At 42.0% G+C, this 144179-nt stretch overlaps 2 protein-coding genes across 2 annotated transcripts in view; one reads left to right on the forward strand and one right to left on the reverse strand.

Moving 5' to 3' along the window:
* Window positions 1–3366: 3366 nt before the first annotated feature.
* Window positions 3367–114357, reverse strand: tafa3a (TAFA chemokine like family member 3a). The gene is made up of 5 exons (XM_030418629.1): window positions 113741–114357; window positions 51253–51365; window positions 16233–16382; window positions 13833–13957; window positions 3367–4168 (listed from the first exon to the last, which is right to left on the reverse strand). Exons 2-5 carry the CDS (start codon window positions 51362–51364, stop codon window positions 4157–4159), a joined length of 399 nt encoding a protein of 132 aa, XP_030274489.1. The 5' UTR covers window position 51365; window positions 113741–114357; the 3' UTR covers window positions 3367–4156.
* A 10054-nt stretch (window positions 114358–124411) lies between these two features.
* Window positions 124412–144179, forward strand: part of ppm1j (protein phosphatase, Mg2+/Mn2+ dependent, 1J) — a 21813-nt gene continuing 2045 nt past the window's right edge. The window contains exons 1-9 of the mRNA XM_030420884.1: window positions 124412–125170; window positions 134457–134571; window positions 136195–136524; window positions 138086–138198; window positions 138432–138516; window positions 138963–139081; window positions 140003–140066; window positions 140456–140563; window positions 142547–142698. Of these exons, the coding sequence (XP_030276744.1) occupies window positions 124908–125170; window positions 134457–134571; window positions 136195–136524; window positions 138086–138198; window positions 138432–138516; window positions 138963–139081; window positions 140003–140066; window positions 140456–140563; window positions 142547–142698 (1349 nt within the window). The 5' untranslated portion in view covers window positions 124412–124907. The remainder of the gene's footprint in view (window positions 125171–134456; window positions 134572–136194; window positions 136525–138085; window positions 138199–138431; window positions 138517–138962; window positions 139082–140002; window positions 140067–140455; window positions 140564–142546; window positions 142699–144179) is intronic.

Raw genomic sequence — 144179 nt, forward strand, 5'->3', positions numbered from 1 at the left:
AAATAGGAAAGCAGCGTTAAAGTATTTCCCTAAAATGTAGAACTACTCCTTTAAACATCCACCCCAGCAGTGGTTACAGGTGGTTTCTGCCTGCCGAACAAGTGACTTATCTACAGTACGTGATCCGTGGCCGCTGCCAAACCTTATCCCATGTGCATCCCTCCCGACTCATTGTACTGCAGTGAATGAGACGCCGAAGTCAATAGCAGCAGCACACAGAATTGTCAAACCGCCAGGCCTCAGATCCACACTGTGGTTTCCAAACACGCAGAATACATTTCCATTCAACTTTTGTGAAGGTCTTTTATGGCAGAGCAACAAAACCCAGAGGAGCTGTGGTATGAAAAGATCTTTCATTATTAATAGAATATTAGCCCACATAAAGGTGAATGACTGAAGGATTGTGTTTCAACACTGCAGGGGCTGTAAAGTGCACAGAGGTTAATTCTCTGATCCAAGGGTAGATTTGTATCATTGTTTGTAGATAGAAAAGGGCTTTTCCTGGGGATTGGATTCATGTCTTCTCTCTCTGTTCCTCGGAGCACTGTGGTGGATTGCCTGGTCTGATTAATCTTAATGAATTATGCAAATAGCCTTTATCTCAAATGATTTAGCAATGTTTCTGTATTGTTTTATTAATGCACTTTTGAATTACTCTGTATAATCACGTCGCCTTTCCTCCGCCGTTCGCTGTTTGTAATTCATCGCCAGCTCTTTATTAAATCCATGGTGGTCTCCGGCGAATTGCACGCAGGAATGAGAAATTAGTCATTACTGTAATTTAATGATTTCTAACCAAACAAGAGGCAACCTGGATTGCTAACCATAGAAGCCCTCCGCACCCCTCCCCTTCAGCGCCGGTCCCTCGGGTCTGATCTTTGGGAGCGAGCCATCTACAGTTTTGCTTAATTAATTATGTTTAGTATAAGGAGCATTCTGCGTTGAATGCACCATTTCAATTACAAACAGAAATTGACTTACAAAATATGAAATTCTTTACAAAGCGGCGGCTTGTTTGTAGTCTAGATGTCTTCACAATCGACTCAAGCGCGCGTGGACTTACGTGCGTTTAGCATCAACCGTTTACAGCAAAATTTCTGGAGGTCATTTGCATTTTTTCCGATCTGATGTTTGTCTTGAAGTCATAAACCTGACAGCTGTGGAGAAAAAAAAATTACATTTCAGAAATATCTCTTATTATCACATCAGAGGAGCGGGACCCCTGTATTATATATACCAAGGTTTCCTGTCCCAAAGGTTTAAATGTCACATGCAGGTGAAATATAAATACATCTCTGCCTCCTCAGAGCAGCCTTCCTCTAACCTGTTTGGCTTCATAGAGAGGGGGATGGAGCTGCATGTTGATATCGGTAATGATAGTAGCCACAGTATATTTGAGTCGGAATGGATGGACATTTCATTCACCCTTGGACAACACTGATGCATACGGCCACCCGTGCTGAATAATCCCTCTCGCTCTCTCTCTCTCTCTCTCTCTTCCTCTGTCTCTCTCTCGAGCTTTTGGTTTCCGTCTTTGTTCATTGTTTCACCGCCCACCTGCTCCAGCCTGAATCCCCCTGAAGGTTTATTTTCTGTAACCTTCTAACGACATGCACTAACGATCCTTTTGGGATTTTGGAACAGGCGATGCCTTCCTGGAAATCATTCGGACCAATGGGTAGCGTTAACTCCGCACAATAAACAGGCAGGCTTGGACGATGACAACATCTAGTTTTGGAAATGAATCAAACGGGATTAGGCCTGTGTAAGGGTGAGAGCTAATTATCAGTCTCTCCGTGGACCAGATTTCAGATGGCTTTTTGTGAAGTCTGTTCATTTTAAGAAACAGTGCGGTGAGATTTTCTCCTTTGTGTTTTCTGGCCTACTTTTGCATTTGCTGAAATTTGAATTTTTTTTTAGCTCCATCACGAACACAACATTTATTTCAGCTGTGTGCTCGCTACCTTCTCCTTCTTTTGTCAAACTATTTGCATGACCTGCTAATTCTAAGTATCGTTGCCGGGAATACAGAGTGCGAATTACGCAACAACAATCAGCGGAGTCAAATATTTCACCAGGGCTTAAAAAGAACCCAGTATGTAACTTTTTTTTTTTTTTTATCTTCAAATAGCAGCTTCAGAATCATGTTTAAGTCTTGTAACAGGGTGAATGGAGTCTCTGTCTCAGCCCCTCTGCCCTCCTATCACTTGTTTCAGCACTGTGTAATTGCAGTGAAAGGGTCACAGCATTACATATATGTTTACTTCAATATACAAGTTTTCAACACGTAACATTGTTATGATGTAATGATGTTTGATTGTAGTTAGCACCTGCTAAATGTTGTTTCAGACCTGGATTTTTATTCAAGGCAGTGGCGTTCCACACAGAAACCTAGGGGGACGGCAAACTGACAGTATCTACATAATGTTGCTTGCAGTCTGTAAATGATGATGAATCAGATCCATTACACCAGATCGTGGGGCATGTACCACGCAACAACCTCTGTGGTCAGAGGTCACCAACACATTTTTGTTGAGAGAAAAACTGCGGGCAGGACAGGGCCACCCACACAAGATCAACAACAGACCATCGTTTCTGATCAACCGCAGACACACACATTTTATACTGGTATTGGTAATAATTGGCAACTGTTAATGCCAAGTCATAGGCTATGTTTTTACCAAGCATATGTCGAGCTAAGTATAAAGCTACTGAGGCCTAGTCCACATGTAGGCGTACGCAGGTATTTTTGGAGTTTTGAAAAAAGAAAAAAAAAATCTGTGTTTTAGCAGTGTTTAAGAAACGGCATACCTCGTGTCATCAATGCCCGTTTGTGTCTTTCTGAAGATAATGTCAAACAATATGACATGCACTATCCAATTACGCTACAAACGCTACACATCTTCACCCAGGCCAGTTTTCTGAAATTTTCCAGAAGATTCGTTTTCATTTGCCTGAAATATCCTTTACATTTGTAGGAAAGGCCAAAACACCCGTGTAAGTGTGGACTCACATTATCTTGCGGAACGTAGACATTAGGATGTATCTCAAACTATTGGTGTGAGTGATGTGAGACAGGCAGACAAGATGTTCAACCAACATCAAGGTTAAGAAATGGTATGTTCCAGTTGAGGGATGTCTATAACTGTAATACAAGATTATGTCATGAAGTACTGACTATGGGAAATATAGATTTTAATACGTGATTCCAGTTAAGAAGGATATATAAATATTTTAACCCCCTCAACCTGTTGTTTTTTACCTCTTTTCCCGTGTCCAAGTCTAGTCTAAAGCCAGTCAGATGACCCAATCCGCTCCATAATCTGAAAGGTAAAAGGTAAAAACCCAGATTTTCCTGAACAGTGATATCCATTGAGTTAGATTTATTGAGATAATATCGACATTTGTAATCAATAGTAGTCACCAGGCTTTGAAAACAACAGATACCATTAAAACATTTTGGCAGAACTCAGCTGTGTCGACGCTCGGTGACTTTGTAGTCCAACATCGTTACATATCTTCAGGGTTTTATTGTTGTGGCATCGTCTCTTGTCTTTAAAAAAGAAGACTTGACATCCTAACAAACTTAAGAAAGCCAAACACTTTCAAGAAAATCAACAAAAAAGAAGAGATATCTGCTGCATAAGGCTAAAAGGAATGAAAATGCTCATGATCTCTCTAGATCATCAACACAGAACACGCATCAAGAGTCCTGTGGCAAGAAAATAACACAAAAGTTTCACATCACATGGTTTTTGTTTTAGGGGTGTTTTTCTTTTCTTTTTTTTTTTTCTTTTTTTAAATCTGGTGTAATCCGCAGTCTTTTAGTCAATAAATATCTTCATGGTTGAGTCTTCTTGTCCATAGGAATAAAACTATAATACAAAGAGAAATTTGGTGGGCAGTAGAGTTCAGAGACAGCTACTGTTGACGCTGCAGCTAAGGTCAGGATATTTTTTTTTTCAATATGCAGTCTTATATTATGCTCCCTGGTCCTTTTTCTTCCATTCGTTCAGTGGAATGTCCGTGAGTATTGTTCTCGTTGGTCCCTGTTTTTTCCACCAATCCTCATAATGCGTGATATCCAAATGTCCAACGGTGCTTGTTGAAGAAACAACGTCTGGTTCCAAAACAAGGCTATCCTGGAAACAGACGACTATCGTGTGACCTAGAAAGAAAAGGAAAGGGAAAAAAAAAAAACACAGAGTCAGCAATCAGAAGAAAAATTGTGACAGTGACATGAATGGATGCTGGGTATAAAAAGGGATTTGAGTCATTAATGATGACAAATAGTGGTAGTAGCCCTCTCAAAGGCAGTGCTGTCAGTCAGTCTGACATGCAGTGTGACAAGAAACTAGTGCGAGAGGAGCGGAATATGTGAGCCTGCTGTTTTTACTACAATTGAGCAATCTCAAGCGTAGACATGCAAAAAAAGGGAAAAAATACCCAAATGTGTCTGAGATCAGAAAAGTCTGCCTACAAGTACAGTATTATAGTTTCTCCAGCATGAACGAAATGAAGGTTGAATGACGGCTCAAACGATGCGCGTCTGCCATTGCACTCCCGAAAGAGGCATCGTTTGCCCTTGTCCCCCACGCAATGGTGGAACAGCTGGAATAACTCTACTGCAATAGAAGACGAACCGTGCTGATGGAGGAGCCAATCACACGGAGACGCATCGCTGAGAAAGAGCTGCCGTCAAAGCCAGTGTTTGTTTTATGTAAGGAACGCAAGTTTTTCTAGCAGTTTTTTAGAAGTCGACGCTTGTTCAACTTTACGGCGCGAGGTGTGGGAGTCGTAATTACATATTGTGTCTGGGTGCACACACAGCCAAGTGGCCGCACCTGAACCTGATGAGTCTGTGTGTGATCGGCCCCGAAGACGAAGAGGGGGAACAAGAGTGAACTGACAGGTATTCAATCTATGGAGAGAGAGCGCCGGGCTTGTGTCAGAGTCTGCCCTCCCCCGTTGATGTGTGCTTCCCCCTCACCACCAGGACTTGAGATGGCTGAAAACTGGCATTTTCTTTCGGATATGGGTAACTAACAAAACATGCCTACTAATTAATCCACCCAGGTTTGTTACTCTGCCTTACGTAGCGCTGAGATCAGGATGTCAAGGTCAGATTTGGGCTCTTATGGGTGTTTTCTGCTTTGGACAGTAGCCAGGCTGCTCGCGGTAATAACTGCTGCTAACTTGCAAACTTTTCAAACTGGTTAATTCCATTAAGCAACGGTCTCAAAGACGAAGTGATTTAGTTTACTAACATAAAAAAAAATGTTCACATCTGACAAGGTGGACACAAGCAATGATTCTAGGGATACTAATGTCGGCTCAATCAGTCAATCTTGTCCAGCATGAAATATTCAGATAACAAGAGGAAAGAGCACTTAACAGACTTTGGCGATGCCCTGAATCACCTTCCGTTGACATAAGTTTGCCATGTTTGTTTTTCAATCTAGTCCAACCCAGCACTCATATAAGCTGTGGTTCTTCTCACTTTGCTTGCTGTAGATGAGTGTTTATTAGGGAAAAAAAAAACAATAGAGTTTAATTATAAAATGTTGGATTGTTGCTGACGTTAGTGTTTACTTGAAAATATCCCCCGTTCCTATAGACTCATTTATGCCTCGGTCTATTGGCGAATTGATTGATAGACTATGTCATACCAGCTCTACTTCTAATTGTGTCTATCTAATTAAAGCAATAAGCTAAAGCAGTGGTCTATCTGTCAACAGTATGACAGGTGCGAGGTGTGCATATTCCCAGCTGGCATGTTTATAATTCAAACAGCTGTGGTGCTCCGCAGAAAAAGTGGGAAGACAGTGAGTCAGATGTAATGCAACGTACATCATGCTCAATGATTTCCATGCAAACTGGGGAATATTATTATTCATGATGGCATACTGCTGGCATAAGTATTCCCAGACATTTTCATGAATATTAATCTAAACGATTGAAAGACGCAGTTTGTACGACTCTCACTTTAAGCAGAACTCTAAAAATACTCTGGGAGGTGAACGTTGCTCCTTGTTGGTTTGCCCTTTAAAAGTAGAACACAAGTAACTTTTTGACTTGTGCTCTGATGTCAGAGGCACTGTATAACACACACACACACACACACACACACACACACACGCACAGAGAAATAAACACAGCTGGTCCTGTTTGAATATTTGCACATTACTGTCATTCAATTAGCAGTTGGCAGGGTCTCGCCCGTTTAACCAACAAGGGGTTTACTGACACAATCAGACTTCCAAGCAATACAATTCTAATATTTTGTGAAAGTGTGATTTTTATGCAGCTCAGCGCTGCAGCCGAAGACACAGTGCTCGCTGTGTGGGGAGCCACAATTTAATTTTCACCTCCATGTGACAATTCCCGGGAATCATGGGTGTGAGATAGCATGTGGAAATTATTTGTCGACTGTGTGTGCCTGTTAGACGTACATCCACTCACTGAGTCGAGGCAAATATTTTTTGGCGATGGCCTATGGCGTTTTTGTCTTTTTGGGGGGAGGCATTTCATTTGGATACAGATAGTGAGCGACAGAGAGGAAACGGGGAGAGAGTGTAGCATGACACGCAACAAAGGTCACCTGCAGGAACTGGACTGGTCGCGGCTGCGGCTGTCGGGCCGTGCTGCGTTTTGTACAGTTTCAGAGGAAGACAACACGATTACAATTTGTAATAAGTGTTCAAGGGATCAGAGAAGGGAGAAAGGAGCCCTATTAGCTTTTTTGTTTCTTCCTTTGCTTCAGTGTTTTATTTAGATTCTTGTGCAAGTAAAAAGAAGTTAAAAAGACCAAAGTCTGCACCTACTGATGCTCCTTTCTCGAACAAAAAAAACACTGATCCCGAACGCCGCATCAGTTTTCCCACAGTGTTACCTTCAAATCCGTGACCTCATGACATCACTTTTTGTCACCATGTCACACATTCACATAATTCATGCCTTAGCGGCTAGTTTTGAAGAATTGATTCAGCGCAGCTGTTCTGTTGTTGTCAGTGGGGCTGGTCTCGGCGTTTGCGAACTGACCAATCAGAGCAGACCGAACATTCAGGAGGGGGGGGGGCCCTTAAAGAGACAGGAGCTATAACAGCTCAGACAGAGGGAGAATACAGTGTGATGTATACAGCATGTAAACCTACACTAGTAGTAACCCCTATTAACAGGATGAACCTGAAAATGAGCATCATATTAATCCTTTAACACAACAAATCGTAGTTGCCTTTTCTACCCTCAAGTGTGCACAAAGTACAGAATACGAACCTCTTTTTAAAACACAAAACGAGAAATCACCGGTTATCTTATCGCTGTTGGCCATGAGAGGCAGGTCATGATTATCAGCACTGGCTTAGAAAAATCTAATTTTTCCTTCTCACTATATAAGAAACACATTCTTAATTGCAGCTTTCGAACAGGATTTCACCTCCTGAGCAAGAAGGGATAAAAGGGTTTAGACACACAAAATTAATAGAGTAAAACAAAACAAAACTGAAAAACATGTATGGCAGCAGAAACAAAAATGTGAAGCAAAGCGAAACCTTATCAAAGCAATTAACACGCCGTGGTGTTGTGGGTGTCACTGTGGGGTTATCAGTGTGGAAACACACAAAGGGGAGTCAGGAGAACAGAAGGCAGCTCCTTAGGGTTTGATGCTTAAGCTGCCTCGGGATGAAAGACCACACTTGACTGGTCAGCCGTAGGTTCAAACACCAATCGACAAACAAACTAAGACCCCGCCTTTGATGAAGAGCTGCTGCAGCACGTGTGCGCAGGTGTGCGCGTGTGTTCCATGCTTATTGCCATGTGGATAAAGGAATTTTAAAAAAAGTAAGCATCTCTGGATCCTTTTTGTAGACTTGTAGTGAAGATTATAATTTTAGGTTTTAACACTGATCCGATTTTGCACATCACACAGTCAGCGTTAGCCTCCAACAATGTCTTAATGGACTATAAAAACAAATGATCAATAGAATGATTTAACTCCACTTTCTAAGGCGAACATCTGACTGTCTTTTAGCCTCTAAACTCCAAACACAGAGCTGTTATTTGTATTTGAAAAAATGAAACAGGTTTTGCACTAATTGGTCTTAAAACACTCAACCATAAGAAGTTGAGAGAAGAACAACTAGCCCATTGAAGTTGGTTTGAAGAATGGAAAGGTAGTACAGCAACTGAAGGATCTGCAATAAAAAGCCTTATATAAGTAAAATTTATTTCTAACTTAACAAGAAAGTGCAACATTTAAAGGTGCAATTTGCAAAAAAAACATGGCCAGAATTCAAAGGTCGCGCCACAGATATAGGGAGCAGCACATCATCAGAGTAACCAACAACTGCTGCTCTACTGTAGCTAGCTACCATTGGCAAATTAGTTCATGGTGCAGCTAGCTGTGGAGCCAGTGGCCCAAGAGTTTGTCTGGAACCAGAACCTCAGATCACAGGGGAATTCACCACGGTCGACGGGTGCTGGCGCGACTGGATTTGGCAGCTTTGAGAGTGAAACTGGCTAGTCACCAAACTGGGACTGAACACAGTCAAGATATTGTTGTCACGGAGACAAGATTCACGTGCAGTTTATTTTTTCTCTCAACCCTTCAGCCCAGTGCTCCCGTGCACCGCCAGCGTTTTTCTGCCCCCCCCAAAAAAACGCCATGTGCACACGGGCCCTTAGAGTCTTGCAGCCAAGGGGTTAAACCCTTGCCCACAATTCATGTCAACAGCTTGACTGTGTGCAGCAACGAGCAGCTAAAGGTTAGGTTGATTTTGTCATTGTCACTGCGCTCATGACTCCCATTGGTTTTATAGACTTTCGATGTGTGTAACTGCCTCATAGTAAGGCTGAGAATGAGATTATAATGAACCAAACAGGGAAGCGAGGAGCTGTGACTGCTCATGCTCACTCATACTTGAATTTGAACTGTGTGACTGTCATTGTATTGTAAAAATTAATTAAGGCAGCGACTGCACTGTTTTAATATATTTACCTCAGTATTCTGGTAAAACATCAGCAACATTGTCCTTCACCAGTGGTTGAAGTGAGTGGTGTACATCTCTTTTGTGTCATACTTCGGTTTTGAGTGATAACTCATAACCGCGTTCAAACAAAACGGGGATAAAAGATCACTATAGGTCGTCATTAATGCTCTGAAGTTAGTGATCTCAAAAATCCCAGCGCTCAATCAGGCCCGAGAGCTGTCCTTCACTTACAGAGTGAGTCAGGAGTTCAGAGCAAAGTCCAGGAGCCGACTGCGTAATAAGCGACCTCTTTCAGTAAATCAGAAGCTACTTACAGGCACATTGTGACCCAGAGAAGGACCCAGGATGAGGGAAATTGTACCAAAAGGTAGAAGCAAAGTCTCACAATTGTGCAATTCACTCCAAGTAGCAAGTCATTAATGCCACATATAAAAAGCCATGATACAGTTCACACAGTTGTGGTTCAGAAGGTGTCATTTATGCTTTAATGGTGACTAGAAAAGAAATCAACCGCTGACAGCTCTCCATCACCGGCCCTCAACACTCTCTGAACAACCATCATAGCACCTGTCGAGTGGAGCGGCTCAGCAGTTCTTTTGCCTTCTGTCCCCTGATTGATAGGTAGTGAAAAGCAGGAGCTGCCAGGGTTATAATTCCTGACATTACCAGCAGGACTATAAAACTAGCTGCTCCCGGACATGCAGAGAAAGAGGGAGCGACCGGAGATGTCCGAGAGGAGGCCTGCGGAGCGTCAAGACGTCTGATTTATTGATGTGACTTTGTCACGAGGTGAGACGACACCATCGTTTTTTATCAACAACGCCACCGCCGAACATCAGAGAAGAATTAATTTATGAAGCATGTGCTACAAGTGAGGAGTAGGTCACACCTATATCACTGTATGTATCCATCTTGCCAATATAAACTAATAGCAATAGCTTTTTTACAACTAGTAAAAAAAATATATACAATGTAAGTATAGCCTTTTCAGCAGACTTTAAACTCAGACTGAGGGCCGATTCAAAGCAATATCAACTGTGATTGAAAAAACAAAAACATTAGATTTTATGATAAAACAGATACATTCCAGAAAAGTGAGATTAAAAAATAAACATAAAAAGACAATTCAACTAATATTAAAAAGGGGTAAAATCAACCTCCTCTGCCAAGGAGGTTAAGTTTGTGGCAACGAAAAAACGGTATCTTTGACGAGGAGTCGCAAGATTTCCTGTCGTGTCGGTGGCGACCAAAACAGCCTCCTTACTTTAAGTCAAAACATGTTTCCTAACCCTGACTGAGTGATTTTTTTCTAAACCCAACCAGGGCATCAGCACAGGGTGGTGACGAGAAAAAACAAGGGGGTTTTAACTTTTTTGGGGGGTTTTGTAGAAAAACTGAACCAACATTTATTCTGTCGATGCAGCTTTGAATAATCGAATACAGTGAAGGAATCAGTTATGTGAAGCGTTGGGATGCCGGGGCATGTATTAGTCAGAATGAAGGAACTGATGTGTGATTTGCTCATAAACACTTTGTTTGAACTTGATCTGACAACCTGTGACTTGACTGACATCCGTATCTCATATCAAAAAAGGAATGTGAGATGTATCTTTAGTCAACCAGTATTTTACTATGCAACAGTAGTTTGGATTTTTTGATGTTATTGTGAAATAACTGGTGTCCCTTCAACACAATACTTGTGAAGCGGAGCCTGATCCTCGGCAGAGCCCTCCAGTTATTCAACAGAATGATGTTAACTGACCAGGAAGCTCGGGTACAGAACCCTCTAGCAAACGCAGGCCGTCCCTTGCTTGCACTCTGTGGGAGGCAGCGGGGCCACGAGCACGGAGCGACCCACGCTGACTCCCAAATCAAAAAAAAGAGTCGAGGTTCTGAAGGGTTCCACTCGCCACCTGGACCCCTGCTTGTCTGTGCCTCTGTTTCTGCTTTCCCGTGGCTGCGAGAGAGGGCATGAATTATTAACCCGGCTAAAATAAAAAGCTCTGCTTCGTCCAGGCCTCCTGTAGCAATGAATAATGGAAGAGGCAGCTCAACTACAGGCGTTTGGTGAGTCAAACACTGGACCGTGATGGATGGCTAAGGGCCCAGTGCTCCCCTCCACCCGCCCCCCTCCTCACCTACCCATCCACTTCAGGTCTACCACACCCTGAAACCCAAAACACAAGTCCAGATAACCTCTATTAATCTCTGGAAGTGCTGCAGCTTGAGCCCTCCTGGCCTGCCTCAGCACATCCCACTCCGCGATTCGGCGTCCTCGAGGGATTTTTGTTTGTTGTTTGTCTCTCTCCTGCCTTCGCCTGCCTTCGTTTTTGCTTCTCGCTGGCACTTTTGAAGTCATATGCAAGCTGCTCCGACTTTTTCAAAAAGGCGGGCCTTGACTCGACCGCGCTCTCATTTACCTCCCAACGCCTAAAAACAACGAGGGCGAGATGGACGCACGTGAGCTGGACCTCTGCCCCAGAGGCTGCGTTTTCCAGTTCGCACCAATAAACTCCCTGACGTCCAATCACACTGTTTATTACAAAAGTGATGTGAGTGCAAAGTTGCTGCATGTGTCCAGAGCCCATTTCTCACTTAAACCACCAACTGAGACTTGCAGGACTCATGATAACACTGTTTCTATGTCTATTTGATCTATTCATGAACATGTTTCTGTTCTCAACTGATTTCTGATCTTACATAATGACATATCATTATCATAAATCAAGTAAATCAATCTGGCACCTGTTCTTTAAACCCTGTACTTCAGATTTTAAGTATGTTGTTGCATATGTTAATGTGACACATCATATATACTCATTTTTAACACCTAATAATCTGTTTTGTCATCAGGCTATGTCTTAAAAAAAAGCTCAGATCTCAGCTCTGTGATGAAAACCCTGGATATCTTTAATTATTATTAATGAGCGGGCGCTGTTGTCATAGAGCAGGCATCAAACTTCAGGATATTCAGTGTTAATCGCTTTTTCTGATCAAATGTGGGAAATTACGATTTAATTGTCCTCGTTCGCCAGGCTGAAGTCGCGAGAAATCATCATAAATGTCACAAAGGACAATATTGACGAGATTTTTTACTTTTTAATTGATAACACTGTTAACGAAAGCCAAGTGAATCCACACTGAACATTGATGTACTCATAATTAAAGCTCTGGCCAATCATTAAATGTCTAATCTCTATTGCTTGAAATCTCCATTTAACCTCTATGGAAGCACTAAGCATTATATTTAGCCATTGCTTTTACTGTTGTTGTTCGGCTCAAGAGGACAAAAGAAATTATGCATATTTGGCTTTTCGTTCTGTTCTGTTTCATGTTTCAATACTGATCATTTGCAATCGAACCAAGAGGTGTAACTGACGGCAGGTTAGTGGTCACTCTGCATCATCAGAAATAGTAAAACAAGCAGAATAGGAACGAAAAAGAGATTATTTTCCTATAATATTACAGGAGCAGCTGCTGTGTTGTTGCTACATTTAAATCATTTCAAAAAGTTCATTTGAGAAACTGCCGAAATAGGTGAAAACTCAACACATCTGAGGTAACGGTGCACTCACAAGGATTGATTTCTCAACCGCACACCATCAGCTGATCTTCTATCACACCACTCTCTGGTAACTGGCTTGTAACTTTACTTTCACACTACAGCCAACCATCTGCCTGGAGGTGGAAATTCTAATCCGCATGTGGAAAAAAAAAAGCCAATCATGTACGTAGTTCATTTTCAGTGAAAATGTAAATTTTCTTATGAGGAAAATTTTCATTTATTTATGAAAATGGAGAGACGCCTGCGAGCTGGTTCTGGCAGACAACTCGAGCTGCTCCGCTCTCCACAATCATCTACCCAACGCAGCCTCTCAATTCGGCAGTCTATTTAAACTGCAAAAATCTACCTCTGCCTGTCATTGCCAATGCTGCCATGCATCAGCACCGCTGCATATTCTTTCAGTTCTGCCACCACCCCATCATCCACCTATAGGCTCCGACTGGGGGTGGTGGTGGTGGTTGAGAAGTTTTGCTTATCGTCTGCCTACCTAATATCTCTAATTAAATTTAAAAAACAATACCAAAAAAATATATATTTTGTTGCTGTGATCAACATTTCAACAGTTCACATGGAACATTGCAATTAAAAATGGGGAACACACATGCGAAAAGGGGACATTTCATGGGCCATGTTTAGTTTGATATCAGCCTTGATAAACCAATTTAAAAAAAAAAAAAAGATATAAAAATACTGACACTTTTTTTTGTTCTATTTTTTCCTTTCGGAGCAGTTTCACCAGAGCATCCTGCTCTCTCCCACAGTGTTGCCCTTTCCCTCCACAACTGTGCCCAATTAGCTGATAGGCTCCTGGATTGAATATCTGATCTTCTTGGATCTGCCAAATTAGCAACTTAAGTAAAAATGCGATAAACTGACTGTAGTTGGACTCCCACAACACAACGTGAGATGTTACTAAATGGATGAAGCTGAACTTAGCTCGCCTCTTTCTACTGTTGTAAGCCGATTCAAGAAACACTTCAGTGACTCTCCCCTGTGAGTCACATCTTCCACTGCTGCTGCCTCCTACTCTGCTATGCTCACGTCTCACATCTAAAGTTGATAAAAGAAATCCTCTCCAGTGCTCTTTTCAGCTCTCGTTTCTTTCTTTTTTCAAACACTTACCCGGCACTCCTCAATTATTCCAGGCTTGCATTTTGTCACAACTATTGTCCAGAGGGCGTGAATTTTATAGTTGTTTTCGTTGGCTGTAAGCTGTGACTACTAATGTAAGGACGTGTGTCTTTTATCTGCCCGCAAATTGTTATGTGAATTAAACTCACCTTGGTTGTCTTAACTTTGTTTCCTGTACTGCAGCTCCATCCTTTGAGATCTGGCAGCACTTTACACTCCTCCCCATCCATGCAGGGATGCATCTGGCACCACCACTTCTGTGCGACTATGGATGCTGGGAGGAAAAAGACAGAAAACCGTAAACAAAAACAGGGGGTTGTACAGGAGGCACATGCATAGATTTTGGGAGGACACAGGGGACACATACCTCTAATATAAATTTGGGAATTTTTGTAGATATTTCATATTTTTCTTGACAATTGAAAATGTCTCAATGTCAGTTCTCAAACATAGAAAATTTAAACTGCTGCTTAAATGGAACAATGACTTGTGACTATGTGCAGGTGCAGAAGAAGTTTTCACAGTATATCACAAAATGTGAGCTGTTGGCTGAAGTGTACAATGTTAAAAGAGTAAGCAGGTTGCTTAAGTAATGGGCAGTGTTTGGCATATATTCAGAAGAACATATGCTTGAGTGGCTGAAATTGCTATCCCAACTAATATCCCTGCTATTGCTGTCCATGCCAATATTGATGCTATTGCTGTCCATACTAATGTCCAGCTATCGCTATCACTGCCTGAATCCATGCCATTGCTATCCCTGCTTACATTTATGCTACTGCTATCCCTGCTAATGTTGATGCTATTGCTGTCCTGGCTTAAATCCATGCTATTGCTATCCCTGCTAATATCCCTGCTACTGCTATCCCTGCTTAAATCCTGCTATAGCTATCCCTGCCTAAATCCATGCTATCGCTATCCCTGCTTAAATCCATGCTATCTCTATTCCTGCTACTAATATCAATGCTATTTCTACCGCAGCTTTTGAAGCTATTGATATTGCTATCCCTGCTAATATCCATGATATTGCGATCATTGCCTTAATCCATGCTATTGCTATCCCTGCAAATATACATGCTATTGCTATCCTTGCTTATATCCATTCTATTACCATCCCTGCTAACATCCATGCTATTACTGTCCCTGCAAATATACATGCTATTGCTATCCCTGCTTATATCCATGGTATCGGTATCCCTGCTAATGTATGCTATTGGTATTCACGCCAATAATATTGATCTTACTAGAGCGGCAGTCAGGTTGCGATAGAACTGGATTACATCTGACTTTTAATTCTAATTCTAATTCTAATTCTTTTCACTTAGAATTAACATGACCTTGATGACTGAGAACCTTCAGCGCACTCTGACTATTAATCACATCTCTTCTGTTTGTTTGAAAAAGAACATAAACCATTAAGTAAAGTAAGTACCACTGGCTGGAATGAGGAGACAGACATGAACATAGCAGACCACTTTAATTTGTACCAGCTGCTTCACAGTCTTTCTGCAATCTATTTCTATATATTTTGAACTGTCACTGGGTGCCTTAATTTTGTTTTTTCCATCACATAAATGATAAAAAAAATATATATACATTTCCACCATTAATTCCTGCAGTAAAGGCACACATTGGTGTATAAAAATAGAAAAGAATGCAGGAAATAAAGTGTTTGACACTCAGAATTTCCTAGGGGAGAACCCCTACATCCCCCACTATATATGTTTTCCCCCGAATGCTGGACTGAAACCTTCACCCCTGACTGGAGGCATTTAACAACATGCTGTTTGAAGGTGGAGCAGTGTTATGCCCTGGTTGGAGCAACAACAAGTGCCTTTGGTTTTCTATATTCATCTCAGTGATTGAAGAGAGTGTCTTTTGATCTCTGGCTGACAGAGGTGTTCTGCCCCGGTGTGTTTTCACGTCCGAATTACAGGGCGTGGGTCAATGTCAAGCCGTTGAGCGTTGAGAGCAGGTGCGTGCAGTGTGACGAGGGTGGATGTTTGTATGTAGGAGGGGTAATAAAGCGTGCAGCAGGGGTTGGCACGTCAAGGTCTTAAGCTGCTCTGAGGGGGGCCTACGGGAGAGAAACAGCTTCCTCTGACATTTCCAAAGTGAAAAGAGAACTGTCAAAAATCCAGGAAGCTCCTGTCAGAGCCATTACGTTGAAGAGAGGAAATGGGGATCGATTCACCTGTAACTGAGGCCACTTTTGACATGATATTAAATGACCTATCCCTCTCTCTAGTTGCTCAGCGCGAGGTCTAATATAACAGACAGATGGGAGATAGTTGAACTGGTGGGCGATTCGATTTTGAAGGTTCCAAAGCCTTCGGGACAAGACAGCAGGATCATGAAAAATCTCAAGTGTTTTCCCCCCTCCTTTCATACAATAAACCTCTCAAGCCCAAATAATCAGTGAAATAAGCACCAGAGGCACAGTGACAGGTGTGGCAGTTTTGCACCACACCGCCATTTTCTTCCCTAATCATAAGTAAGTCTCAAATCATTACCGAAAAAAAAAAACAATAATGAGAAACCTGGCATACCGTCTACACAAGATGGAGCCGCTCTTGTTGTTCCCGCCACCTGTCCAGGGAAGCAGGAGCATTTGACAGTCTGGGATCTCTCTTCGATCTTGTTCTTGTTGCAGCATCGGTGCGCAGCAATTACCTCACAGGTTCCCGCTTTCACATGAACTGAAAGCACAAACAAACACAGTGGTTGGGATGCGTCTGGCGACTGTCTGAAACGTTAACTCCACTTCTCATAACGTTCCTCACCAAAGCATTATAGCAACAAATAGTAGAGCTTTAGAAGTGTATACTAGTAAACACTGTGCATATTTCTTTGTTAGTTTCTTTGATAAAGCTTGTGTTATTCATTTTTTCCCCCCTTCTTCATACAATTCCCATTGAAGGACAAAAAAAAATGGTCTGTTTTCTTCTGTCAATCAGAGCCAAGGTGTTTCTTCTGAAGACAAAAAGAGTCACAGGTATATATTTTTAAAACTGCAGAGTCATTTTGTACAGCTGGGCACTGTAGCTTTTAGCAAACCTCTTTCAAACAGGTGTAAAAACTGCTGATTACTACACATTATTGGATATTAACAGGACCAGCAATATATATATAAATATAAATATATATATATATATATATATATATATATATATATATATATATATATATATATATATACACATATATATATATATATATATATATATATATATATATATATATATATATATATATACATATATGGCAGTACTTTTCAATCCTGTTCCTGGGGACACTTCCTCTGCCCCAACACACCTGATTGAAATGATCAGCTCATGATCGAGCTCTGCTGCAGCCTGATAATGACCCATTAATTCGAATAAGGTGTGTTGGGGCAGGGGAATGTCTAAAACATGCAGGCAGGGGGGGCACCAGCTACCTGTGTTTGGATTGTTGTTTGGCTTGCACAATATATTGTCTGAGCATAGGCATGACCACGTGTGCATGCGGGTTAGTCACATCACAGCATTTGCAATTTTAAGCAAGGCAAATTAACTTATCACATGCTGCTACAACTTTTCTGCTGTTGGATACAAAAAGAAAAATCTTTTTTTTTTCATTTTCCTTGACTAATCTAAAAAGTCGGAAGTCTTTCTGATGGGATAATTTACTGTGATGGAAAAAAACAAGTTCCACAGTGGACCTTGAGTTGTCTTTCTTTTGATTGAATTGAACTGTTGACCAAGAAGATTGAACTGTGAGTCTTTCACAATCTACTTGCTATTCAGCTTTATTGTCATTAATGGTTTGATGGAGCTATTTTATTTCTATTCTATGATTTTACTGTACTTTTTATATTGCAAAATAAACTATTACAGAAAAAAAGGAACTGTATTTTTTACCAATATTGTACAGCCTTAAAGGAGAACTTCGGTCGATTTCAACATGCAGCTTTATCGCTCAAGCTACCCTTGACTAGCCAGTACCAAAAACGCGAACACTTTTGGTCCACCTCTTACAGGGCTCCTTGAACGGAGAGTTAGCATTGACAGCTAACAGCATGGGGTCAGAACTTTACACTGTGTTTTAAGCGTCTTAACATGCTCCAAATCTCACCCCAAAAGGTATGCAGCATGAGCAGACACCTTACAACACAGCACTGTAGCGTTTATGACTCACAATGAATAAAAAAGTGGTTAAAACAGTGTGTTTGTGCAAGCAGCTACATACCGTTTGTTGACATCCATGTCATAGACCAAACTAGTCGATCCGTTGAGCGTGCACTTACTCCCTCACTGGCAGCGACGGAAACTTGAATTTTGCAGACAGAAACGTATTCCAGCAGTTTCGTTTTTCTGTTCATAACGTACATGTTCATGTTACAGCCTGCCATGAGCCATTAGCCTTACAATAGCCTGTTATGAGTCTATTCGCTCTGCACCGAGAGCTAGCTTGTTTGCCCATGCTAATGGTTCTTGCAGAGAGCAGAGCAGAGAGTCAACAAACGGTATGTAGCTGCTTGCACAAACACACTGTTTTAACCACTTTTTGATTCATTGTGAGTCATAAACACTACAGTGCTGTGTTCTTAGGTGTCTGATCATGCTGCATACCTTTTGGGGTGAGATTTGGAGCATGTTAAGACACTTAAAACACAGTGTAAATTTCTGACCCCATGCTGTTAGCTGTCAATGCTAACTCTCCATTCAAGGAGCCCTGTTAGGGGTGGACCAAAAGTGTTCGCGTTTTCGGTACTGACTAGGCAAGGGTAGCTTGAGCGATAAAGCTGCATGTTGTAATCGACCGAAGTTCTCCTTTAATTGTTGAAATAAATACAGTGCCCATGTTCAACATACTGCGCTGTACTACTGACAATGATGTGTCTGGACAACAATAAAGCTCATCTGCACATCAGAATAAGATATATGAGGCTTTGGGAATGTGATCATCGAAAACACCTTCCACTAGACACTATGCTACTGCTTTTCAAAATCTTCGATACAAATATGTAAAGCAAAAATGTCACGCTGACGATATTAAACTTTACGGAAACTAAAATGGATCCCCATGTGTCCGACCTGTGCTGGCATGGCAGTGAAGAGAGAAGATCTTTAATACGTACGATATGGCCCTGCACAGAAGTAAGACAATCTTGGGAAGGAAAGTCAAAATATGTTACGTTTAATATTAAATGTGGATGTATCACTATACCAAGAAGTGTAAGGAGTTTAAGCGGACTGAGTGAAATCTGCAGTAACACACTTGATAACGTTAGCAATTTCCTTCTGTGAAAAACTAAGGAAATCAAATTGTTTCTTGTTTGAATCACTGGCTAAAGGTCCTCGTACTGATAATGATGGAGGTTGCAGCCTCAGCGTTGCAGGGGCTTTAACGAGATAATAGTTCACAAGGGCAATAGATACTCACTAATGAAGGGCAGACATCTAGTTTTGAGAAGCGTCTCGAATGCTCTAGATATAAAGCTTTTATAATGAATAGAAACCTGAACCTTGAAGTTGCAGAAGTCTGGTTGAGAAGTATCGGTGATGCAATGATCTCCAGAGAAAGTGTATTATATCTATATCTCTTTTTTTTTGCCTGTAACCTCTGGGGTATTATCCTAAGTGTTGTGGATTTGTTTTGTTTTTATTTGGTCTTCTTTATTTTCTTTTTCTATCCAAACTGTAAATAAAAAAAAAGACATGATGCTTTGGATACACGAACAACACTAAGGGGGATCAATTCATGAATAATTTTGGCTTTTTCAGAGGTTTTTTTTTATTTATTCTTCATAAATTCCACTGCGGTACTTGATATAAAGTCTTGAGCAAGCATTTTTAATCACGACCTCACGAACAGGATATTATGCATATTATTTGGGTTTTTTTCGCAGGTGGTTAGACAAGAAGATTACTCTCTGGACTGTGAGTCTATAGCCAGAGGCCTGGAGCTTGGCCCGAAATCTGGACACAGGGGTGGAAACAGCATGTCTGTCTGAAGACGTTTGAGTAATTTCTCAGCCCGGTCTCGTTTCAAACATCCAAACATAACGGCTACTTGAAATCCAGGTCATCTCCCAGGCGGAGGGGCCCCGGCTTTGAACCACAGTGCAGCCCCACCTGTCCGCGTATCCTTGAGCAACATACTTAATCCAGTGACCCTGCACCCCTACCAGAGGTCGGAGGGAGAACGCCTCCATTGGGATCTATCGATGGAGTTACGCAACGTCAAAAACACACATACTTCTCAAAGATGACTTGATTAACATCTCTAAACCTGGGAGAACATAACAATATCAATTACGTGGACACGGTTTTCTCTGCCATTAAGCTTGATCAAACATCGATACTGCTCTCTATTTTATATTCATTACTTTTTCTGCATAGACTCATCGCCATTCTGACCGTGTTTGTGTATTTACATGTAACAACCAGGATTGGATGGATGGATGGATGGTGGGTGGGGGAGGAAAAAAAAAAAGCATTTGAAAAGTTTTGACATTCCTTTCAGATAAGCCTTAATTACGGCTGTAAAGATTTTCAATTTGGGACTTGACTTGAGAATAGATTGCAGCGAGCCTCCATCTTCCCATTAGCCGGCAATCCAAAAAAATCTCATCTACAACATTAAAAACATTTTGCTTCCAATCAATAAGGTGCTATTCACCATTCCCACAAAAGGCAAGACAACAATTGCAGATCGAGTGCTTTTCACCGAGCAGAAACTTACTGATGCAAAAACGGGTCAGGCTCCGCTCCCTTGATGTGATTATCTTTAAGCCACCAGCACGCCCCTCCCGGTCAAAGTTAATTTCAAAAGTTGGAGCAGCTCGGATAGAATATTCAAACTTTGTTCAAGAGGTAGACGTGCGTGGACAAAAGGCAATCGCAAGAGGTGCGACGGGCAAAGACAATCATGGTAAATCACCTGATTATAATGGAAAACAAATAACACGTGTTTGCCGTCAGGGTGAGGAAAGTACGCGCTTGTTTTAACGCGCCGGCATCACATATCACAAAGGCAGAGGCATAGAAATATAATGCTACTCGTGCAGTGTAGTTGAATTAGCTGTGACACTAACAGCCTTTCAAATGTTCACTACCTCATCTGCTAGTCTTTGGATGTAGTTTTTTTTTCTCTTTGTACGCCCACTCTGCTGTAGTGTACTGTGAACAGGAGGAAAGAAGAAGAAAAAAAGAGCTACGGCTAGTTCTGGCCTGGGACTCTCGACTCATTAAGGTGCAGAAAGTGGCTGGCCGGGGCTGCCCATGTGGAGAGAACTGCTGATTAAAACTGCAGCTGCTGGCAAAGGTCGCTGACTCTGAGGCTGGACACAAAACCACCATGCAGTGTGGACAGGATGAGGGGTCAGAGAGCAGGGCGCCGTGGTCAGGCCAAGCTGGTAACGATCTGTACGAGAAGAAACAACTATGAACTGTCTGACTACTGTTGTAACTATACACTGAGTGTTGTATGTGAGGCGATGGAGCAGAGAGAAAGATAAGAAATATTAATCTACGTCACAGCATGGAGGCACAAGAAGTAAACGACCACAGCCTCGAAGTAATTGGGTAGAACAGCTAAAAAAAAAAAAAAACGAACTTAAACATCACAAGAAAGTTAACAGTTAACAGGAGACAATTAAATTCACTTGGCATTACTCACTGTAACACCACATTCAATCATATTTACACATTCAAAAAAACATCACACATTTCCCTTGCAGATATATTTGAAAAATGGCTGATGTAAAATGAGACACATAAGGAATTTGTTTTCTTTTATGTATGTTCTCCAGCGCCTCGCCTCAGCGCCTCTCTTCGCTCTGCTAACAGAGGCTCGTGTTGGTTTAGAAATGAACACAACACAGAAGTTCCTCAGAAACACTCTACTTTCTAACGTACTGCACTAACGTCACATACACACCAAAGTGCATTCATGTACTGTATGTAATGTAGGGATATTTGTAACTTAAATGACATTAATAACATAGTAGCCCAAATCATGATGTTTTTTTCCCAAACCAAACCAAACAACAGCCGCACATTGAAGTTGATCCAGGATGCCTGTCGCTGGTAAGCTGACAGTCATGTTGTTTTGAAAACAATGATATATGATATTGGATGGCTTTTAAAGTATTCTTTGTGGTCCTTTATTTGGATGAGAACATGCAAATAATCAAAGATAGGGAATAAATTGTCAAGAACAATTTTCATAAATCATACCAAATTTTGTATGTTTGTTACCGGGAACCCTTTAGCCATATTTCACACAACCATCGGTGTGGTTTATTTCTCAGGTCTTTGCAGCGAAACATACATAAATGCACTCATTTGGGAGCTGCAGCTCTGGGAAGGTAAGAGGTCAATGTTTTTTGCTCAAGGACACCTCGAGAATGGGCCACTGAACCCTGTGATTCTCCGCTTGTAAAATGGTCTGTCTAACCACCAGGGTCACCCTGTCACCCTGCTCACAGGACAAACCTGCTCTTTATATGGCACAAACAGGAGCAGCTGACATCATGCATGCACTATAGGAGAGAGGCTGCCTGGTTCCTCTATATGCTCTCTCCCATTCTGTCTGTGGGTGTATGTAGTGAGACAGCCATGTAAATGGGTCACAACACCTGTGATCAATACATTTCTATTAAAGCACTTAGGACTGTCATCAGTTAGAATCACCAGGCCCCCAAGTCGGCAAGCGGGAGAGACGAGACACAAAGAAGGGTGACAGGACAGAGACCGCTAATGAGAAGTGGCAGAAGGCCCAACCCTTCAGCCAATCAATACCACTCTGAGGCAAAGCACTCCGCTCTACAATCGTATTCATCAATCCCTGATTGATAAATGCCAATAAGCAGCCAGAACCTGCACAGAGCTGGAGGGCAAAAGAGAGGGAACCTCACCTTGTTCTACCCTTCTCCTACGCTGTACGCCCAGGCATTAGATACAGAGACACTTAGATCAGCTTCAATTTATTATTTAAAATGTATTATTCATAGTACAGCAAATACCATTCCCATACCATATATATATTGCACTGTATATTTGTAAATAATTGGAGTGGTCATTGAACACTTGAGATCGTCTACTTTATTATTTTATTCTATTGTCTACTTTACTATTTTATTTATATCTTTATCTCTTGTTTCCATTCATGCTATATTTCTATTTCTACTTTGCACGGAGCATCTGGAACAAAAACGAATTTCCCCCCCGGGATTAATAAAGTATTCTGATTCTGAAATGTCAAGAATCTGTCTTTAGAGATGGTCAAGTTGTGTCCTCGCATTAAAGGTGCACTATGTAGTTTTGTGGAGGACATTTTTTAATCAGAAGAGAAACATCTTCATTGACTGATTTGTTGCACCCAAACAAACTAAATAAACAAATAAACTTGCTTGGTTCATTCATGACTAAATAAACTGAATAAACAGCTCAACCATAAAGGACAACACAACTTCACGCTGTTTTACTTTTATCATATTTGGCGGGCCCTGACACTTGTCTATCTTCTAATAGTGTCCCCGGGGATCTGATTATCCTCTGAGAACAACTTGTTTATTCAGTTATGGAAATAATAAATATCACTGAGTTTGTGTCATTACCTCATTAATATAATTAATACACAAATTCAGAGTTTCTTCTCCAAAACTACATAATGCCCCTTTAAATGACTGGGTCCACTAATTAAAGCATACATTATATTTTGCTTACATCTTTGCACAAATATGACATTATGCAACGCTAACATTGCTAATGCTAACTAAAGTTGATGCTGCCAAACTGGGGCGCCGAAAAGGGGGGGATAAGGGGAAGGATTCTAGGGGCCCATCATTGACAGGGGCCCAGAAAGGCCCCTAATAAAATTATAATACTGACAAAAGTAATATGACACTAATTTGTTAGTTTATAATCATAAATATACATCACTTAATGCACTGATAATAACACTAAGTTTATTTTGGAAACATTTCTCAAGGCCCCCCACCCCCCCTTACGTAAAATGGTTCGGTCCTCCCATCGAATCAACTGAACTGCTGCGCGGTGCGGTGTTCAGTCAGTAAGGAGACCGAGATTCTGTTCTGGAACACATTAGTCTGTTGTTTATCTTAACCTTGTGGTTTTTAAGCTAGCTCACTTTTCTTCCCCATATTAGCTCATATTTTGGAAGAAAACTCTGGATTTTTAGATTTCACTGTTCACGTTTAGCAAGCTGCCCATATTTCATCAGTTGCCCACCCCTCCTGTCAAAAATGATGCATGTTTGAACAGACACGTCAAGTGCAGCAGCAGCAGCCGCAGCTGTCTGTGAGCCCCGTGAGCCCCCTACCCCTGAACCAGCCCCAGTAGGCCTACCCACAACTGAGGAAGGAGGTGAGCAGCTCTGTGTTGAATTAATCTGTTACTATGGAAAAAAGGATAAATTGAAATTAATGAATAAAGATCATTCTGAAATAAAAACACATAGTATGTATTTATTTCAGAATGATTTAAATGGTTTAAAAAGCATATAGCCTATAACTTTATTTTGTTTTGTTGAAATTTAGCTATCACTGAAACTGAACTATAAACTCACTGAAATACTATGTTTGGTCAGTAGTTTGGGACTCTCACCCCTTGCTTTGCAGTAGGAAAAGAGGAGAAATTTTCTGGTGCTTGCAGACTAAGTGACTGCTCTCAATCCAATCAGAGAAACTTTAACAATATGAAATCGCAACAACCATAGAGCCTCATTTATGTATTTTTTTCCACCCCAACTCTAATTCCACCACGTACAGTTTTGGAGATAAATTATTATTATTATCATTATTATTTTTTATAGATTTTTTTAACAAAATATAAACGTATATTACAAACTTAATAAAAACAACAACAAAAACATAATGTAAGACAGCATACAGTTTTTACATTGAGTGCAGTGGCTGGTCTAAGTGTGTGTTGGGGGTGAGGTGCATGTTTGAAAGAGAAATTGTGTGGTATTGCGACATTCTTCGTGGCGACTCGGCAAAGCTTCTCCCGTCCGCGCAGACGTCCTCTCGACAATGACCGGGCCGCTAGCCTAGCTCCTGCTAGCCTAGCTTAGCTCCTGCTAGCTATCTTAGCCGAACTTGCTTCGTGTCCATTAAAAAACAAACACTTCGACTGCGATGGAGAGTCCAACGCACACACTCACAGCACGTCGTCAGACAACAGTTCAGTCTGTTAGTGATAAAACACGACACACACAGTCCACCGTCAGCTGCTCGACGCCATTAACTCTCCGCTCCTTCTTCCTCGTCACTCACGCGCCGGTCTACCCGGAAGTGTAAAAAATCTTACAGGTCATGAACTCTCACGGGCAATAAGAATGACTTTTCAACTGCTTTTAAAACATTCAGAACCCATGAAATGATAGAAATACTTTTAATATCTTGGTTATCTCAAAATATTTCATGCACATTTTAACTTCTTAACAACTGGAGTTTTATCTTTAACTTGTTCCCAGGAGAGAGAGAGAGAGAAAAAAGAATAAATAATCTTTTTTACATAACATTGGCCATTGCTAATGACATACACAGTAATTGATCTAGCATACTTTCATTAAATAAATCCATTCAAGCTCAAATATAAGGGTTTATAATTAGGCTATACTGAGCCTCATCTATTTATACCAGAGATTTTCTTAAAATGAAGTTAACACCTTTTAGAACAAGGTCACCTGGGGTAAAACTCCCCCTGCTACCCTGATTTGCATTTGTATAGCTCACAGCATTTTCATTTACATGTTAAAGCCTCCCCTAGAATCAGGGGGAGGGGGGTCATGGGGGGACAACTGCCAAGCAAGGCCCATGTCAATTTCCGACAATTTACGTCAGTTTTCAGTGTTGCCTGCAAATTGCCGCAAACCTGAAATTCCACGTCAATCTACAGTGCCGCATACTGACGAAAATCCCACTTTTCATGCAGTGATAGTAATTTTGGAGATAAATTAGACCTAAATGCAGGGCTACAAGAGGGAAACAGTGAGCAGTGGGGTACTGGTTGTGAAAATCACATTTTCTTTAGTTATTTTTGATCAAATCACTGACAGTAAAACAGAATGGTGGGAGGAAACCTGAATCTGGTGATGGTGCTGCTATTTCAAATGGTATTACAGGAAATTCTATATAATTCATGTATGTCATGCATTTGTATTTTTCAGGTAATTTAATTTAAGAGAATTTTATATTTTAACCATTAAAGTTGCAGACTTGCAGACAATTAATCTAAATTCCATTGTATTCTGAGTGTTCAGTGCTTCCCCTACCAAGTAACTGTCATGTTGTTCTTTTCACACATATAGGAAATTATAGTCAAAAATATCATTAAAATGCACAGTTTTATGTAAACAGCATAACAAATTTTCGCCGGCCTCATGGCCGGATATACAGGGGCCCAGTAATATTTCTTTTCATGGGGCCCAAAATCCCTGGCAGCGCCCCTGCCGCCAAAGCTAGCTATAGTTAATGTAGCAAACATAAGCAAGAATTCATTTTGCCAAAGCGGGCTAGCTAACATTAACATTGCTCATGCTAGCTAACGTTAAAGTTACTTACGCTATCTAGCTAACATTAGATTACATTTTCACATATTTTACCACAACCTGGCAACTACCAAGACTCCTGCCACTGATGGAACACAGATAACACGGGAATATCAAACGGTATAATTTGACTGTCTGACAAACCAACTGTTAAAATTCCTACACTGACAAAACAATAATTTTTGACCTGCGAAATGTTTCAAATTGTTAATTCACAATCTAAGTAACGTTTTAAAGGAAGGGAGACACTTTTAATCTGCACATTTCTACAAGCTCTAAAACAAAAAATGTTATCAGCATTACCTTTAATCACTGTAATAACACCCAATCAAATGTAAGTGAAAGCACTTTAAATATAAGAATTGGTTTTGCTTGAAATAAGCAAATGTGGCTGACAGCGCTCTAAGTGATTTTCACTTGTTGTAAAATAAGATTCAAAAGGCTCATTTCAGTGTAAATTACAAGCCGGTTAAAACCCAAAATTAAAGGGGTAAAATCACTTATGATAAAAATCTCATTCATGTTTTGAATAAACGGTAATGAGACTTGTGTAACAGCTGCATTAAAACCCCCAAAATCATCTACACAAACTCTCAGTGGTGGCTCCAAAGACCTGGTTGAAGATTATGTCTATTTCCGCTTCTGACAAGCAGTCAGTTATCACGTTTATTACACTGCTGTGTGTCAAACACTCTGAACAACAGAGCACTGTCAATTAGTTCATGGTGAAATATAGTCATTGATTGCTTTAATGAGGGCACAGGGCGTTCATCAATAAGGCTCTCCAATGTGTGAATCCCCTGACACACAAAAAGGAGGAGTTGACAGATGCACTCTCCTTCCAGTTTGCTTACTTTACCTGTCACACTGGCTGCTGCACTCGCTTTGACTTTATATAACATGGTTTCTATGTGAGAGTTAGAGAGCGCGGTGAAACGAGGCAGGCAGGAGAGAGAAAATCATCTCCCTTGGCTTTATTTATAAAAACGTTCATGGGTAAATTTGTATTCTTAAATTCGGTAGTCCTTTTGTTTCCAAAATCGTGCTTTCATGTTCCAGAACTGTTACATAAAGAAATGTGGGACAGAATATGTTTAATTCAACAGCTGCCAGTCATTCACCCACAATAAAATAAAAATACAGCGATTTGAGAGGATCACATTTACAGCGCTGATTAAAAAACAACAATCCACAGCCCAATGTCAACAAAAGTGTTCAGACCTCCAGCTCAAATGGCATATCGGGTTTTTGGCATATCCATATTGTATCCAGATTGATTTTTAGGAAGTCTGGACGGCAAGAAAAACCCATGAAATGTGATTTTTGTATTGGGATCCACACCACATTTGGTGGAGGCTTGAAATGATATTCAAATCAGATTTCTACAGATGCATCTCCGTCTGGAATCTCTGTCTGCTCACATCTGATTTCAAAGCGTCTTTTGTGTCACTCACACCGAGACAAAGAACAACAACGTCAAATCCAGAGAGGCGGAAGTGAATTAGAGCGGCCGAGCAAAATCCAGGCTCCAGAATCACATTTCAAACTACCTCCACATGTGTTTTGGGCCTGATTTGCAAAAATCGCTTTGAATCTGATATTCTGCTGTCAAGACTGCCTGAAATTTAGGCTAATAATGTGAACATAGCCTGATTTGCCTGCAGTCTGAACATCAGAATCAGAATCAGAAATACTTTATTGATCCCCAAGGGGAAATCGCTTAAATTACAGATAGCACTTAGAGTACATACAGTACAGTACATAGCCTTACAGTAAGTGCCTGGGAGTCAACATCACAGAGAATCTGTCATGCTTGTCACACCTGTAAATAAAAAGAAAGAACAGAAAAGGCTCTGCTTCTTCAGGAAACGCAAGGTTAAATTCATGCACTGAAGGCTCTGAAGCAGGTGATTAAAACCTCCTGAAAAATCCATAGTGCCCATTTTATGCACATAGCATGATACCAGTGAGGTGGGATGTCTGCACAGAGCCCAAAGGATGCTCAAAGACAACACCCACCCACCCCAGCTTCAGTCTGTTCGCACTGCTGCCATCTGACAAATGATACAGAAGTATCCGCTTCCACACCTCCAGACAAAGCCGCTTCTTTTCTCAGGCTGTGAGACTCCTGAAGTCATCCGCAACAGTCCACTATAAAAAAATAGTTTTTCTGTGGACAACCATTTGCATTTCATTGTACAACCCTGTGTTGCAGAATGGCAAATGACCTTGAGCCTTGATGAATTGTGTCAAATAAAGTGAGATTTTTGAAAATAATTACACTCCTGACAATTCAGCCAAGGTCATTCCGACATTAATCCATTTTCTTATTCAGTGAACAGTGTTTAGAAGCTGAAAGAAAAAAAAAAAAAAAAACACAGACAAACCCATCACTTTTATAGGTCACATATACATTAAAAGTGGGATGCAATTTTTCTTATAACTCAAAATAAATCAGGTCCCTGCTCAGAAAGCCCCGGGAGAAATTCCTCTGGAGACTGAACCTCGTGGGGCAGCGCTGTACATTCATTTTTGAACTGAAACTTGTTGCCAGTGACTGAGTAAAGTCCTTATCAAAGAACTAATCATAAAGGTTAGAGCAAAGCCAAGGGTCGCGTTCAGCTTCTGCACCAATCAAACAATTGATCTAACACGCAGGTAGCGAGGCATCAAAATCAACACACTGTTCCAACTGTCAGCACCACCAGCTGTATCTGCCTCACCTGGCCAGTCAAGCACAAGATACAGTGATAGAAGCACAACAGGGGATACATGAAAAACAGAAGCACGGCGTTCAGCCCGGCGCTGACGGGGAGGCTTCACGAGCCAGAGTCAGAAACATTTCATGTGCCAGCTTTAATGAACAGGATGTTTCACTTGTCATCTTGACACTACTGAGGAGGTACTATGTACAAAAAAAAAAAAACCCTCAACCAAACGTCTATCACAGGCCTATTATTGAGTCCTAAAAAGAGTCTGTGATTGATGTGAGATTATAGGTATCCTTGAATTCCCAGAATAAAGTAATTTTTTCTGTTGTGTACCAATTTTCTGAATTTCTCAAGAATTTCTGAAAAAAGGAACAATAGACCTGAGAGAAGGGTTGGTTTGGGTCGTTTTGGTTTGCTGACTTGGACTAGTCATCAAGTCTAAAAGTAAAAAGAAAAGTCCAGAATTTGACTCATAAGGTTTAAACATTTTCTGAAAAAAATATTATGTATGAGAGCCAATCGAAACCATGAATCACATCCTTTGGTAGCAAAGTTGTATTTACTCGCTGCTGAAATGTGGCCTGTGCACTGGTCATTGAAAAAAGAAAAATGACGACAACTCACTGAATAAACCTTTAACAAATAACAGTTATTAAAAACCAATACTCGGCACGAATCTTAATGCACTGTCACTGGGTGAACAAATAGCCTAACAAATACACAAGTACATCTGAGACTCAACAGTTGATGAAAGTAAAGATGACATTTCAGTACAAATTATCTGTATTTTAAATGCAAATTATATGTTTTTTTTCAAATGGGATTTTAAATCTCTACCTGAGACATCTAACTCACAGAATTATTTCTTATTTTTGATTAACCTCTGTGATGGATCTAGTCATTTTGGGTTGGGACAGATGATAAAACACCGTGGCATTCTTTAGCGACTACAAACAGAAAGCCTTAGGCAGAGCCACCTTAAATAATTATCCACATTTATATTTAACAGGTACAACCTGAGAAACCCAATCAACACTTTTCAAAAGCAGAAGCGTCCCCAGCTGCGGTACATGTGCTGTTCCCACTTCACAGATGGTATCACAGCTGGAGCCATACATGAGAAAATACATATGTATGATAGTTGATAAGTCACAAAAAAACAGTTCACTGATTATACCTTACATTATACAATCCGTAGTGTTTAAGCGTTGAACAGTTTTTTGCACAGATTGAACAAAGACGATGTAGCTAACCGGTTAATTACTGAGCTATAGAAGTGGAGCTTCCATGTGAACCTTGTTACCTTTGGACATAGCCAGGCTAACTGTCTGCTAACTGCTCCCTGTCTTTTCTAAGCTAAGCTAACTTTATATTTGAAGGTGTTATTGATGACATTCGACGTCTAAACCTGGCATTCCATCTCATCAGCTGCCCCCTCCAGAGTCAGAATTCTTACACAGAGATAAACAAAACAAATCATTTTGGAGCCGACAAAAACATTTGACAATTTTTTTGATGGTAGTAATCACCATTAGTAATCTGAGCCACAGCCAAAAAAAACCCACATAAAAATCAGTGTTGAGGCACAAATTAAGAGATAACTTCAACTTCTTTAAAGCTTTAGTGCATTATTATGTACCCAGAAAAAGTAAAGGTCATCTATAATCTGTATGATGTGCAGAGTAAAGTGAAATCTACTGAGTTTTTCCTCAAGGTGCTCGGTAAACATAAAGGTTTAAACTGATTCAGGGACTGCTGCGTGACAAATAAGAGAAGACACAAAGTCGTAAATATCAATGACCTGTAAACTAACCTCAGACAGGGGAATATTCAGAAAAGGCCATTTCATGGTTAGCTGCACCACTCTGATGCTGATTTACTGACATCACAGCGACTAAAACACTGATGAGGGCAAAATATGAAGCGCAACATGATTTATTTTGTTAATGACTGCGCTCCGAAACGCAGAGGGGTCCGTATGCAGAGAATCACAAGCAGGATTTATACTGTTGTCAGCTGCGCACACTCTGCTTGCACATCTTCACGCCTAATCAACAAGCTTTCAAGAGATTGCATGAAAGAAAAAAAAAAACACAATTGCCGAAGTACATTACGGTAAAAACGTGTTAATAATTAAACGTGGTACACAGCGATTCACAGCGAGTAACTTATAAAACACACAGCAGTCGGGGAACTAGTCGGCTGAAGTGCAGAGAACACGGGAGGCCAGTCGAATGCACACTCGAATTAACATCAGATCAAATGCTACTTCTGACCGCCTCGATGACATGAACACATGTATCAGCCTGACAGGAAACAAACTTCTTTATCTACTGAGGCATGAGGCAACAAGTGCGGCGGCTTCAGCAGGCTTTCACCACGGAGAAATTGAGCAAAACATACAGCGTGTGTTTTTCTGTTTCAATCCCGACTCATGCATCGTGCTGCCAGTCGGCCTTTTCCAGGCGGCAATTGCAGAAGCAGATCAAAACACTGAAAACAGAGTCACGTCCTGGCCACAGGCCCAGACCGCAGAATCAGCAGCAGCCATAAAAACAGAGTTTGTAGGCCATACAATGGAGACACCTTATGAATTAGTAATGATTCAAATCACACTGCTTGCTCCAGATACCGATAACCCATTTATGGTCGACTCGAAAAAAAGCTTCCACGCGCTGAACACAGCGAGCCGCGGCATATTTTCCAGGTAAAGAGGATCCTGTAGCCGCTGCCGGCTTCGCACAGCCAAAGCACTCATTAAAAAAGGAAAATGTGAGTGGGGATTAAAAGTAGTTCCAGGTGAAACGATTCAAATGGCCACATTTCTTGAAAGTTTGCTAATGTGGCAGCGATCCAAGGATTCACCGAGGTGTTGGTTTATGAAACATTCATTCCTCCTGCCTGGTGAGAAGCAGGAAAGGGGAATCTCGCAAGACCAATGTTTAATGGGATTACCATATTCAGAAAAAGACTGACTCATTTCCACCCAGCTGTAAACCTGCTGAGCTGACAATAAGGCCGAGCAAGACCAAAGACACGACCCACGCCTGGGAGAGACGTCAGGAGTTTAGTTTAAAGGAATATTGCAGTGTTTCTCAACCTACGTGTTCTTCTTTATGTCCGTTATGATCATTGGTCAAGATAAGATTTTAACTCTCCTAGACTGTAGAGATATGGCAAAAGGAGCAAAAACACTATCGTCCCTACAGATCAGAAAACCATAACATGGCTCCTCTTTGAAGGCAATTATAAACATCCTTTTTTCTCCAAGTCTAAAGTGTTTTTGGAGATCTGTAAGAAAAGTTTTATAGCATATTACATTACTTCTTCCTGTTAGGGCACAAAGACCAACATACAAGCCAATCATAACCCAAACAGCAAACAAGAAGCGTTTGAGATCATTACTAACATAAAATGTGAGTTCTGCTTGCTCATCAGTTCTTTCCTCTCCTCTCTTTTATCTTTTACTTACAGAGGACGATTCTTTAGACAGAAAGGACATAGAAACAGATGAGTGGGCTCTCACATTTCCCAAGTGTATGCTTTAGTGGTTTAGATGAAGTCCATGTCAGTACCATTCATCTGGCTGCCAAGACGTTAGAGCCCACCACTGACTGATCAATTGGAGTCCCTCAAGGAATCATACAGCCTTATAAGTGAAAAGGCTACTGAAGTTATTAAACCCAGGGACAGCGGCGGCAGAGAGGCAGAGAAAAGACTTATACACAGGCTCAAAGCCTTTTCTGCCGCGAAACTGTTGTCCTGACACGGTTACTCATTCTCGAGACAGCGCTGAAAATGTAATAAGGGATGTTCAGACACGCCATCAGAGAACTATTACGGCCTGTTTCTCATTTCATCTCATATCATTTTCTGCCACATTTAGCTGACAACACCGTATGTGCATTTTTCATCATCTCATCTTAACATTGCATGAAGACAAAGAGCAATGCAAGAAACCTTGTGATCGTCTTCCATGAAAACAATGTGCCGCGTGTATCCAATGACTGTATATAACTACACGTATTGTTACTATGCATTTAGATTCGGAGACATTCTTTAAATATTGCTGATTAAAGTTAGCAAAACTTAAAGTTATTTGATTTTATGAACCACTACCAGAAGAAGTATCTTGCTTCGACTCATATGTTGTTTACAGAGAATGTTAAGTTTTGGTATAAAGTTTTATTTATTTTGTACTTCTTGTTTGGTTTTACCAGCAGAAGCTGCAAAACGTCTGTACTCTGTCTTATCTTGACTTATTACTGATTCATGAATAATGTGAAGAGGGAAAAATAATCCAAATAAATCTGATATCATCATTCGTATGCAACCTGGCAAAGAAGGTCTTTTAGTCATTCTGTGCCACTGGGAATATATTTTCAGCAATCAGGTCTGAAGACGGGGAAAAAAATGATTAAAATTCTTACCAATTTGACTGTGCAAGGAAAAAGTGAAATTTTCTTAGTCTGAGGGAGTTTTTTTGGCAAATGCAATCATCTGCATTCGGACTATTTCCTCTCACAACACTAGTTAATTGCATAAAAATGAATCTTACATGAGGACTACAGTAGCCTACATTTGCCATTAGCACAAACTGCATCTCGCACTATTTTTCTGCCTTTTCAGAATAAACACTTTGGTTGAAGGTCGTGGAAGGCTGAGAGAAAACATTTATGACAGAAGTTGACGGCGCTCATTGCCAACTCTTCCCTCTACAAATTTTGTTTATACTAAAATGCCTTTGCCAAATATGTTTTGGAGGATATCTAAATGCTTTTCCGATGCAGGAAGTCAGCCAGGCTAAAAGGGAGCAGGTCTGGTCGAAACACCGGGCACATAAAGCACATAAAGGATTTTGACACCGGAGACTGGAGTCTGAGTCTTGCATCATCTTAAAAGGGCTGAAACGCCTGTGGAGTTTTTGACCATTAGCAGTGTGAAGGAGCAGTGTTTTGATGAGCGGGTGCCGGTTTTGTTTTAATTTCATTTGTTTGGAGTGGCCCGAGGATATCCAGGCAACACATGATGAGGGAAAAAAGCAAAATACAGGCAAAGAATGTTTTTTTTTAACAATTCCAGGGGTGTCTCCAAATCCACAACACAAAAGTTTCACCACTGACAGCTACTGTTAGATTTAGACTTTCATGCCCTGACGACTGTCAATAACATTTTCAAATTCTTCTTTAAAAGATAGGAGGCTTTTAAATCAATAGCTTGATTTCACTTTGGTTTCTTTTTGCAGGTTAGGGTTAAAGTTCAAATAATTCTCATCAAAAAGTTCAACAAAAAATACCTTCAACAATTAACAACAAAGCACAGCAAAGGATAGATATTTGCTTTGTTACAAAGCTGGGGTCTCAAGCCTGTAAAAAGTTACCCTTTTCTCAACTAAATAAATCAAGGGTCTTTGGCAATGCTATCAATTTAGTTTAGTTCAGTTTTTCATCTACAAATGAACCCTCTCCCTAATCAATGAACAAACTCCAAAACAATCTCCATTAATCTCTGAAAAGATCATAGTTTTGTTTCAAATGAGTGCATTACTTCAGTATATGGGCAGCTGTGGCTCAGGAGTAGAGCTAGCATCTTGACATCGGAATGTCGCTGGTTCGATTCCCCTGGTCTGCATGTCGAAGTGTCCTTGGGCAAGATACTGAACGCCAAACAGCTTCTGATGTGCTGGTCGGCACATCACCTTGCATGGCAGCTACTGCCATCAGTGTATGAATGTTTGTGCTGTAAGCTGCTTTGGACAAAAGCACCTGCTAAATGCCCTAAATGTAAGTATGTTATGTATGTTCCACTCGTACTGTATCTCAAACAGTACGAATGTATCTCAAAGCTATAATATGTAACCCTTGGGAGAAAGATAGTTGATTGATGAGTCTTATTCACAGGATGTCAACTACTGACACTCCACTGACCTGTTCCAACCTAAAGAGCGTGCAGAGTCGACCTATATGCCCGTTTTTCTGATGAATACTCATAACACTTAATAAAACAGTATTCATCGGACACTTTCATTTCAGTTGGCTGGCCTGGAGGGTGTACATGGTGAGCAAAACTGAAAGATAACTGTGTTTACCTCAAAAACTCCACAAGATAGCTTTAGAGTTAAAGATCATGGTTTTGTTTAAATATTAAAAAAAAAAAAAAACTCAGCGTGTTCCATCCCACGTCGCCAGCTTCAATATTTAACCAAGATCACAATCTTTCTTCAACCTTCACCAAGTGCTTTACACAGTCAATAATACAAAAAAACATCAATCTGAATACAAATTAGCCGTATATGAACAGAAGTTTCTCCAGAGATGTGGTTGCTATGGTAAATGCTACAGCTCACTGTGTAACCATGGGGGAGCCTCGGGAACACAGAGCATCTCTAACATTCTCTGATTTAAGCTCTGTGTTCCTTCATTTAATTTATTTTGAGTGAATCGCAATTGACTTCGCTTTGTTTCATACTTTTGATGCATTGTTTACTGTAGCCTTGGCATAACATTAAAGTATGCCTGGAAGTGTATTTTCTTTAAGAGTGTGCGCTCTATGTCTGGTTTCGCCATGACTACTTTGGTCTCCACAGAGGCAGACAAAAGAGAGACTGGAGAGCCTCTCCTCCTGTCTCTGGTCTCTCATCTGACATGCACACATGCTGGTTAACTGTCAAGCAGATGTCATGTCTTCTCTAAACGGCTGCCATCTCTGCTCTCCAACCGGATTCCCACTTTTTTTCATCTCGAGCAGATTCCACTGATGCCTTTCAGAGCGGAGTGACAGGCACAGTGTCATGGAACATGGAGGATTGTTCGACTAAAATGGGACGAGGGGTCCCCGGTTAAACTGTACATCTCTGCAACAATGACGGAACCACAACGATCTGAGCCGCAGACGGATCCGTCTTCATTAGATGGACGAGACGACGGACCGCGTTGAAAGTGGAGCAACAAGCGCAGTCTGAAAAAGGTTTGCTTTGAATTACTCAAAGCTGAGCTTGAGAGATTATTCTCCTCTAAATCAGACTGTCATGTAATTACATTAACAATGCTGCTAAATGAGAGGTATATTTAGCCAGTTTCTCTAAATCAAACCTCGCCCTGGAAAACAATATTATCTTGTTAGTGCTGAGGCAGCCACCGGCACTGATCCCCTGTTGAATTGCAGGCCGCCTGAGGACACTATTAAAGGAGCATCTGACCTGTCCACCCCCTGACAGCTCAATATAAATGTTCCTCTTTTTAATAGACCATCTTGCTGAAAAATATGTCGACAAACCTTTTTTAAAAAAAAAGCCATTTCAGGAGAACTCCAATGGTTCCACCCATTACATTTTATGCTCCAGTCCATTCACATAAAGTTGATGCTCAGCCTCGGTTGCTGTTTTTATGGTCCGATGTGGACACTCGGCGCTGCACTTCATTCCTGGGGAGATGTGAGCCAGAAGGCGAAAAGTCATGGAGCGCAGCCGGAAGATGGAGGGAAGCAATTGATAGAGTGCATTTTAGAAGCTTATATTTCACTTTATTCAGTCAGTATTCAGCCTTTAGTGAATAACTATGAGGCCATAGCGCTGCATTACTTTAAAATAAAAAAGGAAACTACCCAAGGCTGAACGGCTGACGACTTCCCTCCCAACATCGCCTGACTACAGATGAGCGCTCATAAATGTCTGTTAGAATTTATATTATCAAACGGCACGGAGGAGAGGTTTCAGGGGACAGTTGTTAAGGCAAATGTGTTGTATTTACGATTGGGGGGCTACAAATCTGTAATAGTAAGTACAGAGAATTAGCGTTTAGAGGGGACATTAAACTTTCCCGACATGTTCACAGACATCTCTGACTAATACTATGTGCCAATTTAGAGACAGAGGACAAGCTGTTGGAAAGCCTTCAACGGTCTTAATGACAAGAGAGCTACAACAAGCATCCCTCGGAGGGAAAAAGAAAAGCCACGGGACGAATTTCAATTCATCATGATGAACACGCTACATGTCTGAAAGCAAGCTGTTATATTGTTCTCTTGCCCAGAATTGTTTTTCAGGTTTGCCCCCGTCAGGCAGCTGTTTTTCCCCAACCTTTCCCATAGCGCGTTGGGGGGACGCAAACAGGTAATCGTAATCTTGTCATGAATTCAGTGAGTATGGCATTTTTTCACAAATAATTGTGGTATCAGCAGGTCCTGTTTGCAATGTATGAATGAATGTACAGACTGCTATCAATGGAGCCCTTTGAGACTCAAAACTTAAAAAATGGGATAAATCTTTGGCAAGTTCTGGATTTTTTTGTTTGAATTGTGAGGGGACATTCAATCACGATGGACCTCAGCGATAATGACATCCTCGGAGAGTGCAAGTCAAACTGAATATATCTTAGTATTACTACTTTTGTGTCCCTTTCAGATTGCACAGTATCTTTGCCTCTTACTTACATCCGACTTCGCTGTCAATATGTTTTGGTTTGAAATGCGCTCTATGGATTAATTGACACGACTACCATAGGGCATTTCTGAGTGACCCTGATTTGGATACTGCTATTCACACTTAAGCCTTTTCATGTTCAAAAGGTTGATTCATAATTAATTAACCAGTGCATTTCACCTTTTATTACTCTGTGACTCGCAGCATACCAAAAAGAGGTTTTTCTTGCTTTTTTTTCTGCCTTTTATTTATGATTCTCTGGCCTGAACTCACCATAAACTCAGCAGGTAGCCGTTGCTCTTTTGAAGTCTGTATCCCAGCACACCGCATGAACTGTCGAGACATCAGGTTGTTATTATCAAAAATGCTTGATAAGATAGGGGCAGCTCAGATCAGGTCTGTGAGTCAATAACGGTGGTTTGGACGGAATTTGTGCACAACTCAAACTTCCAGACGGTCTTCATCCAGCCATCGGCACAGACCCATTTACTCTGTGTCTCTTTACATGAGACTGGTGTATGCTGGATTTTGCTGCACTAGTTTAGGACGCCCTATTGTAGCAAAGTTGACAGTGCATATGAAAATATATGTTCAGGTTGCACTGCTGGATGTAAGTGCGCCCCTTGTTTGATCTTTGCCTATCTTTGTTTCTGTCCTCATTCTGAAGGGTTCTGCGCTAACACGTCTCAGACTTCTCTAAGTATGGCTGCACCTGTCTGCCTCTGTTTCCATCATGTCTCCGACGTCCCTGCCTGCTTCTCCGATGCTATTAAAACTGCTGTGATACACTCTATAGAGTGCGCTTGAGAAAACACCATTTTGTGGAGCACTTAGCGTAACAGAATTCAGCTTAAGCCTTGACATGTACAATTCTTACAGCCTACTTACAGGATCATCCAATATGTGTGAACTCAATATACTCTCTGAATGTAGACATCAGAGAAGTGTAATCTGCGACTCCATGCTGGTTTACATGGTACTACTGCTTAAATGAAAAAAATTTGGGAGGGTGAAGAGAATTATTGAAGAAACCTGTCATATCAATATGTAAGTTATTTCCTGTGCACATTTTTGTCTTTGGGCATACGTTTAAATCACCTGCTATGTTCTATCTTGCTTTACGGTGAACCTTCCCTCTCAATCATCACTTACAGAAGTATGCAGCAGTGTCTGTATCGGCAAAGACTGTCCTCCTATAAATCTTTTATTTTTCTTTGTATTTTTCTCTGTTTGGACGTTTCTGGGAGTCAACCAGCAAATAACATTGTCAGTTTGTGCGGACGGGACTATGAAAACGAAGCAACCAGGTTACGCTTCTGGTGTCCGTGTCTGTCCTCATCTCTCAGTCCGACATAGATGTATCAAGAGCTGCCACGTGTGTCTGTTTGACTGAGGGTGGGGCTGAGCTACACACATTCCGTACAAGCAGGGCAAAATGGCAAATGACTAACAGGTTGGAGGGTGGTGTGGAGAACATAACAGCTGTAAAAAATAACATTTTATTTATCTGATTCACTACTTTGTTCTCGCTAATATCACTCCCTCTCTTCATTCACTCTCTTGCTCGCACAACGACTGCTGCTCTCTCTGGAGGAGGAGCCAACTTTGAGTGGAGCATTCACAAACAGCAACAGACATATCCTCTATAGTTAACTAACAAAATAAAACGTATCAACACATTATACTATAGCACATTTAAGAGGGTTATGTTTGCTCAACAGAAAATGCGACCTCGGTACAGTAATATAGGACTCTTACATGTTGAAAATAGCAGAATGAAGAAGTTATCCTTTCTTGCTAATTACTTGACAACCTTTGATAGAAAATGTAGCTACTGTATCATATTGAGATGTTGGCTTGCAGGGGGACAGTGAGGGAAGGGTGCACAGCTATTAATCTGATACAATCATTTAATTTTCAATTCTCTTTAATCACCGTTTTTTTTACTTTTACCATTTTGAACCAACCCAAATAACAAGCATAATCTTCGGTAATGTGCGTTACTGCAAACCACAGATATGATCAAACTTTGCATTTCTTCCTCTTGCACCTCCTTCGGTTCAATTTTCTACTTTGTGTTGTGACAACATTGTGCTAATGCTCTGATTTAGGCATGGTAAGTGTTAGGATGACATATTTTTTTGGCTTAAAACACATACACGACTGGAGATGTCCTGAGGTCTCATTAAAAACAACCTGTTTTCATTGCCAGAAACAGAGCTGGAAATGTCCCAACCTACCGTCGTTGCCAGAAACACGTCTGGAGACTGTTCTTAGGTCATTACAAATATCCAAAGGTGTCATTCTTACACATGTCGAAATGCAAAAAGGTCCAGTGGTTTCCTGATGTGAAAGCCAGGTCACAAACATATGAATGTGATATGACACTTCTTATGAAAATGTCAGTATAGTAAGTGGTGGCCATCACTTAATCCTGGCAGATGGACTGTTACACAAATTATCTGAGTGAGATGTATAGTGCATTTGACATGTGAGTGATATTGATGAAGTCTGACAAGAGCCAACAAGAACACAGAAATAGTCTTCCAAGTCCTCTAAGAGGTCATACGCTGCAAACATCAGTATGTCAATGTTCAAGAAAAGCAAAAATTACTCTTTTGATCAATCAAATTGCATTCAGATTAAGCACTAGGTCTTTAAAAAATAAATTTTTGTGCTACACATACAGCACTTAAGGTCGAGTAAAGAGGGTGCAAAGCTGAACATTCATGAGGATGAGAACATTTTGTGTGCATATGAATTGGAGAATGACCTTTTCTCTGGTCTCTATTGATCTCTATATTTATGTCGATTTCACTGTGAGCTCACTGATTTAAATAATCTGTCTATACACCATTTAAGTCCGTCAAATGATTAGCGATCTTGATTCCACTGACAGCAATATGAGCTGATTATTCATAGCATAAAAAAAAAAATTTAAAAACTCATCTGAGTTATTTGTTTACAGCTTTCCCTCATCCCTTTAATAACAGCAGGATGTGTTTGAAACAGTATGTTTTTGGAAGCTGAGCGACGGCACTATTCCTTTTTATGACACATAAATTGTACCAAGCCACTAATTCCAAAGTTAATGGGAATTAGTGGCATGCATCAAACAGCCTCTCATATAACACAGTCTGTAAAGCAGTGAATCACCATCACTAACAAATCCATCACCTCAAAAAAATTCTTCCACAAATTAAAATTTCAACACGGAGCACAGAAAGACTGACGAGGCATGCATCCGTGGCCAATTTGAAAGGGGACTGTACCTCCTCGTGTTAAGCTTTAACCAAGCATGGGCCATTAACAGCAGTACAATTGACTAACTTTAAACGAGGTTGCTCTAATTGCTGGGTAAGGGCAGGCTTTTAGTTTGTAAGACCCAATTACAGCCCTGCTGTTAGCACTTCTCCACTAATTGCATTCATCAGCTTAAATCGTTATCACCAGGCTTTTCCCTTCGATTCCTATCAAAATCCCAAAAAATCAAAATTTCTGTGAGTTTCAGAATAGCTTGAGGTAACTCATAATGTGGAGAGGGATAATGGGTTTACATTTGAGCTGTAATTAGAGAGGGAACGGCGATAGAAGACTGTCGGCGGATCTGATTCTGACACAGTATGGCTCCTATCAGCCACAATGAGACACAGAGACAGACTTTGCTCTGAGCTGTTGTCCCGGTCAGCTTTTTGCTTGAATACACAGATCAGATCTGACCCGACCTTACCACAGGCAGACTACAGATACAGAGATCGAGAACTTTGCGTTAGCAAATTATCTGAGCACAGTAACAGATCCTAAATTAAGAAAAGCCTTGACTATGTACAGACTCAGTGAACACAGCCTGGCTGTAGAGAAGGGTCGGCACAGACAGAGCTGGCTGCCAGAGGAGGAGAGACTCTGCTCCCACTGTGACCGACAAGAGGTCGAGTCAGAACTGCACTTCCTCACCTCGTGCCCCAAATACCAGGCTCTGAGAAATCAACACTTTCCCAAAATAATACAAATACACCCTGAATTTGAACACACAACAAACATGGAGAAACTCCCATATTTACTTGGGGAAATACCCAAATGTGAGAACATTGCAGCCAAATTCATCATCTCATGTCACGACCTGAGGACAGCCAGTGGAACCTGAGAAACTACTCAGAATTTACTTCTTTGTATTTGTTTTTAATTGTTTCACTCTTACTTATTCATTTATGTATTTACTTATTTTTCGTATCAACATAAATGCACACACACGCACACACACACACACACACACTTACACTCACCAACACACACACACACACACACACACACGAACACCACCACACACGCACACGCACACACACACACACACACACACACACTTACACTCACCCACACACACACTTACACTCACCCACACACACACACACGCACACACAGACACACACACAGACTTCCACAGTCTTTGTGCCTGCCATAGACTGAGAGACAGGAAGTGACAATCATTTTTTTTTTTTTTTTTTTTTTTTTGTTTATTTGCTTGTTTGTTTGTTGTTTTCTTATTTTTGTTATTACAGTCCTGATGTGACTATGACTGAGTCAAATCAGAAGTTATACATATTATACATACAGTATAACTCATTTATTGTAAATATTGTTCTCCTTTATTGTTATTATTATTTTGAATTCTAAATGCTTGCTTTGGCAATATGTACTGTGTTACCTCATGCCAATAAAGCTCTTTGAATTGAATTGATCGAGCAAGATTTGGGCTACGAGTTGCATTTTGGCAATCATTTCTATAACACCGTATTCACAGACAGTATCAAACGAAAGATTACACATAATGGCGGGTACACACTACAGGATTTTTCAAACCTTCACAGATTAGGAGACCACACACTTGATGATAACAAAAGACAGATCGCACAAGATCTCTCTCTGCTGATCTTATAGTGTGTGGTGTTCTCCGTAGTGCACACCACACACTAACCGATTCTTCAGCAGAGTATCAGGTTCTTCACGCTAAATATTACAAATCTCACGTGGTCAAACGTGACTTCAGTGTAAACAAACATGGCGGACGAACTGAAAAAACAAAAACAAAAACAAATCGGCTATGGAAAAAGTCATGGAGACGGCGAGAGTGTGGGCTGTATGCGTTACAGCGCGAGTTGGAGGTGAGTAAAAATTGTCAGAAGTATTACAGATAGCTTCGAGAGCAGCGCTGTGCGCTCTGGCCCCCGGTACTGCGGGTAACCATGGCAACAGGTAAACAAAGGCTGACGGAGAAACACAGCTGACTCAGCTCGCGTCTTGATTGGCTGTTGGTCCGGTACACGTGACATCACACGCTGTGCGTGATCGGCTCCGCTCGGAACACCCCACACACTACAGGATTTCTAGTCGCAAATATTAAACATGTTCATTATTTACGATCTCTCCTTCCGACGCCTTCCGAGAGGATCCGACCGGACAAAATCACTCTTAACACACCCCACACCACAGGAAAATCTGACACGATGTCCTTTGCACACATCAGATAATCGGGCCTTTGCTGGCTTTGATCGTAAGGGGGAAATCGGGACAAAAATCGGCCCGATTATCCTGTAGTGTGTACCCCCCTTAAGCCATACAGTTATCCGAATGATCTTAAACTGTGATTTCCATTTTTGGGCCTATTTTTCTTTGGGAGGAAAATAAACACGTATTCAAAATGTTCAACAAGTCAGAGAAGTCGAAATATGTAACTCAAAATAATGGATAAATGGCAAACTTCTCCCACTTGAATGCAAACTTGAGCCTAAGGAATTGTTGTTGTTTTTTTTAAATAAATAAAACCAGCTGAATACACATTGTTCATGTGGTGAATAACGATGACATTTCTCAATGAATCAATACTAAATAGGTACAATGATGAATGAACACCGATTACCTCAAAATTACTAAGTAGAATAATCATTTTAAGCATTTAAAGCTTTTTGTACAACTTGTACAATTTAAATTTAATGGGCTACTTTACGTGGTAATTCCGAGGTCATCAGGTTTGTGAAAATTTAAACTAACATCAACTTTTAAATGTACAGTATAGGGACTGACAAGGATGTGGACTTTTCTACTAACCGGAACTGGTTCGCATGCAGTTTGTGCACCTAATTTTGAACCTTTTGACGCCTTTTGATCACAAAATAAAAGTTGGTTCCCAGTGTAAGTATAAATCGACAAGTTGTAATAGCTTACACGGTGCTAGTGGAAACACTGAAGGAAAGAAGTGTGACATTCCAGAATGACATTCCACTGACTCTTGCAGCTACTGTATGTGCACAATATAGAACAGTGTAATTTGACTTTATGTACATGGGGAAAAAAGTATAATGATGAAGTTGGCCTGTAAACGCCGATGTTTACAACACAAAGTTGGGAACTGATTGTACCAATTTCCTCTGTTCTCTGTTTCACATAACTTCAGCTCTCCCCGGGGTTCGTCCTAAACCAATCTTATCCTCTCACTGCTTGTGTTCCTGTGTTCCCCAAATCTCACCAATTCACTTGGTGATTGTAGCATTATCACTGTCACACCCTCCCCTCCCTTCTGTGTTTCCTCTCTTCCTCTTCCCTCTTAGGTGCTTCCGATCAGGTGATTAGACCTTGCACCGTACTTGAGGCAGGCTGGAGGAGAAGGAGCTCATTCTTCCGCAGTCCTGACTGTTTTAGGCAGTTTCTGTCTTCATCCTCAGTTGGTGTTTTGTTTTTACTTTTGAGAATGGGGGGTCTGGGAGTAATGTTTTCACAGCTTTGTTTGTTAGTTTAGTCTATGTATTTTTTTCTTAGGGAAGTTCTGGCCCAGTCTTTGTTCATTTTGGCTTCTGCAAACTACTTCTTGTGTACTGCATCCTCTTTATATGTTACCAGTCAGAGCCAACGATATTATTTAACAATTAATATACCTGATGTAGTGAGTTAAGATGCAATGATTTAATATTTCAAAGCTCTGATAAGATTTGTTAGAACCTAAACATGATTTTCCTGAACCTCCACACCATTGACGACATGTTTGGCTCTTTTTCCATGCTTCGTTATAAATCATGAGCACGACAACATGGTGCTGCCATTCCTTCTCCTTCTTCTTCTCCTTCTCTCTGTTTACTAGCGGATCACAAAAACAACTTTAATGGTACATACAGTCGCAGTGTGAAGATGCCGCCTTTGTTATGCCGATAAACCAATTTGGCTTTGTATTATCGGCTGTATTTATCAACTATAAAGTCCTCACAGCCGATAGTGTGTCTGCTTGATATACAGTACTTCTAAAAAAATGATGATCAAAGAATAAAAAAAAAAGGACTTCCTCAAAAACTCGCAGCAGAGATATATAAAGATATAAAAACACTTTTCTAATCTTTTTATCGCCGCGACATTACACTCGTAAAAAAAAAGAACAAGCTCTGCGGTGAACTCTGATTTCCGCTCAGCATGAGAATAAAACTATTGACATTCTCTCAGCACATAGACTCTCCCCCTGCTCCCCTCCGCTGGCTCCACAGCCACACACACAGAGGATACAACCAAGGCCACACGCAGCCACTCATGGCTCATCTATACAGCTGCCATTCAGATGCGTATAGCAGAGGACGTTTGATGGTTTTCTAATCTCGGTAGCTGCCACCGGGAGATGGGGCGAGCTGACCCCTGTCATCCCCACAGTGCATCTCAAACAGCCCCGCATCTCCATCTCAATCTCCCTCTAGTCGCTATCTCCGTCCACCATTGTGTCGTCCACCTGCTCTCCAAATGTCAGGATGAATGCTGCGCAGCCGCATCCCCGCACGTCCCCAGGGTGGGGGTGACCTGCTCTGCCGCCGCTTGATATAATGTCACGCTGCCCCTGGGCAAGGGTTCCACGCTGACCTGCTGTGTGGAGCGTGCAGCGGGTTGATGTATGCGACGACACAACAACAGAAATTGAGATACAGTACATATACTGCATTACGGGAGTCCTTACAGGCCAGTAAACTAGAGGAACCCATGTACTGAAGCTTCTGATGAGAAATGACGATGGAGACTGTGCAGGGTCCAACATCAAAATGGTTCCTTTCTGAACTCTTCTTGCCTTTTTTTGCAAGCACTTTTCTATCATTTAATACAGATCAAAATTCATTTTCAATGAAAAATCTAATATAAAAAATGTAAGATAATATTTATTTAATTGAAAGTATAGTTTGAAAGTATCCAGCTAGTTACAATAAAATTAAGTCCATGTCAGGAACACCTGGACTGTGTGAAACAGTGTAACAAACCAAATGATTCATCGCTATCACTTTGTGTTTGGGATGAATAAATATGGTGTTAACGCAGATCGGACAGAGAACTGACCGAACTAGACTCGTAACCTGCAGTATTTAGTTTAGATAGATGTGATGTATTCGCTTTTATTTTATTTTTTGACTTATCGTGTTAACTTTTACAACCTTTTGTCAGGTCTGTTTTAAGGCCAGTGAACAAAGAGAAAAGAAACGAAGAGACAACCAGGCAGTGTAAAATAATAACTTTACTTTTTAAATTATCTAGCAATTTTCTGATTAATATTTATTTACAGGGACATTCTGAACAAAAAAAAAAAAAAAAAAAAAGAGAAAAAGAAATTAATTGCTCAAAGCACAATAACTAAATCAACCCCAGAGCCTTTCAAAGGTGGCCTGTCACAAATTATATTATTTTGAATTTCTAAAATAATCAAAAAAAAACAAAACTTAGTACTCTTCTGCTGCCTGGTTCTCATCAAAACCCATCGAGCATGAAGAGCTCTCTGCACGGCCTTTTCTCCTCCAGGCGAGCACAGAGAAACAATCCTAATTTGTCCCGTAAGCATATTTTGAGTTACAAATTTTATACACGTGACACAACCTACATCTTCCTTTTCCAGATGAATAAATAAATAAATAAGCTGACTGGGACAGTGGGGGGGGGGGAAAAAAAGTTGACATCAGGCAAAAGAATTATGTTGAAAGTCTATGTTGGATTCTGTCATTAATTTGGGCTCGGGAGAATCAGTTTGTTCCTAATGTGAAACACTGAAAACAAGGAGGGGGGGAAAAAAAGTTAAAGCCAATTTGCATGGAATACCAAAAAAAAAAAAAATCCCCCGAAGCATTAAAATCAGCCTGAGAATGAGCCATTAGAGTGCGTCACAGTTTTTAGAAAGTCTCCACCATAAGCAAATATGGAAATATTCCACTGAATTCAAATGAGAGTGCACAGTTTCATCTTATTAATAAGGCAGCTCGGCCCCTTGTGTGTGTGTGAATATAGAACGGGACCTTGATTTAAACCCGGCGTAAACCTGAGCTCCCAAAGTCATTCTCATTCCAATTTGCGGAACTATCCACGAGCCATGTGGCTTAATGCCTCGTATTTAAAAATGTAACAGAGTTGATGACCTGTAAACGGCGCTGCTTAGAGCGTTTTCTTTTTTTTTCTTACTTTTTTTTGTGATCTCAAGAAGAAGGAGCTGCTGCCACGTTGCATCACCCAGCCTCGGTGGGAAATGTGTTTTTCACGCCTGCTTTCCTCTGCGCCACATTCGCAGCGTTTGCCCCTCGCGGACACTGACCAACAAACCACAGAGAGCTAGATTACTGTTTTTTAAAAGAGGCAGAATGAGTTACTGCTTTAAAAAAAAAAAAAAAAAGTATCCAAGTACCTAAAGAGCTGAGTAATGAGGCTGCCCATTTGACCCGGTCGCATCATCAGTCTAAATACTATCGACAGCCCCAAAACAAATTGTACAGCCGCGAGGTACTTGTTACCACACTCGCTCTCTCTCTCTCTCTCTCTCCAGACCACTGTGCTCTCTCGCCCTTCCTCTTCCTCCTCTCCACTCTTTCATGACTAGCTAATGAATGCAGATGGCGCTCTGGGGGATGCAGTGGTCTTATTACAGGGGCGATGCGTGCGCGCTGTGAGCTCAGCATGCTCCAGTCAGGCGGCGGTGAAAGGTTCAATTGCTTTGGCGAAAGCCCCCACCTCAATAAACAGAGGGGCTAAGGAGGTTTGTTTATTGGGCCTACCTTGACTTGACCTCCGTAGCTCAGGGACAGGCTGCGTGATTACCAAAGTGTCAGCGCAGCTCCGGGGAGAACGAGGACCGGGCTACTCGCGGTGGCCCCTTTCTTTCCCCCTCTACTCTTTCTCTTTTGTAATAAATCACAGGAATAAGTGCACAGACCACAAGAGCGGCGGACAAATGCAAAACCAAAGAGACAGAGATGTAAGCTCCAAGATTAAGTGGTTTATCCAACATGTTTGCAGTCAAAGCAGGGGGATTTACGACTCCACTGTCAGTCCACAACCATCAAATACGTTCAGAAAATATTGAATGTATTGATTCGACTATCACACAGGAAGGTGACGTGTGGTTTCTCATTAGTGATGCTGAGTGAGGAAAAAATGGACTCATATCAAAGACTTATGTACTTTACTTTAATTTTGAGGTTTTTGTACTTTATTTTCCTGACATCTTTTTACTTGCTACATTTTAACACAAATATCTGTACTTTCTGCTTGTGATGTTCGTTGCAAAGCATTTGAGGGGAATCATTGATTATTTCTATGTTGTGTCACTGATGATTTCAGCTGATCAGTGCGATAAAATGACATGAAAGACGCAACAAGACGGAAACAGACAAGGTTGTAGACTGGAATGGGAGCAAAGCCGTGTGAGTGTCTCGTATCTCGTATCTGCAGTGACCCTGCATCCCTCTGCCTGGATTTTCTAATTTTCTCAGTTTGCTGCTGTGCTCTGGATTTGACGCCGTGTCTTTCTGGGGCATTTCCGAACAGCGAATCCTACGTATTTGACCTTTACGATTAATAGATGGTAGAAACGCCTTCTGGGGGATACTTTGAGTACATTTCAGAGCATGTACTTTATTACCTTAAGAAGATGAATCAGTATTTCTACTTTTATCAGTTTCTTTTTTTAAAAAAAAGAAAAACAACTATCTGTACTTCCACTTGATAAAAGAAAGTGTGTACCTCGGTTATTTTCTGCCACCTTACACCTCCACTCCACTACCTTTTGAAAACACATACTATACTTTTTAGTCCACTACATTTATTGTAAATCTTTAGCAACTTGTTGCTCTGCAGATCGCAGGCTGTACTTTTAAAATCTATTTATTCATCAACAACTGCAGAGGTGTCACTTTGTGTTGAAAAGTGGTGGGGACACAAGGGCTCACATGAAGAAAAATAATCTCTGAAGGATTTTTTAAAATGTGTGATTGCTGGCAAAAAAAAGAAATTGCAGAATGGCACATCAAAATTGCTATTTTAAGCCATTTTCCTAAAGCACTTTTTGAACTCGTCATGCTTTAAAAAAAGTGATAGGGATGGTAATTTCACATGCCCCCCTGCTTCCCCAGTGTGAATGATAGCTGAACAAAAAAGAACAAAGCAAAGATTCCAATAATCAGAAGAAAAAAAAAGTTGAAATCAGAAAAAAATATTTGAACATCTTTTCTGGGGACTTCAAACAACAGTGGCCAAAAGTATGTGGACAGCTTATCATTACACATTATACACAGGTGTGATAGTTGAAGGCCTGAAGCTCAAACCATTCATATGCTGCGGTTAAAGCCTCCTCCGCTCCTCTTGAGAAGGATTTGGAGCCCGGCTGCAGGGATTTTCTCCCATTCAGCAACGACAGCATTAGTGTGGCTGGTCACTGATGTTGGGCGATAAGGCCCGGCTCACAGTCAGCACTCGAGTTCATCTCTAAAGGTGTTGACAGGGGTTGAGGTCCGCGCTCTGTGCCGACCAGATTCTTCAGCACTAAACTCAGAAAACCATTTCTTCATAGACCTCGCTGAGTGCAGGGGACGCTGTCGTGATGAAGCAGGAGAGAGCAATGTGAACACGGTTGTCCACTTACTTTGTAATATGTTTTACTTCATGTTTCTTGTTTGTATTAATGAGGAATAGGGTGACTGTCGCTGACAAATGCCTTTCCATTAATAAACTGTGCATAATAAACACACTGCATCCCAAATCTACTGTATATTGTGCAGCTGTGCAGCGTAACAGGGTTCTGACTGTTGTGTGTTCACATTGGAAAAGGGACAAGTTACATACTGTAAATCAGTATACACAAACACAGTGAGCAGTGCCTGCTCAAGCATGTGAGAGCTGACCAATCAGAGCAGACTGATTATTTCGGGAAGGGATCCTAAAGAGACAGGCGCTAAAATGGAGCATTCAAAATGAGGGTGCTGCAGCAATGGATGGTGCATGTTTTTTAAACATGAAAGAATTAAATGAAATGAAAATGTGCCTGATATGAGACCTTTAAATTCAGTGCTGCCCCCCTCTGGACAATTTAAAAAAGACACCAACATTACTAACATACTATAAACTCTTAAACATTCGACTGCCTTCCATGTCCTGCAGTCTTTCCACAGCTGATTCTGAGATGAAGCTATTAAATGGTCAAATCATTCAGCAGCTTGTGAAGTCACATCATTTCCCTCTACTGCCTCTAACTTGGTCTGAAACACGTTCGACCGAGGCACATGCTTGTTTCATATAACGAGCATCCTCTCCCCGTGCAGTCCATCCTGTCATGGCCCTGGATTTTGATGCCCTATCAAAGTCTTCTGCTGGTCATTGTTGTTGTTTTCAGCCAACGTGGAGCCGTTTCCCTCTAGCCATTGTGTGCTGTTTGTCCCCCAGTGGAATACGGCTCATTATATCAATGTGTAGTCACAGTTTCTACCGATACGCCCAGGGATCAGGCTATCTCTTCAGAAACGGAAATCTCTTTGAAAGGTCTTGTCCCCTGCCACACACACACACATACGCACACACACACACACACACACACACACACGAACACACACACGAACACACACACACTAACTGTACTGGTATTACTTTTTCCATCTTATGCTTCACTTGCATGACTGCTAAACTGCTGAATTCCCGTGTGCACAAAACCTACCAGTACATCTTTGCCTTGCTGGCGAGCAGAGTAACAAAGAGAGCTCATCTAATTATTTTGTTTTCTTTTTTTCAAAAGTCAGTGAGGTGAACTGTGGTCAGCGCATGCGGCCGACCCGGGGCTGTAAAGGACCGGTTGTGACACACTGTGCTTGCTGTACCAATTTATCCAGAATGCAATCAGTGAGAGAACTCAACTGTAATGCACCTGAATCAACCTACACGCCACGTGTAAGAATGTACTGATGCGTTGTGTGACTTGTGTATCATTTGCAATGATGCACCCTGTTATCTTTTATTGTGATGGGTTTTGTTGCTCATGCTATAATAAATGGCTGTAAAAACGTATAATTAGTTGTTTTAGGAGATTAAAATGCTTTTATCTACCCCAGCTTGTTTTTTAATGATTTAATGATTTAATTCTTGTGTTTACAACCCAGTCACCAGAGTAAATGTTGGCAATGCGCTTTTCTATAAACCACGGGAATTCCCTTATGTTGCAACTTTATCTGTCTTTAGGTTCAATTTTCTATTTTATGTTGTGACAAAGCTGCGCTTAGCTTTAGGGCACAAACCCCACTTGGTTAGGGACAGGAAAAGATCAAGGTCTGGCTTAAAATACCTGTTTTGGTTCGCACATGCTGCTGTCTTTCCTTCTGGAAATCAAAATTCAACCATTATTTTCCACAAAAACACATTAAAGACACTTTTCTGTAGGCAGACATTTCCTGGGCAATGGCCATTACAGGGAAAATGCGAATGAATAAAATTACACCCGTACTTTTCTTTAATCCTCAGCTTCTTCAGTGGAGCTGCTGATCAGCCTGCAGCAGCAGGCTTTGCTTGCTCTGGGCAAGATGCCCTGGAAAGACAACAATGAGGAAACATGCAGCTTTATACCTATGTGGCTTCTGTGTGACGATGCGCTGGTCAGTTGTCCCCAGAGAGACACCATACAGACGGTCAGCAGCAGCGCCCTTCTGCACATGCTCTGTAGGTCCCTCTCCCGCATTCTGGGGAAAAAAAAGAGAAGATAAAACATCCTCAGTGGTCAGCCATATTTACATCACAGGAACACTCAGATGTGCAAGCTGCCTCACTTAGGCTCGCGCCAACAAGCTCCCAAAGCTTTGGCTTGGCAGTCAGAGGTGGTCAATTAGAGTAACTCCTGAAATCACAAAGCTTGAATCTACAGAGCTTTAACTGGACGCCTCTGCTGTGTTGAGGATAAGCCTTCTGAGGGCCACAACAGGGCTCCAAATGTGGCTACATACTGCCAGGAAATTGAAAGCAACATTATGTAACATTTTTACAAATCATTTTGATGGTTCAGTGTCTTCTAACAGGGCGAGTGGTGTCTGTCACAGCCACTCTGCCACCCTTTTGCTTGTTTCTGCTCTGTGTTGCCTGGGGTCTGTATTTAGGACAGGGGTGATGTACTCAAAAACTGTGAGGGGGCGCCAAATCACACAAAATGCCAATTTCTACATAATGCTGCTTTAAACAAGTACGATACATATCAGCGACAGCCTTCCGTTGAGGTCTGGTCACATGCAATTCCGACAAATTGCTGGATTCACTTGCAGTGGTGAAGTAAATCTGCAGTAGTTGTTTTGTATTAAGTGGAAATTCCTCTTTTCTTTTGAAGAATAGCAAGTGCTGACCTTCGGGAACAGAGATCAGAGACTCCAATGGAGGAAGCTATCTTAAATTAGCTTCCTCCAATCCCAATGCAACAGAGCTGAAAATTTCTCAACACCTCATCACGGACAGTTTTCCCAGAGACTCTTTGTTCAGTAGGAAGATTTTACCATAAGAATTAAAGGCAATCATTCAATGTATCCACTTCAATTGGGGTGGGCACTGATTGTTAAAAGACATTTTACATTCTAAATACTACATACAGAATGTAATTTCGGCCATAAGGGGTCTCTCAAACAAAACTAAAGAAGTATAAGAAGAGTAGTCAGGATTTGTGAGATCATGGGAGCAGTTGTTACCGAAACAAACATCATAGTTGAAGAAATTCAATATCACACCAGCAGAAATGTTCACAGATTAGATAATGTTGTAACGTTACCATTGCTGGAGACATTGTGGGAAATGTAAGTACACAAATAAACAAATTATATACACTGGAGAAATGACACTTAAAAAATGCATAAATAAAATAACGAATACAAGGTGTGTCCTGCTTTTAATAAGTAAAATAAGTCTGTCAATGGAACAAGTGAAAAAGGTCCAAAAACAAGTCCCAATACCTCACTGAAAGGCTAAGTTCTAGGTAATTGTTTCTTAAATTCATAACTGAGGTATTTTTGACTAGAAATTAGAAAATTATACTTGGAAGACACTCAGAAATGTCTTTACTGTGTCTGTTTCTGTTATGGCGTGATAAGGTGCGCAATAATGTCACTAAACAAATGTTGTGAGGCATCCAAGCATCAAAAGCAAAATAATCCCCTCCGCTACAAACGTCTAGGGACAGAAAAATGTTTTGATTTCTCAGACTTTATTTACAAAAGTGGAATAAAAAAGTCCCCACAGCTCTGATGGAGCTCAGGATTCAGTTGGAGGTCAACCGCTGTACGTTACAAATGATTTGACTGTAGCCAAAACATGTAAATCAGTGTGTGCAGCTCAAGAGTCGGTAGTGTGGAGAGTACACGAGGTCAATTAGATCCGTTAGAACTTGACCGATCCTGTCGCTGTGTCAGGGATAATTAATAGTTATGAATAATTAATGAAGTATCAGTGCTATGTGCTCGGTGCCTCTCTCACTCTGAAGATGCACATATCGTTCCTGCTGCTGTGTAATGGCCAAGCGTGTTTGATAAACTCAGAATAAAGACGCCTAGAACAAACAAAACATCCGCTCAGGACCATGCTAATGATGGTGCAGTTCCATAATAATAACAAGTACTGTAGCATGGCTGTGTGGATAAAAGCCCAATGTTCAGACTCTTTCCTCTGAGCAGGGAAAGCCTATCTAATCTGGCGTACATAACTATATTTTTCACAAAGGAGTGGCTCTGTTGCATCCTCGTGTGTGATTTGTTTGAGCAGCGTGAGACGGAGCCTGAAAGCTGGCGCCTTGCGCCAAAAGTGTGAGAGTTGGCAACTCTGTATAAACACACAGCAATTTATAATACCAATTTAGATGTGGAGACAGCTAGAACAAATGCAGTCTGTTTACGCTCTCAGTCTCCTGCTCTCCTGCTCGCTGTCATCCTTCTACCTGGGAGGTGAGTAATGCTGTTTGTGTCGTCTGTGTTAATGTGCTCAGCTCAGTAATCTTTATGTACTTTCAGAGAGGCTGTTGTCCAGTAAAACTCTCCATCTCCATCTTTGAGGCCTGTGTTCGGCGGAACAAACAGTGCAATCAGTGGCTCGTCTTACTGCCAGCAGCACTGGCCCAGTCTCTCTTGAGAAAGCAGCCGCAAATCACAGCTTCGCTTTGAACTCTGTTCCAGTGCAGCCACTCAAATTAGTAAAATGCTTGGTTTCATGCAAAGAGATCAACTCTTGCTTATCTGGCAGAGGCTCGCGTATGAGGGGGATGTTTTTTTTCGTCGCGTCTGCCTTTGTACTGGCAGCCAGCGCTGGGTGAGATCTTCACGGGAGGCTCTAATTCTGTACAGTATCAGACAGCTGATGCAATCGGGATGTTACGCACAGACTGTCGACAAACATAGACACAGTGTCTGAAGCATCTTCAATAGATCTCTAAAGGGACTGTTCTATGCCCGTTACACTTGTTTCCATCTGGTCAGGTGTAGAAGCCAAATGATCCAGCTTTGGAGCCGGGGTGGACCTGATGTGAGGCAAACAAGGGGCAACCCAGAGAGCTGACAGTGATAGGCTGAAGCACCTGGCAATCAAAAGAAACTTGACTTGGGTGGGCCACTCAAGTGTATTCAAAAGAGAACATTTAAGCATGCCATCCAAGACTTATTAACTAGTGGACAATCTGTCCTCGTTCTACGCCTCCCGTCTACAGACAACTGCACATGCTCAGAGAAACAGAGAGAGAGAGAGAGAGGTTCTCTGGTATTACATCCCTCCTGCTAACACATTCATTGTGATGCGACCCTCTCCTATTTAATGAGGCCTTCTTATGCTGTTGCCAGACAGCAGTTAACAGAAAGGTGAGGCAAGCCACACTGTGTGTATAAAGGTGGTCAATCAAAACAAGACTAAGTAGGCACCCCTTTGAAGCAATTCTGGAAAAAGATTCCTTGATTTTTGAGTCTCATTCTCAGGTCTTCAAATACCGAAGCGTTTCCCTCCTGACCTCCCGCACGTGTTTCTGATTACGAACGTGATGGCAAACTCGTCTCCTGGCAATGTGAAAAGGAGTCAAGTCAGTACCTATTTTAAGTTTGTTAAGGTGTGTTTAAAAAAACTACGTTTCAAGACAAAAGGAGTCTTGACATTAAAGACACTTATGCAAACATCATATATTTTTTCCCCCATTGAGGTCACTACAAAAAATAGTGTTCACTGATGTTAAATGTACCCTTTTAGTGCACACACACACACACACACACACAGGGCTAACCATGCCAGTGGTTGAAGTGATATAAAGGAGATAGTAACTGTCTATGAAGTGTAGCGATGTGCGATGTGTGTGTTTGGTGAGAAACAACTATATTATTATATATTATATTATATTTGCAAAAAAAAAAAAAAAACATCACAATGAACCTTGAACTTAACTCTGACTGAACTCCATTCTTAAACAACTTCACTTTGGCTTCAACACTATTTTGCTCACTTGTGCCTTCAGGCGCTGAATATGTCTGACTTCTGCAGAACATTACGGACGCACACTGCAGCAACCAGGATAACTGAAGTGGTCCACTTGATCTTTTTTTTCCCTCTTCACTGGGGACTAACCAGTTCTATTAACTCCCACAGAGTCAGAAAACTAATTTTCACCTGTGCTCCCAGTAGTTTTTGTTCGACACCGACGCATGCTGCCCACAACACCAAAAACCACACGATGACCGGGCGTTTCAAACACACACACACGTACAGTCCTCGTAATGAGCTCAGCTGGTCCACCTCGCTTTCATCCTATTAACTTGAATTTCTAAAAAAATAAATGAGTATTGGGCCCACATTCAATCGCCCACATTTCATCTTCTGCTCACAATCTTATTTTTACTTATTTACAGTTATTGATAACAAGAAAAGGGAGAAAACTAATAAATCTGCTCCGACAGCTGAACTCCAGAAATAATTGGAAATTTGAACACGTGCTGTCATGCTTGTTAAAAATGAAATGTCTCGCAGTTAGTCTGTCACTGTTTGAGGATTTGGGGGCCGGGCAGCAGGTTTTATTCCAAACAAGATTTAAATCTACTCTAGCATCTAATATTACAATTTCCACCTCGTGTCTGGTAGTGTTCAGGTGGCCAGTTGGAGTTGGTTAACAGGAAAATTACTCCACCTGATGGATGTGGCAGTGAGACCAGGTGGCTCATCATAAAATGGCCTGATCAGGGTAAACCTATTTCGTGATAGGTGAAAGCAGATTTCTACATGCCGCAGGCACACATACACATTAGTGCCATGATCAGTTTCGGATGCAGTTTGGATGCGGTGTTAGTTTCATTAGGTTTTTTTACACATATCTTCGCCAAGCTGTGCACCTTCTGTATTTTTCATAAATAAACATTGTCGTTATTTTATGACACAGTTACACTCCGTCCAAATGTGCAGGTCTGAGGTCATGTTTGACGATTGCCTTTTACACGAGCAGGCATCCGACCACACAGAATTTGTGAGTCATCTTTTGAAATTGGAAGGAAGAGTAAGGAACCACTGACTTTATTGTGGCAACGTCCGTATGTCCACCACTTTGGTCCAGATGGAACTATCTAAACATACCGAATGGATTACAATGAATTTTTGCACAGACATTCATGGTACCCAGAGGATACATCCTACTGACTTTGGTGATACCCCGATTTTATATCTAGCATCGCTATGAGGCTGCCATTTGTTTTTCTTCGCAAAATGTCTGAAAATGTATTGGATGAGTCATAACAGGAAGAAATGCAAATCATTCCGGCGACCTTTAAACTCGATGTAAGACCGTTTTCTGCTTTTATTTATCATCACAAAGTCAATGTTGATTGCACAATGCAATGGATACAGAAAAATGAAACAATGGGCATTGAGACGAGTTCCTTATACACCTCACTTTCACTATACAATTTGATCTGCCCTCAGGGTCTAAACCTCCCGGGAAAAGGAAAGTTCACAGGCAAAGAGTCAAACAAAACGAGAACAATAAGAAGACTTACTGACAAAATAAAACCAATCCCAGTCATCAGTTGCAATCAGTTAATCAGCTTCCAATAAACAGCTGCTCAACAAATAGTAATAGTAGTTTATTAAAGACCCAGAACTACGGGCCTGGATGTGCGTATCGCCGTTCAGCTTGAAATAATAGAGACGTGAGTTTGGTCCACATTGCCCTGATCTCAAAGGACCGCTGTGACAGAGCCTGGAGCGCTGCTGTATTCTCCTAGTCTTGTTAAACTTTATCCACATTGTTAGATACTCTATCTTAAGTGCTACTGGCCAATTTTTTGTTGCATAGTAACCACAGGACCATCACACACTTTACACCCTCTCATGTCTTTCTGTTTCTGTTGCTTCTCGTCGTGACGCCCTGATCACGGCCTGACGGATAGACACAGCCGACACGTACATGTGCGCACACTCTCGCACAATCTCCCACACAACAAACTTCCCCCAGAGCGCCCATTGCCTCGTAGCGGCAGCGACTAAATGGGAGTAAGGAGACGGACGAGTGTGTTTACAGCCGATACGTGACACAGAGCGGACGAGCTCGAGGAGTTGGAGGGGCAAAAGAAACCCGGCGTTGCTGCTTATGCTCAGGCGTTTTTGTTTACCTCTTCTCTAAATATGACACATGGTTGGTTGAGTACCAGCAGTCATGCCTCGGGCCCCAGTCTTCCCTCAGTTACATGAAAAGCTATAACTCTGACAGAGAAAACATGGGGTCTGCTGGAACATAACGCTTCAGTACAGCTAAGTAAAATCCTGCTGTTACACTCATATCTTTGGCATATATGACACTTACAATGAAATCTATCTGTGCTGCTTTAAAAGCTCTTAAAATCATCTCATTTCACATTGTCTGTCTCATATTGTGCATATTCTGCATCAGCATGTTCTAGCTCTCTCATGTGTTGAAATGCGCATCATGTAACTTCTCCAAAATTCGGCCTGATATCGTTTGGTATCTTCAAAAAATTTGGGATGTCCACTTGAATTTAAAAATAAAGTTCTGAGGGTTTGAATAATGTTTGGCTCCACAGCGCTGGTTTGCAATGATTAAAACCACAGGCAACGCTGCTCCTTGTTAGAGTTTAATTGAGAAGGCTGAAGATCCAGGAGATCTACAGCCATGAAATATTAAATCTCAGATGATGCGCAGCAAACCCAGTTCACAGAATAGACAGGTTGTACTGTGTTCATTACTGGATTTATCCGCCTGTTATTGTCTATTGTTTATCTGATCTGATAAATGGTTTAGTCTAATAGTGAAAACAAATCCAAAGTGACTTCTTCAAATGATAATAAAACAGGAAAAGCAATAAATGTCCACAGATCTACACGTCAGATTATTTTGAATATTTTGTTTCAGCTTTAACAATTAAAAATGTCAAAACATTTTACACACACTTTAACAGTTAAATCCGTGAAATTCTGTTTTGGTGACAGACGGTGATTGCAGACATTTTCCGCACACTGATTAAATCAAACCAAACACCAAAGCTACATAACTACACTATATTGGAAAGAAAATATTGTTTTTGCAGGAAAAATCTGCGCTCCCACACCCGATGCAATTTCTACAAAGATCAAGTATTCATTGATCCCGCGGTTAACTCGCGCACATTTATGAAAATCAATTCAATGTGTCGGAATCAAAGAAAAGCACTTAACATCAGGAGATGTGTTAACATTAGGGCCGGGCCTGAGGGCTGCACTACAGCGTAATGTACAGTAAAGTTAGAGAATATGTTTCAAATTACTTTATACTGAGTGATTCAATACGTGAAAACTTACTGTACGCTCTGCATTTCAGTGTACAAGCTAAAACCTAAAGTTGGATGTCCGGACTGTATTTTGCACGTCATTCAAAGCGCATGAAAACAAGATTTACGGAGTGATAAAACACATTAGACACACACATTTTGAGCTTTAGGACAATTTAGTGAAAATACTGTGCTCTTAATGTCTGAATTAAATGGTGATTAAATGAAACAGACAAGCTTATATTACATAGATCAGAGTCGGAGATGAACTGCTGTCCTCGGGCTGCTGCACCTGAGATAACTCATTAAAAATGGTCGCTTGCAGCAGTTTTGGGGATGACAATAACTCCACCCTCTGTCGCCCTCTTCCTACACGTTGAAAGATGTCTGATATGTATTTTATGTGTCTTGTTCTAAATGCATGTTTTTTCCTGATAACAATGATAAGGTGAAACTCAGACATGCGCTGGAAGCCGAGGCAATGCCGATTCTGGAAAAAAAGCTGTTGGATCGACTGTTTTACAAAAAGGATTGTAATGACAGGATGAGCGGGAAAGCGTGCTACTTAAATCCCCAGATGAATGGATTGAGGGAATGGCCATTTCCATAAAGTGATAGAATTTGCCCCAAGCGTGTTTTTGTGCCCGCAAATCCCTCGGAATCCTACAGATAACTTGAAAGAGGGGAAAAAAGATTTGCACATTACACAACTGAGTGCCGTGGAAAAAAAAAAAAAAACTTGCACAACAAGTGACAGATGAGCCTCAGACAGCCTGTCAGCGACAGCTTTAACTCAGCAGGACTGATTACCTGACAAAATTATAACTTCTTAGGGAATAGTGCATGGCATGTAATCAAATGCGCAATTAACTCGGCAGCATATGGCTCAGTTGGCAGGCAAGTACAAGATGTTGTAAGTATGTAAATACACCAGCGTCATACAAGGAAGCCAAAAAAAACAATTCGCAAATTGGAATCCGAGGAAACACTCAGGCTTAGTGATGTCTTTCTTTGCTCCAACGCCTGTAATTAAAAAACGTGTTCGACTGGCAGGTTCGGGCTTGTTACATACAGGAAGGTGAGGAGAAGATACATATTCATTCTTCCCCTGTCGATCTGATTAATCACTGCACCTCATTATGTCAAAGTCTTGAAGGACCACACAGGCAGTTTGTCACGCTTTAGCCCATTAACCACGGATAAAACTCACTCCACATTACTGCCAGCCGTTTCGCAAATCACACCATGCGTTTTCAAAAGACGCCTCGTGCTGCAATCCAACCTCTGACGCGGAATTCCAAGTCGGAAACTCTGCCACTGCCATTTCTCTTCTGTTCAGTTTATTAACGCTTGATTGAAGCGTCTGGCAGTTCGAGATCCTCAGATTGGAAGTCGGGAATGCAGACTCTGAAAATATCAAACTCCAGACATGCAAAGGATTGAAGTATAAATCCCATCTTATTTGTCAGATTTCTCATCTCAGTTTGATTTGCTGACTAAAAAATATTGAATGCCTTCCATCCATTGTCCCACTGCAACGGAGAGCTTCTTCAGTTGAGTGAGATGTTGATGTAAGAGTTGCCTTAAATTGTGAGAGTGCGGTCAGAGCGAGCTCTACAAGCAGCTAAGAGTGCATGCTGCCCTGGATGTTTGCCTCTCAGGTAACAGACACCAATCAGCCGCAACCTTTTTTTTGTGTAATTCCCGTTTTTCGAGACAAACCTTGTAACTTACACTAAACTGTACGTAGCATCAGAGGTATAATAAAAGGATAGAAATGGCCAGTGGCGGTTCTAGACCAGTTTTAATAGGGGGGGCCAGGTTGTGGCGGCCTTTTTGGTTAGGGCGCACATACAACCCGGAAAAAAAGATAAATCCCTCATTCAGACAAAACAGTGTTTACAATTTCAGCAATTTTGATTGGGTAGTAAACTGTTGAGACACTTTATTTCTGCCTTTCCCTTCAAAACAAAATCAGTGCAAGAAATCTGTCATTGTATTATTGATACAGACTCCCTGTCGGGGGGGCCACAGGGGGTTCCAGACTCAGAGTTATGGGGGCACTGGCCCCTGTTGCCCCCCCCTAGAACCGCCCCTGGAAATGGCCCAACAAATGAAATCAAACCAGTGGTGCAAAGTTAATACAATCATAACTAGAAGGAACATCCACGCAACAGGCTGTAATATTAACTAATATCGAGAGGCAACATTCACACTGCAGATTCATCAGTCAGTGATATGAGTCTTAAAAAAGATCCCACATTCTGTTTGTCCTGCCACTCATCCTGTTGAGCACTGTGCTCATTGGAAGCTGTTCCCGTCATCGTGCTTGTCCATTCTTTTAAAATCAGGAGACTTGGGTGTTTTCCAGTGTCTGAGTAAATGTCCTAGCAGCCACTGCGATGCCCACCATGATCACCCGAAAATGCTCCATCTGATATGTTGTGTATCTGGGGTCTCTCCCCCTAATGCACAGAGACAAACACAGAAAGTCTGGGGGTGTCCTGTGGTGCCTGGACATCCGTCGATCAGCACGTCCCACGGATGCCTGACTGGATTGAGATCTGGGGAATTTGGGGGCCAGGTTAGCGCCCTGAACACCTGGTCTGCTCACAACGGTTGGATTAGTGACGCGTTTCAGGGTGGACCCGAGGTTTCTCGGCAGAGCGCTGAATCAAACGAGATCAGTGGTGATATTCACCTCACCTGTGAAAGGGTTAAATGGTGTTCTTATCCTCCGTTTTTGTTGAAAATGTTATTGTGCCCTCACACTCCTGAAAGCAAACCAACACCCTTGACACCTCAGTGGAAGAAGAAGATGCTGGAGCAAAGGGAGTGAGTCCAAAACACATCCATTCAGTCAATAGCTTGCCGCAAAAAGAAAGCGTGTTTTTTCAACCAATCAATTGACGCTCGCCCCACTGCACTACCAGGGATAGCAGCAACAGTGTTGGAGGACATTTAGTCTGCACTATTTAACAGCAGCTCACAGACATCTGGTGAACAAAGCACCTTTCATTCAGACAAATCCTCTGACCGGGAATTTGCGAATGTGTGTTATGAAGATAGTAACTCAGACAGAGAGAGTATTTTCCCGTTCTGCTGAGTAAAAAACTCGAGTTTCAAAGTGATTTCCGGTTCAGTAACTTGCCACAATCAAACCCTATGTAACTCGCTGACTCCCACTGTGTCTAATACTGACAGAGAAAATTGGAGTTATGAAAAACAGCAGCAAATTCACTGGGCAAGGGTGGAGGGCCGCGGCCGCGTTCCAGCGTTTACTCCCCGTCGGGCTTGGTGTGGTGTTATTTTGGAAGCAGCAGACCAGAGGAGGCCGAGTACTTAGTTCCAGAAGCCAACATTAGGCTCAGACCTGTTGGAAAAACATCCCTCTCGGGTGCAGAGGCAGAGGTCATCTCTGTGTGGCTGGAGTCCTCTGCCACACTTGGCTGGTCCTTCCATCTCGTTCTGTTCCTCTCTATCTCTCTATCTCCCGCGCCATTCTGGTTCACCAAGGTCCACTTGCTTCTGACTCATCCTGTGTCCTCACAGCATGTTCTGTGCCACCGGACACACGGTACAACGCAGCAGGGATCAGATAGCTGTCCTCCTGCATCATCACACTGCAGGCACGGGGGGACAGAGGAAGAGTCGGCCACTGTAGGTCTCAAAGAGCGCCGCCGGCACCAGAGCGCACATTGTTCTTCCATTCAGTCACATTTTATGCAAATAAAACGATAAACTGCATCCAGCACACTGTACATCTCCATCCAGATAAATGAATGTGTCCTCTTTAAACTCATTGGTGCCCGTAAATTGTTATTTTAGCATGACCATTTAGCATTTATGAACACCTCGAAAACAATTATTTAATAATTGACAACATTGTAATGTAGATACGAGGCTATTTCAGGCATATTAGGACATTTCTAACTGTTAAATGTCTTTGCAAACAACTGGAAGCCCCCCTGTGTACCACCTGTAATGGATAATGAATGATCATATAAATAAAAGAGTTGTTATCGTATAAAATATTCCTTATAATTTTCGCGCATGGGAAATATATTCACTTCACTTTCCATGACAAGTGAGCAAAGACCATGACGATGGTTACGAGATACAACTGAATCAGAATCAGAATCAGAATACTTTATTAATCCCCGGGGGGAAATTGTTTTTGTTCCAGATGCTCTGTGCAAATCAGAAATAAAGATATGGCATGAATGGAAACAACAGATAAAGATAAAGATATAAATGAAATAATAAAGTAGACAAGTGTTCAATGACCACTCCAAGTATTGAAAAGGATGAATGAGTCTTTCTACATTTAGAAACAGCATGTACCCATCTGTGAATGATTCAGGCACGAGTATGACGAGATAATAAAGGTTTCATAATATAAAATAAAAAATTCCAATGACGTTATTTTGGCCAGAAAACAAGAAAAAAATTGTGGCATGCCCTCAAACGTGGTAATCAAATGCTTGTGACCGTGGCAGGAAAATAAACAGTATAACAATAAACAACATGTTTTCATAGCCCACAACATTTAAGAAAATATGATATATCTGTGATCAGCCAATATCGGCTAATCGATATATCGTCTGGCTCTATTTCATGAGAAACCGATATGTGTATATGATATCCAGGGTAGGGGAGTAACTTAATACATGTAACGGGATTACCTAATTTGGATACACAAAAAAGGTAAAGTTCCATCTAAAAAAGATTGGTATTCACTAAATAAGATAATTACTAACAGGACTCCAGGAGTCAAACAGCATCACTCTGGTCTTAAGTGAACTCAATACACAAGTGTGTATATGATGCAGGGAATGAAATCCCCCCAATATCTGATCCTAGTGAAAAAGAATGAACACACCTTTCACCTCTGCAGTCATAGATTTATTAAAAAAGGCTGAAGTTTCCGTGACAAAGAAACATCAGCCTTTTTTAAAAAATCTATGAATGCAGAGGTGAAAACCCTCTCGATAATATTTGAAAATATCAAAAGCTTGTTCTTCCTACATGAGGGTACTGTTTTTGATTTCTGGAGATTTCGGTCTCTAATTTGAAGCTTTGCATGGGTGAGGATCGTGCTCACAAACTCTGACAGCGCTGCCAAAGAATAATAGCATGCAAAACCTCAAAACCCAGTCAGAATTCAGAAACCCAAATCATGTTGGTAGAAGCCGTCTTGGTGGTATTAACATTTCACTCACACAGAATTCACGATCTTGTGGACACTTCTGAGTCATTTGCATTTTAAACACTGAGACAGGTTTGCGGAATTTTCTGGCGTTATTCTTCTAAAGTGTTTTCCCCCCTCAGCGGTGCTGTTGTCATGTCTGATATTGATTTCAGTCACAAAACGCTGCTCCGGACTGTGTGTGCTGCGCGTGCTACCGACTTGAATGAATATTCAAAAGCGTGAAAAGTATTTTGACATAAACTGAATGCGTGAGCCAGGCATAAGCTGTAATAAGATCAAAGTAATGCTAAGTGGATCTTCAAGCTTTATTTCCACATTTCATCCAACAATGTGTCTGCTGAAGCAGAAAATTATTCCTCTGCTTTAAAGCAATATAAGTCACTCTAGAATAAACACTGCTCGGGTCCTCACGCTCATACAATTAAGCTCCAACGAATGACTGAGCAGATAAGAACTATCAAGAAGGGGAGCCAGAATAAAATGACTAACGACGGCACTAAACCAGCACTCAGACGATCTCTGCGTGTGGAGTTAACGTCACTCCTCGGTGATTTTCAGGACCAAGTGAAGTTCTAACACTTACAATCATTTGCCGCCTTCCGCATAAAATGAATTGTACACAAGCATCACAATGCAGTCCTGATTGCACCCCGCGGGCATCTTTAACCTCTCCGTCGTGATTGCTCTTCCCATATAACCCAGGATGCACATCCTTGAGTATTGTGTTTGAAAAAGAGCATTATTTTGGATTTTATAGTTAGCGTTGCAATCTCAGTAATTACCGGCAACTGCGAGATGGAGGCAGTTTTATTCAAAATTGGCTCACTGGTAAGAATTTCAGAAGCCATCACTGGGGGAAACAGCTCCGTGCACTATAGGCGATAATCCTTTTCCAAATGTCAGGAAAGCTAAAATATCCTCATCAACATCTCGGCTCGCAATTACAAGACTGAAACGGATACTGCTGTGTGCTGTAGACTAACACAGCGCCGTGAACCCACTCTTCTTTTCACATGTATTTCACATTCACCGGACAGACGGAGGGACACAGGACATGGGGGTAAAGAGAGAGAGAGGGGCATGACCGGCAACCGAGGCCCGCAGCTAGAATTGAAGAGTGGACCCCGACATCATTTTCTATTCTATGCACATTTTACATATCTTACCCTTCATCCACACAGAAAAATGCCGGATTGAGAGTAGGTTACTCGGTTATTGTTAAATTTAGCTGAATGCAAGCTGCAAAATATCGATCGGCCCAACGATGTCATGACCAGGCTGACACGGGGAATTAGAGTAAGGATCGGATGTGATAATATCTCACTTTATCCCATGTAATATGTTATCGTGAAGGGCAAGTCAATTTTAATTATAGAGTCGCAGGAACCCAGAGTCTAGATGGGGCTTAAGTGCTTGGGTTGATAGAGAGACAGAGAGAGAAAGAGAGAGAGGGGGACATACCTGACAACACCAGAAATATGTCTAATAACAACAGTAATAGCAGCTATGACACTACAACACACAACACAGCCAGTCTTGCCTAGTTTGACAACATCATCAGCATCAGTGACGTCGGCACACAGAAGCACAGAGCGCTCATCTACGCATAACTGAGAACATGTGAAGTGAGAGAGGAACAATGTTTTATTCTGTTTGAGCGAACCGGCAATGAATCGGCCATCAAGCGCATCTGCAGGCACTTCATAAACTCCAGGAGAACAATAATGTTCACTTACATTCACAAAACCGTGACTAAGACATCAACATTCGTCGCTGATGCACCCCAACGATCACGTATTTAGCCGAAGACAACAAGCGGAGCCTGCCGCGTCTCAGTCAACAACTTATGACCGCCCACTCTGATACAGTAACCCCCTCAAAAAACAGGAACATTTTGTAGGCTGATCCTCGGATTAGAGGGGGCATAATCAGCCTGAAAGTGAATGTAGTTCATTATAAGAAGTACCACTTTTTCGTCCGTTGATATTTAGTAAATGTGAAGTATGATTTCGTACGTTGTTCAATAAACCCTGTCTCTCCTCCTTGATGGAACCATACAGCGAGACACACAAAAATCTCTAATTTAACCAGCTTCTTGGCATATTCCAACCTCCTATGGTCAATGAAACCAAACCTCTGCCGTGAAGGAGTCAAACTTTTCCTCTCCCATATTCTGCATCGACATTAGAGAGACTGGTGCGTGTCTCTCAGCAGAGTGACAGCTTCATGATGTCACCCCTTTATTCGGGGAGCAGCACACCGCACTTCAGCACTCACTGTACTGAGTCTGAAATAGGTCAATTTCTGCTCTAGAGATGAGCTGTAAAAATACTTTTTTAAACCGAGAGGCCTGGCAGAGTGAATGGGAGCAGGGTGGTCCTCCTCTGCAATAATGCAGACCGGGAGGGGGAGGGGGAGGGGGAAGGGGGGAGGGGGGGCATGGTTGCTGCATCCGTTGCAATTCAATCAGTTTTGGGTCATCGATAAGAGTGCTGATTGTTCTCTGTCGGGAGCGCAAAGTCTGTTTTGTTGTTCACAGAAGGGCGATTCGCTTGTATTGCTGTGTTCATGGTCAGACTGTGGCACAGGAGAGCTTTCTAGGAAAACGAGCCACCCGTACCAGTCATAGTACCACTTAAATAATGAGTCCCCGTGCTGCTGCTGCTGCTGCCGGACTCACTGCTCTGCATCATAATAAGTGTAGGGTCAAAACAATAACTTAGAACTAGTGTACTGCACCTCATTAGCCCCCCTTTAGGGTAGCAGAGAGTGTGCCAGAGCCTCTAAAGGGCAAGACTTTGGGACACGGGCCAATATTCACAACTTTGCGCTCCACCATCTTAAAGTCCACCAATACCTTTGAAAGACTGTAAGTTCGTGCCAAATGCATTATTTACACTGGAGCAAGGCAGGGTTCCCGTTCCATTTGCTTCAGCAAGAAGTGGCTTTGCATGCACTCATAAATAATAAATGTGCAGCACAACGCGTGGGAACGGGGGAAGAGCAAGCATAAAGAGGAGCCCAGTCGCACAGCATGAAGGAGAACAAGGCTGCTTAATCTGGGCATGTAAAACACTGTCCGTGCAAGTGAGTCACCCATGAAGAACTAAAACGCTAGACGACAAAACGCAGACAGGAAAAACAACAAGGGGCGGGCGGGCCACAAAAGAAAAACAAAATTTGCATCTCTGGCGGCCTTCGGGCACCTCGCCACGGCGCTAAACTGATCTAATCACCGCCTGGCAGGAGGAAGAAAGCAAAGAGAGAAGGCAGAGAAGGGGCGGCCCCGGCTGAGATGGATATTTCATGTACCATAACGTACAATGAGAGGCTTTCACTGACGCTTATGACAACTAAGCTGAAATACACTGAGACATGGTCTGTTGCATGTTTCCATGCAACTGCCACTTATCTAATTCTTCTTCTAAGCTGCTGGTGAGAGCTCCACGCACACTGCCGTGACTGGTGCCACAAAAATGAACAAACCTTTTGGAATGGGATTAGACGTCAACCCCCGACCCCCTCGCCAATCTACTGGGGATTTACAGAATGTTTGGATTCATTTTTCATAAGAGAGTAGTTAATAAAAAGTTGTTACAGCCGATAGCCCTGGGAGAGCAGTGGCTGTAATTGGATGTCTAACTGAGTCCTCTGACATGTTTGGACAAGCTAATTCTCAGAGCAATTTAGAACTTTAGTTTTACTGCATACAAAGCTGCGATGCAGTGCTCTCCTGACACACTCATACACAAACATTACTTAGGATCCGCTTTGCACACTTACGCTTTTTTCGGGTTGACATTTTTTATGTTTCGGTAACGTTAATTGTGCAGATGTGCTGTACAGAAGGCATGATAAACAGCAATGACTCATGGAACTGAATAAAATGAAGAGACAACTGTAATACACATTTTGATATATAATCCTCTTATAGTATATGTCAGTGCATTTTTCCAGATTTTTTGTTGCTTTGTGTAATATTAAAATAAGTAGCTGAACCCACAGTACACCAGTACACCAGCATACAGCAGCTAGGTTGACCTCAAGTCATCAGAATTAGGGAGTGGTTGGCTTTCCAAACACACAAAATTATCATTATTTCATATGTTGATGACATGTCATCGTGTCATTGAGATAATCCTTCATATACATTATGCACGAAGTGGACAGCTGTTAAATGACTCATTTTTACTGCTATCCAAGGCCTTTGACTTCGCTCAGTTTTTGTCGAAGGCTCATCATTGCTGCATGATGTATGTTTAATTCATTATGTTGATAGTTGGTATATTATGTTTGAGATGTGTGCATACTTGATGTGTGTTCTGTGTTACTGTTAAATCCATTCAGTCGTGAACAGCAGACCACGGTGATCCCCGCCCGGCCTCGTCATTCATTACACCAAAATATCTTTACTGTGTTCCGTGCTGTCAGATGCGCAGATCTTTATCACTCACTATCATGGTTATCTGCCGGAAAAGTGTCGTAAATATTAAAAAGTTGTCCTTTCTCAAACTAAACTCAGACAAAGTATAAAGAGCGACAAAGTCCGCCGATGGAGACGGAGAAGAACTTTCACCCAGGAGACGTTGCTTAAGACTAATGACATCACATTAAAAGTGACGCATTTTAACTCATACTGTGATCTTTTCTCATACTCAAAGAAGTAGATCTGATGATTAAACGTAACCAAACTGCAAATGTTTCAACAGTGTTAATGAGGTGATGATGAATGTCTGCCTGTCATTTCTATTGTCATCTGTTGTTTAGGGAGCCACTGACATCAACCTATTAATTCGATATGAGGTAATAGTTATGAGGCTGTGTTGTTCCATCACAAAGGTCTCATGATGGTTTTAGTAGGACTACCAAAACAAACAAAAATAATGTTCTGAGACAGCCAACATTAACAGCCAACTTCTTTACTGTATGGGCAGCATTGTGTTTTCCTGTGAGCGCTCTGCTCTTCAACACCGACAAGATTTCGTCTTGTGACGGCAACAGAGAGCCGTAGATGATGTGGTTAGACGTAGAATGACATGTTCTACAAAAAACATTAACATAGATTTACGGAAAAAAATTTGAAAAAAAGATTCACATTAACAAGATATGACAGGATTTATCTCAATATTAACATTCTGGATTAAAAACAAAACAAAATCAATGCTTAAGCGTTTTCTTTACGAGACAATGAGCAGTATTAGCAGACTGTGTGAGGTTTTCCTCCATGGGAGAAAGATCTGCAGTGTGGACTGCAGTGTCTTGGCAGTGCCCCATGTATTCTGGGAGAAGGAACGGGGAGGCAGAAGAGAGGAGCTAAAAGAATCCCTTTTCAAACCGGAGCCAGTTTAATTTTTTGACAGGCCTGTTTAATTCCCTTTTAGAGTCCCTTCAAAAGATTTTGTTCTGTGCTGCTCCTTTGTGCCTTTCCAGCGGGGAGTCTCGTGTTTGTGTTTTCTGGGCACACTTCAGCCTATTTATGCAAGCTAATTTAAAGTATAAATGAGGCCGCATTTTTTGGTGAGTGTGCAGACAATTGCAAGTGGGAATAGAGTTTACTGTTTATTTGTTTCACCTATAGTCAGTTGAGCGAGGAAGCCGTCTCTCCTGTGACTTGTGTTGCTGCATATAATTACAGATTTCAATGAAATCCATAAGTTTCATGATAGAAAGTGGAATTCGCTGTAACTGTTTTGCAGTAAACAATGTGTTGTGCTTTCAGAGTTACAAAAACAGCCTCTCAACCAACAGTTTCAGGTCACATGGGGCACAAAAAATCTAATAACACAATCATCTTTCTAACAACATGTGCAGCACAATCCGGAAAACAAAATATACTGATACACTAATGAGTAAGTCTTTCAAAGAGTCAGTTTATCATTTAAAACTGAGTGGCTTCGGTGCAACCTACAAATCATATGCACCATAATCGTGCCTGACACATATGAAGGTCTTGTAATTATCGCCTAGATTAAATTCACTAACAACAATTTTACGGCCCAGAAATTGTGACTTTCTTCTACTGCAGAGAAGTCGTACGGATGATGTAATTACCGCCGCTATTGCTATTTGATTTGATGCTGCTTTTGTTCTGAACTGGTCTTGACTAGTTTAATGTGACTTCCTAGTTAAATAAAGGTTATATACGGTGTATATCTGGTTACAAGTACAAAACCACAAGATTTTAACACCAGAGACAGGGGGTTAGGGTTAGGAACAGACTTTCATTCATCACAGTCAAATCAAGGCCAATGTTTTTCTCGACACTGTCGCCGAGTGCTTCTGCCGAGAAATGTTGTGTCACTGTAGATAAATTACATAAAGAGTGTTGTCTCGACCTGATCTGGAAAGTGTCGCAAGATATAACTCTTGTTGTGAACTGGCGTGTTGTTTTTCCATTTCCTAAACACAACCTCAACTGGTTTCCACTGAGAACACGGGGTGGTTAAGCTGTATTAAAATGAACTCTGGCCAAAAAGCAACCAAGGCTTTATTTGCGATTGAATATGAGTCAAACCTAAGCGTAAAAGCATGCAGGGGCACTCGTACGCTAGCATCAAAATCGCTATTTTTAAAACATTAAGAGGGTTCGACACAAATGAAACTTTGCTCATAGTAGCGCAGGCCGGAGATACAGCTACTAACGTGAGCTGTCCAAAAACCTTCATTTAAGTAAACTCTGTGTGCACAAACAATGTTCTCAATGCTCGTGTTCATGTGTAGAGACCCTGGTGATACTACGAGCAAAGTGTCATGTTGTGTCGAGCCTTCTTAGTGTTTTAAAAATAGCGATTTTGATGCTAGCGTAAAAGTGCCCCTGCACCCCATTATAAATTAGCTTGCCCAAAAATGAAACTATGGTAAATCTTAAACGTGTCTCTTTCGTCGTAATTATGCTTTTACACAAAGGTTTGACTCATTTTCAATGGCAAATAAAGCCTTGGTTGCTTTTTAGCGAGAGTTTCACTTTAACATATCATTGTGATGCCTGAGTTCTCTCAAACGCACCGTCTGTGAGGTGTGCCTGGGCAGTTTCTGAAACCCTAATCTACACAACGAGGCTCACCTGTGGAAAAGACGGAGGCTGAAAGAGTCAAGGGGGACAGATAAGCAAACACGCAGAGACGCCGGTTTGTTTTGAGAGAGTGTTACTGGACACTATCAGTGACACCCACCTTCTGCATGTGCACAACCAACTCTGAGACAACGACGGGGCTCACGGGAGTAAAGACCGGCGCTGTAGACGCTTTTGATGATGGAGCTGCTACCGTGCTAGCTGCCCCCCCGCAGGTGAGCTAACCACACGATTGTTTCTCCAGTCTTGGCAACCAGTCCCTGCAAATTGTACGTCTTTCGTCGTTTCCCCCCTTTTCTCCACACTCCAGGTTAGGACAATCACTATCACAGCAATGGTGGCGTGCTACCAAAGAACAGCTACCCTTTCTGGCTGTCATCAGATTTCATGCGAACAGTAGAAACTGAGTGCTGAGTCTGAGCAGCAAACTTTCCTTCACAGCCAACCTGCAGCTCTCATGAAACCCCTCAGTGATAATGACTTCCTCCCTGAGCATGTCGGTGTATTATCACGCCAGTGGTGCGGGCAAGCAGGAAGAGCCTACGGGGTCATCCATATGGTGCAGGATTTCCAGAGAGAGGTACACATTCAAAGTGGGGCATGGAGAGATACACGGCACTGTCCTAAACGCGTAACTTTTTAAGTATGATTCTATGTTGTGATCTCTTGACAGTTTTATATTGGGATTTCCCCATGTTTTTGCAGCCTTAATCTAGTTAAAAATGAATTAAAGCTGTGTGTAATCATAATTTACAGTCACTTCTATGGTAGATACATTTTAAACAAATGTTGGCATCCAGAAACCGCAGATATTTTGAACATGTACATCTGAAGGAGAGGACGATGTGGAGTGACAACCAGGTGAGATAGCTGCGAGAAACCACTGTTTGAGACCACTTCAACCGACAAAAACCAGGTGAACTGATATTCTGTGTTGGTGGCGACGAAAATGGATATCTTTGCGATAAAATTGGGGTATTTTTAGCCGAAACATGATGTTTTTCTTACCTTAACTAAATGTTTTTTTGTGCCTAAACATAACTAGACCTTCGTCACAGTTGATCAAAAAAGGGACACAGAGGCAACCATAAAGCAATGAGGACCAAAGCGGGAATAATGGGAACATACGAAGACCTGGGAACATCAAGCCCACAGGAAGAGCACAAGGCTTTGTAAACCAATGTACTACACCCTCATGTGAGGCACTGCAGCCCACAAAGACTTTAAAAGACATCCAATGAAATGTACAATTCAATTATTCCCATTAAAATTAGCCGGGCGCTAAAACCGTAAGTTAGCCACCTCGGCGAATGGAGTCTCCGCTGCGAAGGCTCTATGGGCGGCACAACACGGACGACCCGAGAAGACTGAGCAGCTACACAGAAACAGGGCGGGAAAACAGACAAAGACAGGAAGTGGAAAGTATAACATGACATATGAGGAGAAACAAACAATATAAAACAGAAAATCAATTGAACTAATAAAAGAATCGACATGTATGTGGTTTTAAGACAACACAATGCCAACATTTATTTATCACCCACTACAAGGCTTTGCATCCAAATAAACTACCCCCACAACAACCTGCTGTCTGTTGCTGTTCAGTCTTGTATGTTACCTGTTTTTTCCTGCTTTCCTTCTCCCCCCCTTTCCTCCCTCCTTTGTTTTTGCCTCGCCCTTTTCATTTCAGCTGCAGCATCACTTGACATCACACTCCCTGTCAATTTCCTCTCTGAAACATCTGAATACTGCGCATAACTTCAGCTCTCCGGTGTGGGAGAAACTGCTCTCAGCTTATCTTACAAATCCACTCGGGGGAATTGATTAATTCATCACTGCGAGCTGTTTTTAATTACAGTGTCAAATGATCTGTTAATGGACAAAGTGAAATCTATTACATCATTCTATATATAAGTGAGCTTTTCTGCACCGAAGCCAACAATCCCAAGTCTCCTGTGGCCCGGGCCATACAGGATTACTGATATATGAAACTGCATTCGGAGGCATAAGCAACACTTAATTAGCTCCTGCCTGCTCACTTATCACCGTCTCAGTCTAATGCTACAGCTCGGACAGGGTTTCACACCACTTTACAAAGGACATTTGCTTTAATGCCTCCGGTGCCAATCAGACGGAGACATAAAATTATAACATCAGACATTAAAGTGATGGATATGGCTAATCTTAAGCACAATGTTGCTCAATGTTAGCGCCTTAATAAGCAGACATTAGGGCGCGGAGGTTGCTCAAAATGTGGAAAGTATGCAACCTTGACATTGTGGTGAAATAATTGGTGGCGCGAGGCGGGCTCAAGGCCTCAAGGTTGAAAACTGCTTTCATTGCGTTTGGCCTGAAACGAAAGCGCAGCACATATTATAATGGCATTCTACCTAACGTCAGGTGAATGTTGATATGTGCTGTGTTATCACTTTCACTGAGGCTCTTTGAAGGCTTTTCCTCGGCTTTGTACTTTATTCCGTTAATGAAAATTTAATCTGCAGATCAAGGACGGAGAGCCTCAATTATCTGTCTCTCCGCAACATATGTCTAGACATCCTTCCTTTTATTTCTCCTTCGGTTTTTGTTTATTTTCACGTTCTTGTTTTGTTTTTTCCTCTCCCTTTTTGAATGAGGAGTCAGGTGGGGCGGGGCAGAAGTGACATTTTCAATAAGAAAGATTTATGGATGCTATCTGACCCAGAAATGTTCGGAATCCTACAGCTGCTCTTTCCTCGTATACTCTCCCTCACAGGACCGAGAAGTTCTGTTTCATAAAAGATGTCTTTGTGATCTACGATATGTCAGGCAGCCTTACGAATATTCAGAAAAAAAACCTGCCCGAGTTGTTGACATGAATTATGCTCTTAAACTATCGCCGGCACATGCATGGGTAATCCAGACATTGGTTCGTGGTCCCCAAACGCCTCTGAAATACTGTTTTCTGACAGTCTTGAGTCTTGTAGGTTCCATTAGCATCGAGGGCGAGCCGAGGAAACGCTTCTTCTAAACCATCCAGACACTAACTTCCACTGTAAACGCTGCATTGATGCACGGTAACGACTGCAGCAATCCCCCCGAGCCGAGCTGCAACATTTATGAAAACATATCAACACAGAGTCAACACAGGAGCTGGTGAAATGGAAACATGTCATCTGAGGAGCAGTATGGAAGTGTTTTGTCGAACAGTATGCTCCTCGAGCATTGAAAGCCAGTCTGAGTGACAGCTCAGAGGCAGCACTTCTCGCTCACACGCCGCCTTTGACCTGAGAGCCCGATTGGCTCAGTCGGGGGGCTCGGATGATGATCCACTAACCGCCTCTCATTAAAATATTACCTCACACCGCACCGCCACTGTGAGCAACACTGTCCACGCTGCTGAAGCCAATTTCCACTCTTTCCCTTGTTTCCTATCCCCTCCATCCCTTTTAACCACACTTAACACTCTTTTCCACTTACTGTTGCCCATATTCAGCAGGCCCCCTGGGGACGAGCGGTGCACATATGTCGAGGGAGGAGGGGATGGAGGCAGAGCTGGTTATTAAACAAAAAAACCCCAAAAAATCAGGATCCCACTTTGGGTCGGATCTGTGCACGACTCTCACTAATTCCTCTCACCGCTGCTCTCAAAAATGCCTGCAGTATTAGCGCCAGTCCGGCCGGTGTTGGCTGCTGCTGTGGAGAAACACAGATCCGACTCTACATGTGCTCTTTTCATTGTAAACTGCGGGATTAAACGCAGCTCTGGGACGCACATCGGGTCACGGTTTAGGAAAAAGCCAGAAGAGAAGGAAGGATGAATCAATCCCATTTGCACACTGTTGACAGAGAAGATTTTACAGCAGGGAGCGGGGGAAGAGAGAGCAGAGGGGAAGGCTTGGTGATATTAAATAAATGTTCACATCCTCTAATTGATTTATTTGTTGTTGTGTCTGGCTTTTTATTGACCGGACCGCTTCGGAGCAGACACAGTTGTCCTCTGTTTTGAATTCATTCTGCAGTGAAAAAGAATCGCTATTGTAAAGTTACCATAAATACATACATATACTAGCTTGCGTTGGGCATCTGGACCGGGCGTGTCTCTGGTGGCCTGAAGCCAATAGCATGCAGTGGTCACGTAGGAACAGCTGCGATCATTAAGCTACCAGTAACAGGGAGCCCTCGGGTCAATGCACACTTGTTCATGTGCTGGGAAAAAGTCCCAAGCACATTTTTTTTTTTCTTCAAAGATTGGTAACAAAATATGACAAAGTCACTGTCTGTTCAAATCCCTCCGCTTAACTGTGATTGTTCAGTCATAGCTCAGCAAGTGTAAGAGTGACAGGTTGTCCGAGCTTCAGTTTCTCCACTAGTTGATGCTGCGTCCATGGGGCTGTTAAAAAGAGCAATTTAATTTGTAAGGAATGTGTTTATCTGGTTCAACATGAACTTTGATCAATGACAATAGTTTACAGTAACCTAACCTGTTGTTATGTCCAAGGCCAAGCGGCACATCATTCATTTTGTCGGGTAATAGGTTATATTCAAAAAGTCCCGTGAATAGCATCACATGAGGTGTGTCTTTATCCACTGTGCTTATGCATGTGCTCTCTCCTGTGTCAGGAATCAGTCATCATGAGTAGCAAATGCACTAGCATGTCCCCTATATGGACAGATAGGTGCACCAACAACACTTGCACAAACCATTTAAATTTACATGTAGGGCATTTAGCAGACGCTTTTGTCCAAGGTGACTTACAGTACTTCATAAACACATACTTCATACACTGATGGCGTTGGCTGCCACGCAAGGTGTCGACCAGCACATCAGGAGCAGTTTGGGGTTCATTATCTTGCCCAGTGACACTTCGACATGCAGACCAGGGGAAACGAACCAGCAACCTTCCGATAACAAGACAATGGCTCTACCCCTGAGCCTCAGCCATCCCACAAACCACACAAAGAATTGAGCTAATGTTAGCTTCATCAGCTACCAATAACCCATAAAACGATATTGTCATTTAAAGCTGACAAAAACAATGGCTGTCGGTTAGAAACGAAAAATAACAACATACTTCTACTGATTCACACTACTTCTAAACACGTCCACAGCGTCAGATGTGTTGTGATATAACTGTCACCAGCTAACGTGATCAATAATGTGATAAATGACACTTCACAATTCACAAATTAGTTCCTCTGAGAAGCTCTGCGGAAAGACAAAACGTGAAGCGGGGACAACAGAAGCTTAGTGTAAATAAGTGTAAGATGACAGAATGCACCGACGGCTTCGCGGCGGAGTGATGACAGCTGATCTGAGCTGATGGGAAGTCAATGGTGGCTTATTCCTACATGTGTTTTTAAATCGCCCTAATGATTGACGTCTCCCTCAGAGCATGATTTGAGTTGGAGACGAGGATGGCAAGCGCCCCAGTCCTCGTCATTGTGTTTTAATGAGACGCTTCAAGGAGTGAGAATAGATCTCTCTATTTATACTGAAGGACCCGCGCACTGTCCTGCATGACAACTCTCAAATTTCTCCCATTTTTAATCGAAGACACAGCATCTCACACCAACACAGAGAGCAGCCAAAACGATTATCTTACCCACAAAATCCCCCAAAAAAACAGTTGATGTTTTATGTTGGTGCTGTCATTAATTTAGGAGAAAAAAAAAAAAACCTGAGCGCCGGCTTTGTTTCTGGCTCCTCTTTGATCAACCTTCCATTGTGAGGACTAAAATAGTCGCTCCAGTTCCACCAGCTTTTTTATCCAGGATTTATTTGGCCTGTGACTGTGCATCTTAATACTTTATTACAGCCTGTATGCTAAGTGGATTGTATAAGCTTGTTTAGCATAATCTCAGAGGTGTAAGCATATGCACCGGGGCACACCAAAAAAAAAAGCCACACACACACACGGCTAACAGATGCTAAACCTTCAGTTGATCCTGGAGCTCACTTACCAATTAGTTGCTGTGTTTCTTTACTTTTTTTTGTTTCACTTGAAGCACCTTAAAATCTGTCTTTTCAGAGGAGTGTGTGTGTGTGTGTGTGTGTGTTACTGCTGACGGTCTCGCCCTCTTGTGTATGCAGAGAGATCTGGAATGCGGTTTGACATGATTCTGATCGCTAACTCCTCTTTTTCCCCCTTCTCCTCATTTCCTTGCCTCTCCTCTCCTCTCATCTCTCCCCTCTTCTCTTGTTATATCCTTCCCCTTCCTCCGTCTCCGTCCTGCTCCTCTACCTCCTTCCTCCCTGGCAGCTGTCTGTTCAGCTACCTGCGAGTACAGTATCACCTTCCAGACAGCGCCGTGTACCGCGCAGCTCACAGAAATAAGCCTCTTTCCTGCGCCGCTGTTTTGCAGCAGAGGTGCAGATAAGAGAGAGGAGAGAGGTCTGCTGCGAGGATGACCTTTTTTTTCTTTTCTTTTTTTCATTTCGAGACAAGCAAAGGCACGCAAAAGCATTAGCATGGCTCAAGTGAATAATCTACAGGCACGAATGTGAAATATGCACACGAGATTTCTTTTTCCTCTGACATAAAAAGCAGCCGCGCAGATTTGCTCTCTTTGAGGAATGAAAATACTCCAGGAGCACCCCGTAATTTATTCTAAATGCTTATTCTAAATGTGCATGTTTTTGTTGCGGGTACTCTTGAAACTGATCAGAGCCTACTCGTCCTCCAGGCGCGCAGTGTTTCTCCCTCGTTGTCCCCGTGCATTTGATTCTCATGTAAAACAACATGCAATCACTTCCTCTCAGGTGACACGGCCGGATGATCAAAAAATGCACTTCACCAGGAATGTCATCTGAATAATACAGTCACACGTCGCATCGGCCTGCAACATGAAGCGAGCCGAATTGAGGCAAGTCACAATTACAGTAATCTGAAATGTAGCGGAGAGACAAAACGAGAAAAAAATAGGAAATCTACACAAAGGAGTCTCTGATTTTGTCTCAGTTTACATTTATTTTCTATTCAAATGCATCATTTTGACAAGGTATTGACAACTGTTGGCTGTTGTCTGCACAGCATGATGAACATGAAGGCAATCGGTTGGGTTAGTGTAGCTTAACATAAAGATTGAAAGCGGGGGGGAATCCACTGGTTTGGCTCCCTCCAAAGGTTCAACAGCATCTCTGTCTTGTTGATTTAAACCGTAGAAATGCTGCCATCCAAAGACAACCTCTGACACACAGAAGTGCAGAATTCAGAAGTGTGGCGGCACACACAGTCAACAATTAGCTGTCGTCACTTAAGACTTTGTGTAATGTTTGAAACGTGCCCCTAACACTTTTGTAGTCATCTGGTTTTCTTTCAGGTGATTTATGCTTCATACAAGTCTTTGCCAGGGTGCGACAGGAGCCTGCCGCTCTCATGCAGCTGATATAACAGTGTGCTAATCTGTTGAATCAGTTTGCAGCAGCGGGCGTCCATGTTTTCCCGAGCAGATGCACTGGGACGAATTTAGATTGGAAGACGGGAATACCGACTCAGAACGATCAATCACCAGCTTGCGATGGATTGCAGGATTATGTAAGGGACTATCACTTGGCTCGGGTGCATCTGCTCTGAAAACCCTATGACAAAAAAAAAAAAATCCAGGAAATCACCTGAAATCACTGTGCACTAATACCCAATATGTGTGCTATTGTTCAAAATATAATGTAGCAGCACTATTGTGTAGTACTTGCTATATTTATTTTAGCTGATTTTTTTCTGAGTCCTAATTAATGAGTGAAAGTAGCTTAGGGCATTCTCATCACAGCCAATCAGGACGCTCCTTTTGTGAAGGCTTTAGACAGGTGGGGAGTGGCACCCAGGTCAGTCTGACACCGCCGACCTCGTCAAAACAGCCAGTCAGCCTCAAGTTCTGGTCTTTTAAGTACCTTGTCAGATAACTTTGCTGTTCCTCTTCTTTCTAGTTGAGGGAAACTGTGATCATCTACAACGTCTCTGAGTGACCATCAGAAGTCGCCATTCAACTAAGCTACCTGCATCTGTTATGTAAGAGTGTTGCTTGCCTTTTAACAGCCTGGGGCCTGCAAGTTTTCTCTGTACGTCTTCAGTTTTTCCCCCATTTCATTTCATTGGGGACTTTAGAGGGGGATACAGGAAGTATATTTTAGTTTTATTCGTCCCTAAATAGGCATTATTTTATATTATCGAAGCATTAGTGACATTGGCGTTGCCAGTAAATAGACATTTTCTTTTTTTCTTTTTTTATCTGGTTTTGGGTGCTCATGTTTTTATGCATTTTTTTCAGCCACAATACCTTTTGTGAATAAAGTGTGTGTCGTTTCAGACATACAGCTCAGCGCAAAACACGCCACTTCCTAGAAGACCCCTTGCTGATGGGTAACCATGGAAACCCATGCCATTGATGAAAACATTTTTAAAAATATCTTATGCCTAGCAAAGTCAAACCTTAGACACACTAATTTTACAAGAGCTGCCCTTGTGACCGTATGCCACTGCCTGCCATATTGTCATTGTTATCATCACTACTGCATTGCATTGTGAGATATTGATGCCGGTGTAGTGTCCAGCGCTTGCTTGCATGCTGTGATATTTCCCCCGATGTGATTATTTTTGTTACTTTAAACTTTGAGAGAGCATTACGTCCCAGAGTTGAACTATTCCTTTAATTAGTCCATCTCTCCCTGGATAAAGCTCCCGCTCACTGCTGTTAAGTGGGCGAACAGCTAAAATCCACCAGGACTCAGTTGTTGCAGCCAAATAATGTGAATTTGGCTGACATGATATGTTTCCATAAAATCTCTCGAAGAAGAGCTAAGATTTTAAGACTCACAGTGATTAACAGACTCGTAAAGATAAACACCTCCGATCCACAATCCAAGTCCGTCACAGATTCCTGGCACGCTCGCCGGTTCCTCTCTCACAAGTGTAGCTAAGTAACGATCTGCTATTGACATCATCCTGCAACCCGAGAGGCCTGTCATATTGAGTCGTGCTCAGCTCTGTTATGCTGCATTACAAAGGGAAGTAAAATGTGTCAGCGACACGGGAGAGCAGCAAACGCTGACGGCAACTCTGACCATGCTGGTGCTAAAATAGACCAACAGAGAGATACGTTTTGTGAGGTAATTACTCATGTAGGGATAATTTTTTTGTTTGCTTATTTTGTGAATATTGTGTTCACACAGCTTTCTTTGCCAAGGGGGGGAGGGGGTATAATATTTATCACAAATCTATCTGTTTTGATACTAATATTAGTATGTTTTGCTAAAGTTTGTTCATCAAGCCTATTCCCAGATAAACTTTTATGACATGATATTCTCTAAAACATCCCAGGTGACATTGCTGGGCTCAGCATGGATCAGGGGGCTGTGATGGTGATGTCATAGTACTCAAGGTATGATATTCATACACTCACACACACACACACACACACACACACACACACACACACACACACACACACCTAAAGATGCAAACTACAAGTCAAACAAAACTGCTGCTAATTGATTTTCATCCTGCCAGTGTATCTTAATCGGGGAAACAAAAACGATTGTATCTTATTAATTTATTTTCCAATTACTCATATTGGTTTTAGTCAGACGGAAATCAGTGTGTACGTAAATAATTTATTTTAGCTGTATTTGATAAGATCTAACTCGATTACATTGAATTGCACGAACTTCACCTAATATCATAATTGATTTGCGTTGGGGCTACCTATATTTGCCGAATGGAAATCCTGCCAATGATTTAAATGAGTTCATCCAAGTATCCAGTTATTTCTTTTGGAGTGTGGAAGCCCATGTCCGTCAGAACAGTCGGAAAAATACACCCACAACTCCAAAAGCCTACAGCATGCATTAAAGATTGGTCAGTGATTTGCAATGTGTGCATTGTCTGCTGATAGGAAACTTCTCAACCGATCCCCTGACAAGAATGTTGAAATTAGAAATTAGAAATTCCTTCCATTACAACATTCTTTAACATTCAGTGACAAACATTTTTAAGGTTCCAGGCACGTTTTTCAAACCCCTAAAAGTTATCTGCTGTGATTCCTTTTTTTTTTTGTTTGACATATTTTTTGTTCCCACATAAAAAGTAATAAAAGAATTCTGAAAAGAGGCTGGAATCTACCTTTTCTTCCTTTAATGAGAAATCCGGGATGGATGAATTGGAGGCCTCGATGTTTAAAAGGTGGGGAAAAAAAAGCAATGCACATCATGATGGCTAGTAGGAGAGGAAAATGAAAGACACTCAGACAAACATGTTTGACAGATGAGGAGTCTGTTGTGCACCACAATTGGGGACAATCAGACGTATCTGATCAGTGTTGTTAGTGTCTTTTATTTGTTGTCTTGTTTTTTAGCCTGTTAGCATAGCATTTTCTACAATGTCACAGTAGGTTTACAAATTGATAGCTAACTAAGTTCATCTCGGATTTAGTTTAGATTTAGATTTAGTTTGCCTTCCGTACGTCTGAATCTCAGATTTTAGGGAAGTCGGATCTTCCATTTGACCAAATACCTCAATATTGATTTTGTAATATTGTTCAGATGGCAACTGAAACATTCACAAAATATCAACACAACAAGATTTTTGATACATCATCATCAGTAATGCGGAAATATTGACTAAGTGGTCAGGGAACACGGATTACAGCAAGTAGACCGGTCTAGTAAATGACATCACTTTACTGCAATGCAGCCTTTAAAACAGGGGAAGACAGCACTAACACCACAATATAACAATATCCAAAATCTAAGACAATATATAATCACATATTACGATGTTTAAACAAAAAACAAACCAAATGTATTGCCAAGCCCCGCTCTCTCAAACACACTTTGCACAGACACAAATCAATACAGTCAAGGTCGGACATTTTAGAAGATATAAGCATATGAAAAAAACATTTTTTGAGTGATGGGGTTCTTCAAAATTCTTCACTTTTTGGCAGCTGCAGTGTTGACCTCTGTTCAACTTCGCAACACGAAGGTTGCTTCCAGCTTTGACACTGAGCATAAATCACGAGGAGCCGATCTGTCTGACACGGACTTGATTTTTTAGTAATACTCGGCTGCGCACAAGATACTTGAAGTCGCTCACAACGTTCTAAGAATAAACTTTTACGAGTGTTCTTTAATAAGTACAAGTGTATGTGCTTGCGATTGACTGTCGAACACACTCAAACACACATAAGCACACACACATACACAGCCCATGACTCACACAGGATGGAAATCTGCTGCTTCCAACACGCCGGCATCTGGTGTGTGATGATGACATCTTTCTCGCACATCTACATCTGCCACCTTCACTTTTACCACACAAATCGTAAGGTAAACAAGCGCACAAAACCCACACATACGGAAGAAGACGGCGTGAACGTTAATCGACCGAGTCGGCCATCTTTTGACTGGGGGTGACTGCATCAACATTCAAAATGGTGAATATTGATTTGTCCATGAGCGTCTGCATCTTTCTTTTCCAGCCCCTGTCACACGTGATGATGGCCAACCCTCCTCCCCACGTCAATGTGGCTGTAGCTTATGCTGCATTTAAGTGAGGCGGGATCAATCTTTTTTAACGACGCGGCAGCTCCCAAGCAGCAGGTTGAACATGTTGATGTATTTGGTGGTGAAGGTGTCTCGCCATTTCATCTCAGGGCTTTTTGGGGTGTTTGAGAAATTACAGAGCGGACAGAGAGAAAAAGAAAGGCTCAGTCATCTGTTAGCCTTTTATCTATACAGCACCATGTATGTTAAAGTCATTAGCTAATACTGTAAAATCAATTTCTGTTGACATCTCCCCACATAGATAGATAGATAGATAGATAGATAGATTTTTCCTGTAATTTCCACTCCTGACGACCTTTTCACGGTAATTCATGCACTTGGTAAGGATGAGAGAAAGATCATGTTCTCGACCGCTGACTACACAGAACACACCAAGTTTAAGGTGCACGATGTACTTTTGTGGAGGACATTTTAAACATAAGAGAAACATCTTCCCTGACTAAATTAACACGCTCTCTTTGTTTTCGCGACTGAATACAACTGAATAGACAAACAGACCTTAAAGGACAAGACAGTTTCATACTGTTTTATTGTGTTTATATGTGGCGGACCCTGCCACCTTTCTAGCTTCAAACTGTGTTCGGGAAACCTTATTTTCCTCCTAGAACAGCTTGTTTATTCTGATATGGAATTAATAGATATTTGATGTTTTGTATTATTACAGAGTCGTGAGCTGAGAACACAACACTGACTTTTCGTGAAAATTCATGTTACCGGGGCAGCAGCAGCTCAGTCCGTAGGGACCTGGCTTGGGGACAGGAAGGTGGCTGGCTCAAGAGCCACTCGGCCCAGTCAGTGCGGAGCCCGGACTGGTACCTGGAGAGGCGCCAGTTCACCTCCTGGGGACTGCCGAGGTGTCCTTGAACGTGGCACCAAACCCCCCCCCCCCCCCCCCCCCCCCCTAACTGCTCAGGGCGCCTGATGACAGCACAACTTCCTCACTCAAACATCTCTCCACTACATGAATGCGTGTTTGTGTGTGTGTGTGTGTGTGTGTGTGTGTGTCTTACGAGCCTGTGTGTAAAAATAACAAAAAAGTTCCATGACGTTTAATAAAGCATGTCTCCATCTTCCTCTAGATGGTTATGAAAACCAAAAGAATAGGCTAGAAGACAGTAAAACACGCCACAAAGCTAAGGGGACCAGTAGAGTACTGGTGAAGGAACTAACTCAACAAAAGGTAACTTGATTACCTAAAAATCATCAATGCAAATTATTTGCTTTCCTCAATCCACATGACTACACACAGCATACTGCAGATCCCACGGATGATCATTACTGTCAACAAATGCACTCACACTGTGGATGTGTGTTTTTGAAGAAGACATGATCGAGCAGATTGCAGAAGGGAGGAAAACAGATAATAGCAAGTTGAGGTAGAGAGACAGGCCGGCGAAAACAAAGGAAAGTCTCCAAAGATTGTGAGCGTTGCAAGATAAAAACAAAAGAGAAAGGAGATGAAGACTCTGCACTGGATGTCTAATGTTAAATCGAGCTTGCTTACCACGACAGGATGATGTCAGTGCTACAGAATCTCAGCAGAAAAGGCATCGCTACCTTTTAAAAGACCGGTAAATCATCGTGATTGCCGGTTGAGATTAAGGCTCATAAAGAATGCACATTAATTATGACAATGTGTGATGGCTGGTTAGGATCGTCAATCAACACGGCAACTAGTGATGATGTCCCTGAATTAGCAAAGTTCTGCTCGGAGGAAAGGACCACAGACAATAAGATGCTGCAGTAAAGGTGTGAAAGCCTTTATGACACACACACATACACACGCACACACACACCTGCTCCCCAGCGATACATGAAATACTCCAGAAAGCGAAAATATCAGGGGGTGTAACAAGCAATTGGAGCCAAAGTGCACCAATCCGATACAGCAGGTATATTTAGTTTGATTGCAGCGAGTGGAGTCAGCAGGCATTGAATAAAACACTATGAGAAAAAGCGAAACAGGTGGCGACTTTTGGAAAATTCCTTCCAAACGTATTGAGCGGAGCATGTGTTTTGGAGGAGACGTGTCTGATCGACAGCATCATCCCTCATAGTTCCGCATTAAAAAAAATATTTCCTTTCGGTGTCACTAACACCTCGTCATCACCCAAACACGCTCGTGAGTGACAAGACAAGTAGGAGGTGTTTTAAGTGTTTGCTGGAGACAGTGTGAAGCCTGCTTGACTGGTTAATGAATCTGGCAGAAGCCCCTGCCTCCTCTGCCAAACAGCACCGAGTATCGACAATACAACCCTGGCATCTGTTTCTCAACCAGGAGGGCCCGTCGCTGCTTCACCCTGCTCCGTTTTTTTCCTATTTATTCATCATCACTTTTTCACGATCTTGTTTTTCTCCTGGAAGAGCAGCGTGTTTCTAATTACCTCTGGGCTATTCATTACAGATGACACCCTCCACATTGCACTGCGGAGATATTTCGGAGTGCAGAAGAAAATGGGGTTTGCCTTCACACTGTGTTCTTCTGTATTGATGAAAAGGGAGATAGAGGGGAGGAAAGCTTTTATCTTTTGACAAAATGCTACGCCGGGGCATGAATATCTGCTTTTATTGTCAGACTATCTTCTGTGTGAAGAATTTGTTAAAAGGGAGTTGGTCTTGCTTGAGAGAGCACGGAGAGGAAGTTTGATCTGCAGCGGTGAATCACCTGAAGGAGGCAAAGCACAATGCAAGTGACGTGAGATAAATTAATTACGCCGCAAAGAGGATCAAGCTCGCAGGACTCGTAACAGCTACACTGCTGCAGCATTGCTGCTCTGCATTTCTATCTCTGCTGGTCCCACAGTGGAGGAGGCGCCATTTTCCAAAGCGCTCAACAATCTCAAGGAGTCAGACTTTGTGGTTAATGGCTCTGGTAATCAGACAGTGGGCTGATAGCCTCCTTTTTTGGCCAGGAATTAAATATACATATTCAATCAGCCCCCAACGGCGAGCAATATTTACCTCCCGCTAGTTAAGGCACAGCCTGTACAGCTGTCGACAAGGCTAATATGGCAATCACACACTCAATGGCGTGACGTGATTGCTTTGTCCTGACTGTTCTGAGAACATTTTTTGTGTTCTCTGCAAAGCCGAGCTGGAGCCAAACTGTATTGTCAAACAGCTGTTAGTTAGTTTCAATATGTCTGTGGGACAGTTCAGTGTATTAAAACCCACAAAAAAGACAGAAAACACATCCAGCAGGCGAAAACTTTGCACATTTTAAAAGGTCAAAGGATGCAAGGATGCAATTTGACAAACAAAAACCGTGGCTGCTCTCCAGCACATACAACCAGAATATTTAATATGCCAGGCAAAGATTGAGTCAGTCCAAATACAAAGTATTTCAAAAATACCAAGATTTCCTCTTGCACCTGGCTGCATTCTGCTGTATGGAAGCCAGCAGGCTGTTCTGTCTATTCTGACGCACAATCCTGTGACAGATATGTGCACTTTGTAACTGTGCGCTCTACGAATAAAGACACTGTAAGAACAAGAAGACTGACGTTGAAGGTGGAACGTTATGACAAAGTTTTACGTCACAATCACAGATCTAACAAGGGAAACCTGGATACAGCATCAGAGGCAGAGCCCCGTTCATCTGCTCATTAAAGCTTGACCTCCCCGGTATATAATTACCTGGATCCCCCACGTTGTTTGGGCACTACAGACTTCTGACCCCGCTAACGCGCAGTTTAGCCCCCAGCTAGCTGGAATCATACAGCTCGTTCTCGACTTTCCAATGTTGTCACACCGAAAAGATCACATTTTGAAGGTAAATCAAGAAATCGTTTGTTTCTCACAACAGAAAAATACTTTGCACACCTATTTCATGAGTGTTTCAGGGACGGACAAGTAGACCAAGCTCCTGCACACTTTCTAACGTTTTGGTATAGGACAGGTTTAGTTGCAGTAGACTATAGTAGTATCATAGATAAGCAAATGTACACATAACTTTCAATGTCCATACCATGATATACCTTGAAACCGGTATAAATCGTTGCAGCCCTAGTCGAGATGTTTCAACACTGACCTGCTGATGGAACTTAAATCAGAAGGATTCAACCTCAGGTGGCCACGAAATATCTGCGCAGACTTCACATCAATCCATCCTTGAGCTGTTGAAATTTTTCAGTCTGGAGCAAAATTGACGGATTGACGAACCAACATCGCCATATCTAAAGCCGCTATGCCACTATTGACTCGCTTACCAAGAGAAAATATACATTAACATCGTTCCCTGCTTCACTTTTAATGGAATTACTGACAAATCTGCAACATCTGGCTCACACAGCAGGTTAAAAAATGATCATTGTTAAACACTATTTGCCCAGACACAGCGCAAACCAATCAAGCTCAGGTTCAACAACTGTCCCACACCACTAATGATCTTTTTTTTAACATGCGGCCTCGCGAAACTGCCATTTCCACCACCATCCATTTAAAGACATTTGGAGGTACGATTCTAAAGCACAGAACGGATACTGCTACTTATTAATTATTTTGCCGACTGGGGACGGACCAGATGGCGCCTTGGTGATGAGAACGAATGGGAAACCCCTAGAAAGTTATCACATTCTTGTTTTTTTTCGGTCTACACCAGCTGGAATATCTCCCTACCAACACCTAGCAGTGATTTATTTAAAACACAAAGGACGACGTACAGTTTGTGTATCGTCTCTGGGCTTTGTGTTTAGTGGTTTATTCCTCTTGCTTCCTGGTTAAATGTGAGCAACGTGACATCATTCGCAGCAGCGAAAGAAGTCTGATGGCAGATTTAACAGAAATGGTGACTATCAGATTAAGGCGTTAGTCAGAGCTGCCATTTCCTCAATTATTAGCACTTAACGCAGTGCAAGGCGCAGTGATGTGACTAAAGAGTGTGACTGTCACTTTTCTTCTCCTGTAAGAAAAATACACTTGTTATAACCGTTATTATGCGATTACAGTTGCTTCTGCTCTCTCCACCTACACGCGCAACCCATCAGCTGGAAAGTTCAGTTTGGCAGTGAAGGTGTGATCTCTGTTTCACAGCTGTTTTGTTCTCTCCAGCACAGGTTTGGAAAAAAATGGTGCAGCCACAAAAGTAACAACCGGTCAGTTTTACACCAACAAAGAACACCTCGAGGATCACACTGTGGGCACAAATATCATTCAACTTCAGTCAAAAGCTGCGTTTCCATCGACTTAAACACTTTTAATTGGCCGATCAAAAGATGAACCGTTGTCATGTGAACATTTTCTGGTAGATCCTCGTCATGTTTCAGTGGAGCATCTTTTTCAGTAAAAATCTTCCAGTGGGTTTTTAAAGGTGGAATCCTATCTCAAGGGAACTAAAACAAATGCTCCCGATAATTTAATAACTTCAGCCCGTAACAGTACAATCTGATTAGATTATTTATTGCTTCGAAACAAAAACCGCAGCAGTACGTTCATAATAAAGCCAAGTGCTCGATGCGGGCTCATCTTTTCCTCATCTTTATGCACGATGGATGTTGAACTTGTTATCGCCGTTCTTTCTTATTGCTCGCTGTGAAAAATAGATGCTTCGGGAAGGGGAGTAGTTACATGAGAAGATTGATGGCAGTCTCATGTGTGTACATTGTCTGCCAAGCAAGGGTTCATAAATAGAAAACAGCTCCTCTAATGTAGAAATAATTCACGTGTTGCATATGTTTAGTCCATACACAAACCCAAATGGGGAAGCGGGTGCCTACAGCCAGGCGCAGGCGTGTTTTTGACGGGTGTGATTTTTCGAGCCACTGCTCACACAGCTGCCGTGGACAGAGCCAGGTTAGCTGTTTCCTCCTGCTTCCAGTCTTTATGCAAAGCTGAGCTAATTATCTCTCCTGGCAGAGGTGGAAGCAGAACTCAGATCTCGTACTTATGTAAATCTGCTGGGTAACTTGTGAGTTTCAGCTCGGATCAATAAAGTTTTATGTTATTCCCATATCACATCTTTTTTTTCGAAATCACGGGCGACTAAAGCCGTCAAATAAAGGCAGCTGAGTGAAAAAGTTTTAATATTTGCCTCTGAATTGAGGCGAAGTAGAAGTATAAAAAAAGCAATAAATATAGTTATTTCAACACAATTTCCAGAATAAATGTTGACAGCGTAGGATATATTGAAACTTTATATTTCCTTATGTTGCAACATTGTTTCTTAAGGTGTTTTTCAATGTTGCTAATGCCACAAAAACAGCTTGGTTTGTTCGGAAAACATCATGTTTTTGTCCTGGTTTGACTTTTTGGTTTAGTTATTTCCAGTTTTATTTTGTAGTTTATGTCCTTGTGTCATGTCATGTTCCTCCCTTTGTCTGTTTTCTGGCCCTTTTTTTCTGTGTGCACCTTAATCCCTCTCTGTGTATCTAACCCCGTGTCTCCCTTCACTCCTCGTGGTCCGTCTGTCCGGCCTCGTCCTCATGTCACTCCTGTTATCATCCTGCCTTCATCCTGGGTCATCCTGTATCTTTTCCCAGGTCCTCGTGTGCTCCCGTCTTTCTTCTCCCTTTTTGTTTAACTGTGTTGTTGTATAGGATTCCTTCACTGCCAGCATTTTGTTGCCTGCCTTTTCGATTACCACAGTTTGGATTCTGGATTATTAGACCGGTTTTCAGCTTTCATTAATGCTTTCTGTCGTGAATCTGCCTGCCTCTGTGTCTGCGTCTTATATTAGGGCCTGTTCTCTGTTAACCTGACAGCTTTGGCTTAAAATACCTGCTCTGGTCGCCAAAAACACAGCTGGAAATTTTCCCAAGGTCTGTTTAAAAAATGTCTACTGGTGTCACGCCAGTGAATGTTGAAACCTCAAGGTCCTGCATCAGAATTACCCGGTGGTTTCACACTTACAAATACTGAAACACAGGCTCACAACTGCACTGAGTAGCTTGGCAGCCTTCCTGCTGATCTCCACTGCAATCCAGTCTGCCTCCAGATATGAAAGTCAGGTCACAATCATGTAATGTGAATGTGACATAACAAGTATATTAAAATTGTTAAATGGTACGCAGCCTAAAACACATACAAAAAAAACCCGATTTATTTCATTTTGGCAACTGGGGCACTTTAATTTCAACAACTGTCTCCTGGCCTCAGCCCCATGGTTCATGCACAAACGTGGGAACATCAATCGTATTTAACTATCGAATAGTGATAAAAAAAGGATGATAATAGAAAAGTGGTGCTGTAAATACTTTCATAAGTATTGTCAGTGAAATCAATCAAATTCTGAAGAAACATCCCATAACAACAGCCTTAAGAACAGCAGCAATATATAGTGTTTTCTTAAAAACACCTCAGTTTACTGGAACTGAATTCACTTCTCAAAGTTTAATCTTAGCTTGTCAGACAGGTAATCATTTTTTCACAGACAAAAATCTGGATCGAGCCGAGCTTGAGGCTGCCAGATCCCCTTGTCGACATGTATCCGCCACCGCCGAGATGAGCACCGGTGAACTGCAAACACACTCCAGCTCGGACCAGAGGGCCACGTGTGATGCCTCTCAGTGAAGACGTGTGGGAGAAGCTGAAGGAGTGATACTCAAGTGGGCGCAGAGGGAAAGGGGAGGAAGGCTGACGGAGCAAAGAGGGAGCGAAGGAGCGAGATAGGCGAGGCAGAAAATGGAGAATTAAACAGAGGCAGGGAGGTAGAGTGGAGGAAAGGCAGACATTTAGGGATGAGAGGGGTGCAGGATTCAGGGGAGAAGAAAGTCTGGCGGTCTTGATGTATTTTGGAAACAAAGGAGGAGACGAGAGGAGAGAAAAGAGAAGTGGAGGGAGAGAAAAAGAGTGGAGCAGCGAAGGAGAAGAAAGTACGTATGGCACAAAGATCTATGGCGACAGATAGAACAAACAGTTGGAGCTCAATTATCCACATTTCCTGCTGCTCCAGTCCCCGCCTGCGATTGGACAGCGCGGATATATCACCTCTTGCCGCAAACTAATTAGTGTTTGTTTGGGGCAATCATTTCCAACAAAGTTTTGGTTCGAGCATCATTATTACACACAAAATTCCAAGCTGTTAGTGCATTGTAAACATTTGATTAAAATTAATGGAGCAGTGGGGGAGTGCTGTCAAAACAGGCGCCAGGGCAAGAAAATCAGATGTTTGGGAAGGATTGTTCACAAACTCCTCACACAATTCCTCGGAGAGATGATGTCATTATGAGCTAATAATAACAATAATTTAGCACACTCCTTCAGCGGCTCGCAGCCCTGGCTCTCTGCTTGATTTTTTTTATCTTCAGTGTTTGTAAAGCCCGAGCAAACATGGCGCTCGTACACACACACACACACACACACAAGAAAAAAAAAACACACCAGAAGTTGTATTGAAAAAAATGGCAGTGGGGGAGATCTAATGCATCTAAGGCTGACTGGGGCCAGATCAATAAAGCGTTTGGATATTTTAAGAAAATGACTGAGGAGGCACGCAGACAAGCCCAGAGCTGTGCCGAGGCTTCAGCGCAGTGTGTATTTAGAGAGCTATTCCTGAGGGGGAAGGCAAAGAGCAGCAAAGCTCAAACAGAGCCACAGAGTCATTATTTTTAGTCCTGTTTGCTGTGGGCTCGTTTTCGAAACGCCCTCTCTCCTCCCCGGGAATAAAGAGCAGCAGCGCGAGAAGACAAATGGAACGGGGGGGGCCCGAGGAGAGCGCGCACATCAATATCAAAATCAGAATCAACCATAATTATAATCACTCTTTTTTTTTCCTTTTCTTTTTTTTTTTTTTTTACATCTATGCAAAGTCATTACGGCGCTAGGTAAACACTGGAAGAAGCTCCGAAGGGCGAGGAGCCTGAAATGACGTGTTAGCGCGGCGTGCATCCGACTAAAACATTTCCCACATCAGACTACATTATACTTTGGCTCTTTGTGCTGGTGGACTTTTACAGGTCATTAGAGAGGAGGAAGGGTCTGACACCATGGCACTGTGGGATTTCAGGGCTGAAACTGCTCCTTTATCATCGCTGCTCTTCCCTGCAGGTGCGTGTGTGCGTTTGAAACATCTAACAAGCACACACATAGATGAATCTGGGCGTTTGCATGAAAGTTGCAATGCCTGTGGATGTCCGTGTGTTTCCGTGTGTGTGTGTGTGTGTGTGTGTGTGTGTGCGCCTCGATGTCCTTGTACATGCGCGCGTGTGCCGCTGAAGCACCAGTGACAGGAAATCATTCCGGCGCTGCTAATACAGAACAAAGCAGAGCCAGAGATGACATCTATGATCTATCACACTCAGCCACCTGCTTCCCGAAAAGAAGGCCATTTAAATGCCACATCTGCACCGGTGCACCCCCCCATCCGCGGACCGTAAAAACACAAAAGAACCAGGGGACACAGCACTCCCAGAATACATCAAATACTCACCATAAATATATAAATATACATTAATGCACACTCCTACATACGGTGTGCTCGCACACAACGGGGGAGCTCACACTTGACGACCAATTGAGAAAGGAAAATACATACAACCTAATTTCTTTAGTTCACAGTTACCCAAATGGAGCCAAATAATGCATGTGCAGCTGTCGTGTGTTATAGAAATGGCCGAGGATGACTTCAGGGGTCGCCGCGGCCGCATGCGCCAAGAGCCAAAAGCTCATTGGTCAAGCAGCAAATGAGGTCCAACAGAATCTGACCGACTGTCTGTGTTTGGTCGGCTCACTGTGTGTACGGGGCTGCTGGTGTGGACAAGAAATAAATGCGCTGTGTCGCCGTGTACCAACAGGAAATGATGAAAAGGCGTGCGCCGTGGAATGGCTGAGCTGCAACTAACGTCCAGCTATTTAAAATCGTAGTTGTTTGTCTTGCCTCTGTATATATGTACTGGCTGTAACAACGTGTTCACATACATATGAGGGCTGGCACATGTATCCTCCGTCCGTTTGGAGGCAGTTGTGTTCGTCCTTCGAAATTAACGCTAGGTCAACGCAAGATGCAATATGTACATGAACTGATGAGCAGCGTAGCACCTGTATGGGGATGCGACAGGGTCAGGAGTCGGTAAGCAAGTCAGCGGCAGCAGGGACAACCATGGGACAAAACGGTAACATGTGCCATCTTGTGGTATCCCTGGTAACTTGCGTAGTTGGCAAGTTTTTTGTAACAATGCTTTGCTCGTGCTCATTTGGTTGCCACAAACACAGCTGGAAACTGTCCAGAGGTCCACCACCATCCCTCTCACTTTCTCATATAAAGGTCAGAGCATAAACACGTAACGGTAATGTGATATGACGCGTAAATATGAATGTGTCAGTGGGTTTACAGAAGCGTTAGCTGCCAACGCACCGCCACTCTCAAATATGAAGCTGGAGCCAATAGGCTTAGCATCCAGCACCTCTGCGACTCAAACATTAACATATTAGAATGCATCTTGTTTGTTTAATTTGGTCAAAAAATAATGCTAGAATTAAAGCTATTTCTCCATGTTTCTAATCTTGCTAAGCTCAGCTAATCAGCTTCTGGCTCCAGCTCTATATATAACCGTACAGGTATTAAGAGTGTTATCAATCTTCTCATTTGGCTCTCTGCAATCAAAAAAATCTGTGTAATTCCAAAATTCTGTTGGTTTAAAGTAAACGTGCAGAATGGGGCAGCGTGGTGAAAACACTTTCTGAGTACTAGCTCATCAGCTTCAGTTTTTTAGCTTTCTAGGTTGTCATCAGAGCTGCTGCATCATCATTTATTCTGTCTCACAGAATATAGCATATATATATATATATATATATATATATATATATATATATATATATATATATATATATATATATATGTGTGTGTGTGTGTATTCTTTGTGACGCTTTCCAGAGGGTATTTTACTTTCCCGCTCTCAGTTGTTCTGCCTCGTCTATTCTGCCTTCAGTTAGTGATATCTTCTGCTCCCATCATATCAACAACAAAGGGGGTTTCCTGGGCCGTTAAAAGTGTAAGTGGACAGTGATAGTAATAGTGAGATGTAAGAAATGTTTCCAGGCAACATAAAGGGAGGTTACAGACGGAACCATGTCGTGCTGTGCCACGGCGAGGAGTTCAAATGATAGAAAAAGCCACCGAAGAGGAGAACATTGTTACACCCACAAGTCTACAAAGGCTTTTCGCTGCATAATGATACTGGATTACTATTCACTGAGAGAATATATATGCACCTTTTTTCTGCAAGCTGGTCCACTGAGTCTCTGTCAATGTGGTACTCAAAGATACAAAGAGGGATATTTTCTCAAGTTCTCATTCAGATGTAGAGCAAAAAAATCTATGAACTATGAATCTATGATTGCACAAAGAAGGAATTTCACTGTTTTTGTCAATGCACCTACACACAGCGCCAAAACAAACCCAAACCCAGAGAGACGCACATACGGCACATAGAGCTTGTATGTACAAGGCATTAAGGCATGGAGATATGAACAAATGGCATTACAAACAGCAGCGTCGCTTTACATATGTAAGGCTTGAAACATAACAGAAGCGGATATTACATTAGAGATGTTTCTCCATATGATGAATTTACATAGTGAGCGGCAGTGATAAAATATGGAGACCTGCTCTCCTGCTGGTTTGCTTCCAAACCGAGGACTTAACAAACAAACAACAGAAACAGAATAAGAAGGTTAACTTAATAATCCAATATATTTTTGTTAGGGCTGTCAAAGTTAACGCGTTAATAACGCGTTAACGCAACATCCTCTTAACGCCGTTATTTTTTTTAACGCGCGATTAACGCTCGGTATAAAAAAACAAAAAACAAAACGCGCATTGAAAGATTTACGGCCGTCAGTGGCACCTGTAGTCTTGATCCAGAGGGTGGCAGAAAGGGAATCAGAAGAAGAAGCAGCAGGGTTGGCGGTTCGGGAAAAACACGGTGGACTGAAAAGTGAGGAAATTGAGAAAGGACTTACCGTAAAATACCAAATAATAGCCGGGGGGTTTAGTTGTTTCAATCACTTAACAGACCAAAAGGCAATTTGGGACAGGCGTTTAATTCCTTCCTCACAATAATCCTGGATGAAAATGTCACAAACTTCTCCAGCTTCTCTGTGAATTCTCTGGCATCCTCCTGTAAGTGAAGTTGTTGCGGCGGAGGAAACGATTCAGCCAACCAGCACTCGCTGCAAACTCCTCATCTCTGCTGTCACTCACGGTGGCGGACATTTGTTTCTCCATCACCCTGATCATTTTGTGGGACACTCTCTCATGGCGTGCCCGTTTGCTGATAACTCATCCCCGCATGTTTATCTCAGGCTCCTCGCTAGCCTTCTTCCTCCCTCCAGCAAGCAGCCTGGCCCTGCTGCTGTCCTCCTCGGACAGACGCTCAAGCTCCGTTTCTCTCACTCTCTTCTGGTCGACAGAGAAACATCTAGCGGCTGCTTCTACCGAGTTTTCCTCTGCATATTTTACGACAGAAAGTTTGAATTTCAAGTGGTACTTTTTATTGTTTTGCTGCACCGGAGCCATGGTGATCATCAGTGTGATACTGACTGACAGAAAGCAGCACACTGCGTGAAAAAGGCGAAGAAGAAAAACGTGCAGTGTCAGTGGACAGGTCTTCTTCCTTAATTTTTTAAAAAATAAAAAATTAGACCCGACATTTATTTGGAACCGGCGGTTATTTACCAAAATATACATCTGCACCGGCGTTTAAAGGGACCCTGTGGATAATTGAAACCCGTATATTATTTGGTCATTTACGGTATGAACGGCAAACTACTTTCAAAACAGCCAGATGGTTCGGTCGATGGGACAAAAGTTATCTGCATGTACTATCGACATGAAATGAGTTACCATCGAAGTACATTGAGTCTCAAATATCAGTTGCAAGCTAAACACACGGCAGATGCAGAGAGCCCCCCGCTAAAAGCAGACAACAAAAAAGGCCTTTTATTTTCCTGCATGATTTGAAGTGTTGAAAAAAAAATTTCATAATGCAAGCATATTTGCCCTTTCTTATGTTGTTAAAAGTATTAAGAACATTGAAAAATACATCAAGGTACATTTAGAACAGAAAAAAATGTGCAAAAAAAATTGCGATTAATTTGCGATTAATCGCGAGTTAACTATGGACAAAATGCGATTAATCGCGATTAAAAAAATTAATCGTTTGACAGCCCTAATTTTTGTCCATTCTCTGAGAGCGATGGCTGCAGCTCTGCTGGCTGAAGATGACCCGCCGACTGTGGGACTCCCTGCCTGTTGAAATCAGGCAGGCTAAACTGCTAGCTTCTTAAAGTCTAGTCTTAAAATCTTCTTTTATAGGAGGGATTTGTGAATCCCTCCTCCAAGCTGCTGGGTTTTAACATTTTGCTTTTGCTGTTGCTCTTCATTTGTGTTGTTTTTAGCTGCTGCGTGTTTTCTTTTACTCCTCTGTGAAGCACTTTGTAACCTTGTTAAGAAAAGTGCTATATAAATAAAGTTTTGTATTTTTTATTATTATTATCATTATTATTATTATTTTTATTATTATTATTATTACACATTTTAGCTATAGTAGCTTCCAGAATCCACAGGCTGGTGTTTTGGAAAGGTGTTTTCTTTCACAATGTTTTACTCTATTTTATATTTCTATTTATATGTTGATTTTATTTCATCATTTTGTGCAGCATACATGGAGTTTAAAGCAACATTATGTGTTTTTAGTCTGCATTTTGTGAGATTTGGCGCCCCCATCCCAGTTTCTAAGTGCAACACCACTGTTATCAATACAAATCCAGTTCGTAAGGTAGGTGCTAACTACAAACAAAACTCACAAGGTCATAACAATGTAGTGTCTTGAAGTAAATATGTGTGTTACGCTGTGATCCAACCCTCTCACTGAAGTTACACAGTGCAGAGACGAGTGACCGGAGGACAGAGAGGCTGAGACAGAGACACCATCAAAATGATTCTGAAGCTGCTATTTTAAGGTTTTGAGGTAGTAAAGTTACATAATGTTGTTTGAGAGGTATGCAGAGTTATTACGGACAGTCTGTGTTTTGTTTTGCTTTGATAATGAGTCTTTCATCAAATTAACTAATGGCTAGAAAACGTTTGGGGACTCTGTTCTGTTTGTAATTTTACATCTTTTAAACATCTGTATTCATTCAAGAGGACTACGGGGAGCAGGTAAGAGACGCAGGTTTACAATTTTGGCTATTAGTAAAACAAATACAAATTAAACTCCGCCAAATGTTGTATTTTTCTTTTTTTTCTGGTCTTTAATATTTTCTAATTGAGCACCTCAATATGCTTGAAAAGAGCAAGGTCAGAGCTGTTTCCATCTGCTATTGCTGTTTAGTTGAACACTGGTGCAGAGCGGTAATTTTCTGAAACCCTAACCGTGACGTTTGAAGTTGAAGTTTCATATAATCTTGTCCAGTTCTGCCGCAGATCGCAGGAACACACTTTTCTTTCATCCCTGATCACAATTTTTTACATTTTGTCTGAAATATCGATTACTGTTGCCAGAACAACGCTGTTAAAAAAGTGCTGTTCTAAGAAAACCAGCAGTAAACAAATATTAACTACGTAAAATCAACACAGTTGTGTCAACGCACATCTTTTTTTCTGCTTCGAGGATTTATGTTTTTCAGCACTTGTTATTGCTGAACTGCATCAAGAAGCACTAACGTCACTTTCTGACCCTGTTTGTTTAGCATGGGAGGTTGGCTGCGGTTCAGGAGCCACGGAGGAGGCTGCGTGGGCTATTTTAATGAACTCCCTGCTTCAGAGTGATGAATAGGTGTGTCTGAACTCAGTGTCTGCTCCACCCCTTCAGAGGGCTCAACTACCAGGGCGCTCGTAAGCAGAGCCCTGTGCTTCCCACACACACAAACACACGCACACATAGACACAAATGCTCATGTATACTCATAAAGAACACACGCAGCAGACGTTTATGCGCACACTTCAAAAGAGACACGCAATCAATGCAATAGTATTCCTGGAGACAGATTCACAACTGAGATTCCTGGCAGATGGGAAACGCTGGGAGATGAAAGGACATAAAAAACACACACGGCATCAGAAGACAATGAGCAAAGACAGTCAACAATTCTGGCTTCAACAAAATAGAAAGAAACGCTTAAAATAAAGGACCTGAAAACAAAATTTTTTCATGAGAAATCTTACTGGCTGATGTGAGACAATGATGTTGAGAGATGTTGGTTTGAGGTGGCCGGAGTAACAGAACCTTCCTGACTGAATACTTTCCTAAATTACAAAATTATGTTAATTGGGATGGTATAGACCCTGTTGATGTTGAACATTGATGTTAGCATGTCGGAGAGGCTAACACCAACGTAAGGCTGTCAGTGACGCTATCACTGACAGTACCTCGTTGGAGAAGCTAACACGTAGTTAGCCCGTTGAAGAAGCTAACACTGACATTAGCTTGTTGGAGGCGCTTACACTGACGGTCGCGCTGATGTTAGCTTGTCACTCATTAGAGTATTGGTCACTGCTTCTAACTGTAGCTACCGTTACCTAAATAGCTCAGTTAGCTGAGTAAGCCATGCGGCTAGCGGTTCGGAATGGGAGCTTGAAGCCCCGAGGAAGTGTTGATGTTCTCACCACGAGCATAGGAGCTTTGGACAAGGACGGGCCGGGACTAGCTGGTTAGCATGCTATAGCTATACTATAGCAACACAACACCTATGTCACATGTCAATCACTTGCTACTGATTGGTTAGTACCTCACAAAACATCATTACATTACTGATTTATAAACAGCTAGAAACATTTGAATGTTTGGATCAGACTGTATGTTTTGTACTTACTGTTACTATTACTGATACTACGCAATTTTAGTTTTTTGGTCATATTGTCGATAAGGACCCCCAGGAAGATTTGCAACTACTATGTGAAAGCTACAGTTAAGGAAATATACATTTCTGCAATAATTTGCTGCGATAAAAAGCAACAAAAACAAATGACATGTTGTAGAGTAGTTACCACTCTCTATAATTACGTATAAGCTTGAATGAACCTTGTTTCTAAAGCTAGATAGTTGTAGAACAGACCACTGCACCTTCAGTATCTGATGTTGCTGTACACTGGCGTATCGCAGGAAAAAGCTGAATGTATTAACCTTTATTTATCCATGGTAGACTTGACTAGCAGGTCATCTTTTGTTATGAGATGCAGCTTTACACATGCACTGAAATGCCTGGAAGGAAGGAAAGGATGCGCAAGACACATATAGACCACCATCGCTGTGGTGTTTTAGTTTCCTTCTCTTTTTTTTTTCCCCGAACAGATGGAAGAGACAGCTCCTATAACATATCACAGCTCATTAGCAGTGAGCCAGAACCGTTTCATTTCCTTTTTCCTTCACACTGAAGATTTATTCTTCTCCTCATAGCGGTCAGGAGGATGTTTTCTGTCAGATTCTTACAGTCCTGTCATAGAACATGCTCTTCGGAAAAGGACGGGCTCTATCTGTAGCGGAGTCTTCTCTGGGTTCATTCCAGCCCCTACGAGGAGGGGGAAATGCCTTCACAACCCCTCGGTGTAATGCAAATGTCCATGTCCAGTTCCATAGTCCCAGTGGTGCCAGAGGGGCCTTCGGGGTAAGATATGCCATATCTTAATACAGAATCTCTGTCCGTCAAGTCTCACAGCATTAATTCTTTGGAGGCTCCACAAACTGTTAACTGTCAAGCTATCAACTCCCTCCCTGCTTCTCCCACAACATGTCTTCTAGACCTCATTTGCCGATAATAGGCCATGCAGGGGGAAAGTGCCCTTTTTAATTATCAAGTGGATTATGAGGTTTGAGTTGTTCCCAAATGCTAATACATACATCGCAGCTGTGCATCTTTGCATAAGGAGGAGTGTATTACCCTTCCATTTGGCCTCTGTTGCTGATGGCTCACAGCTGATCTTCGCACACCTCATTTGGCGGGAAAATAAGAGGCTGAGACGCTCTGCATGAGAGACCTGTGAGCGTAATGAGGTTCTGAGATCTGACTAGGGAGTAAATGCCAGAACACACACGGTTAATGCAGTGTAAATGAAAGATGGAATCAATCAGGAATTCATTTTGATGAATAAAAGATACTGATGAGGATGATTTTATAGTTGAGAGTCCAACTCGTGAATCAAAAACCTTAGAAGCATCGATCGGTTCAGAGTTTGATTCAATTTACAAGTCATTCAGTCGCAGATGAGCGAAGTTTACAACATCGGGAACAATCCAAGTCATAGTTGTTTAACTCAACTGACGTTCGGATAGTTTTTTCCGCTAATCATCCAAATTTACTTGCGTTTATTGTGCTGCTGTCCTCTGCGGCAAATTGGAACCAATCAGCCCGCAATAAGGAGCTTAAACGTCTAGAGTCGACAAAGAGAGGATTAACAAAGACAACTGAGTCTATTTTCTACAGTATGTTCTTGTCTGACACTGAATGAACTTGATGGGCATGACAGATATACTGCGCATGATTCATATACCCAAAAGACCCACTGCGAAGCACTGACTGTTCAGGCAACACAACAAAAGAAACAAAAATACACTGAGCACTCACACCCGACCTCAAAAATCTGACCTGATCTTAATTTTAGGCGTTTTTCTGAGTCCGTGTTCCGACAACACGCACGGCAAAATACAAGTATAGGCTCCAGCAAATCAATAACATTCACAGTCCTCATTAATTACAGCTGCCTTGTAGAGGTATGCATGATTTCAAAAACACCCACGTGTTCTATATAGAGTCCCAAAACAACACAGCGCAGACTTTTTTATTTCTTTTATTTCCCTCTCTTTAATTCTGCACTTTTTTTTCTTGGCTCGCTTAGCTGCTACTTTGTCAGCGAATGTGGGAGACAAAATAATTGCCTCTATATTTCCTGAATTGATTTCTTGCGTAGTTCTAATATAGTGGTCAGGCTGGCACTCAGGCATCCATGACAGGCCCTTGTACTGCAGGCTTTGTATTTCTTGGGGAGGGAAAAAAAAGCAGTCAAGAGTCAGGACTCCTTTTTTTATTTGTATTTTCTACAGCTTGTTATCAAGGTCAAGCATTAAAAAACAAACGAAAAAATCCCCTCAAGCAAAACCCGTTTGTCCAAAACACAATTGAAGAATGTGCTGTCAATTAAAAACGATACTAAATTAAGCTGATAATATTGTCTGACTCACCGGGTGTTGATTGTGGGTACAAGTCTGTCATTGAACAACTATTTCAGTTGGCATTCTCCACCCTTCTGCTATCTGCTCGTTAGCGGGTTTTTTTAATCCCTGTCTCTACGGGAAACAACACCAACCTCCAAGTTAGCAACCGACATGCTGATAATAGCACGTTACTTCAACCTGGTTGCTAGCAGTATGAATGTAAATGAGATAACAGTTGCTTTTTGTCTCGCAGGGACTAAAGCCGTTTTAATGCCAGGGCACGTCTCCCCACGTCCGAGTCCCCTCCAACACTATTTTGTGAGTACACCGTCACTGCATCCCGTTCTCTGCATTGAGAACGACTGTTCTTGGTTTACAGAACTAGTAAAAAAAAATAGTGAGCAGAAGTTTCTCCAGCACTAGCACAGCTGTGGAGGTTTAAATGTTTAACCCAAGAAAGACAAATGAAAGCTCATATAATAAAAACAACACAGCAGTGATTCACAAACTAAGGAGTCGCAAGAAGATGGAAAGAAAAAAAACTGGGGTTTTTTTGACAAAATGTGGTCCTTTTTTCCCTAATCATTCCTTTTTCTGTCATGTTTATTCTTTATTAATCTTTAACACGGTGATTTCTGGTTTCTTTTTTGTGACAAATGTACTTATTGTAAGTCACTCTGGACAAAAGTGTCTGCTAAATGCCCTAAATATACACAAAAATTAAACTATATATGGGAGAAACATCATTCACTTGTTAGAAGATGATTCTAAAGAGGATGTTGCCGTACATACACACACACACAACACTACTAATACGAGGAGTTTGTGTTCTCTCCATAAAGTAAGGTACAACAAATGTGTGTGTTGTTGATGTACACCCCTTCTGAAAAATCGATCTGGTCTTGGTTCAACTTCTGTGCTCATTCATTCTCGAGGCATAATAAAGCAGGTCCACTCGCCCTCTCTGTCCCACTGTGCTCCTCCAGGTTTTTAAAGAAACAGACCTGAAAGAGCGCTCTGCGGTCACCAGCACCATTCAGCTCGACCTGATGTCTTCCGTTGGACAGGAATGTTGAAACCGGGATACGTGGCACCCATGTTCAGACCTCAACCATCTGTGAACTCACTCACTTGGATCTAAACTACACACCTGTGAAGTTTCCTGAATGTACCTTGCACAGTCGTGACACTAATGCATTGACAGTCAGTCAGACAGCCATGTAAACAATTACTAGAAGTGCTTCTGCGTTAGTTGCCGCTACAAAAGGTTTCTCTAGGACCACATTTTGTCATAATGACACACACTGCTGGTGCGACTGATAACTACTTTGTCAGGGCCCGTGTCCTCGTACAATTTCCTCCCGGCGCTTGCTGTGCGCTCAGGAGGGCTGAGATGAAGCATTTGTGCGCTGAGGGAAAAATTGCTGCACGTGCATCTCGTCTGACAACAATACCTTGACAACCGCCGCCGTATGATCGACACTGCCCCTTCTGCAGTTTACTATCAGTTTTGTTTTTTATTTGACATCAGGACATCAGAGCAAGGAGGATATGGGTGCATGACACGATCTGTGGGAGGCAAAAAATACAGTTTTTCAACTCTGAGCGCTCCGAGCATCTCTACAAAAAAAGGCGGAGAGCTCAGAAAAAAAGGACACTGGGCCTTTTCTCTGGGCGGCCACTGCTCATTTGGAACAATTGAAAAGAGAAGCTGCTGCTCAGAAGAAAAAAATGGTACGTGGACACGGGACCCTACTTCATAACTGGTTACAAACATCCCTCCTAACATAGAGTTCGAGTAAGCCTCGGTTTGTAACACCGTTTAATGTTATAATGCTTCCATTCAGGTGACTGGCAGTTATTTTGGTGACACAGGAGAGATGAATAGCTGGGAGACAGCGGGAACTTTTGTCAGTGTGGTACTCGTGTTTTGTGCGAGGCCTTGGCTATTTCCTGGAAAGTAAAAAGCAGTAGAAACGATCTGTGTATTCACTTATTTTTAGCACTTGTTGAGAGCTGTTATCGCTTTGCTTTACAGGGTCAACTGACAGCCTTCCAAAAAGAAGAAATTCGTGTGGTCTTCATTTTCAATATTTATGAGGTTGAGATGACGCAGAGCACACACTGACTGCATCCTTTCATCTACTCGTTTTAATGGGCAGAAAACTCAGAAAGTCTTTCTCGTGTGCTTTTGCCGCTCTTAATTACTTTACTTGTGTTCCCTGTGATGAATATTTCGGTACGATGACCCCCATGAACCTTCCCTTCTGTTACACACTGCTCTTTAAATTAGGCATCAGCAGAGGAAGTAGCCACCACCCACACACTGAGCTGAATGATGAAGAACATTACGCCCTGCACCAGAGAAATGAATCACGAATTAAGAGATACAAGAGCACAAAATAGACTTGTACGTTGTCAACTTATGCCAGTCTTGGCTCCAGCGGTCTGGCCACAAAGTTTTTCCCCCAGATCTAACCCGATGTCTTACATAGCCTCTCCTCTTAGCGGGTCAGTGGGGTGAAGTCGCCCTTTGTATCTTTTTAGCGCGACTTCGTGACATTTCTGCAAAAACCCCTCACACCCTCCGTGTGAGACAGGGAGGAGGCGACACGCCTGATCGGCGGGGAAAGCAAGCAGAGAGCGAGAGTGCATTAGACCTCTGGCGTCAACTGAGGCATCAATTAATGAGCAGCCTGGGAATGTGTCCATCCAGACACACTCTGCACCGGGGTGCCGCGGGAGGCCAGGCCACGGCCACAGACGGCTGGGGGACATGAATAATTGAGGTCCCTGTTTTAAATGTTTAAATGAATTAGGGCCATGGGAAGAGGTGTTAAGAGATGTACAAGAGGGAGGAAGGGAATGACTGCAAAAATACAGCCATTATGTCTTTAATCATGAGGAAGGAAGGTGCTCGGTGTCAGTGGTTAAAACTTTAAGTCCCGTCATTAGTGGGGTGGCATGAGTGCGTGCTGGATCCCAAATAAAACCAGCTTTGACAATTTTGGAGACCGATTTCTGTGTGTGCACTAACAGCGGGAAATAATGGCCTTATTTTGACACAATTCACATTTATGCGCCTTGGCATCGGCACAAAATTGCCGCCTAACTCTCTGAGTATTAAAGCAAGACAATGACATCCTACTACAACAATTACAAAACGGAGGAGTGCAGTGGGTGAAGCTCCCAGCAACTAAAAACAAGGGGAAGACATCTTTTCTCTTTTTCCACCGTGCATCATCAGATTTTCAGTTCCATTTTTACATTTAAGTCCAGCGGAAACAAACAGAGACGAGGTATTTTCGTAGACCAACCCAGAAGTTCGCATCGCCCCGGTTCCCTCAACAAAAAGCCTATGGGGAGGTTTACTCCAGTGGATTTTGGATTATTGCTGAAAAAAAAAAAATCTCTGTGGCAAACACAAGTTTATCATACTTACACTTTGGTTCAGCAAGATTATCTTCACTTTTGTGATTTTCAAGGCGTCAATCAAATTTAAAAAACGAGGGGCGAGGGAAGAGAATATGGAAAAAATGTTAACTGGTTTCCGTGTTTTAGGGCTTCAGACTACGCAACTCCACGGGTGGTATTCCTTTAAAAGCATAACTACTAGCTCTATTGATCATTAATAAATCATTTACTTATTAATAAATAATTTACTCATGTTTTATAGGTCAGTTATAAATTATTGCAAAGACCAAATTTGAGGGTTAACAGGTTGTAAAAAATCTGTCTGTCTGGTTTTTGATTCCCCTCCAACATGACACGTGTTTTGCATCCTCAGCGGGCTCTTACGTTCATCAGGGGCGATTGTTTGTAGCTGCAGACCTGAAGGCAGCAGAAAGTGAGACACCCTTGAGTATTTATTGACTTATAAGGTTGAACGGCTTATCGGACACTGATAAAGTAATGACCCTTAATTAATGACTTACTAACATTAGTAACCGCAGTCTTGAGTGTCATGAGGATAATGGGTTTTATCTCCCGCACTCTAATTAGCCATCAAATCTGCAGTTATAAATGTTCGTCATTAATAAATGGATTTTGGTCCAGATGCTCTTAAGCCCATTTTTCCAGGAGGTAAGTGGTCAAACAGTCCACTGCAGATGTGTGGTATGCTCTTTAATCATCTGGCTACTGAGGTGCCCGTAAGCGTTGTTCTTATTAATGGCTTATTACTGATCTATAAACCTGAATGATTCATTTATGACACAGCCTCTCTGAAGAGTGAAATTCACCTGTGAATTAATATAAATCTCCATATTTATTGACACTTCAATATTAATGTGACTCCCAAATGTAAAAAAAAAAAAAAAAAAAAGAAAAACATTTCCTTTTTTGGGGGGTATTTATGTCTCTCCCAGTTTTCACCTTCAGTCTGAGGAGAAAGAAAAGAAGTTAGGGATGCCACAGTGGAGCTATATTCTCCCACCGGCCAACAAACTCCTGACATCGCCGGGGGTTAACGAGGAAAGGAAAGACACTTATTATCCGAAGAGCAGTGTAGTAAGTTACAACTGAAACAAGGATGTGCTCCTGCTGAAGCTTCACATTAAAAGAATTTAACCGGCAAAACACAAGCTCACTTTTATTATAAAAGTCATCAAAGGCAACACAGTTTGTCAGGGAGTTTAGCACTTATCGCAATCAGTCATCGAGAATGAGTACAAAACAAGACAACGGCCGTTTTTGGGACTTGTTGACAGTGGATCAATTTTAAATATGTGAGGAAGTAGTTTTAAAACAGTCAGTGGAAGTAATGCAACGAAATGGGGCGGCTAGATGACGAGCTGCAGGCGACAGGCTGTTTAGACTCCAAAACTCCTTGGTTCGGTTTAGGAAAAGATCAAACTTTGGTTAAAATAACTATGATCAGTCTCCTGAGTGACGCCACACACAGTCACATATAGTAATGTCATCTACGTAAATTCACTCACTTACATATCAAATAAAAACACATCATTCTTTGTCACAAAAGGGATGCAAAGCCGGTCTTCAAAAGGAAAGTCCAGTGTTTGAGTGATCTCCTGTGAGTGACCCCCGCCTTTTTTGCTCTTTATGCTACTGCACCAGAAGAGCGCTTCAACAAGCGATCGTGAACTACAGTATCAAAATTAAAATCACAGGGCGAGTGTCCAGGCTGCTGTATTTGACAGTTTAGGAGTGAGAACGGGCTGAAGAAGGCTACACCCATTGGACATCCAGGGTTAGAAAGTGACACCAGACTTCCTCTTAACCAAGTCTGAGGACTTCAATGGGCCATTTTTACCTTCACACTGCTTAGAAAATGTTCCTGCTGAATTGCTGCCAAGACTTTCAACAACCTCAGTCACTCAATCAGGCTCTGGAGAAGGAGCCCACTCTGGCCTTTGAAATTGTAGCTGTAGCTCCTTTTTCTCCAACTACTTCGCTTTCCTTGAACTCCTTCACTTTATTTGAACAGATTTTAGAGAGAAACTTTATTTCCCTACGGTTTTTTTTGTTTTTTTCTAAGAAAATGTCAATTATCACACAGTGTCTGTCAGTTCTAAAACACGTTGGTTTTCTAAAATAACTGCCGTATAAGAGTCATAAAACCTATTTCAGTTCGATGTTTATTAAATTGCGTGAAGGCACAGTGTGTGACACTACAGCAGCTGATATTTGTACCAGCCAGTTGTCAGCAGGACACAGAGGGTAAACAAAGCCCTACTGATTGGCAGCCGTTCCACTCCACGGAATCCGGCAAAGATGTCTCAAATTGGATGCAAAAACAGCACTCTTAGATTTCAATTTCTCCTCACAGATGGGAGCACCATGCACATTGCTTGTGATGTGTCTCCAGTACCTGAAACTGGGGAGTAAACAATGATCAAATTGACTACAGTCCCGAAGAGGCAACGAGCATGCTGGGTGCTCTGGGCTCGCGCTGGTCTCTGAGACAGAAAAGACGGACGGGCGGCCAAAAAAGATGAGATGAGAGGTGGTATAAGGCTCCTTTCGATGTGGGTGGCTTCCTCCGAGCTGCCAGCGCAACACCGCTTCTCCTCTCTCTTTCATTTTCTCCATCTCAACCTCTCTCAGGCCGACGTCCAAAGCCCAAGAGAAATTAGTCACCCCGCGCGGTGTGGAAAGGGAGTTGTTGCGTGTGTGTGTGATTGTGTGAGTGTGCGCGTTTGAGGGAAAGAGAGAGTGAAAGCAAGACGAACGAGAACAAGGAGATGGGGGGGCGGGGGGGTGCAACGGGAACAAAATTGTTTTCCATCCCAAGGCTTATAATTCCGCTTTTATATCTGAAAATTGATGCTGGTATGAAGAAAGGACATCAATCTAAGCATCAGAAAATGTGCTGCAGTAACAGGAAAAGCCTCGTTGTGTTGTGCTGTGCTGTGCTGCACAGATTCAGTCGTGGTCACAATAGGAAGGACTGAAAGTGATGAAGGAATCCAGAAGAACCTTGAAGCTTAAGACATGTTCGCGCATGCTCGACCCACGCAGGGTTTGAGTCAGAGCGCACCCTTGTGAAGATGACTCCGTTAAAACGTAAAATAGTCGCGTCACTACAACCTCACGGAATCAATAGCCAGGTCGATGCTTCTTTGTCTTAAAAGCTTTATCACCGTGTTATGTAAGCTAAGCTGGAGACGTACTTCTGCAGCAGCGTGACCAGCTGTACCATAATTATCATACTTGTACGATGATTTTTCGCTTTCGCATGATGTACAATCAGTAATGCTAAATATGACATCATGGAGGATAGTTTGACCATTTTGTGATGCTCCAATCAGTCGCCGGTTTTGTAGTTGGACATGATCATAATAGCAAAATATGGACGTGTCATGTAACCTCTCTTCAGCCAATCATGCTTGGTGTAGCATATTTGTTCTTGTGGTTACGACTTGGGTACGATCATTTTCCCAGAAATACAATCATTTTAAGCCCATCAAGCAAAGCTGTCCTGCAGAGATAAATGTTGACATCTGCGATGACGCACATGAGGACTGTAATTGAATCCTCCAGATTTCAGGACAAATGTACTTATTTTGTCATACAGACAAAAGATACACGCATCCTATTTTACCTAAAAATGTCCTAAATTATTCTGTGCTATGCAAAAGAAAATTGTATTTATGGTAATGTGTTCAATAATAATCATTCACCATTTGTACCACCTTTATAAAGAGTTCTAACGAGCCCCCCCACTTGAATTTAAACCCCTCGCTGCTTCAAAATACTTAACAAATGCTCCTTTTTGCTTCGATGCACGCTACACAAATTACAAGACTACATTGGAAGCCCGTGTCTCCCTCACATGCAGCGCTGTGATTCATCAGTAAATCACATTAAAATGTGACTGATAAATCAAAGTGCAAAAGAATAATAATTCAAATGAAATCTTCTGAATGTATTTATAGCACAAGTAACATCACGCGCGTAACTGTCTGACGGGGGTTTGAGCGGATGAAAGAAAATCTTGAACTGCAGCTACCCTTGAGCTAATTCTATCATGGTGCACGGATAAGACGAGTAGCCAGATTTCTGTTTCTCATTCTCATCTTAGATCAGGGCTCAGACCCCGGCTTCTTGCACAATGCATTTAATGACACGAGCGCATTTCTTTTGAAGACAGGAGCGTGCTTTGAACAGACCTCGGCTATTCAGTCGCTCGGATGTGTTGATGAAGAAAGCTTGACCGGCTGCCGCGTCGGGTCACGACAATCGTCAACCCACTTCCAAAATAATGTAAGCAAACTACAGGAGGAAGTGGTCCGGCTTTCAATTAGAAAGTAGCCTGGACATCGACTCTCCATTTGAAGAAAATGGAGAGGGCCTTTTGACATACATCGCCCATTTCATTGACTCCAATTGTTTTAATTATGATCACGACGGCGGTGCCTTTTTTTTAATTCCTGCTTTTCTCAACAAAGGAATAACGAGCGTAGAAAATAACAGGCTCATTTTTCAACCCTGTAATTGCAATTTTCTACTCAAATTGCAGCCTAATCATTACAGGCACGAGGTGGAGCTTGACAACAACACCAGCAAAGAGTAGGAGAGAAGGAGGAGAAGAAAAAAAACATATTGCTAAAGACCCCGAGGCTTCACAAGAGAGGGAGAGAGAGAGAGATTCTGCCAACAGAAAATGAGCGCTCCCTCACTATAGGGTTTAAACCAGGAGTTTAGAAATGGGCTTCTCAAAATCTGCAATTCCCCCAACCTTTTCACCAGGCCAACGGTTAAGGGCTTGGAGAATTGAGTTCCTCCCTGCTGTGCTGAAGAAGGAGTTAAAATCAGCACAATGGCACTATACCGAGAATGAAAGCTGCCAAATTGTGACTACCGCAAGGAAAAGGGAACAGAGGGATGGATAGAAGGAGAGGAAAAGAGGGAGAGAAAGTGGAGCTGGAAGAGAAAAACCTAATGCCTAAAAACCACCTCCATGGAAGAGTGGATTCCTAAGCTGTGCTGAGGCCTCTCCACTTAAACCAAATGTCCTGAGTGTCCAGAGCACTTGAAGAGTCAGCTGGAGAAATTCTCAGGCAGAGACACATGGCTCCTCCACTGAACACAGACTGTTTGGGCGCTCGTTGTTTCTACCACAAAACGTTGGATGCATTTCATAAGGTAAAATAATCCTGTTGAAACCATCATATTGTGAATATAAACCTGAATACACTTCTTAGGATTGTGCACTCAGGTGGTTTACAACCTGGGGATCACATGTGGGATCAAAAGATAAATCCGAAGATGATGAAAAAGACACAATATTTAAGAGACATTTTTTATTTTTTTTGCTTATATCTTTGCTTTTTTATTGCGATGCACTGGATAAACGTTACATTTTCGGAATCAAAAACCAAAGCAAGCATAGTTTGATGAAGTCATTCAAAACTGACCAGAGGTTTTAAGGTCTGTGATTGGATGTTTCAAACCAAAATGCATCTTGGGAGATAAATTGTCAGCACTGTGAAAATCTTGCAAAACGCTGATGTGAATTCTAAGCGCTGTATGGTGGGTTACTGGACTTGTTTCAGTTTCTTGCAGACGTCTCACCTCTCATCCAAGAGGCTTCTTCAGTTCTAACCAACTGGATGGGAGTTTCAGACTTTTAAACTCTGCGTGGGAGTGTCCTTACAGAGTTGTTAAGGACACTGATGTGAAGTTACTCTTTGAGCCTGGGAACCAGATGAATCTGCCAAACTCCTGTTCGGACAGATTTCCGACCCAATCGCCAGAAAAAAACATTCAACAGTTTCTGCAAAACAACGGATAACATCAAACTGAAAGTTTATTTATGTTGCAACTTCAGGACTGTTTCGGTTGAACTCTCGCTTTCTCTTTTATCACAACGCTGTGCTTTTGCTCTGCTTAAGTTGACGCACAGGAACCACTTGGTTGAGGTTAGGGAAAACCTCATGGCTTGGCCTAAAATCTCCCTCTGTTGGTATTGAGCTGGTCCGACTTTCTGTGGAAAAAATAGTTGTTTTTTGTAGCTACTAACTTACAAATATCCACCGGTGTGACAAGAACTTAGGTCGGTCATATGGCTGTTATCACACCACCACCATCCCCTTCACCTCCTGATGTGGACATCAGCTAATAAGCATTTAATGTGAATGTGATACGCCACGTTTGCTTGAAATGTCAATCTTGGGCCTATCGGTGGTTTAAAAGAGACGTTCACTGGTAAAATGATATTCTTGTGACTGGGTTGCAGATTTCCACCTGGCACAAATGTTTACGAGCCACTGCTGAACACTCTGCTGCTCTGACCGGCTGTAGGTCCGTCGACTTGTGTCGAGTCCGCAGGTCTGTCCCCGAAAAACTGTTGAACCAGGCGGCGCTGGTAGTATATGCATCCAGATTCATCGCCTCAAATGTTTTCAGAAACACGTTTTGCACTGTTTGGCTGACACCTCCCGAAATTTGTGACGACACAGCTGTTCTTCTTCCGACTTGAAAGCCGAGAACCTCCACAGCTTGCATGTGTTGATCAGTGTCGCTCGTTCCTGTGCTTTGATTGGTTGTAGGTCCATCCAGTCTACATCCTGAGAATCTAGGACTTCTTGCCTTACATTTGAAGTCTGAAGATACTTTTGAAACAGATATTTTCGAACACGGCTGCTCAAGGTTTGTACTGGTGACTCAACTGAGAGAATTTCACGGCCATCCACAAACCATATAAGTGCTTCACCTGTCAAACGCCTCCAACTGTCGATAGAAGACATGAGTTAGACTTTTAACCCTGGAAGCAGGTGGGGGGGATAAACAGCTCCTCCGACCTCGAAGAATCTATAGAAAATGACTGAGCAGAGAAATCCATCAAAAATACTTTGCGTGATGGAGTCCTGCAGGATCACAGGCTGTTACTCCTGTCATGAACACGCTGAGCGGACGACAGCAGGAAATAATGAAATTAAATGACATCCCAACGCACACACACAATGTTAATAGATCAATAAGAGATGGAGAAGCTTGTTCCTCACGCATGATGTGCCCACACACATCATTCACATAAACACTCTTTGACAAACACTTCAGCTGTGAACACACACACACACACACATACTCCCTCTTCCTCTTCCTCACACACACCCACAGCCAAACATGCACGCAGCAAATCAGCATGAATAAATAAGAGATGGAGTTGTGCTTCACAGCCTAATCTCTGAGGAAAAAACAGCTTGCCGCATCGGCAAGGATCAGCCGGGGCGAGTCAGAGGGACACTGCTGGCTTCCAGGAAACCAATTTGTTTGTTTATTGTCTTGGTGTTTTGTCGGCGGTTACAGTTCATTGCAGTCAGCCCATCTTGGGCATGCTTCTTTAAATGGCATCTATAAAACATGGGATGTGCTCTCCCCATGTCCTCCTCCTCCTCTTCCTTCTCCTCCTCCTCCGTACATGACGGAGCTGCACACGAGCGTAACAATGCTGCATTTCGTCCGCCGTGGCGAGGCTTTCAATTCCCCTTTAAACACCCCACAGATTCACCCCAGCAGCTCAAGTAGGCGCTCTGAGAGGTGGAACAAACCGTGCTTTCGAAACACATTAGCCTATGAACACCGCTGAGCAGCGAATCTCGGGGTGCTGAAATCGGGTGTAATCATGTAGATAGATTGGTGACTTTTTTTTATTGTTCCGTTAACCAAATATGCGAGGCTGGTGGTGAACACAGCGTCCCTGATATGATGCAATAAGCAGAATTTTATGGATAGCTCGTGGTGCTGCAGCGCGATGTTCTCCGTGACAAAACGCCGGGCTGTCACATGTACATATGCATCCGGCGTAAACAAGCATGTCTCGCATGGCCACGCTGATAGAAATGCAGAGACGCCAGCGTCACATGGAGGACGTTTGGAAACGATGGGAGCTTAACAGTGCAACTATCACAGGACTGTGCATTGCTCAAAAAACTCAAATGTTTTGTCTCACGCCTGCAAACACAAGCCAGACTCTCATATCATGCCCTATTGATCTGACAGAGTGAGCAGCAAGCTGGCAGAGAACACAAACACTGCCTGGGGTGGCTCCTTAAAAACTAGAGACAAGCCTCTTATCCATGGTGTTCTCCTCCTCTGGAAATCACCTGGTGGCTCATGCATATCAAGTGCTTTCTCCAAGCCTCTGCCGTCTTCAGGCTCTGCTGTTTCCTGTTGCCATGTCTGCGTAATGGTGGCTTTTCGAAAGGAAACACACACGAACGTATCGCAAGCTGATCTGTCGAACGTCTGGTCATTTCTTCCAGCTCGAGCACGAGCAAACCCTTTTTTTGTTTTCGCGTCACGGTGAGGTGAGGTGAAGGAAGGTCGTGATGGCCGAGTGTTCACAGCTGCAACTTTATTTCAAGCCTTCAGCTCCGTAACCAATCCCCACTTTTTACAACAACCACTGCGGAGTGCACAAATCTTTTTTTTTCCCCCCCAAGTTTCCAGTGTTACTGTCAAACGCGGAGCAACTGTCACAGGGATCCCATCTCCCAGTAATCCCAGGGTGGCCTTTGCTCTGCCTGTCAGCGATACCAACCAATAACACCTCACAATAAAAACCCTCCAGAACAACAGTGGGCCGCGGGCAGCTTCAAGGGCTACTGACGGCGATCTATAAAACAATATAATGGGTTGCCTGTCAGTGAGTGTGAAAGGGAAGACGTACGCCTCCTCTGACTCTCTGAGGGGACTTCAATTAATCACAGCAGAATTGTATCACGCTGCAATAGGAGTGTAAGGTTATTACCATCCCCTTATTCCGCAGGATGAAATGCGATGATGGCACTAATTGAGGGAAGAGGAGGAAGGAAAAGAAAAAAAAAAAAAAAACAGCTGACCACACGACACTTGTCAAGGGGATGAAGGGCAGATAAAAGAAGAAGGAGGAAGAAGAGGGGGAGTGGGAGGGGTTGCAGAGAGAGACATATTCACTGTGGAGTGTAAGCATAATCGTAAAAAATATCCACAACGCACACACACACACACACACACACGAACCGCTTTTCATCAGGGACTCCTTGCGTGTCTTCCCGACATAATCCAACAAGATAACAGCATTGTACTTTTGCTTAAAGTCGCAAACAAGCAGCTTAGAAGCAGAGCTCTGGAGCTGCCCTTCTTTTTTTTGGGGGGGGGGGGAGGAGTTCAGCGGAATCGCAGCGATGGAGGACACACGGCCACCACGCTGTGTGTTCAGAGTCCAGGTCGGGAGTCATGTTGGTGTGGTTAGGGTTACCTTTACCGAGGTGCAAGGTGACGGAGACGCTCAGATATGGAGAGATTTACAGTCCTTTTTTTACAGTGGGGGAGGGGATAAAAAAACATAAGAAAACATGAAACATCAGATCAGGTAGATAGATAGATAGATAGATAGATAGATAGATAGATCCCACACAATCATCGCCACTCATTTGCCTTTCATAAATATGTTTCTGTGAAAGTTTCTCTTGTCATTTCCACACTGCTTCCTTCAGTCCCCCTTTGTGCTCCCACAATGAGTAGGCAGTTCCCTCTGAGGGGGGGGGGGACTGGATTTTTTGTCTAATCCAAGCAGTCAGTGATGATTTTTTAATGTCGTTGCACAGATCTGATGATCTCTGAACACTTCCACCCTGCAGCCTGCAGCTGCTGCACCTTGCACTCACACTCCACTTGGAGTCATTATAGTTGTGCAGAAAGCTCACTGCTGCTGCCTGGCAAGTTAATAACTATTTATCATAGTGGAAACAATCAATATCCCCCAAATCGATGAACTTGGTTTATTCATGGGGCTTGGCTGCGTCACACGTGAGAGGTTCGGCTTTTTTGGAAAATACACACAAACACACACAAACACACACACACACAGAAATGTTTGAATTCACTCATTTCCAGTCAGTTAAAAGACAAACATCAGTATAAACAGGTGAGGTTTCTCATGAAGTGTCAGCCTACCTGTCGTTGTGCTGTCAATTAATCCCCTGAAACGTCCCTTCTTTCATTTATTCTCCATTGTCAACCACAAAAACCAGAAATGCCATTTCCTCGTCGCTTCAGGACGCCCCCGACAACACATCACCTACAAACACTTGGTGTTCTGTCAGAGCTCTCCAGACGCACGGATCCCTGAGTGAACACAAGTCTGGATCAGGGGGGTGCAGGGGGGGCTGCTGAAGACTCGCAGGCTTGGTGGACTTGAAAGTCTATAAAAGTTGCTGGTCCTCCGGCTCTGACTCACAACTTCCCGTCATCCTTCCAGAGCGCCTCAGCAGCTGGACACCGCGCCGGACCGACCCTCATAGTTTCTGGACTCGAGCATGACGCGCTTTGGGTTGTCTTTTACAATCCTGCCGCCAGGTACCGGCCGCACTCGTGTTTTTGGCAACTGTCTTCGTGCAGTTGGAGAAATGGATTTGAGGTGTTCCAGGGATGAGAGAGGAGCCGGATTCATGTCAGTGAGAGTGAGAGTGGAGGAGGATGATGATGGTGATGGTGCTGATGCTGCCGGTGTCTCAGCGCCACCCAGTGGAGGAGCGCGGCGGTAGCAGGGAGGAGCGCAGACGTTCATCTCACCCGGCTTCAGATGATGATAGCTGGGTGGCCGTGGCCTCGTGTGAAGACGGCACGGCACTATTTATAGCAGCGGAGGGAAACTGTGTGACCATAAATGCTGCTTGATGTTATAACGAATTACTTCAGTGTCATTTCCAGCGTCTTTTGTGGCTTTTTAACCTGATTGATGGATTTTTTCTTTCTTTTTTTAATCAATTCTCGTTTTCCTTTATTGAGGAAATGTACTGCAAACAAACCAAAGAGGCCAGTTTATGATGTGATGTGGTTTGAGGGGAAAGTGCTTGAAGCTATTTTGGGTCAGTGGGTTTAGATATTTAAGATTTAGGGACTGTAGCAAAGTTATACAGGAGGAAAGAGGTGCTTAAAGGAGCACTGTGTGGTTTTTGGAAAAGAACTCCAGAAACTTGCGATGGTAATATTTGTAATATTGCAAATTCACAAATATCAATTATTTCCATAACTGAATAAACAAGCTGTTCTCAGGGGAAAATAAGGTTCCCAGAACATTGTTTGGATCCAGTGGCAGGTTCCGCCACATGTAAACAAAGTCGAACAGTATGAAGTTGTGTCATCCTTTAAGGTCAGTTTGTTTATTCAGTTTATTCAGTCATGATAACAAAGAGAGGTATTTATTTTATTTGTTATTTAAGTATACAAAATAATGTCAATGTAGATTTTTCTCGTCTGATTAAATTTTTTTACCCAAGGACTACATAGTGCACCTTTAATATGGTCTTTAAAATATATTTCCATAACTTCTTAATCAAGTCCCCCCCCCCCCCCCCCCCCCCCCAAAAAAAATGTCTGTAATTAAGAAAGGTAGCTACTTAAAAGAGTTTCACATTTAAATAAGGTTGAACATTATGAATTTCTTCCCCAAATCTACACAGTGCACCTTTGATTTTATAGCCTATTTTATCTTAGATCTACAACAATTAATCAACTATTAAATAAATCACCAACTATTAAAATAATTAATTAAAGAGTTAAATGTCTCTGATTCCAGCTTCCAGGTTTCGTTTCTCCTCTGTGACAGTGAACTGAATATCTTTGGTTTGTGGACAAGACATGTGAAGACATCATTTTTGGCTTTGGGACACACTGATCAACGTCACATCTGAGAAAATGATCGTTAATTGCAGCAATATTTTATTTCATAAAGAAACATTATCTTCAGATTCATTTCTTTTTATGGCTCGAACTTGTCGGTAGTACAGTAAAAGTAGTTTACTTCTCCTGCTTCCTTCATAATCAGCTGACTGCGGGTGTTCACTCTTTCAGTTAAACCAACCAGATTACACCACAATGTTCTTGGACCAATCACGTCATCGCTGCAAAACTTTAAATCTGTTCACCTCTCTGCTGCTGGCACCGGTGTCTAGACTCCATCCGAGGGATCCTTGATGGCCCCCTTAAAATGCAATGACGTCATAATGGGGTCAAATCACCAATGTCTGTTCATACTTCTCATTTTTATTGTGCACATGTCAATGTGAGCTGAGCTGCTTCATGTAGTTAAACAACTTGTTTCATTGCATGTAGTTCACAACTCCCCAACACTGAGTTTTATTTAAAAAGCGAGTAAAAAGGGGGTTACTACAGCCACCAAATGATTGAACCAGGAACAAACAACAGCTCTCTGCTGAAGCAACATATTTTTACCCCACCCCCTTTATCATCTGCATGTGGTGAGCAAACCGCCATGGTGCACAAGGACACCATCTTATGATCTCTTTCATACGGTATATATAGTGTAAATATGGGGTAAAATAGATTACTGTCAGACCCTTCTTTGCCTTCCTTAAGTAAATCTATCACATTACTATGAGGGAAGGAGAGGAGGTCTTTTTCATTTTCTCTCCACCTTATAATTTGTGCACAGTCCCTTACTCTGAACAGCTTGCATGTCCGAACATGCATTAGGCTCCTGTCTGATCCCAGAGGTTATGATAATACATCTGTATGTCTCTGACATTCAACTTCCGCTCTCCTCAAGCATTACTGCCCGGTCTACAAAGGCTTCCCCCCCGTAATTGCATTATCATCTCTCCATTTCTTCTACAGTCTCTTTAGTCTGCTCCCCCTTTGAAAGCCAGGAGAGGCTGGAATAATCAATACCAACCTTTGAAATAGCCTGTGGAGATGGGAGGCAAGCATTTGGGTTTGGATGTGATTGATTCTGGACACCCTCAGAGAGTGTTATCATCATAAAGCCAAGGCCATCTACCTCATAGACCCGCTCCGTAAACACACACACACACACACACACACCCACACACTTGCTCGCTGGATTCAAAGGGCAGAATACACTAAAATCCCGGGGGACCAAATCCAAAAAATGTCAAGCTATTATCATTGACCGGAGCTGAGCTATAAAACTCAGAAGCCGATATGTAGACCAGAGCCGGGCTTCACATCACCTCGTAATTGCTCATGAATAGAGACGCTGTTGGTTTGATTCTGTTTACGTAATTTATGATATGAGGCTCAAAGTCATCGGGCGTCTTTCTTCCTCCCACTCCGTCTCACACACACACGCTGACAGAGGAGATGACCTCATTAATCTCCCGTGCATTGTGTAGACCTACCCTGTCATATCCCTGACACTGTGGTTTGTGACACAGCTCTGCTCATTAAATCATATGACAGGATGAGGTCAGGCGTGCGCTAAGGTGTCTCAAGCTGTGTGAGAGCAGATAAAGCCGGCGGCGTCGCCCCGTCTGCGAGAGCGCTTGACAACAAATGTACTGTAGGTGGCAGCGGAGGTGAGTCATGAGGTAATCCAGGTTAGCGAGCATTTGGCATCAAAAATCCAATAAAAAGTCTGTGGTTTGTGACTCTTTAAGGTCTCGCTGCAGGGGGGCACGCATCCGCTGCGTTTGAGGCCTCATGTGATCTGGCACCTCTCTGCCTCTTTTTAGGTTACCGTAGGAGGCACCTTACGTAACGCACATCATCTCCTGCTTGTCATCCTGTGATTACTTTCGCTTCCACACAAAAAAGCAGAAGTTGTGGGAGCTCCATAGCGTGGCATTGATTGTGGTTGCCAGCTTAAAATAACAGCGCCCTGCAGGGAAAAGTGCGAGCCCTCTGCCTGAACCCTCACTCGCCTTCGCCAACAAAGTGCGTTTGAAGACAGTGGGACGTCTACCAGAAAATTGCAGGAGGAAGAATAGGAGGCATAATGGCCTCAGGAATGGAGCTGGCCATCAATAATGCAGAGGAAGCAGCAGTTAATGCCCCCTTTAATTCAACAGGTCTGTAGATGCCGGGACAGTTATTCTTCCTCAGCTGCAGATGCTCGATGATACGCTGCTACATCAGGCTTTATGGCTTTGTGTGCGGTTGCACTGCCAGGTCTTTCCCCCCCGACCTCAATCCAGATTGCGGGGCCATTAAGGGGTTTTCATCAGAGGCCCGTCCTAATGGAGTTTCCAACTTCACCCAACCCGCTCCACCACCAGAGGGGAGCTGTAGCAACAGAGAATGAAATAATGTCCACACACAGTCAGAATATATGAACTCAATTTAGTCCGAACACTGGGAGTACAGGCGGCTCAACAAACAACAACAGGGCACAACCAAAGACAATCAGCGATACCCTGCAGAAATGACCTTACAGAACGTATATTTTCAAGTGAATAATCCTGCCGCAGAGATGAGAAAAATGTACTTTTTGTGAGTAATGTAATCTCATCTAGTTTTCTGTTTTAGAGAATATTTTCACTATAAAGGGCGTTTCACACATGCACTTAGCCCGGGGCTGAAAGTGTTCTTAGAACCTTCTTAGCTTCAGGCTAAGAGAGCTGTTTGCCTCGAGCTAAGAAGACTTTCACACCGGCGCCCTCCCTAGTGGGACTAACCCCGACTTTAGCCTGGAGCCTGCTGGTGCTGCTCCACAGAAGGGTAATTCCCAAGTTTACGGGGTTACCCCCAGAAAATTGACTAGGTAAACATGCCTGTGCAAAACGTAAAAAAACATGAACAACGGACTTTGAGATTGGTCGTGCGTCACTCTGTAATGTAAAGATAAGTCGTGTTTTCCAGCAGACATTTAACCCAGGGCTGCTAGAGACGCAGTGTGAAGCATTGAGTTTATATTAACCCTTGTTAACATCATATGTGTGAAAGGGGTTAACTCTTACCCCAGGACAAAGAGGATGCAGTGTGAAAGGCCCTTAAGAGAATTCTTCAAGAGGAGAAAACAGATGGCAGTTGTTCAAATAAATGACAGAAAGACAAGAAGAGAAAAAAAATAAACACTCATCAACTCAGATGGAAAGTGTTTTTCCAAGTGTTGGATAGGCGTTCTGATCCTTTACTTAAGTAACAGTACCAGTACAACAACATAAAAACACTCCGCTACAAGTACTTAAAGCAGCTACAAGGACCTTTTATGTTTTGTTGATTCTGGCGCCCCCTGTGGCCAAAAGCGATACTAACACCACCGTCTCCTGTAATGAAGATCTTGATACGTCACACATGCATGTGTTTTGAAAGCGAGAGAAGAAAAAGGCAACACATTTTTAGAAATGTATATATATCCCTCAATTCATCGACAACAATTCACTATACATTTTTCTTAGATTTTATAACTTACACAACACGGATAAGTCAGAATCCGACCTGGTGAAGGGCGTTAAGAATAACTTTTGTCTTGTCGAGAGGCGTCAGTATTACAGTTTTTTTCGATTGCCAAGACGCATCGGTCGAAACTGAAGCGACATGTTCAAAACTCTTAACACAGTCTTTATTTCCATCATGCAGCTCAGCTCAACAGTTAATCTCATGCCCAAAAGTGTGTCTCACCAACAAAACACTTCATACTTGTCTCAGAAGCTCATTCAACAAAACACTAGCACATTGTCTCACTTTGGAAACACACACAATCACTCTTAACAAATGGAACGACAAAATACTAACAACAAAGAACATTTCATCAAATACATCTTATATTTCAAGTTAGAATGACAAATTACAGTAAGAGATAAAACTAAAAAACAACACATGTATACTGTAATATTCAGCCCTGTCATCTGCATTCGGCCACATGTTTTCCTTGACGTCACATCTTATATCTTCTCTGGCAAGGCACCTAGAATCTTCTTGAATGTCTGATCCATCCCTGCAGGCTTCGGGAGAAACATCTCCACAACTAGCATTCATTGCATCCAGCAAGGAGAGCTGGTTGTGTGGAGAGCCTTCCTCTCCTGGCTGCTCTTCTCTCTCTACCAACTTCACCTGCTGCTCTTTGATCCATACTTGCACAGGAAAAAGAATCAGAAGCCACTCCTTTTGTATATGCTTTCTAATGAGGCCAAACGCAGATCACCTGATTCAGTTTTCAGCTGAAAACTACCATCAGCTGTTTGGAATTGCATCTTCGTTTTATTTATTTTTATTGTCAATATTTTGATATAATTTTCAATAGATTTCAATGTGGCTGCAGCAGAAATTCCCAGGATTTTTTCCCCTATCATTCTGTTTTGAGTGTGTTTTTAACTGTTTTGAACAAAGTATGTTAGCATTTGAAAAATGTGCTGTTAAAGCATAGTGTTTTGTAGGTGTGAACTAGTGAATGAGAAAAGACTTCATCCATTTCGGTGACTGTGGTCACTGAATGCACTTCGTCTGAAAGCAATGAAAAGTGAGACACAGTTTAGCCCACATGCATTTCTGTTTTGCAGACTGTGCTAAGAGTTTTGAACATGTCGCTTCAGTTTCGACCAACGCGTCTTAGCAATCGAAAAAAACTGTAAAGCAGCTGTAAGCATCCTCATCATTTTAGCTGACCTCCTCTCTGCGTCTGTTATAGCTTGAGTTTTTGGTTTGTTGTTTCCTCTTTTATTTTGAAGTTCTGCCCTCATGTGTCATGTTTTGCTTTTCATTTCCTCCCTTTGTCTGTTTCCCTGCTGCCCTTTTCACTCCTCACCTGTGTTGTATCAGTTAATCAACCCTTGTGTATTCAAGTCCTTCTCTTCCCCCTCTCTCTCTCTCTCTCTCGCTCTCTGTCAGTTCGTCTGGTCTGGCTTTGCCCTTGTGCTCCTGAATCTCTCTGTTCCATCTTTTCGTCTCGTCTTTCCAGCTTTTGGTTCTGGATTCCTCGTGTTATTTCTGGTATGTACTTTGCTTTTTCCAGTTTGTAATTTGTTTTGCTTTTGTTTCTTAGATTTCACCTGTTTTGTTATCTTCTTTTTGCATCTACAATTTTGGATTTTGGATTTGGATTTTCAGCTTTTTGTTATTCAAGCTTGCTGGGTTAAACTACCGAGGCTTATTTACCGTATATAACAATATACAAAATAAGATCACAGGATAAATCAGTGGGGTAATGAGTTGATAAGTGGGGCAGAAAAGAAGAAAAGACAAAGTTCTTTGGATCCAATGCAGTTATTTAAATACAACAATTTGAGATGTGTAGTAGCCAAATCACAAGTGTGTGAAACTGCTATCACCTCAACTGAAATCCAAACCTTTCATTTACACATTTACACCACATTAAAAAGTGTCTATAATGGTTCTGAATAATTAAACTCTAAGGAGGAGTTGGTGAGCATTTTTAGACAGCCTCTCCTGGAAGACATTCACAGCGTTGCACTTGGTTGTACGTGGTAAAAGGTGACAGAAATAATTGTGTGTGGAATGAAAAGAGAGCGAGAGAGAGAGAAGTGAAAACCCTGGATTCTCAGGGTGAAGTGGGTGTGAATGTCACGTTGTCGTTTTTTATGGAAAGCTACAGAAAATCGGAGATTCGGCACAAAACATGCCTGAGGGTGAAAACCTTGTTAAAATGAGATTTTTTTTTTTTTTTTTTTTTTTTTGCAGTGTCGATCCGACTGGGGTGCATTCATTTTGCATTGTCACGCAAAAAAATATGAATTCCTGAAGTGCTTTCTTTTTTGTTTTGTCTTGTTCTCTCCAGATGCTCTGCATATCAGATGCCCTGATGACTCCACACCACAGAGTTTCTGCACTCATCCACAGTTTCCCTCAGATTCAGGGCAGTCTGCCTCAGCGGCCTCTGACAGAGACGCAGTGGGTCGTTCATTGGGAGACAGATTAAATCTTCAGCCTCTGCTGCCGCATGTTGAGAGTGCTTCTTCTTTGCGAGGGGGAAATAAAAGAGTTTTTTATCCATCCATTAGGGCAAAGGAAATAATTTGATTTCCTTTTATCACTCGCCAGCATGTGGTGCTGTAGACAGTGAGCAATAAAACAGCTGTTATTACAAAGAAGTAGGTGATAAAACAGAAAATGTGTTAACATACAGCAGCCACTTTGCCGTAGACTTACAGTGTGTGGTATAACATGGAAGACAGACAAAAGTTCCATCTGTTTTAAACATGGTGTCAGGTGAAGATGAGCCTCTTTCGCAGCTCCATTGTTTTCAAATTGCTCCTCGTCTGATGGTGTTTTAGCTCCATCTGCTGGAAAACGTGCAGAGGTGCAAACATCTCCCGGTGCACAACCTCACCACTGCATGAGGCCTCTTTTCAATTAAGAAACTACTTTTGAAATAACTGCTTACCAAAGTTTATGTCTGTTGGATAATTATATCTAAAACAATCTTTTTTTATGTGATCAAAATGTGTATTTACAGTCCGTCACACCACCAAAACTGCTTTTAGCCAATCCCCATCGTAACAGTCATTTAAAGGTGCAATATGTAGATTTTGGAGAAGAAACTCAAACTGAGATTGTTTTTTTATATTACAATATTAATCAGGGTAATACACAAACTCAGACATATTTATTTGTTCCATAGCTGAATAAACAAGCTGCAAAGTAACTAGTAACTAAAGTTGTGGAGTAGAAAGTACAATAGTTACCTCTAAAACGTAGTGGAGTGGAAGCATAAAAGAGCAGAGAATGAAAACACTAAAAGAACCTCAAAATTGTACTCAACTAATTGAAGGGACTCAAATAAATGTACTTAGTTACATTCCATCACTGCCAATAAGTAAATAAGTACATGAGTGAGTACAGATGTAGATCATAGCATGGGATGATAGAGAATATCTGTGTCAGACAAAACAAAGTGAAATGATTTATTATCAGTAAAAACAGAATATCACTAATTAAAGTTGACTTTTTTAAGCACTAATTAGTGTTAAAGTGTTGATTGGAGGAATACAGTAGAAACAGAATGATTGGTGACATTCGAAGAGCGAATACAGTCAAAACAACTGACGTATCAGCCTCAGTGCTCGAGTTCAGAGATCGACTGTGACCTCAGATAAAAGGGATTATGTAACACAGTGACAGGCGACTCTTTCTGTACCATTAGTGCTGCCCCTCTTTCAAAACTGGACCGCTACAAGGTCTCTTGTCTGTAAAACCAAAAATTCAGCTCATTTCTGTGCTGGTTGGTGCAGTATAAATATATTTCAGTGATGGGAATATGATGAAATATGCTTACTGGCATTTTTCTACTAAAAAACAGGGAACACAAGTGATTCGTCAGCATGCCAGTCGAGCTCTGCTGTGTCACTTAATCATGTGTCCAGTTCCAAAGAATCCTCCCAACACCAGAAACCACGTGTTGCTGATTCCACGTCATAGTTTAATCATTTTTCCCCAGGAGATTATTCCCTACTTCCATCCTTTATAAAAGAATACATCACACACAGCTTAATCAATGGCCATTTCAAGGATTAAAGGATAAATTCACAAAAAAAAAGATATTTCAGTCATTATCAACTCACCCACACGTGATGGAAAGTCTTGGTGAAGTTTCGCTTACCACAGAACATTTCTGGAGCGTCACCGCTAAACAGTGGTGTGGCTTTCTCCTGAACAACTGGAGTAGATGAACCATCTAAAACATGGCTCCAAAAAGTGAGATATTCAAAACTGATTTACATTTAGCAGAGGATTTTGTCCAAAGCGACTTACGGTAATTCATACATTCATACACTGATTGCGGTGGCTGCCATGCAAGGTGCCGACCAGCACATCAGGAGCAGTTTGGGGTTCAGTATCTTGCCCAAGGACACTTCAACAGCTTCAGCTTTATTAAGGGTTTAACACCTTTTCCTCGTGTTTTAAAACAAGTCTTCATCTACTTCAGTTGTTTAGGAGAATGATGCAACACTGTTTTGTTGTGAGGCTCCAGAAATGTTTTGTGGACCATGAAACTTCACCCGGTGAGTAAATGTTGACCGCATTTTTCTTTTTTGGATGAACTAATCCTTTAAGGTAATTTAAATATCAGATACTTTGAGGCTTTTACTCAACTACTCTTCATATTGGTGACTTTTTTTTGGAAACTTTTTACAACACTGTACTTAATGAAGTTTCCAGGGATGGTAAATAAAAAATAAAAATAAAATGTAGAATGAAATACAAACTCAAGCCCCTGAAAACTGCACTTTAATACATTTCTTGATGTAACTGTACTTTGAGTCTTAAAGTTTCTAACCTAATAAAATGGATAGCTTCACAGTTGAAGGTTTATTAGGAACTGATAAACTCATCCCCCCTTACCAATGATGAAAGTAACCTACTTACACACTTATTAAGATACTCTATATACTTCCACTCAACTACATTTCAGAAGCAAATATTGTACTTTTTACTCTGATACATTCATTCAATAATTTTAGTTACTAGTTCCTGTGCAGATGACTTGCTGCACCGGAGCCAAAGAAGCAGATTTTTTAATATATTTATTTCATTGGCAATCAGATAAAAGTAAAAAATAAAAATAAAAAGTACTCCCATAATAAGAAAAAATCTCAATACGTGTAATCTGTGTGTGACTTTTTAAAAGATATTTAGGGGTTGTTGTTTTTTTACATCACTGCTCTTTATTAATCATTTTACAATTAATTTTTGAAAAATGTACAACCTGGCAACCCAAAAGTTGTTGTGGTGAAAACCTTGCAACTCTTCTGTAAAGCCTTATTAAAAGTTAGCTATGTTAATTGTTACAAAATTTAATTTTTTTTTTAATTATTTTTTTCAAATGTTGAGAACATAAAATCTGTTTTAAAGGACATTTTTTAATATAAATATGAAAGGCCTGAGTGCGTTTCAGTGCGTGATAAGTAACGTCTGAGTATCAATTCGTGCGGGCTGTGTCTACCTGAGCTAAATGGATGCGGTGTGTTTCTTATTAGTTATTGGATCGTCATTCCTCCTGACTGAAGCTGACTGTGAATATGTCGATGTGAGTCTGTCATGTTGTGTGGTGCTGTGTGTTGTGTTGTGTTGTGTTGTGTTGAGGGCTGGCTGCACTGAAGCCCTGCCTTCATTTCGGAGATGAGACGGACCCATCTGCCGGATTACAGCCGATAGGCGCACAGACTCGGAGGCTTCTCTTCAGTCTGAATGAGGAAAACAGCGCGGCCGCCCGTCTGAACGCTGTCACATGGGGCCGAGGAGGAAAAAAAAAGATCGCTTCCTGAAATGATCCTCGTCGCTGGCTCTTGTATTGTTGTGTTTTCTTTTTTTCCTCCTTCTTCTTCTTCTCCTCCAGCGCAACATCGCGTCGCCTTTTTGTTTTCCCCGTCCGGACCTTTTTTTTCTGGGCTGAGCGTCGGTGCCGATGATGATCAGCAAAGTTAAAAACGCCATGTCCACTCTGGTGGGAGGGATGATGCCGCACGGACACCACCACCACCACAACCATCACTCAGGTGGCGGCCAGACCTGCGGACCGGACAGCCTGCCGCCGCGCTTCCCCTACGGCCGGCCGGATTTCTTGGACCTCACCCCGGAGCTCCTGCAGTACTCCACCGAGCACGCGTCGCGGCCGGTGCTGACGCTAAAGAGAGACAGCAGGCTTCACTGGAGGACGGGATACGCAGAGTGAGTGGCTCGATCCGGTCATTGATGAAAACGTCCCCCCCACACCTAAAGAAATCATTCACCATCAGCAGATATTGTTTATGAGGCTGCAGTCCTGATGAGAATCGGGCCTGTGGTGCAGCAGCTCTGAGTGCACTGCAGCAGCCAAATGATGATGGCCAACATGGCCTTTTGCTGTTGTACACTTCTTTTCTGTCTGCCACAGTGTCCCCCCCTGCATGATATTTGTGTCTGTGCACAGGCTTTACACAAAACCTCTCATGACATCTTTGTCCACTGATCTCTTACTAAAAGCTCCTCATCAAGTTTTAATTTCCCATTTGATGCAAAAGTGAAAGAAGGAAATCTCTACCTGCTCTTGTTAACCAACACGCCTCCCTGTGTGAAGCCTCACCTCTGTGAGCTTTTTGATATCTAACACAAACAAACAAAAAAATCATATGACCTCTTTGACAGCTTCGATTTTCTCTGCACTGACTTTCCTTTAAGCTCATGTTTCATCTTTCTCTTTCATAAAAAAGGTCTTTCGGCTGCATGAAGTTGTGACTAATGACCATTCAGCCTAGGTGCAGAATTGCTCGCGTCCTTGGTTTTTTACTGCAGGGGCTTTTACACTCTCATACACCTGCAGTAGGCATTTCATTCACACTATTGGTCAGGATTTGCTGTTCTGGCGGTTCCCGCTGAGGAAAAACACTTTCAGACATTCCACTCTCTCGGCGGGAGGGAGGGAGGGCCAGGGAGTTATGAAGGACTGAATAGCACCAGTACAGTACAGTACAGTATGTGGGCTATACCACTGCTGCGTGTCCTCCTGGACCCAGTGGGGAAACAGAAAAAAAACAGCTGACTCATGCAGAGAGACTCAAGGGGACCAGGTCTTTTGACGACAGCCGTCTCAGAAGACTGATGGAGAGGTCGGATGAGGACGCATTAATGTAAAAAAGGGAGGTCAGCGTGTGGGAATGTGCACTATCATCAGTGCCGTCGTCTGCGTAGTGCTGCAAATGACTCACATATAAAAACTGTAATCACAGTATTAGCAGTGCTGTTTACAACACAACCTCAGCGGTCAACCTGCGTATGCATCAGCTGTTGGTGCTCACCAAGTGTAAAAATCGGAAGTGCAGACCAGCAAAATAAATGTTGGACTTGTACTTTTCTGCAAAACGTATATATAATAAGTAGATTTAAATGTATGTTTCAGTTTCTACTTGATGCTGTGACATCTCTGTGCCTCAACAAACGAACACGTCAAAATGTGCACATGACATATATGGCGAATCGGCATTTCTAAAACTCGTGATATATCTCGTTCTCATTACTAAACATGAGCTGACTCATATTGAGAGGTGGAGAGTCACCAGCAAAACTTACTATTGGGGCAACAAGGCTGCCAAGCCAGTGACCACTGTTCGAGACTGAGTGTCAACATTTGTAAGTGTGAAACCACTGGACTGGAAGACACCAGGACATTTCCAGGTGTTTTGTGGCAGCAAAACCCGGTATTTTGAAGAGGATCTGTGGAGCTGGAAGCCCGTCGTTTGTTTACGTTAGCGAGTCCATTTCCCAAATAACGTTAACTGCTCTCTGTTAGCGGAGACGAGGAATTCAAGAACTTGCAGTAAAGTCACATCCTCTGTACTCTTGTGGAAAATCCGACCCGAGTCCTTCACAAAGAAATCCACAGTCCCAACAGATTAAACAACCTAAACAAATCGTCTACAGGGTTGTATAGGCAACTGAGAGAAATGGGGAAGGTCAACATTTTTACTACAGTTACAATCTGCTCATGTGGTCAGTAAAAAGTGATTCATACATGTGAATCGCCCTTTAAGCGGAAACATTTTCCTAACCCCAACCAAGTGGTTTTATGCTTAAGCCTAACCAAACCACAAGCACAGCGTTGTCACAACATAAAACTAAACCTAACGAAATGTCAAGTTGCAACACATCCAGTCGGTGGTTTGCAGAAACAAACACTACCAACATTTCTACCTGGTTTTGACAGTTGAAACAGGAAGCAAACAGTGGTCTCGAAGTGATGTTGAACAGCAGTCTGTCGCACCACCATTCTCCTCCTGATAACAAAGACAACTCATACACATGTTTACTCTACGCAATGTGATACATATTGAAGAAATGCTGACAAAACAATGTAAAAGTCATACACTTAGATGAGTGTTTGGCCGCGTTTACTTGGGATTGATTGACAATGTTATTTGATAACTCACACAGTTGATGATAAAACTATTGAGAGCCTTTAAGAGGTATCGGATGAACTGTGAATGTGTGTGGACTGATCGATGATTGAGCCGCACATTGCACTTCAGATCAATCTAGCTGTAATCATGATCGTCACAGAGCAACATTTATCCGTCGGAGCATCTATCAGCCCCGTCCCTTTTGTCTGGTGCTTGTTCAGTCCCCTTGTGCTGTAATGAGTCGGAACAATGATGGCCAAACAGTCTACAGAAGGTGGACGCTGTCCAGTTGGAGGCTGCCCTGTTGGCTTACATTCAGACTCAACTTCCCCGCTTTCATTGATCTTAATTAGTGTCCGTCCGTCGTTTTGGTTGTAATGAGGATTCATGGTTGTTGTTGTTGGGTTTCGGTATGTTTTCGCTGGTCCTCAACATTCGGCCTGACTCCAAAAGGAAATGTGAAGCTAAAATCTGGCTGCAGTTTTAGCACCGCAGAGATTTGGGATGCTTGAGATAATGAGTCTAATTGATGGTGTAACGCTGCCGCACAGCATTGTGTCAGCACAAACAAGTGAGTGCACTTACCGTAAGCCACTCAAAAGTGCTTTTGTCAAATGGCTATTTAATACAATTTAATATGGAGGCGATAAGCTTTCAGGCTCTGGCACTGAGATCATGAGAGAGTGTGAGGAGTGTGAGATCCATTTTGGAAACGTTTTCATGGATATATACATGTCCAGATAAGCATATATTTAACATCATGTATAATTGATTATTGTCTTTGATGTAATAACTGTGTGACATTATAAATAATGCATAAATAAACAGATGTCAGGCGAGCACAAAAGATCAGTAGGAAAATCTTTCAAAGCTCTCTGCTGTTCATGAAGCGAATGAGCAGATATAGAGAACGAGAGACGTTTTACCAGATTGAGTAGATGCTCTTTGTTAGAGGCGACGCTTGAGAGAATCTACCACATCCCTCAGCTTCACAGAGCTTATCGTGAGTTTCATCTAATTGTTTAGCTCTCTTACTCACTTACTGTTTTGCTTTACTCACTGCTCGTAAAGCTCTATTCAAGCAGCAGTTCTAAAAACCACCACCATCCCTTTTGCCCCCGATACGAAAGCCAGGCCATGAACATGTGATGTAAACAAGATATGACACGTATTGTAGAAATGGGATTCATGAGATGGACAGAAACATAACTCCATATGAATGATCGTGGTGCTGTGTAATCGCTGGATGTCTTCTAAAGGAGCAACTTTAAGCAGATAATATGATGATGTTATGTTCACAACTTGTTGCCTCTGCCTCCGAGTAGCCAAAAAGATCGGCCATTGCAGGTTTTAAGTGAAAACCCAATTTTCCCAAGTGGTGTTATTGTTGGTGCTGCTGTGGCAAACACAAATAGATCTCTTTCTATTTTCCTCAGAGTAGCAACCACCAACAACACAGGACAACATGTGAGTTTATTCATTCATTTAGTCTGAAATAGAGACGTGACTGTAGATAGAAATGGTGTCAGGCTGCCAGTCAGTCTTCATTTTCATGGGGGATTTTGTGCCCGGTGGCAGAAAAAAATAGTGAAGGTGATCTCAATATCAATGCAGATGCTCTCAGAAAAAGTTGTCTATTGCTAGTGTAAGAACATTTGTGTACCAGAAGAACTTCTTATAGCTTCATTATGTTGTTTTTATTGGACATGACGTAAGTGAGCAGAAATGAACTAAGCAGACTAACGAAAGCATTTCCAAGGCTTCTTTTAAGGAAGTTGAGGTGCGGATAGCTTCAACGTACTGTCGTAAAAACAACCCTGTTGTCCATTTTGTGTTGCCATGAATACACTTAGTTACCTGGTATTGTTTGTATTATCCAATCCTGGACGTTATTCTGTGTCCGGATCCACAACGGAAGGTTGGACACGGTTTACAAGCTGCAGCATGTTTTAATTACACCTGCATTATGTTCTGGACAAGTTGCTGCAGTGCCTTTTATTATTGTACTGGGGATTTGTTTTTTGTCAGGTCCTGCCTCTCAGTTTTCATTTCAGTATTGCACCACAAGGCCACTTCCTCTCCCCAGAAAGGAATTCAGAATATGATTAGACTAATTCTGAATGTTTCACAAGCTACACTCTATCCAATGTAGCATAGTACAGGGATTCATCTTTTCACGTGTAATTTGTAGAAATCCACTACAAACAGTCAACTCTTTTACTCTCAAATGTTTCTGTGTTTTGAGCAGAGGGATTAGATACTCGCCTACAGGACATAGTTTATATTGACCTTGTTATGCTTGAAGATGAAACATAAAGAAAGACATTTCAGACAGTTCAAATTTGGTTATATAAAGCAACAATCTGAAAGGATCATTCCAGAGGCGTCTTGATCTGCGTCTGACTGAACCACATCACTAAAACGGCTTTTCCTGAGTTGCAGGGCTTCACAGCACACGAGGTGAGTTGCAACATCAGTGAACCACAGCTTTATGTCTTGCTGCTGAATTTGTAACCCAAAACTATGATGTTAAAGGCTCCAGCAGCCACAATCAGAGAATTCACTGGAACTCTCAAGTTCCTCTTTTGTACTTTCCTTGCATAATAAACTGTAAAGTAGGAGAGTATAAACAGAACAACACTGTTTTACCGAGCATGACCGGCATGGTTTACAGTCACAAGCTGTGGAGACATATGACCAGAGAGTTGGGTCACATTATAGGAAGGCTTGAGCGCCAGGTTTAGAATCACATCCTCCCACGCAGTCGGGGTTGACTTCAATTATAGCTCATTGAATGCATGTGACTGCTTTAAAAACAGAATAATTGCTGATTTGTTACCGAGGGAGGGGTGAAACTTCATTACACTGCAAACACGTAGAGAAACATTTAGTCTCCTCCCTGAACAAGTGTTGAAGAGATATTCAGTAAGTGAATCACTTATCAGAATTCTTATCAGTATTGTAATGAACCCAGCCGTTAAACCACAGATGTGTTCAAACTGGATTTCCCCTTATGTTGCAACCTTTCTTTTGTTTAGGTCGAATTTTTCCATTCATATTTTGTCACAAAGCTGTTCTTATGCTCTGTAAGGGTTTGGGCACACGAACCACTTGGTTAGGGTCAAAAATACAACACAGTTTGGCTTATAGTACCTGTTTTGGTTGCCATCTCTCTGGTGGAGGTGTTCCAGCATTAAATGAAAAGTAAATAGTTTTGTTCACTAAAACCGCCAATATCCGGTGGTGTGACATGAACTCCGGTTGTCCATTCGGCAGCCTTGTTGGATGTAATAATGCCACCACCTCCTCCCTCCACCTCCTGCTACAACAGCAGGTGGCTGATGTGAACATGTTTGGTACACTTGTCAAATCCTGGACATCACCATGGTTTGCAGAAACGTTATCTAATGCTAACATAATATCCAGGAGGGACTTGGCTGCAATTTCCAGCTGTGTTTGAGGCTGTAAAACCTAAACCTATCAGGATCATAAGCACAGTCTTGTCATAGATATAAACGTAAATCCAATAGAAAATTGGACATAAAGAAATGTAAAGTAAAGTAAACATATCCGCGGTGTGCAGAAACATACATTGCCAACATTTGTTCTACTGATTGCGTTGAAGAAATGTTTGTTTAAAAAGCCACAATGTGAAATTACATTAGAGTAACATTAAAAGACATTACATCATATCAAGTATTATGGTGGCGTTTCTTTTTTTCTTTTTTTTTTTTTAGCTCGTCTTACGTAATGTCGGCCTCCAATGGCTGATGGAGCAGATGCATCCATAACAGCAAATGAAAAACATACTCTGCACTCGGTGCCAACTTTCGGCCTTGGCAGAAAGTTTACACGACAATCAGGCGACTTTAAATTCTTCTCTGTCATTAGTCCTAATGCAGGCAGCGCAGTGCAGGACACTGCGGTGCCTGTCCACTGCTTTCAACTGATTAGAAAGTGAAAGGGCTTTTTATAATCCAGATTTGGGGCCGCAGTTGCATTTTCTGCTTCATTTTGCTGCTCTCTGATATCAGAGCCTTTGGCCAGCCAGCGACCGTTTCATGCGGTGATTGTAATCAGCCGGTGATTTGATGAGATTTCTACTTCTCTCGTCTCTTTTCTTTGACTGCGTATTTTTTCCCCTTTTCCCCTCTTGCTGCCAGTATCCTTTTTTTATTTTCAGTCTCACTCCTTTTTCCCTTCTTCTGATGGTGTCTTTAGTTACTGATAAAGGACTAATCCCTCCTCTGCAGAAGTTTCCGAGGGGATCTTAATGACAAAGCTTGACTTGCTGGAATTGCGCAATAGGTATTATGCTGTATTATCCAGCTAATGTGGCATTTATGGATAATTGAAAGAGAAAATGTTACATAATATGCCAGCATGAGGTCCAAAATGCGGCTTTCCAAGTCAGCCTCAAGCTTTGAGCGGATTTTTGTATGCTGTGGCCCATTTACTACAAATTATACATACATCACTGCACAGTAATCAGCCCGACTAACATGCTGTTGTGTTTTAGATTTTCTGTCCCACTGATCAAGGCAGCAGTTGGGTTCCATTCACTTAAGTCTAGTATGCAGATCAATCAGCAGATGCTTGAAACATGCCTGAGTTGTGTAATCTGTCGGAGTGTCAAAGCGAAGTTTTCAGAGAAAAAAGCTCTGTAAACCGTCAGCACGCTACCTGCTGAGCACCAAGCAGCAGACAGACACGGCGAGAGACACGCTGGTTAGCGAAGTGGAGCATTAAGCAGCCGAAGACAAAGATATTTCCCTCAGCACAATCTGATATTGCCATGTTGGTGCCGTTCCTGGAACATCATAATTAATGTTGCTCCCGGACGATCAGTGCACCTCACCAATCATGTTTTTGTGATGTGATGGCTTCGTGACTCAGGGGAAGAAGACAGGGAAAATATTAACATGGGAGAGGTTATCCTTTAAAACAGGTGTTGTGAAAGGGTCTTCTTTTCTAATCCAAACCATGTTTTCCTAAACTTGACCAAACATCAACAGAAAACTGAAAAGAAACAGAAAATAATGAGTGAACAGTATGAGGATGTGTCCCAAGTGGGATACAAACCTGAGTTGGAGTCCTAAACAAACCCATTCAGCCACAACAGTTTGCCCTTGATGAGGGCTTCATCACCTTTTCCTAATTTGTCCTGGGATGAATTATAATTAAGATGTTCCACGAGTCGCAAAGCTTTGACATCAAAACAATATCAATTAGTAGGTGTAGGAGAGCAAATAGGAGCAAATATGTGATTAGATTATTATTAGATTTTAATGAGTGAATGCCATTGTGCTATCTGCAGTTTGTGTAAATAGGCAACTCATTGCTAACAGGCTTGTATAACTGAAAAAAATGTTAACTGCTGGAATATAGAGCTATTTAACACTTAATTTAAGAACAATATGAATGACGGTCATTGCAGCTTTGTCACTATTATAGAGTGTTTGGTCACCGGCAGTGAAGGAAAAGGGAAAAGCTACGTTCCAGTCTGACAGACTCACTACCAAACAGGCAAAGTGATTAAACACCCCTGAAGAAAAGAAAGAAGCAAAGAGAGCGTCCTCGAAAAAAGAGTTGTGCAAGTGTGGTGATGAAGAGAGATTGCTAATTGCAAAATTAACAGGAAGTTAGCGAAATCGACAACAACGTTTCCAGGAGCTCTTGACAGGACGATTTTTACGATAGAAATGCGTTCGTGCAGGTTTAAAGAGCCAGTTCACCACATCAGTTCAAACAGATGAATGTACAGTATCAATGTTTTTTTTCCTGCAACTTGTTTCTTCTGCTTCCACGTATATGATGCACTTGTTGTTATTGAACGTATATGTGGTGAGAAAAAAAAAAAGCATATGAACTCTTTATCAGCTTTGAGGAAGTTAAACTTGAACCCTGTGACTGTATATCCAGCGCTCACTGTTTAAAGGAAGTGGAGATTCTGTGTCCACATCCTAAATCGATAGTGAGACACAGTTCACGAGTGGCAGCAAGTTTTAGTACCTGAATTATGTTGAAGAGAATATCCAAGCCACTGCGACATCTTTTGTAACTGAACTGCGCATTTGTGTTTTGGTCCTGTCCTGCCTGTCAGTTTTTTTCATTTCGGTATTGCACCATGTTTCTTGCAAACGTGACAAGCAACTTCCTCTCCCTGAGAAAAAGAATGCAGAATATGACTCAACTTATCAGTTTCACAAGCTGCAGATAGCTAGACTTGTAGTCAAGACCGTCTAAACCGAGACCAAAACACTACCAAGACCAGAGAGTATTAAGACCAAGACAGACCAAGTCAAGACCAAGACTAGTTCAGCTCAAGACCGAGACCGAGACCAAAAAAAAAACTAGTTTTTTGCCATTTTGCATGAGTTGCAGAACATAAGCATCACCACGCATGGTGGTGGTGGTTTTCAGCGGGAAACACTGAAATCCAAACAGAGACGACCAATGCTACAGCCTTTCGTTAGCTGAAGTCAAAGCCATTCAATTGGCAAACGGGGGACGAGCGCCAACGCTGTCTGTGTCATAAAATGCATGTGATTGGTACCAACTGTGTCTGCCTGGATATTATAGGTTACACATCCCTTCGAGACCGCTCGGCCAGTCCGAGGCATTGCGAGACCGATGGACCCGAGACAGAGACAAGACCGAGACCAAAGACAGTCGAGGCCGTGACAAGACCAAGACCACAAAAAAGTGGTCTTGAGACCGGTCTCGAGAACTACAAGTCTACAGATAGCCTCTCTTTCCACTATGGCTCCGCCTTGGTGCCTCCAGTGAACCCTGCTGCAGATAGATGCTGCGAGCGTATGAACCGGTGCATTACTCTAAAGCCATTATCCTCCACAGGCATCGGCTCATAATAAAAAACACTTAATCCCTTCTACAAGTTCCCTCTGGGACATGACTGCATCCTGCCCCACTTTCTCTTCTATTTTTTTTTTTTTTGCCTCGCTGTTCGACTCGCTCCATCTTCCAAGCTGCTGTTATGTGTTCATGTGGTTAGAGCAAAGAGCATCAATCATCTGACTCCATTCTTACCTTTCTCCCCGCCGCCTCTTTCTCTTTCCAAGGGTGATCAATGCGGGCAAGAGCATGCTGAACGAGGACCAGGCCTCTTGCGAGAAGCTGTTCGTGAAGAAGCCGAGCGGCAAACACCGCAACTCCACTCTGCAGGAGGACAACGGGGTGAGCGAAGGGCGACGTCCCGAACACCAGAACAGGAGCCGGTGAATGAGGGAATGACGTGTCTGATTTAAGGGCCGGCAGCTCCAATAAACAATTAGTGATCATGTTTCTAAATCTGACATCCTTGTACTCCTGTAGCTGTAGTGCACTCAAAATATAATTGTATCTGTGCATGAATAGTAACCTGATAGTGTTGTTGTATTCTATTTAGTACTGATGGATTCACCTTGTTACTTTTAATTGACTCTAATGTTTCATTATGTGTGTAACAAAGCAACACAAATAAATCCAGGTAAGTTAAAAACAGACCATGTAAATTACTACCATGTTATGTTTCCAGATTCTTGGTCAGGCCCAATCAGCATTTCCTCCCCAGCTTCACCCACTCATCCAAATATGGTCGCTTCTGGCTCCAAAAACAACGCGGTGACGGCCATATTGCCAAACTCGTAGCCTATAAAACAGCAGTCCATGACTATTAAAAGGCGGACAGAGATATTTGGCAGCTTGGTTGTGAACATAGCGGAGCATTTTGCTTAAGGCTAAAAGGCCAGATATTTTAATCAGGGGTTAGCGGAGACCGAATACACAAGAAATTGAATAATAGACTTAATTTTATGAGGGGGCAACAAACTTAACTGCAAAATTAACGCTAATGAACGCTAATGAAGGTGTGAAGTTCCAGATCTGGTTGTCCACTGTGCAGTTATTTTCATCACAATGATTGATTCTCAAACGTGATTTTTTTTAAATGCACACACACGTACACACACACACACACACACACACACACACACACACACCAGGTTCGTCCTGTTGATCTGGTGTTTTGTGAAACTGTGTCCATAAAGTACAAGCCAAAGACTTGTTACTCAGTGATAGGAGTCCTGTAATGGATCTTATCAAGTTTACTCTTGAGGCCAGTAAATCTGTTGTACTAATATGCCTGCACACACACACACAGACACACACAAACACACACACACACACACACACACACACACACACACACACACACACACACAAAAACGTGCTTGTTTTTCATGTGGTGTAAATGAATTACATCATCCCTTGTTGCGCCCCTCCCCCTCCCGAGTCTGGCATCAGAGGAGCAAAGCCTGTTCATCTGTTCGTCAGTCAGGCCAACTCGGCATGTAAACATGTCCGCCAACACAAAGGTGGCAACGCCTTCCCATCAGCCATTATATCATGCAGGAAAGGTCTGACTGTCAGTTAAAATGACTCCACATTTTTTCTTTCTCTTTTTTTTTTTTTGCACTTAATTATATTTATGGATTTAGACTTGAACAGTTTCCTCTAAGATCAGTCAAAGTAAAAGCTCACAATAAGGTTTTTGTCTTTTTGCAAACTATCATCATAATGTTATGATCTAGATTTACTGGAACTGTGATCCAGTAAAACCTGAAATGGGAGGAAACATATTGCTCAGCATTACAAATGTCACCAGCTTTAGTCCCAGAGCCTGTAAACCCTCACAAATCTGTGCCTTCTGCTCAGAGATGTAATCTCATGGGAGATTTTTTAAAAACGTCACAGGAATTATTACTTTCCCACTATTTTCTATGATACTACAACATGTTATGTTTGTATACTTTTTGTTAGGATGGCACAGGAATCCCTCTCCACTTCTGGGGCGTGTTTGACGGACATGCAGGTTCTGGAGCCGCCATCATGGCCTCCAAGCTCCTTCACCGCCTCATCAGAGACCGTCTGGGAGAAATCTGCCACTTGCTGGAGAACCCCAACAGCGCTCCTCCGATCTGCCTGGCCAAGAACGGCAGCCCGTACCAGGCCGACACGAAGAAGGGAGCCTCACAGGAGCCAGAGGACCCAGATGCTGTCAGCGACTCCACAGTACGCTTTCACATGGAGAAGGCTGTCAGCCTGGAGGGCTTGGTGATCGGAGTCATAGAGACCGCCTTCTCACAGATGGTGAGCAGATGATAATCAACAATCTCCGTGAGAAAACAACAGAGCAGTAAAAGGAATTTGTGCACATTTTGCATTTTAGCTGTGATTTGTGCCCAAGGTCAACAAAGGTAGATTGGCATAAAATTAGGTATATATATTAATGGTTCCCAGAATCCTAATAACTTTTGGTGTTTCCTCAACTTTGCCTGTAGCGCCGCATTTTCCAGGAAAGTATCTCAGCCTCTGCTGGACAGAATTGCACCAAATTCATCATTCATAGTTCTCAGATTTTCCATCCTAGCAGCATTGAGTTTCATCTGACACCACGATGAGGTTGATATTGGTGGCTTTGAGTCAAATATCTCAACAGCTCTTGGATGGATCACTATGAAATTTGGTACACTCATTATTGTTCCCCCACAGGATGAATTGCAACTGCCGTGAATCGTGAATTGCCAACGACATGCACTGAGGGTGTTTGTGTCTGCATGTTTAAATTCGGTCAACTCTCATTGCAGTCAGCATTCACCAGAGACTCCGGATCTTCCTCTTCTTCTTTCCCCTCTCCTCTCTGTAACATCACGTTCATGAAGTTAAGTTCATTTCCCCTCCAGCTCCAGCAAGGAGTCTACATTACAGTATATTAACACCCGACAATGGAGGTCACCTCCGCAGATCACTGCTGCAGCCAGGTTGATAAACAGCAGTGCAGATAAATCCACTTCTTGATCCCAAAACTTAAAAAGTAATCTGTGAGCGGCTCCGGATTAGAGCAGAATCCAGTAAGACTCCAGATGTTTATTCCTCCAGAAGGTCTGGCTTTGCACCAGATTCTCTCCTCCAGAGCTGGCCGGCTCTGAGCAGCTGCAGCCGCTTTTGTTTTGATTAAGAGACCTTTCGCTCCATAAATTACATATAGTGTGTTTACTTTCCACTCAGCAACATCCTCAAGTAGAAATGTCACTTTTTCTAATTTTGGTTGACGACCGGAAAGCCTGCAAAACTAAAGTCATTCCCATCAGCCTCAGCTGTGCTTCGTGTTTATATAAGATGTTAGCATGCTAACACGCTAAACTAAGATGGTGAACATACTGGAGTAAACATCATACGTGCAAAACACTAACATTGTTACATTGTGAGCTTGTAATCTTATTTTAACTTTGTGCTCAGAGCACATCTGTGCTCAGACACGCAGCAGACTGTTAATTCTTAATCATCTCATGATCTCTTCCTGTTTGTGGTTGAGTGTCTGAAATTAAGAATTCAGATTGCACAAATAGGCTGAATCTGCTCAGTGACGCGCAGTTAGGGAACTCAAAGTGAGAGACCTCTCTGATGCAACCACCGTCTGGTTTAGATGATGCAGATAAAAACCCCACATCTTAGGTAATGTATTCTTCAAAGCCTCCTTGTTTCCCTCCATTAGCGCGGCTGTTTTGTTTGGAGCATGAATATGTATGAAGAAAAATAATGAGCTATTCCGGGTGATGAGAGGCAAAGTGTGCACCTCGAAGCTTGGAGGTTTTTCTGCCCTTTCAGTTCTTACTTAGATTTTTTCTCTCTCTCTCTCTCTTTATCTCAGGATGACCTGATTGAAAAGGAAAAAGCGTCGTACGCCATCTCCGGTGGGTGCTGTGCCTTAGCTGCCATTCATATGATGGGGAAACTCTATGTCGCCAATGCTGGAGACAGCAGGTGAGAGATCTGAAAAGTACTTCCCACTGCAGGCTACAGGATAAAGGAAATGACTGTAATTTACCCTCCAGGTGTATGTACCTTTATACTCAGGGGCAGTCCTGTAGACATCAGGGCTCTTTGTGCCCCCTGGGGTTCAGTCTGCATACTGCAGCGTGATCTGAGCTGTAGGTGTTAAATAATGTTCTGCCTGTGTGAATCTTCTCCCTCTCTCTCTCTCTCTCTCTCCGCAGGGCCATAATCATACGGAATAACGAAGTCATTCCCATGACGAACGAATTCACACCGGAGTCAGAGAGACAGCGGCTACAGTATCTGGTATTCTTTTATCCTCTATGTTTCAGAAGAGATTATTTAACATTAAACACATGTTCATGGAGGGCTTTATAATCTTGTGGCTGCATATGAAGTTAAAGAGATCTTTGATTTGTATTTGTCCACAGTGAGGTGAGTTGAGCATGATGCATAGACAACCTGAAGCAGAGGGAGGAAATCCTGTTCATCGGTGGCTTGATTTAGTCGGTTGTAGTTATGAGTCACAGAGTGGGTGGATGATGTTCGCTGCTAAAAACAGGGGGAGCTTTTCTGTGCCTCGGCATACAGCAGCACGTACTGCAGGCCCTCTGTTACGCACGCTAATCTTTTCTTTTCTTGCATGTAGACTAACCTCCGCTTCCTGACACACAGTTAAGGCTTCTTATGTAAATCTTTTTTTTATTCTGCGGTTTAATGTGACCTGCCCCGTTTTGTGTGTGTCGTCACAGGGCTTCCTGAGGCCGGAGCTCCTGGGAAACGAGTTCACTCACATTGAGTTCCCCCGCAGGATCCAGCACAGCGAGCTTGGCAAAAAGATGCTCTACAGAGACCACACCATGACTGGCTGGTAAACCTGGAGATCCCTTTTAATCACATCTCCCACAGTTAATCACTTTTCATAAACACTCTGTCCTATAATTAGTCGGAACAGTTTGCTTGCGGAGTGTTTACGAGGCCTTAAACTAACTATGTTCACCCAGAAATGAAAAAAAAAAAAAAAGCCATAATTTACCCACCCTCAAGCCAATGGAAAGTTTTACAACAAACACCTCTGGAGTTTCACGGCAAAACAGTGTTGCGGCGTTCCTCTAAACAACTGAAGAAGATAGGGACTTGTTTTTGAATGCAAAAAAGCAAACAAATAATGTTTCAGTTTTTCAGTTATTTTCATTTTTTAAAACAAGTCCCCATCTACCTCAGTTGTTCAGGAGAATGTTGCAGCACTGTGTTACTGTGACGCTCCAGAAGTGTTTTTGATAGACTAAAACTTCACCCGACTTTACATCATGAGTACATAAAACCAGCATTTTCATTTATGGGTGAATTTAACCTTTAATCTGCCAAAAATGTTCAGGATGAATACATTCCTTGTTTAGTTTATGAAATATAATAAAATAGTTTTTTTTTTTTTAAAAAGGCCCGTCACAATTTCCTTTAAGCTTTTGTCCAATCGAAAACTTAAAGCACATCAGTTTTCTATGATAAGAAAAAACTTCTTTTGACATTTTTATGAACTAGTTATTTTTACGACCCCAAAGCAAAATGAAGGAGCAAACAAAATTAGTCCAATTTTAGGGTCATTAAGTAAACAAAAGCTCAGGTGCTGATTGGATGAATGGCCAAAGTTCGAGTGGGAACCTCCTGAAACAAAAACAAAACAGAAGCCAAAAGTACACAGAAAACAACACTGGTTGCTTTTGCCAAAAAACTTTTCCTGACATCTTTTTTTCAGGAACTTAACCTGAGCTCTGTTGGTTGTGTGTTGTAGGGCTTATAAGACAATCGTTGAAGATGATCTGAAATTCCCCCTGATATACGGAGAGGGCAAAAAGGTAAGAAACAAGATATTGTGCTTGATGTAGACGATTGTTTTCCACGTAGGTATTCTAATTAAATATAGATTCAAAGGTCATTATATTAATTTTCGATTGTGTAGGCAGATGAATACAATTATGACGCATCTTCACATCTATAAGTGTTTTGTTAGATTGTGCAGAGTCTGCGTGGGCGGAAACGAAACCTGCTTAACATTTTCATTATTGTCTGAGAGAACACGGTCTTCATTTAATAATCCCTACCTAAGTGGATTTTCCAAGAACTGAACTACATTACTGAAACAGTAACCTACATCATTATCTGTGTGTGTGTGTGCGCGCGCGCGCGTGTGTGTGTGTGTGTGTGTGTGTGTGTGTGTGTGTGTGTGTGTGTGTGTGTGTCACAGGCACGTGTCATGGCGACGATCGGAGTGACCCGTGGGCTTGGGGATCATGACCTGAAGGTGTACAACTCCAACATCTACATCAAGCCCTTCCTGTCCTGCGTCCCTGAGGTGAGTATAAGGAGTCAGGAGCAGCTCCGGTTGTCAGCACTGCCCGAGTCGAGTCCTCAGGCAGCGCTGCTTTAAACACCGTGGAAGCCTTTCAGACGCAGTCGAGCAGCTTTTTGGCCCTGGGCCTCACTTAGTTGGCTGTGAGGCTCTTTTGCTCACAGATGCGTCTCATAAAATGCCTTTGTGCGGGCTCAGATTTGGTGCAAAGAATAAGCAGAATGTACTCCTGCAGGGATTTTGTTCCTTTTATTTTGGGGTATTTTACATAATAAAGGGAAAACAAACATCAAAAAAGCACGGGAGCCGAGTGGGATTTCCATTTCTCACTTTACACTCTGTATTATGACATGAAGAAGGTGTTAAATCTCCTTTATTTTGTTATGTCATCGATTGTTTCAAGATTCAGTCCGCACAATATGGAGACCTTTAGTTGAGCTTCTTATATTTATACAAGAAGCGTGTCCTCCTCCACAGAGAGGTACTAGATTCTACATCTTCAGCAGCCAGCATAGGTTCTCCGACATGTTTGGAAAGTGAAGCACGGTGTAAGGATTTGTTTCCCCAGGATGGCAATGGAAAGTCACATTTGTTCATCCGGTCAAAGTCAACAAACGTTCTTGACGCCAAACCCAAGAAGCTCAGAGTTAAAGGGCGCTGAAGGGTCTACTGTCACTGCATTATTCTGATACTGGCCCTTTAAGACTCTGAGGTTCTGTTTCATACCAGTTTTTATTGATTGCTTTTTCGCAGGCATCTGTTAAAACTTTAGAGAGCTTCTCGGTACAACTTCTTCTGTTCTCAATCTAAGAAACAAAGTCAATAACTAAAAAACAAGTCGGTGCCCCGTGAAAGGCTTGTGTGAGCTGCAGAAGTGCAAAACAACTTTTCTTTTCTTGTTTTTCTTCATTGTGCTGCTGTTCAGAAGGTACTTGTGTGAATGCCAGTGGTGTAATGTGACCTCGCATTTACCTGCTTAAGAACAATTTTGAGGTTCTTTTATTTAACTTGATTCCAAATGTATTTATGTTTTTACTTTGTTCTTTTACTCCACCGCATTTCAGAAGGAAAGATTTGACTTTCAGATTTATTCAACAGCGGCAGTTACGAGTAAAGATTCTACAAACAGAGCATATGATCAATCTTTAACAGATTAAACTGTAAAACAAGTATTTTATGGTCAAGCTGTAACATTAAAATGCAGTTTATAAAGCTTTTAAAGTAATCCGTAATGATATTCCACAAATATGAAGTAATATTACTCATTCTATTCACTTTTTTACGTTTACTTGATATGAGTTCTTCTCTCCAGCATTGTTGAATGCTGCACATCCTATAAAGTTAAACGAGGCACAATAACTTGCTTTCTTCAGAGATCTCACAGCCTAAAATTACTCTCAAGGTTCATTCACCTCGAGGCCCCCGCCCGCCAACAAATAGTTTTATTTCGTCAACATAATAATCCTTGACTTGTAAATCTCTAAATAAGTCTTAAAGTCTCTAAGTCTCGGTTGGTTTCTTGTTCACTGAACCTTCTGCGCAGTCATTTGAAGCTCTTTCAAGAAAGGTTAGAAGTGCACACAACCTTTTTTCAGTGTCTCACCTCTCACACAGCACTTCTTATTTTTGTTTTACGGAGTTAAAAATACTCGCCGCCTCTTTTGTTAGACCTTTCTCTCTCAGTTCCTGTTCGAGCACCTCTCAGCTCAGCGCTGCAGGAATATTATCAGGTCTCTTATTTCCTGAGCTGAGCACTTGGAACATATCACGCTTGCTGCGAGTCACTCTGGATAAGTGGTCCGAAACATGTGAATGGACATGAGCGGCTTTACTGCCGGAAACGGAGGTTATGCCCCCTCGTGTGCCAACATACATCTGTCAGGCTTTCAGAACACAACACACACACAATGCTGACTGTGGTAGTTTCATAAATGATGGCAGCACAATGACTTCAAAAATGATTAATAACATGTCTTTCTGTCACAGGTGAAAGTTTATAACCTGGATGAAAACAAACACGGCCCGGATGACGTCTTGGTCATGGGCACAGATGGATTGTGGGACGTGACGACAGACAGGGAAGTGGCAGATGCTGTGACGGCTTACTTATCCTGCTGTGACCCCTCTGATCCCATGAGGTAGGCGGTCTGCCAAATAATCCTTTACATTAGGCTTTTGTTCTCAGTATACGTTCAGCCGTGAGAACATGTTCAGAAAAATGACATGAAAGCTGCAGTTTCATAAATCCGATGTGTTGTCACAGCTGTTCTGTTGTTCAGTACGTCCACTAGGGGGTGACAAATACCACAAAATGCAGCTTATAGTTACACTATGGTGTGTTCTTTGTATGTAGAACAGAAGTATTTAGACCATTCACCGCTAATACCACACTATAAAAATACTCTGTCACAAGTAAAAGTGCTGCATTGAAATGTTATTTCAGTGAAGGTATCATCAGCAAAATTTGAGCTCATTTTAACTATTTTATACACTGTTGGGTACTTAAATCTATAGTAATGCATCATATCGTCATATTGTTGGTAGCGTCGCTGTCCTATGAGAACCCTGTATCTTTAAAAATACATCATTTCATGGTGTCAGAAGAGAAACAGCCTGTTTTCAGCTTCGTGACTGTGCATTTTACAGCTAATCCAAGAGGGGTTTTAGAGTAGAAGGAGAATGTTCTCATCTCATAAAGAAACACTTCAGTTCATCACAAACGTGTAAAATCACCACATCTGGTACAAGGACCTAAGATATGTGCTGAGGTACAGTAGTTGAGTAAATGTTCTTAATAACATTTTTTTTGTTAAGGTTTATATCCACTCCAGGTATAATTATACACTCACTCTAGGCAAGTTGACAGATATCGCAAGATAAACAAACGACCATGTCTATGGAAAAGAAGCAACTTAAAGCCTTAAACAGGCAACTTTACCTTATTTGAGAGAGTAAGGCCTCTTTAAGGATTTAACTGTATATACAGTGCATGTGTGACTTTGTGGTATTTCATAAAAACTAGTATTAGTATTAATACTGGACATTTTGAATGTTTGTTTTTTTCTTTTAACCTTTTTAGAATTTTTTTACAAAAACAAAATGAGGAATTAGGTGTAGCATGTAATGTTCATATAGGGTAATAAACTGAGCATGTGAATCATCAGGAAGGGTTTTAATGGTATCATTTAAAATGTTCTATAAAATGTATTTGAGGGAGAATCCATTCCTTCAAAGCAGTTTGTTCTCCCACTCTTTCCTATATTGTTTGCTTATATTTCACCCACTTGATCCATAGCATTGTTATCCCAGAAGCTAATCCATCCACAAGCTTTATTTGATTTGAAATATCCCCCGTGTTTGTGTTGTGTATGTACAGGGGGTGGAAGGAACAGGATTGTTAATGGATCCTGCTACCGGAAAAAATAGGCATTCATGCTTTATTGCACCGTAGAGACAGAACACATTGGAGAAAAGGCCAAAGAACTACACAATTGGAAAAAAGGCCATAAAGGGGAAAATGCAGCCTGCGACTACCAATATCTGTCAGTGACTTTACAGAAAAACAACCCAAAGTCATTTATAATAGTGTGTGTTTAGCTTTATTTTGTCTGATACAGTT

Source organism: Sparus aurata, chromosome 6 (genome assembly GCF_900880675.1).
Source record: "Sparus aurata chromosome 6, fSpaAur1.1, whole genome shotgun sequence".
Taxonomy (NCBI): Eukaryota; Metazoa; Chordata; class Actinopteri; order Spariformes; family Sparidae; genus Sparus; species Sparus aurata.

Coding starts and splice junctions, on each gene's coding strand:
- tafa3a (XM_030418629.1), bottom strand. CDS start 51,364: ATGCGGGAGAGGGACCTACAGAGCATGTGCAGAAGGGCGCTGCTGCTG. Junction 16,383..51,252: donor GTCACACAGAAGCCACATAG/GTATAAAGCTGC, acceptor TTGTGCTTTCAG/TTCATGTGAAAGCGGGAACC. Junction 13,958..16,232: donor GGCTCCATCTTGTGTAGACG/GTATGCCAGGTT, acceptor TTTTCCTCCCAG/CATCCATAGTCGCACAGAAG.